Here is a 144,179-nt window from a genome sequence, read left to right as displayed (position 1 = left end):
GGGAAATGTGTGTGTGTGTGTGTGTTTGTGTGTGTGTGTTTGGGTTAATTTACATTCAGAGATTTTTGGTCTTTAGCCGGATGTATTTAGTTATTCAGATTCACCCACTTACCCCAGTCCTTACAGTCCCCCTTTTTGTCTGATGAAGTCCCTGTGTGGACTTAATCGGACAACAAACATCACAATGGACGGATGACAGGTGAATCATGATGATCGGGTAGCAGGTGCTCTCAGGCTGAGGCTGAGGGCTCAGCTTGATTAAGTTCGACGCAGCCTCCAGCGTGGTACCCTCTTCCTGAGGGTCCCGTGGGCTTGGCTGTAGATGTTCGCACCTCGTTGAGCCTCTTGCGCAGGATGACTGTCGAGCGTCTGGGTGTGGTTGATAGAGGTACCCAGCATAGGGTCGGCCGCAATCCAGGATTGGACAGCAGGTGTGGTGGTTAAGTAGGGCAGTTGAGACAAAGCTTGGAGGGCTGTGTCGATAGGATAAACGTCAATTCGCTGGGACCCCCCCCCCTTTCGCAAACCACAACTCCCGTTCTGGAGTTAGGGTGAAAGTGTGGTTACTGGAGAAGGATGGGATTTCCAGTTCTAATTTGTGCTCTTTGCTTGGAAGATGGTACCATGCCAGGTTGTCACGGTGAAGGATGGCACCTTTCGGTACTTGGATTCACCTGCTCTGGTGGAGCGAGGTGACACAGGTGTCAGTGTCATTCTGGTCGTAAGTGAGTGCAGCTGTGCGCACAGGAGTGTTAATGAGCCACCTGCCACTTACAATCTCTGCTTGGGGCTTGATGACTTGAGTGCGAGGCTTAGCTTCGGCAGGGCAGCGGGTGTCGCTGATCTGCAGCCCGCAGATTCCGTCAGTGTTGTCTCTGAGGAAAGGTTTGTTAGGGCAGAGATAGTGAATGTCTTTGGTCAGTATGCACATGTGTGGATTCGGAGCTGGGGACAGCTTAGTGTCGCTGTCGTGCAAGTCAATCACGTACGGCGTGCGGATCTTGATGTGAGTGTTACCTTTCAGAATCTGACATTGCCAATGTTCTTGAGCCGGTGGATTCGGCTTGACTGTGATGGGTAAGTTCAGGAGAAAGCCCCCTTTTCTCTGCTTGTGGTCGACGCAGAGTGGGATGGCCCTACCCAGCGAGTGGGCAAGGTGTATTTGTAGAGAGTCAGTTGGCGTGGTGATGGCGGAAGCCAGCACGGTTTGCACAAGGCTTAAGGGTATCGGGTGCGGTGGAATTCTACCCATGGCTAGGCTGTCAATGGAGGAGTTCACCTCCAACAGCAGGTCTGTCATCAGGGCTGTTACCAGCTGAGTTTGACCAAAATCATTCTGGAAGACCGTAAACAGCCGTTTCATGGAGTTCACTGTCTGGGTCAGCCGAACGCTGTGGTTGTTGAAAATTACCACAGTTCCCTTTAATGTCTTGTCGATGGTCTGCAGGGATGCACTCTGTGTTGGGAGTTGCTCTGTTATCTGTGGAATCTCAGTCTGAATTTCGGCTGCATGCCGTATCACGTTGGCTAGGTTTACTGCATTCATGCTGGACATACAAGTGTTAAACAGAGTTCTGACGGCAGTGCGGCGGCGGTTGTGGCCACCTGGCTCCACTGGCGTGACAGTCATTTTCTCAAGTTCGTTGAGGATGTGCTCGACATCGGCCTCAGCGTGAGTGAGGGCGTCTTCTGTCCATCGGCCTCTACCCAGCTGTATTGTGTTCTGTAGGCGTTGCGAGGATCAGGTGGCACATACACTTTCTGAGTGCGGGGCCGGCAGAAAAGGAGTCCTGGTTGTTCCCTTAGGACGATGTCTGATGCTGGACCTGGTGAGATGTCCGATTGCAGCTGCCCTCTGGTTGGCTGGAGGCACAGGATGGCGAACCACAGCAGCATCCTGGTAAAAGTGAAAGGGAGAGGGAGAGAGAAAGAGAAAGGGAGGAAAAATTTCAGCGAGTGTCGTCCTTGGTTGGCTAGGACAGTCTTTTCGCTTTGAGGACGCCGGAATGCCACTTGCTTCGGTGTCTAGCAAGTGTCTCTGGTGCTGCGGTGTGCAGCACATGGTGCGTCTTGGACATACATTGGCATGACCCCCCTTTTGCACTGTGGCACCACAAGCTGTGGCGCAGTGATGGCACCAGGTGCAGAACGCAGAATGTTGTCTTGTGCATGCAGCATTTGCCTGTTGACGTCGGTTGTCTGGGGCACCGGTTGTCGGTGGGTGCAGACGGCGTTCGTGGGTGGTTGGAGGGGTATGAGAGGTGGTTTCTCATAGTGTCCATTGTTTTGTCATAGTCTTTGGTAAGCTGGAAGGTTAAGGTCAGCTTAAGCAGAGGCTCTGTGCGATTTTGTCGCACTTGTGGTGAGAGACTAATACATGACCCTAAAAGTTCAGAACCACGGTTTAACGGGTTCGCTAGGTATGTAGCATAAAGCTAGGTGTTTCATGTGCATCTAGCTAGTGAAGTATGTCTTGTATCCTTATCATCTTAGCTGTGGATGTTAGGAGGCTAAGACTTATGTGGTTCCGAGAGTATTTCCCGGAAAGGGCATAGCCGAGATGAAATAACTGACTTAAGATGGTTCTTATGACTAAATTATTTCTCAGGACTTAACTAGTGGCTGCTAGGAGGAAAAAGGACAGCTTTCCTGTTCAAATTATGCTTATTATCAATCCTCAGGACCTATAGTTATGCCCTAGTAATTGTTGAAATTACTTGTGTTGCAGGGTCACAAAAATGAGTCCACTTGTTGAAAATAAACAAAATCACAAATAAAGGTGCCTCTGTTTCCTTTCTGGGCCCTATGGGAAATGGAACCACATTCAAACAAGAGAGGAAATGGAATTAAATCATATAGATGGCCGAATAGACAAGGTAATAGCTGACTGCTATTATTATTAGACTAAAAAAACAAAAATTAAAACTTAAGTGAGTGGTCAGAACAGCGGGACTGATCTGAATGTGAGAATAGTCAGTAGTACTAGTGACTAAACTTTGGATTTGCCTGGACCAACACTCCATAGTGGGTTACAGCGGTTGCGTGTTTAAGACCACACTGTGTGTGTCCCTCCAAAGGTTTAGTCAACATGCTGATGAAAATTCTCATTACTATACAGATTCTTCTCTAGCTACACATTTTACATGTACTTAAGCTTAAGTTTAATTGGCGATTTAGCCTACAGTGCTCAGCAAGGACTATGCCTAAACTACTGAAGGTGAACTTTAGCTGAGCAGAATTGGAAGTACGGAAAGTGAAGAATTACAAACCATAACTGGGGTTAAAGAAAGTATTCTAGAATACTTTGGGCTGTATAAACAGCAGCTGTAATTAAGGCTTAAAGTAAATGATGCTAACTGCTAACTGTAGAAGCTATTATTTAGCTTAGCCTAAGCGGGATGGATGTTAGGTTAGGTTAGCTTAGCCTAAGCTAGATGGATGCTAGGTTAGGTTAGCTTAGCCTAAGCTGGATGGATGGATGCTAGGTTAGGTTAGCTTAGCCTAAGCTGGATGGACGCTAGGTTAGGTTAGCTTAGCCACCTAGGCTGGTTTGTTTACAAAGTGATATCACGAGTTAGCACTTCCTGTGACAAGTCGTTGTCATGGGAACCAGAGCATGTCAGAACAATTCGACAGTACCTTAAGAATGTCTGCACCTTTTAACGGGTTAAAAGGGTTATAAGGGGGCGCCTATACTTTAAAGTCTTTTGAGAACTTGACGTTACATTAAGTAAAATGCGACTGTTTTGGCATTTGCTAGTTTTACTCATGTAACTCTTCTCTTTACTTTACACAACTTATTCTATTTGTTTACCGAGTAAGGAAATAGATTTGCTGTAAGTCAAAGGTTGTCTAAGCATCTATAGTTACGTCCCTCTCATGCACAAATGCTGGCTCTTCAGCGAGTGAACAGTTTTGATCGCTAGGTAGCTCTCCGCTTGTAGATGCAGCTAAAATTTTTAGGTGAATTACATCAATCTAACAATAATTTGTAAGGCCTTTACATTGTAGAAAGGGGAGCATCACCCAGGTCTACGTATATATAACACTGTCCTGAGCTTTCTTTGTCAGAAACAGGTTTAGCAATACTGCAATTTGGATTTCTTTAACCAAAGCAGGATAGATATCGGTACAGTTTACAAGCTGCTGAGATGAGATTTTTTTTGGTTTTTTTTGTCAAACAGACTTACGCTTTACTGCTGAACTTACTTATATTAGTTGGAAATCTAAGACTCTTTCACTTACAGTAGAGATGTCAATTCCAGCTATTGTTTTATCTGCATTTAGACAAGCCAGCAACCAGTGATCAAAATGCTTATCGCATGTTGTGTTCCGTTTGGATCGCAATGATCAAATGCACACCTGTAGGTTTACAGTAGTTTCAACTCAGGTGGTTTTCCTACACTATGGCGTCAAGGTGACGTATGCCTTATTTGGAGCTAGTGTTTCCTGTAACCCTTTATTGTCATGGAAACTAATGTTTAGCAGTGTCATTTCAACCAGCATGTAGCAAATGTTTGTTTCGAAAAAGTTGTGCATAGTGTGTTGGCAGGTGAGGCATACACGTCCATTCAAGATTTTCTTTAAATCAGTTAAATTCTAAATTGTCTAATGCAGAGTCTTGCTTCTCTTCGAGCACACATTTTCATCTACTTTAAAAGTTTTATGTTTTATGCTGACCAGGGACCCTTTTACAGAGTCTTGCATTATGTTCATTCTGTGTGCCTTCTGGTTTTGCAGTTCGGAAACAATGGGATCTTAGGGGACCCTTTTTGAGGAGGCCTTATGTGTTAGAGGCCTTCTGTATCAGTTCACGCATCGTTGAGCAGCATTTCTTGGTCTCTGGCGAGCTGGAAGGTGCAGGGTAGCGAACTTGAATCTTGACTTGGTGCTGAGGCTGTGTACCCATGGATGGCTGCTGGAGTTCCTGGGAACTACCTGTTCGAGCCGGATGTTGTTCTGGCTGTACGACTGCACGTTCAGCTGTCACGTTTGGGATATAAGAGTTCGATCTTTGCTCTTAGCTTTAGTGCCGAGTCTTTCAAAGGGCTGAGCTGACATTAAAGTGAGGTCTGAGCCGGTGTCTACCAGGGCTTCCAGGCTCACCTCATTTTCCAAAGTGATGGCTAGGTAGAGTTTCCGGGCCACCCCCTTTTCGATCAGGTTCCCCAGGAGTCTTAGCGTAGGGGCTGGTGTGGTGATCGATGGGCGGTTAGGTCCGGTCTTGTGTAGTTCTCTGCGGAGACAGACAGACAAGCAGCATTTCTAGGTATTTTGGGCTTTTGGACCCAGCTGTGGGAAACTGTGCTGTGTCGCTCAGGCTGTACAGCTGTCAGCTGTGGTGGCTGGGTGATGCTGTCATTTTGTGATGTGACAGTTAGCTCTGTGCTCTGAGGCTGACGAGCAGTGTTCTGGTTGCCTGGTTCAGGTCTTACGCTTAGACATAGGATGTCTGTCTTGTCCCTCTTGTCTCCTTTGGAAAGTCTTTTGTGAAGAAGCTCTTTCAGCGACTTCAGGGTATCAGGGTCTCACGCTACTCAGATGTGGCGGCACTGTTTTTTTTCTGATGTGGGTTCAGACTTGTGCTTACCAGTGGCATGTCAAGAGGGGTTCCGCTCTGGGCTGTCTGGGCTTGATGGTCTGGTCGATGGGGCTCGGCTCTTTCTGGGCCATTGGTCGGTTTCCCATGTGGCTCCACCTTTTGGGTGGTCGGGTGGTTGTTGCAGGTCCCAGAATCTATCAAAGCCCTCGCTCTGGTGTCTTGGACGAGCACCATCGCAGTAGTGCTGCCCTCTGTTGGCCTGGAACGGTCTTGACTCTCTGTAAACAGGGCTATGGTGTTGTGGGGCGCCCTCTAGAGGCAGCTCTGAGTAGGGCTCAGAGACAGAGTAGATTGTGGGATTTTTCAAAGTCTTTTCGGACACAGTCTTTTGCTTTGTGTAAGCTTCTTTTAGCTGTTGAGTAGTCATGCTATGTGGTCAGGCCAGGATGTCTAGATGATGACTCACTGTGGGGTGCAGATTTCGGAGAGACAAAGTTCTGAAGTTGAAATCATCCTCCATGCCGGACTGATTGAGGTCCATGGCTGTGATTAGTCTTTGGTCTGATTCTGGATCAGAGAATTCTTTAGTGAAGGCCTGCCGCAGCGGCTGGTAGTCCGACTTGACTGTCTCTGGTTGACGGTCGAGGAAGCTGCGCGCATCACGACTGGACGTGATTCTGAGCAGGTACAATCTGTCCCACGCGGTGACGTTGGTAACAGTTTGTAAGTGAAAGTCAATGTCCTACGGGTGCCGTGCACGTTGTTGCCTCCTGCATGGTTCGGAGTGAACATAGGGATGTTTCTGGCCAGCTTGTTAAGTCTTTTGGGAGCCATGCCGTGGTTAGTGGCCGGGGCTCTCCTGGGAAGGCTCTTCCCCCCTCGCTACTGACGGGGGTTCTTGTGGGCTGGCTGGTGATGTTTTGAACAGTGGGCTTTCACCCCCCTGTACAGCTCTGGGTTCTTGGCTGAAAGGTGCGGACTGGCTGGTCAGGGAAACTTTGTGGTGTGCGTTTCCCCTTCCCGGTCCTTCTGCAGTCTATAAGAGGGTTTCAACTCTGTGTGAACAGTGTCAAGTTCGTGTTCGAGATCTTGTCTCTGCTGAACGAGCTTGTGGATGGTAGCACGGGCCTCTTGCGAGTTTCTTTCGCAGGCCGTGGCTTTCGAGTCTCTCTAAGTTCAGTCTCTGCTCTTTGCAAGGGGCTTCACTTTTGTCGGAGTTTCTCGTTGAGTTCCTCTCTGGTTCTCTTCTCTGACTGCACTCTTTGGTCTATGTGCAGATGAAGATCAGATAGGGCAGTTTGAAGTCTTTCCACTTCCTTCTGTAGCTCGGTGTCGTTGTCATCCTCGGCTTGCATCCTTAGCGTTGCAACTTCGTGCTCCAGGGCGATGCGGCTCCTTTCATGGAGACGTGCTTGTGCGATCAGCTGGCAAGTGAGGTTGACGTATCTGACCGGTCTTTGTCGTGGGAGCTTTGGCTTGGTTTGTGCGCCATCAGCCTGTCCACGTCTGCGATGCTCTTGGCTCGGGGCTCTGAGTCACTGGCGACCTTGGTCAGGAATGGAGGTGTCATGAATCTCAGCCATGTCTCCAGGTTGTCCCAGTGGGTTGTGGGACCGGAACATACTGGCTTCACTGTGGGCGAGAGGAACACAACACACACAGAGAGAGACCAATGGAACTGAATTGCCCCTTGGGGATTAATAAAGCTATCTGTATCTGTATGCAGGTTCGTTCTACGTTTAACAAGCTATAATACGGGCTATGCCGCGTATGAAAATTTTGGTTAACTGATGCCGACAGTTAAATCATTTGGTGGGACAATTTGGGTAGGTCAGCATGGGCCTGAATAAAGATTTTTAACGGGGCGGTAGCTTAGGGGTCACCTGTTGATGCTAACGGCTTGGTTGTCAAACTATTATTCAGCGTTCCTTGTTGTCTCAGATAGGTTCTGTCTCTAGGTGAACTGAAAGGAACAGAGCACAACAGAAAAGAGCAATGGCAAGATAGCAAAGTTTGAAGTAACATGCAACCATCCAAGATGGAAAGGTCTGTAATGAAATAGCGTTAATAGTACACAGGAAGTGTTACAGGGGAAGAGGAGGCCTAAGCCTGCGATTTGTGGCTCGGAGAGTAGGAGGGAGCCAAACACTTCAATGACCGGGGGAATCTCTAGATTCTGTGGCCAATACTAAGTGGATGGATTTAATACCTTTTCTAGTTTCCCTGGGGTGAAATGAGGTCATTCAGGTTGGAGTCAGCATCGTGGTTGGTCTTTCTGTAGTCCCCAAACACTTGACAGTGTTTGGGGACTGTTTGGGGACCCGAGAGACTGCTTGACAGCAGTCTCTCGGGCCCTTCCGTATATCTGTACCGATGTGTGCCCTCACGCAACTTGACTTTGAACACAACCAGCAGTGCCAAATTGGTGATGTCGTGTTGCGGGCCGCACCAACGGAGCAATACAGGAAAGTCCGAGACTCGTGCTCAGTCAGCGCTGGTGACGCAGGTCAGACGAACCTGCTTGCTGGACCCCAAGCAGAGATGACTGTCAAATCACCACAGCACGAGAGAAATTTCTACCTACAAACACAAAACAGGATGAAGGACAAGTGAACCTCAACGTGAATTAAAGCTCTCTCTATCTAAATCAAGGGGCGCATTCCTCCTAAGTGGTCATCAGAAACTGCTACTACTTTTAAATTTTAAATTCAACTGTGGTTTGAACCAAATTCAAAATAAGTGTACACAGTCAGGAGTGAAATCATGTTAGTAAAACTGGAACTTGCACATGCATTGAAAGTTAGAAACACAATTTCAGAAATTCACTGGAAAAATCTGAAATTGTGATGAGAGAGATTGTTTAGGAAAGGACGACCTCGTTATTAGTGTCCACGAGATGGCGCTATTTCGCTAATGGAGGGTAAAGTCAGGGGGCGGTGCGTAATTCGAGAACTGTCAAGCACTTAGGCGTAAGTGCTGCCCTCTAGTGTTTGTCAGCGGAATAACAACCAGCCTGTTTCCATGTGTGATTCAAATTTGAGCGTGCAGACACTTTGTTTTCTGTAAGATCACACTTATCCAAAATAAAATCTCAGCGGGGTTTTTTTTCCGGCTATATTTCACAAAACGACGTGGCAGGAATTTTTTTCTACACACACACATAGGGACAACAGGAATTAGGCATCGGTTTTTCGATTCCCACATACAACAATTACCGCTATGATTCACACGTGTTCGCTTATGAATTTTAAACCTCGGCGGGTTTTTTCTATTCGACACACGTGTGCACGGAAGGATTTCTTCGCTTCCACACACTAATATGGACAACAGGAATTATACGTCTGTCGTCCGGATCCAAATAACATTTATCAAATAGCACTTATGATTAAAAATGTTTTTAGGTTTTGGATTTTTTTTGGTGCTATATTTTAACAAACACGTCTGGCGGGATTGCTTCGCTACGTCGTGCAAAATAAAACAGGAAATATTCGTCTGTTTTTTCGACTCCCATGACATATTATCAAATAGCACTTATGATTAAATATGCTTTAGGTTTTTTACAATTGAGTAGCTACGTCAATGTTTAACCAGGAGTTCATCGTTAATCTAACGATTATAATATCAGGCCTTTCTTAAGAATAGTGAAAGAGCATCGTTTCACTAAATCTAGTCTTCACCCTGACAGAAGAGTCTCGTTCGGACAGGGGAGTTTAACATTAAAATGTCACAATTCAAAAGAGGTTCTTTCGTCTTTTGTTGGACAAATTTAATACTATGAAACTGTAGTTTTACTTTTAGTTATTAACAATGGCAAAAGGAATGTCAGACATTATTTTGCAGCTGTTAATGTGCTGAAATGGACTCGGCTTTGTGCCTTTAATCAGTCAGCCAGTGAGTTCGCGTTGCGTTCGCTCACTCGAGGCGCGCGTACAATATTAAATCACAATATAGACATCGATTGAAACTGAATTGCTCAAAAACAAGTTTAAAATGTGCCTGCATTATTCTCCACCAATTATGTAAAGACTCTGGGGCGGATCTAATCCGTGGGGAATTTGCATATCATAATTAATAATTGGTAATTAATAATTATTCATACATGTTTGGATTAGATCAGTCTTACATGTTAATAAAACTCCCGATAAGGGATGATATGTCATTTTACCTGCATGCATGTCGGTGTATCCTTGCACTTAACCACAAGTTGATTGCAATTAACTACACGGACCACGTCTTACAAAACAGGCTAAATTAATTAGCTCAATTGTCAGACTAATATTTGTGGGAATCCACAATATCATCTTACTTTATAGGATTTCAGGAAAAGCAATTCTGTGGCCACAAGAATTGGGTTTCCTGCCCTATAAACACATACTCTTTAAAGTATCTTTAATTTGTAAGCTTGTTGCTATAAGATCTTTTGGCACTTAAGGGACGACGAATGGGGTTTCGCTTAGAACACCTATCGACTTCGAGTATTACAAAACGAGCCAATGGCAAAGAATTGCCATGGGTCTGCGGAATTTGTATAGCGTATCTCCGCCTTACCTCGTGGGTATAAAAGGAGGACGCCGGCAACAGGCAGATATGTTTTCGCTTCGGAGCCAAGAGTATTTCTTCACTCCACAGTCATCTCTGACTTCGCTCTACGAGACGAGCTTCTCTCTCCGGTGTTGGTGTGACGGCGATCTGCAGCGAGCTCACAGTGCCTGCTGATCTGTGCAGTAATCTGCCAGTGTGTGTGTGTCTCCCTGTGCGCTTCAACACGCGGAGTTTTTTCTCTCCTCTCATAAAAGAGCTCGCACGCGGCACGTCTTTTTAAAGACGGCTCGCCCGTGCATTTCTGGTTGCAGCGGACTGGTATCGGACTCTGATGGGCACGAGCGCTGTCTAGTGTGTCTGATCATGCTTGAACAGCGCTCGTGGGTGACTCATGTTCTCGCAAGGGAACGTGATCATCGCGTCATATATAGGTCGAGACTCGGTGAACTCGCAAGAGTGAGAGTCCCCTCATCCACCCCCCGATCTTCGGCTGGTGGCCAGGGTGACCTGAGGGTTACGGTCTGGAACAAGGCGCCGACTATGTGTCCGTGACCCCAGCCCCCCTCTTCAATGACGGTGCCCGCTAGTGAACTGCTGATTCCCGCGAGTCTACCCTCTGGTGGCCCGCGTGTTTCAGTTGAAGCTACAGAGGAAGATGCCATGTCTGTTGCAGCATCACTAGGTGGGCTTGAGTCTTCTGGAAGTGAGGGCTCGTCACAGCTGCCACCTTCCGGTGTGCATACGGCTGTGCCTGAGTCTGATCCGGAGATGACGGCCATGCTTTCCTGGGACGATTGGTTTTGGGTAAGGCCGCCGACCTCGTCCGTGGCAAACCCCAATACCTCTCTTCCCGGACGTGCATGATGAGATCTCGAAGTCCTAGAAGACTCCCTTGTCTTCTCAGGACCACTCGCTGATCTCATCCGCCTTTCCTCCCCTCGATGGGGCCGCTGCCCTTGGGTACACTGGGGTTCCCCCGGCTGAACGCTCTGTTGCGATGCTATGTGTCCTCAGAGTGCTTCTTCTCGGCGCAATCCTAAGCACCCGCCCGTGGCCTGTAGTTTTTCGTCTACGCTTGTGGCGAGATCCTATAGTGCCACGGGACTGGCAGCCGCCTCACTGCATGCCATGGTCATTCTGCTGGTCCACCTGACCCAGATGCTCATGGACCTGCACGAGGGCGGGACTGACCCAGGGCTCTTCACTGAGCTGCGCGCCGTCACTGACCTTGCTCTCCGAACGACGAAAGTGGCCGTATGCTCCCTGGGTCAGGTGATGCTCACCATTCTGTGGCTGAACCTGTCTGATGTGCTGGATGTCGCGCGGACCCGTCTGTCCGACATTCCCATATCCCAGGTCGGCCTCTCCGGCGGTGCGGTTGAGGGCTGACCAACAGCTCTCGGCCGCTCATGAGCAGACTGACGTTGATTCTGTCCCGACGGCCCCGCCGTCCGCCCAGGTCCCTCGGTCTGCCCACCGCCGAAGGCGCCCCCCCCCCGCGGCTCCCACCCCGCCCGTTCACCCGGGCCGGCTCTGGGGGCCGCGGGCGGACGCCACAGCCCCTCTCCAGCCCCGCCCCCCGCTACACGTCGGGTTAAGCGGCGCTCCTGAGACGGGCTCCTCGGGGATGGAGCAGACTGAAGTTGACTCTGTCCCGACGGCCCCGCCGTCCGCTCAGGTCCCTCGGTCTGCACACCGCCGTGGGCGCCCCCCCGCGGCTCCCACACCGCCCGCTCAGCCGGGCCGGCTCTGGAGGCCGCGGTTGGACGCCAAAACAGTCCTCTCCAGCCCCGCCCCCCGCTACACGCCGGCTTAAGCGGCGCTCTTGGGATGGGCTCCTCAGAGATGGGACTCAGTTCTTTCCAGGAGCTGGTAGCAGGACCACTCCTTTCCCCGGGTGAGGCCCGGGGAAGAATCCTTATTCTCCAGAACTGACTCTCCCGTCACAGAGCACAGAGAGTTCGGACGTCACAGAGCGCCGCCCACATGCCGTGCTCTCCTCGTCCCCCTCTATCCCGGAGGTGGTTGACACGGCGTGCCGTCCACGATCGCTTCGCCCCTGTCCCCCTCTGTCGCCAGACCCTTGACAGAGCAGGCCCCCGTGGAACGCTGGTCCTTCCCTGGCCTCCTCTGTCAGGGTGCAGTTTTGACCTTGCCCCCACACCGGGCCGCTATGCCGTCCACGTCTGGGCCGGTCATTCCGCTTCGCTGCACCACCAGGGGGACGTCTGTGGTTCTCGACGCCGCTGGCACAGTTGGGAGCCTGCCTAGAGCTTCCCTTCTGTTCCGCTGGGTCGCGCGAACCGTCGGCTCAGCTATGCAATTCAGTTCGCACGGTCTCCTCCCCACTTCGGGGGTGTCCGCTCCACGTTGGTCGATGGCTATGCCCTATCATGAGAGCGGTGGTTGCTACCCTACTGGCGAAGGGTGCGATTGAGACTGTCCCTCCAGCCGAAAGGAGGTCCAGGTGTACAGCCCCTACCTCATTGTCCCGGAGAAGTCTGGTGGGTTACGGCCAATCCTGGTCCGAACCGCTCCCTTCACAGGCTGCCGTTCAAGATGCTCCTGGTCAAACGCACTTCTGGATGTGTGCGGCCACAGGATTGGTTTGCAGCGATCGAACTGAAGGGCGCCTACTTTTATGTCTCCGTTCTCCCTCGAATCAGACCATACCTACGGTTTGCTGTCAGGGCGCGCACATATCAGTACGCTGCTTTCCCATTCGGGCTAGCCCTGTCTCTTCGCGCCTTCACAAGGTTGTTGAGGCTGCCTTTGTTCCTCCATGGGAACACGGGGTTCGCGTCCTTAACTATCTCGGTGACTGGCTGTCTTAAGCTCACTCCTGAGACCAGGTTTGCGAATACAGGGACCCAGTGCTCCGGCACCTAGCTCGTCTGGGCCTTCGGGTCAACCGGGGAAGGAGTAGACTTTGCCCCGTGCAGAGGAGCTCTTTTCTCGGTATGGACTTGGTCGCCTTCTCCACTCAGCCATTGCTGACTTGCCTGAGACTATCAAGCGCAAGAGTGCGGTTCCACTGAAGTTTCTTCAGAGGCTCCTGGGGCATATGGCATCTGCAGCCGCGGTTCGCCGCTCAGATTGCTTCATATGAGACCGCTTCAGCTTTGGCTCCACGACCGAGTCCCGAGGTGGGCATGGCAACACGGCACCCTCCGAGTACCAGTTACTCCGACCTGCCGTCAGACCTTCACCCCGTGGTCGAACCTCAGTTTTCTACGGGCCGGAGTGCCCCTGGAACGAGCTTCGCGGCATGTTGTTGTAACGACAGATGCCTCCTCCACGGGCTGGGGTGCCATGTGCAATGGACGTACTGCCGCGGGCTCCTGGACAGGACCCCGACGCCTCTGGCACGTCAATTGCCTCGAGTTGCTGGCCGTACGTCTTGCTTTGCGCCGCTTCCGGGCCGTGCTCAAGAACCAACACGTACTAGTCCGTTCAGACAATACCGCCACTGTAGCGTACATCTACCATTAAGGTGGTCTACGCTCCCGCCGTATGTCGCAACTCGCCCGCCACCTCCTCATATGGAGTCAGAAGCATCTGAGGTCGCTTCATGCCATTTATATCCCCGGAGCCCTGAACTTTGCAGCCGACGAGCTCTCACGGCTTCAGCCCATCCCGGGAGATTGGCGACTCCATCCCCAGTCGGTTCAGCTATTTGGGACCAGTTCGGGGACGCACAGTTAGATCTGTTTGCCTCTCACGACTCGACCCATTGCGACCTGTATTATTCCCTGACCGAGGGCGTGCTCGGCACGGATGCACTGGCGCACAGCTGGCCGCGGGGCCGCAAGTATGCGTTTCCCCCAGTGAGCCTTCTTGCGCAGACCTTGCGCAAGGTCAGGGAGGACGCGGAGCAGGTCATTCTGGTCGCGCCGTACTAGCCCGCCCAGACCTGGTTCTCCGAACTAGTACTCCTCGTGACAGCACCTCCCTGGCCGATCCCTCCGAGGAAGAACCTTCTTCCTCAGGGACGGGGCCACCTATGGCACCCTCGTCCCGATCTCTGGAACCTCCACGTGTGGCTCCTCGATGGGACGAGGCAGGTTTGAGTACCCTACCACCAGCGGTGGTGGCTACCATCACTTCCGCTAGGGCGTCGTCCACGTTGAAGTGGAACCTCTTCGTCAGCTGGTGCTCTTCTCACCGAGAAGACCCCCGGAGATGCTCGATCAGCGTTGTGCCTTCCTTCCTTCAACAGGGGCTGGAGCGTAGGCTGTCTCCCTCCACCCTGAAGGTCTACGTTGCCGCTATTGTCGCACACCATGAACTCCTCGAAGGTAAGTCGGTGGGGAAGCACGATCTGGTTATCAGGTTCCTAGAGGAGCGAGGAGACTAAATCCGTCCCCCTCCTCTCGTTCCCTCTTCGGACCTCTCAGTGGTTCTAACTGCCCTGAAGAGTGCTCCATTTGAGCCCCTGCAATCAGTCGAGCTTAAATTCCTGTCTATGAAGACAGCGCTCCTGGTTGCACTGGCCTCCATCAAGAGGGTAGGGGACCTGAACGCATTCTCCATTGACGAAGCGTGCCTGGAGTCCGGGCCGGCTTACTCTCACGTGATCCTGAGACCCCGGCCTGGATACGTGCCCAAGGTTCCTACCACTCCCTTCCGGGACCAGGTGGTGAACCTGCAAGCGCTGCCCCTGGAGGAGGCAGACCCAGCCTTGCACTGCTCTGTCCAGTACGCGCGCTCCGCGCCTATGTAGACAGGACGCAGTGTTTCAGGACCTCAGACCAGCTCTTTGTCTGTTATGGTGGGAAGCTGAAGGGAAAGGCTCTCTCAAAGCAAAGGTTGTCTCACTGGATAGTGGACGCCATTGCTTTGGCAAACCAGCAGCAAGGTCGACCGTGCCCCCTTGGTGTGACTGCCCACTCCACCCGGAGTGTGGCATCCTCTTGGGCTCTAGCGCATGGCGCCTCGCTAACAGACATCTGCAGAGCTGCAGGCTGGGCGACACCTAACACATTCGGCAGATTCTATAATCTCCGAGTGGAGCCAGTGTCCTCTCGTGTACTCGCTTCAACCAGCTAGTACCGGACCCGCTCAGGTGTCTTCACTTGCTCGCCATTCCACTCCACGGACTGGATACGTGCGATATTCTCCTCAGGTGAGCTTCCCCGAAAGCCCTGAGCTCCTCCAGCGCTCCTGACGTCGGCGCCAGTGTCTATTGCCTGCGTGTCGGCTAGGTGCCTCCCGTGTGCATGGTCCCTCCTCTGAGCGACCCCCACATGTGTATTTCCACTGTAAGCCTCTTTGAGCATGTGTCTTTCCCTTGGCAAGCCACCTTGCCACCCCTGGGGTTGAAATATTCCACCTGCAGCTGGACACCCCAGTGTTCTCCATATGTCTCCTTCGGGTCATATGTGTATTCTCTAAGTCCCCCCCTCTGGGTTGGCAGTAATTGCATATTTCCCCTAAACTTTGGGATATGCTCCCCAGTGTACCTTGGTATTCCTGTGCTAAATAGGAGTCCTTAGTCCATGCCAGTCTCACGACAGGGATCTCAGATTTACGCAGGGCACTGGAAGACAGCTGAGAAGGTGGCGTGATTAGACTGGTAACCCCATTCGTCGTCATCCGACGTAACTCGGAGTGACAACGAAAGGGAACGTCTCGGTTACGTATGTAACCCTCGTTCCCTGAGTAGGGAACGGAGACGTTACGTCTTCCTGCCACTTTCCGCTGTACCGCGGGGATCGCCTGAGCTCAGTCTTGGCTCCTCAGCGAAGAAACATATCTGCCTGTTGCCGGCGTCCTCCTTTTATACCCACGAGGTAAGGCGGAGATACGCTATGCAAATTCCGCAGACCCATGGCATTTCTTTGCCATTGGCTCGATTTGTAATACTCGAAGTCGATAGGTGTTCTAAGCGAAACCCCATTCGTCGTCATCCGACGTAACGTCTCCGTTCCCTGCTCAGGGAACGAGGGTTACATACGTAACCGAGACGTTTCTGGGTCTCTCTGTGTCGCGGCATTCCTGCGCGTGCGTGAGCGGAGTCCTTTAGGAAGTGTCACTGGGTGCTGCTTGGCGCGCGTGTTGAACGGAGTTTCCAAGTCTTTGGGGTAACATTACCAAAGGAAAATAGTTCGGCTAAGTTCGTTTCACTTTGTGGAAGTGAACAGAGTCGACTACGGAAAACAAAACTTTGACTAACAAAGAAAAGAAATAAAGATCTCTACGGGGAAATCACGCGGAGTTAACGTCACATCTTCGCATGGCTGGTGAAGAAGCGTGTGTGCGTCTCTCGCCACGTGGTCACGTGCGCGTGTTTCTCCTTCAAAACGAGCGCGCGCTCGTTTAAAGGACCCTGGTAGATGGATTTGCTGAAGAGATATGTCACACGGTGTTCTTTTCACTCGTCGATTGGAATTAAACACGGAGACTTATCTAAGACTGAAAAACACAAACTAAACTAGAAACAAATAAAAGAAAGGCGAAGAGCTCGCCCGGAGGGGAAACCTTACATTATGACACAAAGACAGGCGAAGTAACAGAGCGAGCGGAGGGGGGAAGCGTCATTTATCACCTTGGAGAAATCCGGCCTCTTCCTGTTGACTTGGCCAATTAGAGGGTTGGAATTTCACAGGCGGGACTTTGGTTTTTATTGCTCTTTGTCTAAGAGAGAGACATTTGAAACCCTAATTTCGTCGGTGTTTAAGAGCAGAATCTTCACAATTCTTATAATACTAATGTGTCACAAGTTTAGCAAAATGCAATGTCAATTAACAAATGGGGAATGAAGATTGGAGTTTATCGAGACCAAACTTGCCACAAATGGATTTGGTTAAACATTAGTTGGCAAAGTTTAAAACATTATCGCATTAGAGTTGTCGAGAAACATAGAACAAACCACAAAAAGGCAACTCATGAAATAGGGAACTTAGATACATTGTTCATACAATTCTCAAGTGGATATATAATAGCATATATATATATATGAATACAGGATTCATTTCTCCTCCTTGGTTAGAATTCAGAGAGGGCCACAGTTCTGTGAACATTCCTTTGGGTCGTAAACGCCGTTATCTAAGAACACCAGTGATGTTAGTTTTGGTCTCTTTTCACTCCAAAGATGGAAAACATAGTAAACTATATTTTACTGGATATTACTGTACGTATTCTGATTGATCACACCGAAAGCATTCTGGAGGTGTCCAGAACTATGTGTACAAGTTATGGGAATAGACAGTTATATTTAAAATGCATAATGAAGGTATTTATAATTCACTTTAAGCTACGATAAAATCATAGTCATTCCAATGTGACATGGGCAAATGGACACACATAAAAACACATTGAATATATCTGGTTAAATGTCTTTTAAAGAAAAGAAGTTTCTTTTCGCTTTGGAATCCACTTCCTTTGGGACATTCCGATCAGTCATAAAATGTCTTGTAATCGGACACCACGCTCTGTCCTGAGTGTGGTCTTCACTGGTGGGGAGTGTGTGTGTGTGTGTGTGTATGTTTGTGTGTGTGTGTTTGGGTTAATTTACATTCAGAGATTTTTGGTCTTTAGCCAGATGTATTTAGTTATTCAGATTCACCCACTTAGCCCAGTCCTTACAGTCTTATATCTCACAATTATGAAAGGTAAATGATATGCCTACTGTGTGATTTATGTATTTTGTGATTATTTAAAAGATCAAAAAATGTGAAATGTTATATATTATATAAATGTTATTTTCTTTATGGAATTAAATAAAAGCAAATTATTGAAACAAACTTCTCTTTTTATTGGCAACCTGTTTTATTTTTAAATGCACTTGCACATCTTTTTCCAATACGTAAATCTTTTCCAATTGTAAAAACTGAACCTAGATCACTGGATAGATTAAATGTTATGGTTTATCAGATACAAAAGTAGTTCAGTATACACTACTTACTTAAGATTTTTGTGTAATAGATACACGTATAAAACTGGGGGCGTATTATTTGTGTGTATAGTGACTGAGATTAAATCGGCATACTGATGCCGTTGTTGGCTTTCTTCTGCTTCCTGAGTCCTCCAGTCAACTGTTGGCATTTTTTAGATGTCGCACTCCCCTTCTTCTGGCAAAAAGCTTTCAGCTTCTCTTTGCTGAGGAATCCTGAAAATAAAAGAAAGGAAAATGGATAGGGCTGTCAAGCGATAATTTTTTAAAAACTTATTAATTCAACAATGTGGCAATTACGTACGTGGTGGCAAATGTCTAAATGACAAAGTCATTAATTGATTCGGTCAAACAGCTAATTCATTCAGGAATGAAGTAAATGGCTCTCTTTTTATAAATGGGCTAACAGTTCTGCTCTGGCTTTACAGGTTATATCCTCATTGACAAAATTTAGCAAAAGCAGACAATATTTTCTAAAATAAAACACAAAATTAACTTTTTATTTATTGAACTAAAATATATAACAATATTAACTTCTTAATTATTGAACTGTTTTATAAAATTAGTATCACATTTGCACTCATGCTATTTGGGACAAAAACAGAATCTTCTGTGATAATACGCTCATTACTCATGTGATATGCTTAATTATATCATGATTTAAATATGAGACAAACTCATCCAGGAGCATTTAAATTAGTACAAGTTGTCCCAGTGTTGTCATGATCTGGTCGGTTTAACGTAAAAGACAAAATGGTCTGGGTGAATACAGGTTGCATGACTCACTGTGACGTTGCAGCTCACAGGGACAGTTCCCTTTCAGTCGATAACGTCAGACGTAGTCGAGGGTCGACTGAATTGGGATCTCGCTAGAGAGCCTATCCTCTACGAGTAGCCTACTATTGAACGTATAAATACGGAAGTGGATGCAGGCACTAGTTGCCTTTCGCTTCGGAGCCGATCGTTTGATGTCTCTGAGAGTGCTGTTGTCTACAACGAGCGAGTGTGTCTGTGTTCTTCAGGAAGACTCTCCCAGTGCTGGTGTTCTACAGCGCGAGTGCAGCGGTGATCGCGAGCTTTGAGCTCTCAACTGCTGTTTTAACAGCAACAAATTTCTAAATGTTTGTGTATGTTGATGGCTGGTTAAAGGGCGGAAAAGTGAGTGCTTCACTGTTTCAGTTCTCTGTTCAGTGTTGCCGCGGTCATTCCCCTGTGTGCTCCGGCACTGGTGACGGTCCTATTTTCTGTAAGAGCAACACGGGTGCGTTTGCGTCTTTTTCAAGATGTCATTCCGCCCATGCGTTTCTGGGTGCGGTCGTTCCCTGTCTCTCTCTGATGGTCACAACTGTTGTGTCACGTGTTTGGTCTTACAGCAGAGACGCCCAGCCCGCTCCTGGCGCTGCCAGGCCAGGTGGCAAGCCACAGCGAAAGCATTCCGGACCGGGCCGCCCAGGAATGGATGAGATGCTCTTGGAGTGGCACGGTCACTCCCTCCCCCCGGGGTAGGGCCGGGTGGAGCCTTTGTTTGTGTGTGTGTCTGTTCCGCCGCTGGCTCCCTAAAAAAAAAAAAAAAAAAGCGGAGCAAGCGGTACCCACACTTGAAAGAGAGAGCAATTTCATCTGTTCCTGGGTCCCAAGAGGGCCAGTCTGGCGGGTGTGACCCTGTATAGCCTTACACCCCTCAGCTCCCCCTTGGTCGCCAGCAGGCAGCTTGGTGCGTTCGAGGACCCGGTCATCCGCCTTCTCACGCGCCCCCTGCCGCTTGTGGAGACAGGTAAGTGTTGCACAGCACACTAACACCACTCTCTCTACTTTGCTGACCCACCTCAGGCTCGGCTACCCCGCTCAAGTCAGTGATAGTCATCACATTAGGTGTTGAGCGGACGTGCTCCTGAAAATTCAGTGATATTCATCACACCGAGTGTTGAGCAGTGCTCCTGACTTGTGCATGCTTATCTTATCCTGCTGGCGAAGGATTTGATATAGCCGCTCCTCCAGCCGGTACGAAGGCCAGTTGTAAACTCTGAAGCTCCGACCTGTAAGACATGTGCTTAAAAACAGAACTCTACCTTCCGCACCGCAGGCCATCCTGTGGGTTGCGTGTAAGGGTGGAGTATCAGTACAGTGTCCTTCCCTTCGGGTGCTCCAGAGCCCCTTGGGTCTTCAGGTCAACTGTGAAGTGGGTGGATTGGAATCCACTGCTGCTTCAATGTATATGTAATGATTGATTATAATTAAGGTATTAATCAATATTTTTCCTTCTAAATATCAAATGAGTTGAATGACTTCTCTGGAGATTTTACTTTATTTATATAAGCTACCAGTGTGATTACTGAAATGTTCTTTTCATGTATTCTTTAATGTCTGTATTTGATATCTGAATGCAGTGCTTGCTTATTTAACCCAGCTTCCAGAAATGAAATAGGGACTTGTTTTGTGTTTGAGAAAGGTCTTCAATGTGTTTAAACATATAGGGGTCATTGAAGCCAATAGTTTAAGGGGCCATTTCTTTGTTAAAGCCTTTCTTTCCAGTTAGACTAAAGTTTAGCTATCCTTGAGAGAAAGAACGCATTATCTTGATGTTTTGAGAGGACTCTCCTGTTTATAGTGAGAGCCTGGCCAAATCCAACCTTGGAAAAGCTGTGTGTCGGTGTGTGTGTTAGTCTTCTTGGTTACAGGTTAAGGAACCACTGGCATTATTGGAGATTGACTGAGTTGTTGTTCTGGACATGCTGGCGCCCAGCAACCCAAATCTGCGACCTGGAAGGTCATGACGTGCCTAACTTCAGCTGCATAATCGATGGAGATATGCTTCAGTCTATCTGTATATGTGTGGAAAATTACTGTGTTTATCTATTTCATAGCCAATGAGAATCATTCATCCTGTAAGCAATGACGTAGCTTAGACCTTGGAAATCGTATAACTGCTGTGATCTTTGTAACTGTAAGCGGGGCGGCCTACGAACTCCTGTGCGAGTATTGAAGCTGACTTCTGCTGATGAAACTGCAAACTATCTTCAGTAAATATTTTCTTAGATTTTTTATAATTCTGACTCTGGGTCTTCATTCTTCATATCTGGTTCTGGGTCTTTAACTGTATACCCCTTAGAGTTTGGTGGAGAATGCGGGCAATCATTGTGTGGTGACATCTCTGGCAAATCAACACACAAGGTAGTAAGCTTTTATTAATCGTTAGGGCTGTCTGACTGGAAGAGATTTTGAAGGAGAGCGGGAGAGCCTTCACTCCGATGAGGCGAGTGAAGGAGTAAGTTGTACTGCTGAGAGGATAAGAAGTCGCTGAGAGCGTCGTTAAGGGTAACGGCAGCAGACAGCGCAAGCGAAGCGTGCTCTGTGGGGGCCCCGCTGGGCATTAATGGTGTAGCACCACCCCAGCAGAGTACGTCCCTGGACGGGAGGTCCAGTGGCACCGTAAACCTGCTCAATCTCTTCCATCTCAGAAAGGGGATCCCCGAATTTAGTGAATCAGGCAGTTAGGGATACTAACAAAAATAGGGTTGTTTGCCAGGGATGCATCAGGAACGATCCCGAGAAAAAAAAAAAAATTGTGACCCAAATTGGCATGGACCAGTATATGTAACTGTGATTTTGGAGTATACTCTGCAGTTTCATCACGGAGAAGCCAAGCTGTGTTGTTCAAAGATCGCCGCCTCCATTTCTGCAATGACTTCAGGTGAGTTTGAACTGTTATTAAGATATGGCAGACAAACTGAGTAACTTGATCAGTAACCTGAACAGTCCTGAAACTAATAGTGAGACAGAGAAGAGCGAACGCTGTAAGCAGCTGTGCTCTGAAGCCCTCACTTCAGAGAAATTTGCAGAAATTATTAAGTAAATAGTTGTCTTGATAAGTTTTGCTTCTGTTTGGAAATTTAAACAACAACTTGACTGGCTACATACAAACAAAGAAACTGAAAAATTAAAATGTTTAGCCTTGTATTGCTTACGATGATTACAAAAAGCAAGTATATTAAATTATGTGTCGAAGATCATTTCCTTGGACAAGTGTGACTAAAGTTAAACAGAAACTTTGAAAAAAAAAAACCTTAGAGAATGTTGAGTGATTTTCAGTGCAGCTTATCAAAATTAATGTGCTGCCAATGATAATGATGAAGATTATGATTCGGCTATTGTGATTGAACCCGCCACTGGTGGACTGTAAAAAAATACAGAGAACTGCTTATCAGCTCGGTTTGCATTCCTGTTTGGGACACACTGCTTCAGAGTTTGCAGTAAGTTGGAGCCGACAGAGAGTGTTTTAATTGTGGTCAGCAGGACCATCTAACATGTAACTGTAAATACCCACTGAGAAGATGTTTGAAAATGTGATAGTGACACATTTCTGGTAATAATGTGGGTTTGAAAGTAGATCAGTGTTTATATAACGATATTAAAGTTTTCGTCTGAGAAAGAGTAAGAGATAAAAACAAGGTCAAAAGATTGAAGTCTTAAAGTGAATCCTTTTGAAGAAAAGATCTATAATAGTAATTTTTATAAGTGAACTGATGAATACTGGTTAATGTAAAATTACAGATAATGACTAAAAAAATGAGTTGCAAATTGTAAAAGTAACTAAAAGGATGATTTAAAATGATAACTGCAAAAGATGTATGTGTATCAAAATGTATCATAAGCAGAGCGTGATAGCCTCGTAAAAGTTAGTGTGAATCCTAACTGGAGATTGATAAACTCCTTAAAAAAAAAAAATATTTTTTTTTTAAGTCAGATATTAAACAATGGTAATTGAGAAATTAACAACTAAAATCGAGTACAGTAGTACGGTTGCTAAAATGTAAAATGTGTAGAAAGGCATTTGATTAAACAAACATCTTGAAAAGTGTTGACCAGGAAAGAACTAGAATCTGAAGTTTTACTTTCAAAAGATATGCTTGTGATTTGGCTGAAACAGTTTGCTTATCTGAATCTGGTGTGTGCTGTGGCTGAAAGTGCCAGTGCGACAGACTCAATCTGAGTGGAAATTTGTTACGTCTAAATTCCCTGATGTATGGGCAAAAGACAACTATAAAATTATGTTTATTTGAAAACGTATGTAATTTCTGGCAAAGAGGCCTTACGCTGGGCTAGAGTTAAAATATGGTAGATAAAGTTTGATGTTAGAAGTTTATGAGAGGGCAGTGTACCAGTCTTGAATGCCTCAGAGTCTCTCTCATTCAATGTCAGCTAAAAGCTGTTATCTGAGCCGGTGTCATAAGTGATAATAAGCTATTTATAGTAAAGCACAGTGTTTCAGTTGAAAACCATAGACACAGAGATGTTAAAAGAAATCATTACCATTCAGAGGGCAATTTGTATTTAAATGTTAAAAATGTTAAAAGTAAAACTGAATGACTTTAAAGAAGTCTTTAGAATAATGCAGACCTTACACGATAGAATTGACGTTTTTGATTAATTTATTTTAGGACCAGTAACTTCTTTGTCTCATTTTAGTGTCCACCATTCAGGGCCGATGGCTCCAGCTACAGATGTAGATGTACACCAAATAGACGGTTATGGTGACTAAATTCACTGAGTATAATCTAAGCAGTGCTTGGTTGCTGCTTTAAGATGTTAAATGTATTTTAGTGATGAAATGCTGCTGTTATTAACCTGTCTCCCTGTGATAACACTATTATGCAGTCCAAATGGCTCTGGTGACTCTTGAATGTGCCTTTCCTAAGATCCAGAGAACAACTGATTATGTTGAAGAAAACTGATTTGGTAATGGGAAGAGCGGTTACCAGTGTGCACGAAGGTGATTTCTCAATGACGGGTAAGATCTTCTTTGGCCAGACAGAAGGCAACCTAAGGCAGGGGTTCACCGCAGACACTGGGCATCTCCTGATGGGGGGTGTTTATGTGAGATGGGTATGAGAGTCGAGCAGATTCTGTGAGGCCAGCAGATTCATTACACCATGAAGGGGAGATGCGCTGTGAGAAGTTACGGCAGTCTGACCCAGAAATGTAAGTTCCTCTATACCACTCACCAGAAACCGCATACATTGTATGGCTTGTTTTTCATTGTGAAAGTGTCTGCAACTATGCCAGGGGACAACACCCTGAAGAGAAGAAAATTAAAAATAAATAGCTAACGGGAGTGGGCTTTCAGGAGCCAGCTGATTCCATGAGGTGACTGCCATTATTTGCTGCGGAGACAGTAAAAAAACTTAATTATATGAGGGACATGATGTTGGTTGCCAAATGGGCAAGAAAAATGTATAGAAGAGTTAATTTTGAGCTAATATGTCTATAACATAGTTTTAACTCGTGAAGGTCGTTGGACATGGTGGTGGCTAAAGATGAAGAGAGCTTTGTAGATTTGAGAAAAGTCTGGATAATAAAGCTGAATGGTAAAAGGTTAATGTAATGACTTTAATATTACATTTTGTCTAAATTACAGTCTTAGGAGACTGTTGAAAAGATTATTTGTTTATAGTGAGAAAGACTGCTTGAGTGGAGGAAGGGTGTCTGTCTTTCTGTTATCTGCCTGCTAAAGCAAGCTTAAACAAAATAATGAGTAATGAACAATACATGCTTTGAAATGGTTAAAAGACTATGTAAAAGTAGGTAAAAAAAAAACTAGAGGAAAATGTGAAGTTTGAAATCTAATTTAAAACTTAAATATTTTTAAAGTAAAAAAACAAAACAACGAACATTGATAATGAGCAGTTACGTGTGTCTATTATGAGTGCGTGTGATGGTGACTGCACTTTATGTCTTGTATGTGTTAGTTTGGGGTACTATTATTTCCTGATTTTGTGGATATAGTGTCATTAACCTCTGGAATGAGTGTTTTATCATTACAGATGGGTTAAGTGAAACGACAAACTTTAAAGAAGATGAAAAGACAATACAGAACATGGGACAAGCTTTAATTGAATTGGTTTTCCAGCTCTGTCTTCTACTGGTAATTATGAATACTTTTGTCATGTATGATGTTAATTTGAATTACTCTCTGGATTAGTATTTTATATAAATTGGAATTGTGAAGTTGAAGATTGCCGTCCATTATGGGGTAAAAGCTCTTGTCCAAATTCAACTGAGGGTCTAAATTTAAATAGACAACCAGGTGGGATCATAATGGTAAACGTAAAAAATAATAGATTTGACGGCAAAGAGACAAAGTGACACATTGGCTAAGTCACTATCCACATTATCCAGAGTGAGCTCCCTCATTTTTATGAAAGGCCGGTGGGCAAACAAAGGAGGAGTGAATATAACTTCTAAAGTTTTATTTCTCAATCCATTAAATGGATGTATGACATTAGATGTCTAAGAAAACTACAATTTAGTTAAATAAAGGTTAAAAGTGAAATCAGCTACAGTGTATGGCTGTCTTAGGGGTTGAGATCTGAGTAACTTGATATTCTGGTTTCTGTAAAACTGTAAAGATAAGTGGGACTGAGACAATACCGATTATATTTTTTGGATCGTCAGACTAACCATTTGATAGAGCAATACTGTGAGAAGTAGTTAACGAGGGAACTTTAAGTGTCACTAGGCTGACAGTGGTGAGAGACTCAATGGAAGAGGAAAGTGATGCAGAAGGAACTGGCATGTAGGGAAATATGGAAATAGGAGAAGAAATATAGTAGATAAATGTATGTTATGAAAATAAAATTTCTGATAGAATTTATGGAACTATTTATTAACACCGGTTAAGTCGAATCAAGTTGAAATGGTATGAAAAATGAGTTTCAGATAAAAAAAATAAAATAATAATAAATGCATTGAGTATGATTAACAGGGATTAACGTGATGTAAAGATAAGGAATGAACAAAAGTTTTATTTAGCAGAATGGGGAACAATTCTATATTTTAGGGGTAAAATAATGATTGAAATGATGATTTGAATTTGTTTTATTTTATTTCTATTTTTTGAAAAGAGTAAAAAAAAAGTATAAGATGTTATATAATTAAGATGGTGACTGTAAACTGAGGGATGAATTCATGGAGAGACTTAAAGTGGATTATTATGGGTCTTATTTTTTTTTTTATGTTGTTTATTTTCAGTCTGACAACCTTTGTGTTTTCAACCAGTGTTTTGAACCTTTTGGGTCTATAAAGGGGAGTAGGGAAAATAATGGATTAACTATTCTTCTTAGTTTATTATAAAATGAATTGGAAATTATAAAAACTAGTGCATATATCCTGGTATTTATGATTATAGACAATGTCTGTATTTGGGATCTGAGTAGTGACTGCGGGTCTAGCCCATGCTAGGAATACAGCAACAGTGCTTGCTTATTTAGCCCGGCTTCCAGAGAATAAATATGTACTTGTATTGTATCAGTTAATTTGATGATGAAACCAAATTAGCCAAGATGAATAATAGCTGTGTAAGACATGTAAAGACAGCTATGTCCAAAGGTTCTGGAGATCAATATTGTAGTATGTGGGATATTTTGTTGATATTAAGTCATTGAAGGAAAAAGATATTGTTTGTTTTATAAAAATTAACCTGACAGAGGAGCATGGGTCAGAAACCTAACATTTTGAAGCAGCCTCTTTATGGATAAACCAGATGTGGTGTTTAGGACTCCACATTGGTCTAAAACGGGGGACTGAAGGGGGTGGATTGGAATCCACTGCTGCTTCAATGTATATGTAATGATTGATTATAATTAAGGTATTAATCAATATTTTTCCTTCTAAATATCAAATGAGTTGAATGACTTCTCTGGAGATTTTACTTTATTTATATAAATTACCAGTGTGATTACTGAAATGTTCTTTTCATGTATTCTTTAAAGGAGAACTCCGGGCAATTTTTAAGTTAATCTTGATCGTTAGACCTTTGTGAGTACTGACTATAGAAAAAAAAAAGAACCGGATTGGTGGTTGCTACGCGGAGCTGCGACCGCGAATGCCCAGAGCTCCCACCCAGCTAAAACGGCAGCTATGGGGGCATCGACATAAAGAGCGTTTTTGAGCCTCTTAACAGACACAAAATGCAATTAAAATGTCTGTCCAACATGAACAGGGACCCTACATGTGAATAAGATGCGTTTAGCAACTTAGCCATTGTTTCAACTCACCTAAATAGTCTTTTAGACGGCAAGCTGTAGTCTCGCGCTGCAGTCCCGTGCTGTAGCCGGAAAAGGTAAACAATGTCCAGGTGGGAGGAGCGTTGATCATGTGCGACGAGTCTTCGTACATGAATGGCATTTTTCTTCAAACGGCCCCGCTGTGTTGAGTGTGTGTAGTCATCCTTGTCAAAGTGTTCACTGCAAATGCGGTAATCTTTAGCGCGTAGTACTTCTACGGGAGTTTGCACATCAAGTTGAAATACAACTAGCCACAACTGCAGAATCTCGAGGTCATGGAAAGGAAGACGATGAAAATATAAGCTCTTATATTTTCGCATTCTGTTGTCACAATTCGGAAAGGCACAAACACGAACCATTTCTTCTTCACTTGTAAGCAACTCTGATCTTAACTCGTCGCACATGATCAACGCTCCTCCCACCTGGATATTGTTTACCTTTTCCGGCTACAGCACGGGACTGCAGCGCGAGACTACAGCTTGCCGTCTAAAAGACTATTTAGGTGAGTTGAAACAATGGCTAAGTTGCTAAACGCATATTGTTCACATGTACGGTCCCTGTTCATGTTGGACAGACATTTTAATTGCATTTTGTGTCTGTGAAGAGGTTCAAAAACGCTCTTTATGTCGATGCCCCCATAGCTGCCGTTTTAGCTGGGTGGGAGCTCTGGGCATTCGCGGTCGCAGCTCCGCGTAGCAAGCACCAATCCGGTTCGTTTTTTTTTCTATAGTCAGTACTCACAAAGGTCTAACGATCAAGATTAACTTAAAAATTGCCCGGAGTTCTCCTTTAATGTCCTTATTTGATATCTGAATGCAGTGCTTGCTTATTTAACCCAGCTTCCAGAAATGAAATAGGGACTTGTTTTGTGTTTGAGAAAGGTCTTCAATGTGTTAAAACATATAGGGGTCATTGAAGGCAATAGTTTAAGGGGCCATTTCTTTGTTAAAGCCTTTCTTTCCAGTTAGACTAAAGTTTAGCTATCCTTGAGAGAAAGAACGCATTATCTTGATGTTTTGAGAGGACTCTCCTGTTTATAGTGAGAGCCTGGCCAAATCCAACCTTGGAAAAGCTGTGTGTCGGTGTGTGTGTTAGTCTTCTTGGTTACAGGTTAAGGAACCACTGGCATTATTGGAGATTGACTGAGTTGTTGTTCTGGACATGCTGGCGCCCAGCAACCCAAATCTGCAACCTGGAAGGTCATGACGTGCCTAACTTCAGCTGCATAATCGATGGAGATATGCTTCAGTCTATCTGTATATGTGTGGAAAATTACTGTGTTTATCTATTTCATAGCCAATGAGAATCATTCATCCTGTAAGCAATGACGTAGCTTAGACCTTGGAAATCGTATAACTGCTGTGATCTTTGTAACTGTAAGCGGGGCGGCCTACGAACTCCTGTGCGAGTATTGAAGCTGACTTCTGCTGATGAAACTGCAAACTATCTTCAGTAAATATTTTCTTTAATTTTTTATAATTCTGACTCTGGGTCTTCATTCTTCATATCTGGTTCTGGGTCTTTAACTGTATACCCCTTACAACTGGAAGAGAGTAATCTCGCATACCCGGGCTGAGTATCTCTTTTTCAGTTTTGGAGATGGACTCGGTCTAACACGTCTCTCCAATGAGAATGTGTTCAGCTGGTGGTTGAAGTGAGAAAGGGTCCCACTGAAAGAACTTTCAGAGGCTCCTGGGGTATATGGTAATTGCAGCCATTTGCTTCCTCCATATGTGACCGCTTCAGCGCTAGCTTCATGATCGAGTCCCGAGGTGACCGTGGCAGAGCAGCTCACCTTGTGTGACTATAGTTCATCCCGGTCTGCTGCCAAACCCTCTTCAACAGAGGGGCCATGTACAAAGGGCGTGTTTTAACGGGGGCCTGGGCGACCCTCGACTACACGGGCATTCGTGCCTCGAGTTGTTAGACATTGCGACTGTTGCGCAAGCTTCCCTTGCATGTCACAACTCACCCGTCACCTCCTCCTTGGAGTCAGAAGCTTCTGAGGACGCTTTGTTCCACTCTTCCCGCTCTACTCAATCGTGCCGCCATCGAGCCTCACGACAGTTATAGCCAGGGCAAGTGGAGACTCCATCCCCTGGGTCCAGCTGGGTCATGACTATTCCGGGGCCGCTCAGTTGCCCCTCCGGTTTCGTCTTCCTGCCAGTGTTTGTACAAACCGAGCGGACCACCCTTGGACAAACTGCCCCAGGGGCCCGCAGAAATGCGTTTAACCCCAGTGAGCCTTCTAAAAGCGACTGCGACTCATGGTCGCCTTGCGCCTGCTCAAGTCAGTGAATTCATCACACTTCATGTTGAAAAGAAAAACGCTCCTGAAACTCTGTGAAGTTCGTCGCACTCAGGTGTTGAGCAGCAATGCTCCTGTAGCTCAGTGAGTTCATCACACTCAGGTGTTGAGCAGAAATGCTCCTGTAGCTCAGTGAATTCATCACACGCAGTGCTGAGCAGAAATGCTCCTGGTGCTCAGTGAAGTTCTTCGCACTCAAGGGTTGAGCAGAAATGCTCCTGAAGCTCAGTGAGTTTATCACACTCAGGTGTTGAGCAGGAATGCTCCTGAAGCTCAGTGAACTTATCACACTCAAGTGCTGAGCAGAAAATGCTCCGGAAGCCCAGTGATCTTCACATGTTGTGTTGAGCAATGCTCCTGTCTTTTTGCGCCCGTCGCTTGCACCTACGTGCCAAGTCAGGAGAGGAACAGGTCTTCATAGTTGCCCCTTATTGGCCCAACTAGACCTGGTTCCCATCGACAGCCTTCCTGACTTCCCCTGAAAACTCTTTCAGGGACAGGGCACGATGGCACCCGCGTTCTTCCCCCGGAGATTCCGGGCGGTCTTACATCTGAACACGGAGGTTCAGGTGGCTATCACAGGGACATGTGATAGTTACCATCACTTCTGCGAGCCCCCCCTTGAAATGTGTAGCGTGCTTAAGCCTTTAGAAGTGGAACCTAGTCGTTGAGTGCGTCTTTTCTCCAGAGGAGATCCTGAGAGCTTTCGATCACTTCAGTGCTCTCTTTCCTGCAAAATGGATTGGAGTAGGCTGTTTTCCTTCACCCTCAAAATGATGTTGCCTCAGTGTTTAAACGACGCTCATCGTGTTGCAGAAGTGTGCAGACGCACGTTCTGATCGTCAGGTTCCTGAGGAGCAAGGTCTTGTAAATCCTTGCGTCCCTCTTTATCCTCTTGGGCCTTGTCCCTGGTGCGACTGCACTGCAGAGACCGCCCCTGAGCCACTGCAGGCAGTGAGTTAAAAATTCTGTTATATCAGTTCTCCTGCTCACGTGGTCTCTACTAGAGGGTAGGGACTTGCTCGCTTTCAGTCAACGTATTGTGCCTGGAGTCTGGGCCGGCTAACTTTCACAAGCTGAGACCCCGGCTCGGATTGTGCTCAAGGTTCCTACCTCTCCCGTAATAGGAGCAGGTGGTGAGCCTGCAAGCGCTGCCCTGGAGGAGTCAGATCCAGCCCAGGCTTCTCTGTCCGTTCGCCTGGACGTGTACAGAATGCAAGCCATAGACCTCAGACCAGCTCTACAAATATCTGTTGGAACTCAGCAGAGAGGGAAGGCTGTTTCCATGCAAAGTTGCACTTAGTGCTTGCCTTCATTTCGGTAAAAGTCCGAGATGCAACATGTCCACTTACGTGTTGAGCTCCTCAATGATGAGTGTAAAGTGCTCCGCCTGGGCGTTGACGATATGCTTTGCTAAACAGATTCTAGAGTTGGGGATTGGACGACACCTAGTTGAACCGCTGCTTCCCGTGGGCTCCCTTCTCATGAAGCCAGTTTCACCGTGAGCCCAGTTCAAGTGTCGGCTTGCTGCGCCATTCCCCTCCTATGGACTGGATACGTGCGCCTTTCTACTCCAGTTGAGTTCCCTTGAAATTGAACCCTGTTGAGTTCCTCCACACTCCTCCGACGTCGGAAGTGCGGAACGTCTGGTGTTAGGCCTACCACTCGTAACCAGTGTGGAACCTGTGTTAGGCTGGGTCCATATGTTGCGTTCCCTACGGCGACCCCATATGTGTATTCTTCCATGATACGGCTCCCTGCGGCGAGCCCGTGTCTTCCCTCGGCAGAGTCTCTCTGCTGTCACTGTCCGGTGTGTCTCTCCCCGTCTTAGGCTGGAGCCACCCCAGTGACATTCCATATGTTAGACTGCCCGGTTTCCGCCCAGTTCATATGTGTATTCTCCACGTTACCTCCCTCTGGGTTGGATGTGGCTTCCGCAGCGTCCCTTCCTTCCAATGTACGGGGAGCGCTTTCCCAGTGGTCCTGTAGGAACAGCAGTGACTTCCCTGGCCTAAGCCCTGTCCTTCCCCGCCTTAAATCTGCGGGGGCATCAGGAGGCTTTGGTTTAGGCACTGGAAGGTGGCAGCGTTAGTGGCGTTTTCAAAGGTTATCCCAATTCAGTTGACCGTCGACTACGTCTGACATATCGACTGAAAGGGAACGTCCTGGTTGCGTATGCAACCCACCGTTCCCTGAAGGAGGGAACGGAGGACGTAGTCCCCTTGCCACTACCGCTGGAACATCGCTGACCCCGGGTTACTCTCGGCTCCTCAGCGAAAAGCAACTAGTGCGTGTATCCACTTCTGTATTTATACCCGCGCCGCGGGGGCGGAGTGTGTGATGCGAATCACGCACGCCAATTACATTGGCTCATTCAATAGTACTCGAAGAGGATAGGCCCTCTAGCGAGATCCCAATTCAGTCAACCGTCGACTACGTCCTCCGTTCCCTCCTTCAGGGAACGGTGGGTTGCATACGCAACCAGGACGTTCTGATCCAGAGCAGTTATTCTTCCTGTGTAAAACACCACATCAATCAAAATGACAGGACTCTTTCAATTTACACTATACATACTTTTGCACATGTCATGGCAAAACAGTACATACTGATATAGAAAATGTCATATTCTGAATCAAAACTTCCATCATCACACTTTAAGAAGGACACTGAGAGACACTACTACTGGTTAATTGGTAACACATAATTAAGTCCACAAAACAATTCTGTTTTCTACAGAATCGCAAGGATATGCATTAAACGACTGTCATGGTAAAATAAGAAAAGAACGATTAAAAGCTCTACGAAACCGACAGTTTCAAGTGAGTTGCGTAATAAATGTTATTTTCTTAAAGACACTGTTTTCTTTAAGACACTTGGTAAATAAAGCGCGCTAACTGCCAACTTACTTTAGTTAGCAGCATGTTAGCAAAACAATAAAGCATTTCAGATTGTTTTATGAGAAATTTAGCATCAGTTGTCATCAAGAAGATTGAGGAATATTTATGTGTTTCCCCCGTCTTAGTTTTAATTAATTTATTATTATCCAAAGAAGTTAGCTCAAATTAATATTAGCATTTCCGCCTCCGTTGATATTGTATTTTATGCTTGAATGATCATTAAACAAATACTGTTTTTTTCCCCAAGCAATGTTTCAAACTTGACTGCATTATATGAAGGTGTAACAAATAGAATGCTGTACCCTGTTTAGTTAAGTGATTCCTCTACATTCATTTACAGTGAATGTAGAAAACCTTGATAAGCAAACTGGTTTAAGCTATTTTTCACCAGTAGGATAGGTCATGCAAACCGATCAGCTGTGCTGGTAACTGATAACAGAAATAATCAATTAAATGGAATGAAGATTTGTCTTTGGCTTTGAACCTGTTTCCTTAAATGCGCACATTCATGATTTTCCTCTGATTCATTGTGCATCAGAATTTGTGCGTCAGTGTGTTAGAAAAGATAAGAGATTTGGGGCTCCTAGTATTTTGTGACGCATTCAAAAGTCATTTTTAAACCATTTGTGTCGATTGTGACCTCTCTCATGGATTTTTCCAGATGTACATTTCTGATATGTAAGATATGTAAAAACCTTATATGCTCAAAATGTGATTATCATCTTACCACTGCAGTTGCATGATCTGACCTGCCTTCTGGACATAACGTGACCTTTGACCTCTGGAGATTCATCTGAATCTCTCAGCTGAAGCTGGGCTGCATCAAAGACAAATATTGAAACATCAAATATTCAATAAATCATACATTTTAATTTAAAAAAAAACTTTTGAAATATATCATATTGCAGGATTTAAAGGAATAGTTTACCCAAAAATTAAAGATGTTTTGAAAAATGTTGGTAACCAAACAGTTGATGGAACCCCATTGACTTTCATAGTATTTCATACTTTTTTCATATGGAAATCAATGGGGTCGATCAACTGTTTGGTTGACCATATTCTTCAAAATATCTTCTCGTGATTTCAGAAGAAGAAATTAATTCAGGTTTGGAACAACTTGAGGGTGAGTAAATGATGACAGAAATTTCATTTTTGGGTGAACTATCCCTTTAACAAATGTAATTTAACAGCTAAATGCAAAATGCAAAACAAGCAATATATTTTTGGTTTGGTTTGTAACATTACAACGCAATATAACATAACAGCTAAAAAAATATACATATACATATAGCATACCTTTAATGTAATTATATTAATTAATTATTATTATTTTTACCTTGACAGTGGATGTTAGTGGCAATCACCAGAGCAAAGGCCAGCAGAAGCACCTGGAACTTCATCGTTCTCACAAGCACTTAGAAACAAAATGAGAAATACTGTCTAAAAGAATGCCTTTAAGTCTTCAAGACTCCTGCTTTTCAAGAGAACTCTGTATTCAAATCTAAGGTTACACAGTATTTATAAGAGAAAGCTCTGATTTCTGGGTCTCAAAAGCCACATCTGGTTATGCCCCAACTTGCTGGATAGAATTTTAGAAGTGAAGTGTGAATGAATTGCTGACAGCATTTTTTTTTAAAAGCAAAATACAGTAACTTGCTGGCAACTTTTGCTGCCAGTACTGTACTGTAAAAATACAAGAAAATTGTTAACAGTGCAGACACAGACTCAGACACAGACACAGACACAGACACACACACACACACACACACACACACACACACACACATACACACACGCACGCACGCACGCACGCACACACACACACACACCCTAAGAGAGTCATTTTTTATGGGAGTCTGGCTGCACTGTATGTTTTTGATTCACTAAAAAGAACCGGCTGATGAGTGTCATTCTGGAAATCAGACTAGTTATACTGTATATTTTTGATTCCCTAAAAATTACTGATTCATACAAGTCATTTAATCAAGTTAAACCAGTCGTGCTGTATGTTTTTCATTCACCTAAAAGAACTGGCTCATGAGAGTCATTTGTTTGGGGAAGCACACTACACTGATTGCACCATATGTTTTTGATTCACTAGAAAGAACTGGTTCATCAGAGTCAGTTGTTCTTGAATTGGACTACACTGTTGCAGTGTTTTTTGTTTGTTTTTCGTACACAAACACAGAGACAGTTCAATAGAAAGTAATTTCTTGCTAAAATGTTGCAGTACATTTATTTTCATATGACATCACATTCGATACAGACCACAAACTAAAAATCATTAAAATGAAGATAATTCAAATGAAGATTACTGTTAAACGCGACCCTAGAAGGTACATAATAACACTATTTACAACACAATGAGATGGACTAATACAATATTCTGTACACTCTACAGAGCCCATCACTTCAGTGGTAGTGACCCCTGATCGTCTCATTCCTCTGGCTTCTCAAAGTCTGCAGCTCAAATGTGATGTGATCGGTCACTACAACAAAATCCACTGGCTTCGAGACAGCCAGAATTTCCAGCAATCAGACGGAGTTACATTTTCGGGAGATAATACAACTGTGACCTTCAAATATTTGAAGACCGCTGACGACGGGCAATATCAGTGCGTCGCCACAAACCTATTGAAAGAGCAAGTCAGTGAACCATATGGTCTTGTCGTCATCTGTAAGTAATATAAAAAACATACATGTTTAAAATATAGCTATAAGCAGCAATTAAGGGGCCAAGCATAAAAGTAAAAAAATAAATCAATTTGAACTACTATGTCATAATTGGTATCATTGTGCTCAGTATTACTCAGTATTCAAAAGCTATTAGCATTTTTGAAATTTCTTTATACTTTTGAAGGTGGCTGTCTCAAAACTTTTTGAAACGATGACATAACAGCACGTTTCATAACACGCTACTGTGTTCATAAATCATAGCATTTTACTACACAATTCAAAATGGCCGACATGGAAAAAAATGGGTGCTGTTTGTGATTTTTGGTCACCCTGTTCAGAAGTTACAAGTTAAAAATATAATTTTGTCATATCTCATATTTCATCTTAATACAGCAAATCGCTGTGGAGCTACAGCCTCACGTCCATTTTGGCGTGCTCTTTGTCGAATTTGTTAATTTCTCAACTGTATGAGAACGGTTGGGTCAGGATGGTCTGAAAGGTGCCCTTCAGTGCTTGGCTCCTAATTACTATGATATAAATCTGACTTTAAAAGACTTGTTTTTTGTACAAACTTAACCTCTTTGTGTTTACTGAACAGTTGGACCACAGAGTGTGCAGATCATTGTTCGTTCAGGGATTCCCACCAAGTTGGATAACTGGATCGAAAACAACACAGTAGTGGGAAATCAATCTACCATAGAAGTTCCCATAAAGTATATCCTGGGCAGCAATTACACATGTGTGGCCAAAAACCCTTTGACCAATGTGACGGTCTACACCAGCCAAGTCGTCAATGGTGAGCATCAGCCCAAATTCACACAAAACAGTATAGAGGTTAATTGTCCAAATATGCAGAAATAGGAAGTTGTACGCTGTGTTCTTGAAGTAACCATCCTCTCTCTGTCTTTACCACAGAGCCCAATGCTGCTGTCAGCGTCCATGCGAGTGTGTTGCTGACTGCTCTCATCGCTCTGCTGCTCCCTGTGCTGGAGCAATGCCTCTAATACTGATATTACTGTCAGGGTGAACATGGCATTTCTGAATGAGGCTTGTAGATTAGTTGAACTGCTCAAATAAATTTAAACATATTTAAACATTATTGAAAGCCAGGCATAAGCATTTATTAATGGAACACTCTTTTGGCAACTAAAAAAGGGGGGTTACATTTTAATGGAACCATACTGCATTATTTGCCTATATATTTATTTTCTAAAACTGATATATATATATGGTACATTTATTACTATCATTAATTGGACTGTAATTTAATGAATCACCTATTTAATATGCTTTACTCTTAATTAAAGCTGAACCTCACAGATGCAGGATTATTCTGATTTGTAGCTCTTTTTATTAAGCATGATATAAATGATCTCTTTCTGGAAAAAGCACCAAATTCAGGCAAATTACTTATTCAAATTAAATATTACCCTAATCTGTTTACTTCTCAAAGTTCATGTTTCTTATATCTCACAATTATGAAAGGTAATGCCTACTGTGTGATTTATGCATTTTGTGATTATTTAAAAGATCAAAAAATGTGAAATGTTATATATTATATAAATGTTATCTTCTTTATGGAATTAAATAAAAGCAAATTATTGAAACAAACTTCTCTTTTTATTGGCAACCTGTTTTATTTTTAAATGCACTTGCACATCTTTTTCCAATACGTAAATCTTTTCCAATTGTAAAAACTGAACCTAGATCACTGGATAGATTAAATGTTTTGGAATATTACAGATACAAAAGTAGTTCAGTATACACTACTTACTTAAGATATTGTGTAATAGATACACCTATAAAACTGGGGGCGTATTATTTGTGTGTATAGTGACTGAGATTAAATCGGCATACTGATGCCGTTGTTGGCTTTCTTCTGCTTCCTGAGTCCTCCAGTCAACTGTTGGCATTTTTTAGATGTCACCAGTGCTTGAAGTGGGGGAAAAAAGGTGCTGGTACTCTCTTACACTGGCAAATCATAAAGTTTTTCTACTGTGAAAAACAAAACGTGGAGATATTGCTGGTACAACAACAATTTATTGTTATTTATTAACAACATAAATGTATTTAAACAAGTCGTGTGTGTGTGTGTGTGTGTGTGTGTGTGTGTGTGTGTGTGTGTGTGTGTGTGTGTGTGTGTGTGTGTGTGTGTGTGTGTGTGTGTGTGTGTGTGTGTGTGTGTGTGTGTGTGTGTGTGTGTGTGTGTGTGTCTGTGTGTGTGTGTGTGTGTGAGAGAGAGAGAAAACGGAACTCCAAGTCTGCAAGTCCAAAAATACATTTATGGTGAGATACTATGCATTTTATTTAATTAAATGCATTTATGGTAAGATTATTATATTTTCATGTCAATCTGTGTTCATTTTGACCACGAACCATATGCGCTGTAACTTTAATTCAGCACGTGCAGCACAGCAGAAATAGACTCGGTGTGGAAACGATCTCTGCACTGCTGTATAGGCTACAAACCGCTCCTGGAAAAGATCGCCGGAGCGCATCCGCGTGCAGTGTGAACGCTCTAACCTGTTAATACGGGTGCGGAAAAAATATGCACCACATACGCAATGCAAACGGATTATATGTGAAACGGGCTTGACACTGACGCTTTTTCTGTCAGTGGTAGAGTACCGGCTACATGCGAGAAGTATCGGTAGGCAAGAAAAAGTGCAGGTACGCTTAAGAGTAAAATGTAGAAGTGCCGGTACTGCGTACCGGTGAGTACCGCCCCACTTCGAGCACTGGATGTCGCACTCCCCTTCTTCTGGCAAAAAGCTTTCAGCTTCTCTTTGCTGAGGAATCCTGAAAATAAAAGAAAGGAAAATGGATAGGGCTGTCAAGCGATAATTTTTTAAAAACTTATTAATTACACAATGTGGCGATTAATTAATCGAATTAATCGCAAATTAATCGGACATCAGTTTGGCTGAGAAATTACCCCCAAAAGATAATATAGTCAATAAAGTCATTATTGTGTTAAATGAGAAAAGCATCAAATATACATAACTGCCTGTACGTGGTGGCAAATGTCTAAATGACAAAGTCATTAATTGATTCGGTCAAACAGCTAATTCATTCAGGAATGAAGTAAATGGCTCTCTTTTTAATGGGCTAACAGTTCTGCTCTGGCTTTACAGGTTATATCCTCATTGACAAAATTTAGCAAAAGCAGACAATATTGTCTAAAATAAAACACAAAATTAACTTTTTATTTATTGAACTAACATATATCACAATATTAACTTCTTAATTATTGAAGTGTTTTATAAAATTAGTATCACATTTGCACTCGTGCTATTTGGGACAAAAACACCACTTCTGTGATAATGCGCTCATTACTCATGTGATATGCTTAATTATATCATGATTTAAATATGAGACAAACTCATCCAGGAGCATTTACATTACTACAAGTTGTCCCTGTGTTGTCATGATCTGGTCTGTTTAACGTAAAAGACAAAATGGTCTGGGTGAATATAGGTTGCATGACTCACTGTGACGTTGCAGCTCACAGGGACAGTTCTGATCCAGAGCAGTTCTTCTTCCTGTGTAAAACACCACATCAATCAAAATGACAGGACTCTTTCAATTTACACTATACATACTTTTGCACATGTCATGGCAAAACAGTACATACTGATATAGAAAATGTCATATTCTGAATCAAAACTTCCATCATCACACTTTAAGAAGCACACTGAGAGACACTACTACTGGTTAATTGGTAACACATAATTAAGTCCACAAAACAATTCTGTTTTCTACAGAATCGCAAGGATATGCATTAAACGACTGTCATGGTAAAATAAGGAAAGAACGATTAAAAGCTCCACGAAACCGACAGTTTCAAGTGAGTTGTGTAATAAATGTTATTTTCTTTAAGACACTGTTTTCTTTAAGACACTGGGTAAATAAAGCGCGCTAACTGCCAACTTACTTTAGTTAGCAGCATGTTAGCAAAACAATAAAGCATTTCAGATTGTTTTATGAGCAATTTAGCATCAGTTGTCATCAAGATTGAGGAATATTTATGTGTTTACCCCATCTTAGTTTTAATTCATTAATTATTATCCAAAGAAGTTAGCTCAAATTAATATTAGCATTTCCGCCTCAGTTGATATTGTATTTTATGCTTGAATGATCATTAAACAAATACTGTTTTTTCCCCAAGCAATGTTTCAAACTTGACTGTATTACATGAAGGTGTAACAAATAGAATGCTGTACCCTGTTTAGTTAAGTGATTCCTTTACATTCATTTACAGTGAATGTAGAAAACCTTGATAAGCAAACTGGTTTAAGCTATTTTTCACCAGTAGGATAGGTCATGCAAACCGATCAGCTGTGCTGGTAACTGATAACAGAAATAATCAATTAAATGGAATGAAGATTTGTCTTTGGCTTTGAACCTGTTTCCTTAAATGCGCACATTCATGATTTTCCTCTGATTCATTGTGCATCAGAATTTGTGCGTCAGTGTGTTAGAAAAGATAAGAGATTTGGGGCTCCTAGTATTTTGTGACGCATTCAAAAGTCATTTTTAAACCATTCGTGTCGATTGTGACCTCTCTCATGGAGTTTTCCAGATGTACATTTCTGATATGTAAGATATGTAAAAACCTTATATGCTCAAAATGTGATTATCATCTTACCACTGCAGTTGCATGATCTGACCTGCCTTCTGGACATAACGTGACCTTTGACCTCTGGAGATTCATCTGAATCTCTCAGCTGAAGCTGGGCTGCATCAATGGCAAATATTGAAACATCAAATATTCAAATAAATACATTTTAATTTAAAAAAAAACTTTTGAAATATATCATATTGCAGGATTTAAAGGAATAGTTTACCCAAAAATTAAAGATGTTTTGAAAAATGTTGGTAACCAAACAGTTGATGGAACCCCATTGACTTTCATAGTATTTCATACTTTTTTAATATGGAAATCAATGGGGTCGATCAACTGTTTGGATAACCATATTCTTCAAAATATCTTCTCGTGATTTCAGAAAAAGAAATTAATTCAGGTTTGGAACAACTTGAGGGTGAGTAAATGATGACAGAAATTTCATTTTTGGGTGAACTATCCCTTTAACAAATGTAATTTAACAGCTACATGCAAATGCAAAACAAGCAATATATTTTTGGTTTGGTTTGTAACATTACAACGCAATATAACGTAACAGCTAAAAAAAAAATACATATACATATGGCGTACCTTAAATGTAATTATATTAATTAATTATTATTATTTTTACCTTGACAGTGGATGTTAGTGGCAATCACCAGAGCAAAGGCCAGCAGAAGCACCTGGAACTTCATCGTTCTCACAAGCACTTAGAAACAAAATGAGAAATACTGTCTAAAAGAATGCCTTTAAGTCTTCAAGACTCCTGCTTTTCAAGAGAACTCTGTATTCAAATCTGAGGTTACACAGTATTTATAAGACAAAGCTCTGATTTCTGGGTCTCAAAAGCCACGTCTGGTTATGCCCCAACTTCCTGGATAGGATTTTAGAAGTGAAGTGTGAATGACTTGCTGACAGCATTTTTTTTTAAAAGTAAAATACAGTAACTTGCTGGCAACTTTGCTGCCAGTACTGTACTGTAAAAATACAAGAAAATTGTTAACAGTCCAGACACAGACACAGAGACACACACACACACACACACACACACACACACACACACACACACACACACACACACACACACACACAGACACACGCACGCGCACACACACACACACACACACACACACACACACACACACACACACACACACACACACACACACACACACACACACACACACACACACACACACACACACACACACACACGCACACCCTAAGAGAGTCATTTTTTATGGGAGTCTGGCTGCACTGTATGTTTTTGATTCACTAAAAAGAACCGGCTGATGAGTGTCATTCTGGAAATCAGACTACACTAGTTGTACTGTATATTTTTGATTCCCTAAAAATTACTGATTCATACAAGTCATTTAATCAAGTTAAACCAGTCGTGCTGTATGTTTTTCATTCACCTAAAAGAACTGGCACATGAGAGTCATTTGTTTGGGGAAGCACACTACACTGATTGCACCATATGTTTTTGATTCACTAGAAAGAACTGGTTCATCAGAGTCAGTTGTTCTTGAATTGGACTACACTGTTGCAGTGTTTTTTGTTTGTTTTTCGTACACAAACACAGAGACAGTTCAATAGAAAGTAATTTCTTGCTAAAATGTTGCAGTACATTTATTTTCATATGACATCACATTCGATACAGACCACAAACTAAAAATCATTAAAATGAAGATAATTCCAATGAAGATTACTGTTAAACGCGACCCTAGAAGGTACATAATAACACTATTTACAACACAATGAGATGGACTAATACAATATTCTGTACACTCTACAGAGCCCCTCACTTCAGTGGTAGTGACCCCTGATCGCCTCATTCCTCTGGCTTCTCAAAGTCTGCAGCTCAAATGTGATGTGATCGGTCACTACAACAAAATCCACTGGCTTCGAGACAGCAAGAATTTCCAGCAATCAGACGGAGTTACATTTTCGGGAGATAATACAACTGTGACCTTCAAATATTTGAAGACCGCTGACGACGGGCAATATAAGTGCGTCGCCACAAACCTATTGAAAGAGCATGTCAGTGAACCATATGGTCTTGTCGTCATCTGTAAGTAATATAAAAAACATACATGTTTAAAATATAGCTATAAGCAGCAATTAAGGGGCCAAGCACAAAAGTAAAAAATAAATGAATTTGAACTACTATGGCATAAATGGTATCATTGTGCTCAGTATTACTCAGTATTCAAAAGCTAATAGCATTTTTGAAATTTCTTTATACTTTTGAAGGTGGCTGTCTCAAAACTTTTTGAAACGATGACATAACAGCACGTTTCATAACACGCTACTGTGTTCATAAATCATAGCATTTTACTACACAATTCAAAATGGCCGACATGGAAAAAAATGGGTGCTGTTTGTGATTTTTGGTCACCCTGTTCAGAAGTTACAAGTTAAAAATATAATTTTGTCATATCTCATATTTCATCTTAATACAGCAAATCGCTGTGGAGCTACAGCCTCACGTCCATTTTGGCGTGCTCTTTGTCGAATTTGTTAATTTCTCAACTGTATGAGAACGGTTGGGTCAGGATGGTCTGAAAGGTGCCCTTCAGTGCTTGGCTCCTAATTATGATATAAATCTGACTTTAAAGGACTTGTTTTTTGTATAAACTTAACCTCTTTGTGTTTACTGAACAGTTGGACCACAGAGTGTGCAGATCATTGTTCGTTCAGGGATTCTCACCAAGTTGACATGTCAAGCACTGTCTCAGCCACCTGCTGAGTATCACTGGATCGAAAAAAAACCCAGTAGTGGGAAATCAATCTACCATAGAAGTTCCCATAAAGTATATCCTGGGCAGCAATTACACATGTGTGGCCAAAAACCCTTTGACCAATGTGACGGTCTACACCAGCCAAGTCGTCAATGGTGAGCATCAGCCCAAATTCACACAAAACAGTATAGAGGTTAATTGTCCAAATATGCAGAAATAGGAAGTTGTACGCTGTGTTCTTGAAGTAACCATCCTCTCTCTGTCTTTACCACAGAGCCCAATGCTGCTGTCAGCGTCCATGCGAGTGTGTTGCTGACTGCTCTCATCGCTCTGCTGCTCCCTGTGCTGGAGCAATGCCTCTAATACTGATATTACTGTCAGGGTGAACATGGCATTTCTGAATGAGGCTTGTAGATTAGTTGAACTGCTCAAATAAATTTAAACATATTTAAACATTATTGAAAGCCAGGCATAAGCATTTATTAATGGAACACTCTTTTGGCAACTAAAAAAGGGGGGTTGCATTTTAATGGAACCATACTGCATTATTTGCCTATATATTTATTTTCTAAAACTGATATATATATATATATATGGTACATTTATTACTATCATTAATTGGACTGTAATTTAATGAATCACCTATTTAATATGCTTTACTCTTAATTAAAGCTGAACCTCACATATGCAGGATTATTCTGATTTTTGTAGCTCTTTTTTATTAAGCATGATATAAATGATCTCTTTCTGGAAAAAGCACCAAATTCAGGCAAATTACTTATTCAAATTAAATATTACCCTAATCTGTTTACTTCTCAAAGTTCATGTTTCTTATATCTCACAATTATGAAAGGTAATGCCTACTGTGTGATTTATGCATTTTGTGATTATTTAAAAGATCAAAAAATGTGAAATGTTATATATTATATAAATGTTATCTTCTTTATGGAATTAAATAAAAGCAAATTATTGAAACAAACTTCTCTTTTTATTGGCAACCTGTTTTATTTTTAAATGCACTTGCACATCTTTTTCCAATACGTAAATCTTTTCCAATTGTAAAAACTGAACCTAGATCACTGGATAGATTAAATGTTTTGGAATATTACAGATACAAAAGTAGTTCAGTATACACTACTTACTTAAGATATTGTGTAATAGATACACCTATAAAACTGGGGGCGTATTATTTGTGTGTATAGTGACTGAGATTAAATCGGCATACTGATGCCGTTGTTGGCTTTCTTCTGCTTCCTGAGTCCTCCAGTCAACTGTTGGCATTTTTTAGATGTCGCACTCCCCTTCTTCTGGCAAAAAGCTTTCAGCTTCTCTTTGCTGAGGAATCCTGAAAATAAAAGAAAGGAAAATGGATAGGGCTGTCAAGCGATAATTCTTTTTTAACTTATTAATTACACAATGTGGCGATTAATTAATCGAATTAATTGCAAATTAATCGGACATCAGTTTGGCTGAGAAATTACCCCCAAAAGATAATATAGTCATTAAAGTCATTATTGTGTTAAATGAGAAAAGCATCAAATATACATAACTGCCCGTACGTGGTGGCAAATGTCTAAATGACAAAGTCATTAATTGATTCGGTCAAACAGCTAATTCATTCAGGAATGAAGTAAATGGCTCTCTTTTTAATGGGCTAACAGTTCTGCTCTGGCTTTACAGGTTATATCCTCATTGACAAAATTTAGCAAAAGCAGACAATATTGTCTAAAATAAAACACAAAATTAACTTTTTATTTATTGAACTAACATATATCACAATATTAACTTCTTAATTATTGAAGTGTTTTATAAAATTAGTATCACATTTGCACTCGTGCTATTTGGGACAAAAACACCACTTCTGTGATAATGCGCTCATTACTCATGTGATATGCTTAATTATATCATGATATAAATATGAGACAAACTCATCCAGGAGCATTTACATTACTACAAGTTGTCCCAGTGTTGTCATGATCTGGTCTGTTTAACGTAAAAGACAAAATGGTCTGGGTGAATATAGGTTGCATGACTCACTGTGACGTTGCAGCTCACAGGGACAGTTCTGATCCAGAGCAGTTCTTCTTCCTGTGTAAAACACCACATCAATCAAAATGACAGGACTCTTTCAATTTACACTATACATACTTTTGCACATGTCATGGCAAAACAGTACATACTGATATAGAAAATGTCATATTCTGAATCAAAACTTCCATCATCACACTTTAAGAAGCACACTGAGAGACACTACTACTGGTTAATTGGTAACACATAATTAAGTCCACAAAACAATTCTGTTTTCTACAGAATCGCAAGGATATGCATTAAACGACTGTCATGGTAAAATAAGTAAAGAACGATTAAAAGCTCCACGAAACCGACAGTTTCAAGTGAGTTGTGTAATAAATGTTATTTTCTTTAAGAAACTGTTTTCTTTAAGACACTGGATAAATAAAGCGCGCTAAATGCCAACTTACTTTAGTTAGCAGCATGTTAGCAAAACAATAAAGCATTTCAGATTGTTTTATGAGCAATTTAGCATCAGTTGTCATCAAGATTGAGGAATATTTATGTGTTTACCCCATCTTAGTTTTAATTCATTAATTATTATCCAAAGAAGTTAGCTCAAATTAATATTAGCATTTCCGCCTCAGTTGATATTGTATTTTATGCTTGAATGATCATTAAACAAATACTGTTTTTTTCCCCAAGCAATGTTTCAAACTTGACTGTATTACATGAAGGTGTAACAAATAGAATGCTGTACCCTGTTTAGTTAAGTGATTCCTTTACATTCATTTACAGTGAATGTAGAAAACCTTGATAAGCAAACTGGTTTAAGCTATTTTTCACCAGTAGGATAGGTCATGCAAACCGATCAGCTGTGCTGGTAACTGATAACAGAAATAATCAATTAAATGGAATGAAGATTTGTCTTTGGCTTTGAACCTGTTTCCTTAAATGCGCACATTCATGATTTTCCTCTGATTCATTGTGCATCAGAATTTGTGCGTCAGTGTGTTAGAAAAGATAAGAGATTTGGGGCTCCTAGTATTTTGTGACGCATTCAAAAGTCATTTTTAAACCATTCGTGTCGATTGTGACCTCTCTCATGGAGTTTTCCAGATGTACATTTCTGATATGTAAGATATGTAAAAACCTTATATGCTCAAAATGTGATTATCATCTTACCACTGCAGTTGCATGTTCTGACCTGCCTTCTGGACATAACGTGACCTTTGACCTCTGGAGATTCATCTGAATCTCTCAGCTGAAGCTTGGCTGCATCAAGGACAAATATCGAACATCAAATATTCAAATAAATCATACATTTTAATTTTAAAAAAACTTTTGAAATATATCATATTGCAGGATTTAAAGGAATAGTTTACCCAAAAATTAAAGATGTTTTGAAAAATGTTGGTAACCAAACAGTTGATGGAACCCCATTGACTTTCATAATATTTCATACTTTTTTCATATGGAAATCAATGGGGTCGATCAACTGTTTGGATAACCATATTCTTCAAAATATCTTCTCGTGATTTCAGAAAAAGAAATTAATTCAGGTTTGGAACAACTTGAGGGTGAGTAAATGATGACAGAAATTTAATTTTTGGGTGAACTATCCCTTTAACAAATGTAATTTAACAGCTAAATGCAAATGCAAAACAAGCAATATATTTTTGGTTTGGTTTGTAACATTACAACGCAATATAACATAACAGCTAAAAAAATATACATATACATATAGCATACCTTAAATGTAATTATATTAATTAATTATTATTATTTTTACCTTGACAGTGGATGTTAGTGGCAATCACCAGAGCAAAGGCCAGCAGAAGCACCTGGAACTTCATCGTTCTCACAAGCACTTAGAAACAAAATGAGAAATACTGTCTAAAAGAATGCCTTTAAGTCTTCAAGACTCCTGCTTTTCAAGAGAACTCTGTATTCAAATCTAAGGTTACACAGTATTTATAAGACAAAGCTCTGATTTCTGGGTCTCAAAAGCCACGTCTGGTTATGCCCCAACTTGCTGGATAGAATTTTAGAAATGAAGTGTGAATGACTTGCTGACAGCATTTTTTTTTTTTATGCAAACCTCCAAGATCTGGGATGAGGGTTGCCATAATTTTGCCATATTTTCAATGTCCCCTTTGTAATTCAAGCTCTGATGAACCCTCACAGAATTTTTTCTTATTCTTATACCATATCACATTTACAGTATACCTTAGTTCAGTTCAAATGAGACCTATTAAGTCCAGTGCCAAATGTTCTGCATTAGATTGTTTTGCAGGAACCCAAAAGTTCATATTTCACAAAACCTTTCAAAGTCTGATAACATTATGTGGTTACAGTGATTTGTCATGGAAGAAGCATGATGGATGTTCTTGTGAAAAAGCACCTGGAGGTCTGGGTCACATTTGATGAACAACTCAGGACCAAAAAAATAAATTCCTTAACAGCTAAATGATATCAAGCATGCACCCCATAATCAATCTTGTATTCACTCAGATTCATTAAACTGTCAAGACATGCTGGCTTGACTAAAACCATAGTATAACTGCAAACCAAAATAGGGAAAAATATCGTCTTTCTGAAGACACTCTCAGAAAAATAGAATAAATTATATCTTGTGGAGTTCTTTATTTAGAGTTGTTACTTCAACTCAACTGAGATGCTTTGGCATTACCTCAGCACTGCACACAACATAACATCTGTTATTAAACCCATAAACATCACACAATTTCAAATCACATACTTAAATCCTCACTCTGCCCTGATATTTACAGTGTCTAATAAATATATGAAACTATAAGCAGACTGTATCTATTATTGTTGAATACCAGAGTTATGCATGAAAACCAGTTTTCATACTTTTTCTTCTAACTTTAAATCAACGTCTTGAAGTCGTCTTTCAGAAAAGATAGCCTAATGAAGAGAAATTAGATTCTACCTGTAAATCTACGTGTCACATGCTGACATATAAGAAATGTTGTGCAAGACATTTAATTTGATATAAGAACTAAAGTAAACATGGGTTGTCTCGAAACTCACTGATTTACAGATATCCTGGAACTGTAATTCTATCTTTAACAGTCTGAATCACTCAGCTTGATATCACATGTCATCTGACACTCTTGTGTGTACACCATAACATATCCCAGCCGAGTGCTTGTTCTATGATGCTTATCAGATTGTAGGTGCCAAAAGGTATTCAACGGTATTTGTGGAGTGACACAATATCAAAGAGCAACTGACTTCAATTCATTCAGCTGAAGGAGACCTATCGATCTGAGACTGACTGACTCTGAAGCATGTTTTCTGAAAGCAACGGGAAGTTACTTTAATCACATGGATTAACTTCTGAATTTTGATACTTTTGTCTGGTTATTTCAGACTAAAATATCATCCACCACAAAACAATTATATTTATTAAATATCAATTCATGACATTTGTGTAAAACACACACACACACACACACACACACACACACACACACACACACACACACACACACACACACACACACACACACACACACACACACACACGGCCAAAAGTGCTGTCCAGCATTGGAAAATTGACATCTTTACCCTTTATTCTTTGTAATAATATGATTGTAGTTGTTTTATTTCTAATAACACAATGACACATGATAAATTGTGCAGACATTTTTGGACAGGCTTTTATACACAGAAATTATGAAGACATGCAAAAACAAGACCGAACCAATGAAACATTAATAACTGATTATGTTGTAGTTATATGCGTTTTCCTTTGAGCTTTTTGTTTCTCTATGTATTTTTTTGTGTGTGTGTGATCATTTAATCAAACTAATAAAAAAGAAATATCCCCTTCAGACAACACTTTTGGCCACTACTATGTAAATATATATAAACACTACCCTTCAAAAGTTTGGGGTAAGATTTTTAATATAGCGATGGCACATTAAATTGTTCAAAAGACATTAATAATGTTACAAAAGATTTCCATTTCAAATAAATACTTTTGAACTTTCTATTAAACAAAGAATTCAACTTAAATATTTACTGTTTTAATATTAACTGTCAACACTGATAATAATAGGAAATGTTTCTTGAGCAGCAAATCAGCATATTAAAATGATTTCTGATCATGTGATGAGTCATTTCAAGTGATGATGGTAAAAATTCAGCTTTGCCATTACAAGAATAATGTATTCATAAATATATTAAAATAGAAAACCTTTATTTAACATTGTAATAATATTTCACAATTATTTTGTTTTATAATTCACTACTGTGTTTTGATTAACTAAATACAGTCTAGGTGAGCTTACATGACTTCTTTCAAAAACAAAAAAAATTGTACCAACCCTAAAGGTTTGAACTGTGTACTGTATATTTAAAAACTATATATAATACACTTCGGAGAACTTGACAAATGTTTTCAAACTAAATTTGTCCCACATAACAAAAGACGGCTAAAATAGAAATTGAAAACAACAACACATTTGAAAGGTTTTCCAGGTTTTATTCCTTAATTTTTTACATGATAATTGTTTATCGCAGCACCAGACATGACATCTAACCCTCAGACTGGGAATCTCAACATAAGTCATTAGGGAGACACAATTACTGGAATCACTAGAAGATGATAATGTTCACAAAAGCCCATCAGATAAGACAGTACGAACACAAACACCAAGACAAAGCAGCAGAACAATCAAACACCTTAACATTTAACCATATTCGTCAGCATTTGAAAGTGGGTTGGTTGGGTTGATTGGTTGTAACACATACAGAAATTAAAATAAAGAAAGTGAACGGACTCTTGTAATTTCAATTCTCTGTTTATAAGAAACTGAACCATGCAAGGACTACCCGCACCCACTCCTTGTCTCTGGTTACAAGGTTGGATTTTATCCACCTTGTAAATCTTTCAGTCAGATACCCCTGGTGCCTAAAGTACATATGATTTACCTACAGGTGAAGGAGAGAATTCAATCTAAAAATAAGAAAAACACTGTACAAAAATAACTGAAACACTAATTCAATGTTTATCACAAAGAATTCCTGCAAAGAAAGTATCCAAAACAATAAATCTTATGGAATCATTTGAAAGTTACGTAACATTGTGTGAAGCACCTACCCTTTTTTTCTCAGAACAGAGACTATGGGCATGTACTATGGAGGATCATTGACGGAGAACGAAACCAAATTAACCCACAATGTTCCTTTCAACAAATAAACAAGCAGTTTCCAACATCTGAAGAGCTATATAGCCTGCTTATGAGAAATCTGCTGTTTCCTACACAAGGATCAAAAGGAAGTCTTGGTCAATCAAACCATGATAGCATCAAACAGCCCTTATGTACACTTTAACAATCTCTACTCATCAACATTACAATGCAAAATAACATGGCTTGTTCACATATGTACAGACTTTGTAATGTACTAAACATTTTGCGTAAAGAGAATAAATCTGACAACATGTAAAGGGATAGTTGACCCAAAAATTAAAGCTCTGTCATTATACCCTCATGTCATAACAAAACTATGACTATTTATTCTGTGGAACACAAATGAAGATGCATTTGGGGTACAGTGTTGTTTTGGTTCAATATTGTTGGGGGGGGGGTAGTTTATAGAAATAAAAAGTCATTGCATTGCATTTTAGGATGAACTATCCCTTTACGTGTCTCTAAAACAAAATCTATTTTTGTAGTAACAAGAAAGCAGTAATGCATACTGACGGGAAGCATGTGTTGATGTGTGTTATGTATACATTTGTGTCTATTAAACAGTCATGAGCATTCCTCGGGGTGTTTATATCTCAATAAGGCTCTAATTGTAGAGCATAAATGATGAGACATCCGTTATTTCACAGGAAAGGGTATTTATGCTAGATTTTGTGTCTGCGTTCATGGAGCTTGTTTATCTAAAAGGGATTTGATGCATTCATGCAAGGGCTGGCAAACCCTCTGGTAGGCCTGTGGCGTGAGGTGCAGATAATCATACATGTCCTGATGTGCGATGGAACCGTCGGACTGAATGAACCCAGGGTCCATGTCCAGAAAAGAGACATGAGACAGAGACACTACCTCAGCCTGAACTTGAGCATTCACACTCGCGTTACGCTCACGAAGAGGGTTTGGACTTTTACCTCTCGGCAGCAACCCCTAGTGGTGAGGAAAGAAAGAGAATTACCTTCCAATAAATGCAATAAGTTTGAGCTTTTTAATGAGACACCAATATCTATTGAGGGTAATGTTTATGAACTGAGATACTACAATTTTTATATGTCTAAAAGACAAAAAAGGAGCTTTTTGTCAATGGTCAAAATGACTGAATATGCATAACCGTTCAAAAGGTTTATAAGATATTTTACTAAATCACAGTAAAAACAGTAATATTTGTGAAATATTATTACAATTTAAAATAATTGTATAGTAATTTACTATAGAATTTTTAAATGGTAATATATTGTGTACATTCTATCTCTTAATAATTAATATTTGTTCTGGTCATTATTTTCACCTATCTGTTGTTGTATAATGTTTGTTCTGGAAATATATTTTACCCTTTGGACAGGTCTAGTTTTTTTTTTTTTTTTAGCTTTTCTGTTGCTAATTTCTTTGTTGAAGAAGTCATAATGGCCAAGAACATCACATTCAGCACTGACGGAAATTGACAAGACTGGTATGATGAATTAAATTGAGGATTCAATTATTCAAGATATGAAATAATGTTGTGACTGAGAGGAAGGAGCTGAGACAACTAACCAACACGAGAGTGTGAGCATGAGGCAGCTTCTGATGGATCACATTGACGATGGCCATGATGCCTCCAAGAATCTGTTCTGGAGTGTGACCATGATTATTAGTGCCCACCCACAACACCACCACCTGCAGACCAACAGACCAAATAAGACATTAGTAACCATTTTTGCTAGAAGAGGGTCTGTACATGTAAACTTTTTCAGATGTCTACACAGTGTCATCTGTGACCATTTTCCTTTATGGTTCCTTAAAAATAAGGGATCCATACGCAAATGATTCACTTCTTAGAAAGAATGCAAAGATTTAATGTTTACATGTACAGACAGTCTCTGAGCTACCTTGCATAATTTGAAGCTCCACCGTAATTCTTTGAACAGCTTGGTTTAAAAAGTCTCGACAAACACTGGTTTAACTTTGAATAAATCGATCAGTTTGCGAAATGAGAAATTTTGTGTTCTCTTTTTGCCAACAGACTCTTTTTTTTTTTAAACAGGTGATTCCCAGAAGGTTTGAGATTAAGCTCCTCCATGTTAACCTATCTCACACTTCCACACGTATCAAAGTAGCCGGAGCACCTTTTCTCTATTTACGGATATGACGACACACGAGCGAAGTCTAAAAGAAAATATGATACCATCCCACTAAGTCTAAAATATAAACACTTAAAACAGGGTAAGACAAAAACATGTTTACGAAGGACTAATGATGTATAATTATTTAAATGAAAGTTTCCTTTAATATAAGACTATTGCCTAGTTAGGTTGGCTCTATGTAGATATTGTAATAATAGTTAAAGTTTCGTTCATGAATAAATCAGCCGGTTTGAATGGATCAGCGAATGAATGATTCTTTGACTCACTTATTAAGACTTGCCGCCACATACTGGTGGTTTCAGTTTCATAGAAAAGTATCATACATAGAAAAATATAATTTCATTTCATTTTTCTAGATTTAAAATGTTACATTTTAAAATTAATTTCATAACATTCATGTGACTGTAAATGAAGTGTAAATACATCAAAATAATAATAATAGTAATAAATGGTCATTTCTGTCAGTAACGCACAAGAATGATTTATTTAATTTACCAATTGCAGCATAATGCCAACAAAGGACAAATTTAATTATTAAATTGTTTGTTTGTTTATTGTTTAACACCACGCCAGCTATCTCTAATTCATGGCGAGGAAGAGATTAAAAAAAGAACGATTAAAATATATTTTTACATTTTATCTTAGATAAAAATTCTAAAACTAGATCTGGTGTTACTTCATTAACCTGTTAAGCACTGAAGCCATTTTTGAGTTGTTTTGTCTGAGAGACACGCATAAAAGTACAGACTCATAACTCCAAAACTGTAACAAGGAGAGTCAAAAGGGAGGTATTGTTTGATAGAACACTTTTCAAATTTTTTGAAAATATAAATTACATTACATTTGGACATTCTCCTGCTGAGAAACTGCTGATAAAAGACAAAAAAATATATATATAATTTTTATTATGATTTTGCATATTTCTTGTTTGACATGGAATAACTCTGGAAGGAAATATGGTAGCTCAAAAATTCTTTTTTGGTGAAGTCCCTCTACAGGTGACCTGCATCTGGATACAATTTTGTGGTGATTGCATAAAGTACTCAAAAGTTACAGCATTCTGAACAAACGTAGCCTTTTTGTTTAGTCCTCACACATTTGAAAGGCAATAAAAAATTGTTGTTTTCTGAGTGACACACAAAACTAAAGACTCATAACTCCAAAACTATAGCAAGGAGAGTCAAAAGGTAGGTATCGTTTGATAGAACACTTTTAAATTTTTGGAAAATATGAATTACATTACATTTGGACATTTTCCTGCCGAGAAACTGCTGATAAAAGACAAAAAATAAATATAATTTTTATTATGATTTTGCATATCTTTCTTATTTGACATATAATAACTCAGGAAGGAAATAAGGTAGGTGGAAAATTATTTTTGGGTGAATTCCCTCTACATGTGAGCTGCATCTGGATAAAATTGTGTGGTGATTGGATAAAGGAATCAAAAGTTACAGCATTTGGAACCAAGACAGGCTTTTTGTTCAGTCATTGACGCCCCCTAATGTGCATTTTTAAAATTGTTCCTCCATGGAGAATATCTTGTCATAAACGCAATAGATTATGTTCATTTTGGGCTCATTTTAATTGTAATAGTATGCTGTAAAAAATGATGTGCCATTTTCAACGATCTGTGAATGTTTCATGAGCTGTATTATGTTTTTGGCACATTGCAGTACATAGTAAAAAAAAGTATTTTATAGATTATGAAAAAAATTCTATTTATTAGCAAATAACTAAGCAATACTTAGGAGATGTTCAAATTGGCTACATTCACTATTAAGTTCAGACTCTAAGCTTTCAAATGACACCTATTTTGTGTTAATCAAGGCAATATTTTTTGAAAAATATGATAATTAATATTTTCGCAGCCAGGTGGCCTCCGCGGGCGGTGCCCTCAGAGTTAGAGGGACTACTCAGCACTCGTTCAGAGTTGATCGAAGTTGTTAGATGCTTTAAAAAGCTGAGATTCTAAGCTTTAAGATGATACATATTTTGTGTTATCCCACGTTTGAAAAAAGCACGGATGGCTCCGGAAACATTGGAAAACACATTGCATCCCGGAAAGATGAGAGACATGTTTTTTAGCCAAGCATGCATCACTTCGTGAGGTATATCTCGTGATCAACGAAATGGATCATGTTGTGTTTGGGCTCTTTGTAATCGTGAGAATCTGCTGTCAATAAAGATGTTCGATTTTTCACAATCCATGCATGTTTCATGGAGTTATTAGCTGAAACGTCACATCAAAACAACATAGCATCACTGCTACTGCTACTTCATTGGTGCGCATAGTGCAACGTCATGTGTTAGAAGTCCATAAGGAATATCTTTAGATCTGAGTGATGGATTATGGTGAGTTTGGGCTCTTTTTAATCTTAACAATCTGCTGTAAATAATGATGTGCCATTTTACACGATTTAGGCATGCTTCATTGAGTTATGAGTGAAATCGCGGCATTAGTGCTCCATCTATATACAAGGCTCTATGTGCACCTGTGGGGGTGCGTGGGTTACAACTCCATTAGGAATATCTTAAGATCTGAGTGATGGATTATGCTGTGTTTGGGCTCTTTTTAATCGTGAGAGTCTGCTGAAAATAATGTTGTGCAATATCCTACGATCTGTGCATGTTTCGTGAAGTTATAAGCGAAAAACCAACGCGAGTGCTTCACCAGTATATACTTGGCTAGGTACGTCTGTGGTATTTTTTGTGTTGGAACGCCATGAGGAATACCTTTAGATCTGATTTATGGAATATATTGAGTTTGGGCTCTTTTTAATCGTGAGCCCCTGCTGTAAATAACGATATGTCATTTTTCATGATCGATGTATCTTTCATGAAGATACGAGTGAAAAGGCCAAGTCTAAGCTACCTTGCTTGGCTACGTGCGTCTGTGGATTTTCTTTGTGGTAGAAATCCATGAGGAATATCTTTAGTTCTGAGTGATGGATTATGTTAAGTTTGGACTCATTTTAATCGTAAGAATCTGCTGTAAATAATGATGTGTCATTTCCCACAATCAGAGTATGTTTAATGAAGTTACGAACGGAAATGTGCCTTAAATTATGCATCCTTATATGATTTACATATGGTCTCTTGAGGGGCTTCTTGTACAAAACCTCACTCAAGTTTAGTAAAAAGCCCGAAACAATTATGCTTGTTCTATTCTACTCATTGAGACCTTTCAAATGACATATGGCACATGACTATCTGAGCTGTATGATGTATTTGACATATTGTAGTATGTACTACTTCATAAATTATGAAAACATTTTTTTTCTATTTATCAGCAAATAGCTCATCACTACTTAGGAAGTTATAAAATTGGCTACATTCATTGTAAATTTCAGACTCTAAGCTTTCAAATGACACCTATTTTAAGTTGATCAAGGTAATATTTTTGAAAAATATTATTATTATTTTTTATCGAAGCTAGGTGGCGCCAGCTGGCGGTACACTCCGTTTTAGAGGGATTACTCAGCACTCGTTAGGAGTTGATCAAAGTGATTATTTCCATTTCAGTGGTTGCTTAGAAATTTGAATATCTCTCTCTCTCTCTCTCTCTCTCTCTCACACACACACACACACACACACACACACACACACACACACACACACACACACACACACACACACACACACACACAGCGTCTGTCTCCATGAAAACGAGTTCATCCCTGTGGCCTATTTGGTGCAGAGAAGACGACTGGCGAAATTCACAAGTTCACAAAAGGTTGGTATCACGTGAACACCTTTACAGAATTAGACATTAAAAAGTGCTATAAAAAATATTTTATATTCTGAATTCAATGTTGTCAGTGTGTTAATGTTGGAGTCCAGACCCAACCCTAAGCAAACAACCGATTGCGCCTTCTTTGGAAAGTTAACTAGTCGTAAGTTTGCGGTAAAATGCAGTTGGGTTGTCGAGGTCAAAACACTATATATGTAGCAGCTGTGAATCAAATAAACTTATATAAATAATGTTATGTAATTTTTTTTACCCTTACACTGATTGTTTGCTGCTTCAATCCAGATGAGTATTGAAAAGTATTTTCCGCAACTGAAAAAGCACATATTGTATTGGACCAGCCTGAACCAGAGATAGCCTATCAGTCTGAAACAGAGCTGAACAGTCCAAACAGTGTAATTAGTTATGTTATTAATTAATATAATATATAATAAATATAATTTTTTGTATAGGGTGTTAAATGTGTAGATTTTGGGTTGGGCATTTGGAATTTGTGAAGGTGTGAATCATTTTTTCTTAATATTTATTACAGCCGAAAGTTCTGTGTAATGAATTAAGGAAGGAATTATTCCCTGTTGCAGGTCATTTACCTTTGGGCTGATGTGGTCCAGTTCTCCATTGATAAGTCTCCACAGTACATGCTGAGTAGCATCTCCACCAATCCCAAAGTTCAGTGCATGGAGGGGAGAAAACAGCTTTCGCCAAACCTGCCAACATCAAGTAATACAAAAGTAACTAACACTTGTAAAATGCCCTTTAAACAGGTAGTTGCTGTTCTCATAGCTTTAAATGATTTAATAATCCATATTGTAATATCAATATAAAAGAAAAAAGAAAAAAAAGTCTACATTAGTGATAATAAAAAATGGACTAAAAAATGGACTAAACCGTTAGGTGGAACAAACTGTGATTTTCACTACTGTCAATTCAAAATAAAATAAAAGAAACCTATCATTGTGGATATGCTGCTTTTTCTGGTAACACTTTAGTTTAGGTTCCAATTCTTGCTAGTTACTTATTAGCATCCATATTACTATGATATTTGCTGTTTATTAGTATTTATAAAGCACATATGAATGCCTTATTCTGCACGACCATATTCAACATCCCTTAATCTCACCCAATACCTAAACTTAACTGTACTAACTAATAAGAAGTATCAGTATAGTTTTATTTAATGCCATCTCAGCATCTGTGGCTAATTTCATGGCAAAAACTAAATTACAAAAGTACAAGAGTTACATGTATACAATACAAATAAAAAACAAGCAAACAGAAAAAAATACAGCATTTATTATTATTCAAGATTTTTAACATGATAAAATTCTAACACCTTTTTGTAGTAAATTCTTACTAAACAAATCCTTACGTGAGCTTACTTCATACAAATGTTTTCTACTTGCATTAAAAGCAGGACAGTCCAATAAAATGTTTATCTAATAAGCAGTAATTAGTGGTTTATTGAGGCAAAAAAACATAGTTAATAGTTAATGGTGAGAATTGGGCCATAAACTAAAGTGTGACCATTTATCCTATTGTACTGCCATTCTGTGTACAGTTTCACCCCTAATATATATAATTATTATTTTTCTCTTGTATACAAAACCTAGCAAGTATTTATGCAGTCGTTGATAAGAATGCTGTACCTCAAACTCATGCAGAAGCTGGATAAGTGAATCTCCAATAAACAGAACATCCGGCTCTTTTCCTTTACTGTCCGATACAAATCGATTGTGCTGCACAGAAGAGAACAAAAAAAAAATGCCATTATGACTCTGTTTGCATATTATAGAAGGTGCTGGCTAATTGTGTTTTTGACAGATAAAACAACAGGACATATAAGCAGTCTAATAGGGACACTAAGGTTGTAATATTGTGTTGTATATTGTACAAAAGAACCACCAATGACATCCATCGGCCATCTCCCTGTGTGTCCTGACAGGGGGTAGGTGTGGCTGCAGGGTTAGAATCTCCACTCATTACTTCCTGTGGAACGACATGGAGGGAGAGGAGTTACATTGTCTCTAGTAGCGTTAAAAATGGATCCTCATAAGCACAAACAACATTTGAGATTATACAATTTTGAGCAACATGTTGTGCTTTAACATGCAAAATATTAAAACAATGGTTAGCTTATGTACTTTGTACGCATCGTATCCGTGTGACAAGCACAAACACGGCTACATTGTTCACACCATTACTAGTTTGGTGCTATTTTTGGTTAATGTTGCATTGCAGTAGTCAACCTCGCAAACTAGCTGATGAAAAAAAATATCAGCTTATAAATAATAATTGGTTGGACGTTTGAGTATATCAAAAAGTTAACGTCTTAAAGATTATTAATGCTAGTTAAAAGTGCATTTTTTAACTGAGCAGCTCACATAGCTAATGTAAGTTAGCACTTAGCATGCAGATGTCTCCATTTAGAAGAACAAGGCACAAAAACGCGTTTTAACAATGCGTAATATGATACTAAGTATTTACAATACATGTTAGCACTATGTGCATTCATATTCATTTGAAGGATGGGAAATATCGTTACCAACAAATGTAACCACAGCAGAGTTCAGTGTTCAATCAGTCAGCCTCAACCAGCCAGCGGTAAGCTGCCAAGCCCCGGAAGCAGGAATATCGAACCAGGCATTACTGGCAGATCGCCGAGAACAGTCGACTTATAAAAAAGCATACTAGTTTACAAAAGTAAAAAAGGTCATTAAATCTCCTTCGTTTATTTTTTTTTTTCAGTTTGTTTTCATAAACATTACTTAATAGCAATTCTCTTGGCCGAAATAGTCTTTGCAGAGATCTACATTTGACGGTCATCTTTCGAAGCACGTTGCCAAGCAACGAAAAGTTAAAACTTAACGGCCTTGGGACTCAACTACAGGTATACCGATTTCATGTGGTGGTTTGATATATGTATATATTATATGTTTATTTGTTAACGAAGAAAGCATTTCATTCAACCATTTGAACACAAAGTATGCTCTTTATTTGATGTATGTTGCTAAACCGGTGTGGTGAACATACCCACAATAAGTATGTGACTACTGACTCAATTACTTTAAATACATAACGGACCCATTTTTTATTTTAATAACGTGTGTTTTATAGTCTTAACATGAAGATGAACCACCAATCCTGCAAAAGCTCTCCACATAAACACAGCTTGCCGAAGACATCCAATGAACACCACAGTCTCAAAACAAAGTCTTCATGTCATGCAGCCAATGCTGTCCACAACTGCAAACCAGCATGCAGCAGCAGCATGAATACAGATGTGCATTGCAATGCATCACATAAAGTAAGGCGTCTTAAAACCAGGAAGGAGAGGAATCAGGTTCGAGGTCAGGAGAGAAGCCGGTCTCACACATACAATCAGCACAGTAGAAAGGAAGGCGGTGAGAAAGCACAGTGCCGCCACATCCATCCACTGTCTTGTTCTAGAAAAGAGAGCTCATTTGCTAAGCCATTATTTCCCCAGAAGCCAAGCATCATAACTGATGGACGCCTTACCGCCACCCGAGGCCTTTTCTGCCATGAGGTTAGGTCCATAGATATTGAGAGGCTGGTGAGCGACCAAATAAAGAAAGATAAGCAGAAAAAAGGGCAAAGAAAACAGTCTATGACGCACATTAACATTACATCACCGCTATCTCCCCCAGTAATGTTACCTGATTCAGACCAGGACTGCACTCTCGATGAAGTACAGGAACCACTTCAGGAACAAGAAAACAATGTGCCGCCACATGTGAAGAGGAAGAAAAGTTCAAGAAAGGAGCTTATTGGAAAAAACACTGGTATTCAGACTAATAGAGGAGACGCAGGGCCTATGGGATTATCTAGAGAAGACGGGAAGTATGACAGAAATGCCAACACCAGGAAAGAAGATACTAGTAATAAAACAAGGCAAAATAGTCCTAGTAGCCCAAGAGAAACGGAACACATAGTTTTGTCGTCCTTAGAAAATGACCCGGTTCATCAGTTATGCTCTAGTCCAGTTGAAATCAATAAGAATAACTCCGACACTCTCAAATCCCATGATGAAGGAAACCAAGAAAATGGTTTTATGAATATTCAGATGTTTGAGAAAACTTCTACAATGATGGAATTCCCAAACATGGAAGTTCCACAAATGTTGGAAAATATGCAAACTTTAACCTCTCTGTCTGAACTGGACTCTGGGGCTGGTCAATTGGCAGATAATGTCAAGCGGAGGGAGCAAATGTCAAAATCTTGTAGGGAAGCAGTGAAAAGGCTGGCAACACGTTTGTGCCAGGCTTCAGAGCTCCATGTACCAAGCCATCAGCGTCCTCTGCTGGCCGAGTGTAGAGAGGTGCTAATGCAGACTTTACAAAAAAGACATGGCTTTCAGTTAGAGCACAACCTGCATAGGCTACACTCATTCTTGAATGAGAAACAAGCTGCCTCTCAGCTCAGCCCAGGAGCGAGTCATAAAGATTGTTTATTTTTTAGTCATGCAGTGGAAAACGAGGATAGGTGTTACAACAGGAACATGGAGATTTGGACAGGTATGTCACTTTTTTTTACATTTGTGGTTCAGTGACAGGTAAGAGTGTCCAAGATAAAGAAAAGGAAAAATCTTTTAGAAATACAGTTGAAGCAAATTCCTAGAAATTTAATCTTTTTATTTAGGTTACTTTTCAAAAAACTTCTATTCTATTTTCAACAACTTTTAAAATTTAAAGCTATGACCATATTCAGTATGAAATAACCTAGTCTTTTTAATAAAAGGTCAAATTATTTCTTAATGTAAGAAAATGATTAACCTCGAAACAGACATGATATCATTCATGTTTTATTTATATATTTTCCTGCATGCTTCTGCACATTGGTTGCACAACATGAGATTGAGTTTTATCAAATGTTTATAATATTTCAAAGGAACTGCTTTGATGCTTTTTTTCTGAAAAAATAATAATAAAACAATATACCAAACTACTCAAAAAAATTTGTTTTATGGTATTAGGACAGATGTGTAACTCTGACATTTTTGACTTAATGCACCCCCAAAAAATAACAAAATTAATTTTTATTTAGAAAAATAAAAACATGCTTTTCATTGAAGAGGTTTATTCAAATCATTATGGCCCGGTTTCACAGACAGAGCTTAGATTAAGCCAGGATTAAGCGTTAGTTCAATTATGGCATTCAAGCAGCTTTTTAAAATGTGCCTTAGACAAAAACATTACTGGTGTGCATCTTGAGACAAAACAATGGCACTGGCATATGTATGTATTTACATATTTATGTGCAAGTATCTTTCGGTTAAAACATGCATTTTTAGTCTGGGTCTAGCTTAAGCCTTGTCTGTGTTATACCGGGGGTATATGTATTAATTGCATTTTTATATCCTGACAAAAAAAAACATGTGTCATGTCATTAATCCTTGTCTCATGGTATTTGTGCACATGATAGAAGTTTGAAATGACCTCTCTGCTTCCTAGACAGTGTCATGCAGCACGATTACTTTGCAGAGGAAGTTATGCTGGACTTGGACAGAGGAGCTTCCACAAAGGAACGAAGGATACAAGAGTGGAACACCTCTTCCCCTCCATTCTCTCTTGAAGAACCACAACAATCACACACAGACATGGTGAGTCAGTGAAATCAGACACAAAGTTTAATGTGTCTGTGTCAACAAAAAAGTAAATAATAATACCAAAGTTGTCGTAAACTAGACTATTACAGTGGAAAGAAATTTTTACAACTTGCAGTTCAGGGCTCTATGGCTATTTTTTGCATCTGAATTCGGTCTTTACAGTTTGACCAGTGGAGGGCAGCTGAATTGTCTCAGGATTGCTTCAGAGCTCAGCATCATCCCAGCAGACACATCTTTAACCCGAGCCAGACCTTTACCCAGCATGCCGTCCCTATACTCAGAGCCCCCACCTGGCTTGATCATCCTGTGAACTCCTATTCCCAGCAGCAGTCACTGAGCACAGGGGAGAGTTCAAAAAGTGTACATTTAGGTCTCTCCAGATTCTCTCAACAGTGTACAGAAGAAACAGATCTTAATTTTAATTCATATCACTTAAATGAGAGCAGAAAACAAAAACCACAAGAACCATCTTTTGGAGGATCCAGATTCTGGTCCCATCAGCAGCAAGTTCAGGATGAAAGAGAAAGATGGGCACCCTTTTCATTCTCAGCATCCTATCTCTCAGAGGGCTTTCAGTACGAGCCCTTTTTTCGCTGTCCACATCCATCTAACACACAGCGCAGGTCAGACTGGCTTGGTATGACTCAATGTCCAAGGTCAAACACACCATTTTACCCTCCCCTTTACCTATAGCAAAGGCTGTTTGCCATGGTTAGTCTCATCTAATCATCATAGGTGATGATATGGTCCAACTATGCATCTTCTTACTTTCTTTGTATGAGTAAAAAAACTATTCTTTGCATTATAGATTTACCTTTTTATATTTACAACAATTGAAAGACCATCACCTCTACATGTGATTTGAATTTGAGAGTCCAGAGTACTTACATTATGATTTCTCTATTATATTCGTATATACTGGTAACACTTGTAGTAAAAGTGAAACACACTTTTTAAGATCAAATCACTTTTTGTGGTGTACAAATATCAAAAGGACTGCTCATTAAGTTTCTTTTATTTGCCTGCATAAAAGGATGCTGCTTATATATTTATTTCTAGTTTATTATTTTATTTATTAATTTAGTCAAATTTTTTCTATAGATTTACTTCTATTCTATATAACTTGGCTGGACTTTTTTTCTTAAGTTCAGTATACTGTAAAAATAAGATGCATGTGATTTTGTTATATCCTTTTAATAAAGCAGTACAACATTTTAATTTTTACATCAAACTGATTTCACAATTTCAGTTTTATATGTGCTAAAATATCTTGTAGTAAACTAAAATATAATAATTAAATTTAATAATCTTGTAAAGTAGATCACAGTTATTTTAACTGTTGAATTTCTATTTATTTAATTATATTATTTTATTAATTTTCAGTACATTTTCACAACAAAAGCCTAATAAAAATTCAAAATACCTTCCGGTAAGTTTATATCTTTTCCATTATTTTTATTTTTTTACATATTGTAATATATGCAGCCTGCAGAATGTATAGCCCTTTATTGAAGTAAATAAAATTAAACTTATATTGTACATTTGGTTTTATACAAGTCAGGGCATGAGGTAATACACTTCCTCGTCTATTGGTGTCTGATTCACAAAATAGTCGGTTTCCTCCATGTCCTTCTCTTGTCTCTTCTGATCATTCTCCTCCTTCATCTTCTGCTCCTCTTGGCCTTCAGTGTTGCTGCTCCTTAGTGCTCTCTTTAACTGATTCCAGAACAGTTCTTTTGCACTGCTTGGATCAGAACAATTTAACCCAGGCCATTGCAAATAGGTCTTTTTGAGCATGACCTTTCTCATACGGTGATAAGTGGACAGTTGCCGCTTTGGTATAGGCTCCAGAAAGACCAGCAAAAGCACATCCTGCATTTCTTGAAAGAGACGATAGCTGGCCAGCTGGATTTCCAGTGAGCACCATTCACTGCGAAGGAAGCTCTGACTGACCACGCAGATCGTTTTGCGACTTCCATATACAGCAGCCACAATGTTGTCGACAATATCGCGGCCCAGTTCGAAATCTCTGTGGTGGAGGCAGAGCCGAAATGAAGAACCCTCGAGATTCGGCAGCAACTGTTCCATTACCCAGTCTTCATCTGCTGAGTTGTAGGAAACAAAGGCATCATACTTGTATTTCTCTTCCTTGTCCCTTAAGCGACGCCACTGTTCTCCAAACCATGATCGAAACACATAGTAGCCGTACTTAAACTTCCAATAAAGTCTGACATAGAGAAATGGTATTAAAGTTAATAATATTGTGAATGTAAAAGTTAAGGAAAAGAGGTAGAGCTCTATGTCCAAATAACACACATTAGTATCAAAGTTGTGAAAATATGAGCCTGGATGGTCTTGGCATGTAATATTGTAAAGATATGGAAATTGGAGTCTTTTATTGCTTACGGTCCAGTTCTGTAGATCACTATTCTGGCAGCCACAACTGAGAGGACAACTGCGCATGTCAATGTATGTTAGATTGGTCAGATTGTCCAGTAAACTGATGTCTAAAGACATCATGGCATTGCGATTCAAATGTAGTGTCTTTAGTCCTGTCAAATTTCCAAAGACTTCTTTTGAAAAAGATTTAATCCCCATGTTCTCAACAAATAACATCTTCAATTTTCTAAGGTTTTTGAAAATACCAGGTTTGAGTTGGGCGATCCCGACACATGAGTCGACTAGAGTTAAGAACTCCAAGCTTTTCAGGTCATCAAATGTTTCATCACCAAATCCAATGATATGGTTGTTGGTGAGGTAAAGACTTTTTAGAGAAGTTAGACCCCGGAAAAATGCACGCGGCAACAAGTATATGCCATTTGGTTTCTGCGCATCAAGTTTCAGGTCGAGAAGCCTCGACATATTAATAAACGGCGAGTATGCATGCTCTTTCAAATACCGAATTTTGTTATCCTGTAAATCCAGCACCTGCAGGGTGGCATGAAGTTTCCCAAAGAGACTGCTGTCGATCATATTCAGACGATTTCTATCTAAATACAAATTAGCCAAGCTATGCAGCCCATCAAATGCATGTGGCTTCAGCTGAGTGATCTTGTTCCCGCCTAAATCTAAAATACTTAGATTTGACAGAGAATGAAAGGTAAAGTTGAAAATTACAGCTATTTGGTTGTTGCGCAGGTTGAGAGTCTTTAGGCTGGTAAGATCTTCAAAGCTGTCGTTGTAGACATCGGTCAAAAGGTTGTTGTCGAGACGAAGTGTAACAAGATCTTTGAGTCCACTTAAGGCTTTATGGTCCATATAAGCAATTATGTTTATATTTAGCATGAGGTTTGTTAATTTTGGTGTATTACTGAAGGCAAAACCACTGACCTGTAGAATACGATTGTATCGATAGCTCAGGTTTCTCAGGCTGTAGAGCTTTTCTGTTTTGTTGCAGGACATTAGCTTGGTCAGATGGTTATGTTCCAGTTTGAGACTTTCCAGCTGGTTCTGACCGTGCAGAAACTGCAAGCAGCCCGTGGTTTTCATTTCATTCCGTGAGAGGTCCATTACACCTGTGATATTGGGGCAATGATAAAATGTGTTGTTTTTTAAAGCTCTTATGGAATTGCCCTCGAGGAACATTTTAGGTATGTGTTGCTTTATATGGTGGTGATATTGCAGAAGAAAACACAGCGAAGACAGCGCACGAGAGTCTTTCAGTTTTAAACCAGAGAAGTCGATGCTCCATGGTCGTACATTTGAATGAGTAAGAAGCTTGCTAGCAGAGATGTTGGTAAAGCGCAAGCGCAGGTACGTTATATTCTCCAGATTCAGGCTCTGAAAAGCCTCGAATGATAACTTTTTGTTGTCTGAGAAATCTAGCACTTTCACATACATAAGGAAAGACTGGTCACATCCCAGTGTGTATAGTTTATTATCACTGAGGTATAGTCTGGCAAGCGACTCTGGCAGACGGTGGGAGTGATGCAGCGTGGTAAGCTTGTTAAAAGAAAGGTCCAGTTTTATCAAGCTGGACAGGTTTGTTATGCATTCAACCAAAGCGGAAAAGTTTTTCAGGTTATTCCGGCGTAAGTCAAGAATCTGTAGGTTTGTCAATTTGGAAAACAGGAACACATCAGTATTATTGAGTTTGTTGCTTCCCAGGAGCAGCTGTGTGAGGTTATGGAGATCACTGAAGACATCACGGTGGAGAGATAATATGCTATTGCAGGACAGATTTAAAATCTGAAGTTGATGCAGATTATTAAAAGCATCTTTGTGGATTTTAACAATTTGGTTAACGTCCAGTACCAGAGAAGTCAGATCGGACAGATGATCGAAGCTTCGGCCTTGAAGATATGTAGTGTTACTGCGAGACACTGTAAGGTTTGTTGCTGTGGGAAATACATCTCGCACAATTGTGGTTATGTCTGGTTCGTGACATTTAATACATCTGAAGGTTTTATGATTAGAATCTGGGATCTCTATGCAACTCCTGAAACTGTAGCTGAAGGCAAGTTTGAGGAGGCAGATAAATACTGCCTTTAGGATCAGTTCGCGGCATGCAGAATCTGCCATGTTTTTCAATTCAACTTTAAAATAACTTCCTTCATCAAAGACCAACACTACGAGGTTCTTCACTCAAGTACGAGCAGCAACTAATCCAATATTGAGAGTTTAACACAGCCAGCTGCTAGAAAAAAAAGAGGGGAAGGTTATAATTAGTTTAAAAATAAATCTGAAATAAAATCGTTACATATTGATCCGTAATGTCAAATTGACTTTTTTTTATGTATAACATACAACAGAAACAGACTATGGATGTTTTATGTGTTTATTTTATTTATTTTCAGATTATTAAAATGATTTCAAATGTGATTGAAGTATATCTAATGTATATGAATACAGGCAGTTAAAAGGTAGATACAAAAACATTACTCCTAATATTAAATTACACCTAAACAAACTTCTCTATGTACTCTTAAAATTCATCTCGGGTGGCAATTTCCCACTTCTCAGACTCTATTTCCCCCTTTTGTTTTTAAGTTAACTTGCTTAAAATACGTAAATAATAAAACAATAATGGATTGAAACAACCAAACATGTTAAATAAAATATCTTTGTAAGTTTTTGTAAATGCATGACACATACATACTTTTCTCTTTTTTCACATGCAACCATTTGCTAATGATACTGATGTTAACATACATACGAATGCATAAATCTTGTCATGGTGAACAAAGTAGACGGAGAGCTATGTAACATTATGTAAACAAATTGTTCTCTATAGTGTTAACAGGACAAATACAGAAAAAAAATCTCTGACTCACTATTTCAAAAACCATCAGTGAGCAATCCTAAATAACCCAAGATCTCATATCTTTCATAAATTAATTTCATCATATGGCTATTTGTCATTTGAACATTCTCTAAATATAAACAGAAATGTATTTCAGTACCTTACCTTCATTATATTGTTCCCGATAATTTTGCAAAACTGCCCTATAGCCGTTCTCTCTCTCTTTTAAACAGGAATAGAAAGAGGAACCATAAGGGTTTCAAGCCCAAGCAAAGAAGAGCAGACAATGGTACACAATGCCTGATCCAATTACTTAGATTTTGCAGTCAAAATTTGAATACTTTCTTTAAACAAATAAACTATTTAATTAAGGATCGATTCGTAATGTAAATTCTCATGTAACGGTAATTTATAGTTTGGAATATTCTAAACAAACAATAAGAAGAAAAAAATCCATTTTTTTTAGGCATTTTTAAACAGGCAATTCTCTTCCCTTAATTTTCTTTAAATTAACCTCTCTCCTTCTGTTCTCGAGCCATCTGACAGAGTCCACAGAAAGGACAGCAGGTCATAATCACCCAGTCATCACAGACAGAGCCCTAAAAGACAAAAGGCACTTACTGCATTGCTATTCTTTGACACCAATGTTATTAATGTTATGAAATAATAGATTTCAGCAGGAATTTCAACACAACATCAACATCAGAAAAAACAAAAATCAATACTGAAAATCATTTTTATTGCATGGCCTACATTAATACGATATTTGTCACGGATGCTGGTTCTCAATGCAATCATAGCTCCAGGTAGGAAGGGCAAACAGCAGCTGTCACCATTATCCTGTGCCACTTTACAACCCAAGATGCAAGGAATAAATGTCCCACACAGACCTGAGGAGCAAACCAGTGTCAGAATTCACACTTTTTTTGTTTTTTGTTTTGGCAATATGAGGCTTGTGAGGTTCAAGCCACTTACTCATCAAATTATTTGAATAGATAGTTCATTCGGATTTACTCATTTTCTATTTGGGTAAATCCTCTATTTCTTACTTTTGCAGGACACGAAAAAAAATATTTTGTTGTTTTAAAATGTTTTAACTGTTTTTGTTCAGGTCCAAAACAACTGACTTACATTGTAGCTACTGTATGGACAAAACATTCTTCAAAGAAAGTCATACAGGTTTGAAATGACACAAGTTAATACTTTATTTTTAGGGAATAATTTTCATTTTTAGGGAAGCTATTCCTTTAACAACATCCCCAATTTATTATCTCTATTGCCTTTACATAAGCAAAATAGATTTAAATGAATAATAAAAAAAAATAATGATGCCAATCTATCTCCCTATCTCTCACTCACACATACAGTATACACTCACAAATGCCGTAGTCCTCACAACAGTCACAGACATCAGAGCTCCAGTGAGAAACAGTGTAGCTTACAGTCATTTGTGGCTGGGAAGTCATTGCTTCTGTTTGATATGACATCACTGACACACAGCAAATTATATCATTTACAATTAGCAGAATACAGTAAATACCGTAAAGTTGTATTTTTGCTACAAAACATGTATTTTTATTTGATGGCTATTATAGAAAAAGATTGGTTAAATAAGTATGAATTAGGACATAACATGTGATGTCATTTCTAAGCCAGGTGGATTGTTTAAAATGTTATCCTCTCTCTCACCTGTTTCCTTGGAGAGGCTTCCTGGTACTGTATGTGTCTCACTTCCTCAGGGAATGATGTTCAATTTTTGATAGTTTCACAGTGAAGTTGGAAATCACCTCTACATGATGTAGGGGAGGAGTAAATGTGTTTACCTCGTGAGTGGCTTATGTGACCTGTAAACTAAAGGGTGAAGTGTTTGATTTGGGGGCGAGGAATTTTACACTATTTACGGTCTCCACACCCTTCCATTAACACAGTATATGTTATCTACAACCAATAAAACATTTAGATGAGAACATTGTGTTTTTGTACCTCTTGAATCAAGAATCTGTGATTTGAACCTTTATTTAACTGACAAATGTACAAAGAAAATATTTCCAATGTTTTCACTGCCAACTTAATTTTATTTTGTAAATATAAACAAGTTTTGATTTTGATGGCTGCTACACACTCCAAAAAAGTTAGGACAGAGGCATGTTTACTACTGTGTCACATCACCTTTCCTTTTAATTACACTTTTTAATCATTTGGGAATTGAGGATACTAAATGTTGAAGTTTTGTAAGTGGAATATTTGCCGAATTTCGCATGATATAAGACATCTACTCAACAGTCTGTGGTCCTCGTTGTCTGATTCTCCTTTTCATGATGAGCCACACACACATTTTCAATAAGTGACAGATTTGGACCTCATGCAGTCAGTCAGACACATCCCTTATATGGTGCAGAGTGTCTAGAAACCACTCAGTTTTAGCATGTGCAGAATGAGGCCTGGCACTGTCTTGCTTGCAGAAAAGATGTCATCTTGATGGCAGTTTATGTCTCTGTACAATCCAAATATATGCCTCCATGCCAATGATACCTTCACACAGATGCAAGTCACCTATGCCGTTTGCGCTGATGCACCTCCATACCATGATAGATTTTTGCTTTTGCACCTGTCGCTGAAGAATGTTGGTCCCTTTTGTGTTTGGGACTGAGAACTCGATGTCCATTTTTTCCATAAACAAGCTGAAACTGGACTCATCTGACCACAGCACACATTTCACCTGTCTTCTGAGATGAGCTCGGGCCCAGAGAACTCGCCGGTATCCCCCCATAGAACTGATGTATAGCTTTCTCCTTGCGTAATAGAGATTCAAGTGGCATTTCTTGATGCAGAGTCACACTAGGTTCAGTGAAAATGTTTTTTCCAAAGTACTCCTGAGTACACATGGCTGTATTTAACAGAGTAGCATAATGGTTTCTCATGCAATGCCATCTGAGGGCTTAAAGGTCAAGCACGTTTAACTGAGGTCTCCTGCCTTGCCTTACACAGACTGAGATTTCTCTGGATTTTTTTCTTTTCTTTTTCTTTTTGTAATACATAGCGAAGAGGTTAGGTATTTTTCGAGTACATTTTCCTACTATTTAAATCTTTTCACAATATTATGTATGGTAGATGTAGGCCGCTGTACGTGAGCTGTATCGTTCAGTTTCGTTCCGACAAATGGGGCACTACATTTTCTTTTGCTCAATATGTTCAACGTTAGTAAAAGGTATCCAAGCAAAAAGTTCTCCACGCCTTATCCTGCAGTTAATGAGAAAAGTGTAATTTATTGGCGCACTATATTGACTTCGTATTGAGACATAAAACTGTAGAGCTAGATTTTCAACCAATCAGCATCGAAAATGTAAGTAGCCTAGGTCAGAGCCAAAATGAAGCCAATATCACTACGCACATGTAAACATGGAGGAGGACGTAAGCAGCGCATCTTCATCTGATAGCGGCGATCAAGCTCGATTAACACACGTAAAGTGTATTCTTTATGTCGGAAAAGATGGTGGGAAAGGTCCGCAGCCATTTACTGAAGTCCGATGGGAAAAAATCAAGCAATGTGCGAAGGAATGGCTCAAAACGTAGGACACTACGGAGCTAGCTATTGATCCCATGCTGCAGGTAGGTTACTTTCATAACATATGAATATTTTTTCATTATTTTTGAGTGATGCTAATTTACAAACTTTTGTCACATCAGAATCCCGATAAAAACATCGACATGAGAGACATTGTCCTCCGTTGCTTGATCTGTTATCTGGGCGAAAAAGAGGATGACCTCATCCAAGAGTACAATGAATTATTCTATATATTTATGGTGTTTTGAGAAATGTATTTGTACATTGTTTTTATTTATAAAAATAGAAATGCAACTTAAACAATAATATTCTTTCCAATTAAATTATTAAGCTAATGTGAAAATATTTAACACAAAATAGATTTTTGTCAGCCACTATATGAAAAAAGGTAACACTTTATTTTGATGGTCCAATTTAGACATTCTACTGACTATAAGTAACTGCAAATAAATGTTAACTTAATCTATTAACCCTAACCTAGCAGTCTACTAATACTCTGAGTTAGTTGACATGTACAGTAGAATGTCTATTGTGGACCTTCGAAATTTAATCTTACATTTTATATAGATTTGTTTTATTTGTGCAAAAAATACAGAAGTGAAAAGTGCATTATGTATTCATTTTTATCTTAACCTGAAAAAGGCAGTAAATGTTATAATTAAGTAAATTTCATTAATAAAAATGAGTAAATTCTGCTTGATTTATTTGTGAGACAACTTAAATTAAAAAAGCACATTCCACTAATAATATTAAATTCATCATAGACTAAATAATTTAGGAAATTTTACTTTATTTATTCGGGTAGATTTCACAAAAAAAAAAAACTTAAAATCTACTCAAATTTAATACGTGTAATATTGTTACCATCATTTTTTTAAGTAGATACTATAGCATGTAATATTTTTTACAGTGTACATGTAGTGCAGTTCCAGCTCGTGTATGCAAATTGACAATTCACCATTAAATGTGTTATTTTGAAAAGTGTTTTTTTATATATTATATTTTGGCTTAATTCTATCTGTTATTCAGATTTTACCTCGAATAATACCTTTGAATTGGAACAACATAATGAGAAGTAATTGGGATGTTAATGCTACAGTAGAAGTTTTCTTGATAATCTTATCATGTTTACTATGCCTAGATAGCAACTTTAGGTATATCACACATTTCAAACTGTTTTATTTTGTACTTCAAGTGGTAATTCGGCATGTAAATAACTAATTACTCCAGGCCTGTTAAAAAAAAACTATGTTGTATGAATGTGTGTAGTTTGAATAGAAGTATTACATTTGTCAGGCTCTCATTGTCATCTGACCAGACAGTGACAGTTTTGTGATTTCACTGCCATTCACAAATCCTCTCCTGTGGTCTCATGTGTTTGTAAAGTGTTCATTAGATGAGAGGCAGTATTAACATTAAGTGGCGGGGCACATATTAAGTTGACACATGCCACTATGCTTAGTGGCACATCCGGTTGTCATTGGCAGGTGTCACTAAAACTTGTGACATGTGACACGTACATGCCACTCAAATGTATATTTATAGGTAGATCTGTTAGGGATTCTGCAAGATATAGTACCCAGACGCAAATGAGCAGACAAGGTTTTTATTAACAGGACTGAAGACTTGAGACAGCAGGGAGTGAAGCGTAAATCACAGTAAAAAACAAAAAAAAACAGTAGGGAAAGGCAGATGACAACGACAGGCAGGATGGATGACCACTGAGACTGACAGCAAGATGGCGTTGATGTGAGTGCAATAGAGACCGCTCTGAAGGAAAGACCAGGCAGGAACACTAGGAACATGCAGCTTGATGTAGATCTCAGATGTAGCTCCAGTCTTGCCACCAGGTAGAGGCTCACAGAACCAGAAGCTCGACACAGAGATAGCTGCACCATTCAGGCAGCTGAGAGTCAGTGGCCAGGGAACTCAGGATACAGGACAGAAACACACAAGACGAGACTCAAGACAAGACAGACAAGATTAGGCAACAATTAAGATAAGCAAAACTAAACTGACAAGATCAATGAAAAAAACAAAAAGTAGAGAAATAAATATATAAAAAGCTTAGCAAATTAATGAAAACTACTAAGACAAAAAACTGGAGTAACCAAAGAGAAGCAAGACTTCCACTTGACAGGGAAAATAAGAACTAACGAGAATAACTAAAAAATTTTATTCTAAACAAAAGAAAACTAGATTACCAAGCACAAGTGCTAAGGCTTAGGCAAAACCGTAACAATGATAACAAACCAGCGTAAGCACTAGGATTAATTTCAATATCACAAACCAGAAAACCAGTGGCGGTTCTAGACCATTTCAACTGGGGGGGCCAAGCTGGGGCCAGTTGTACTGTTAGAGGGGCCAGTTACATATAGACCTTATTGTTGTCGTATCATTTACTGCACTGCAGGCATTAACAGGCAAAATACCATGTTTATAATCATTCAACAATGTATTTGCATTTCCATTATATTTTTACATTTGCATTACATATTCAGTATTAGTCACAGTAACTGTAATTGACACAATGTCCTTCTTTCTCTTCATTTTGGTGAGAACTATAGAGCAAAAGCAATGGGGACCAAGAAGCGTATTAATTCATTTACTGAAAATAACTGACTTGCTAGGTAACTATGTCTAACCGTTTACAGGGTTCCTGCACACTTTTGTCTTTAAAGTCAAATTTAAGGCTTTTTAAGACCTGAAGAAATCAAAATTCATACCGTACATTAGCGGTGTGCAATATTGACAAAAATATATCTCAATATTTTCAATGTTTTGTTGATAATTAGATGATATTTTACTGATTGTGTTTTTGTGCTGGTGACATGGCTGGTTTAGGCCTGTTGTTAACAGCAGACTCACAAATATATTCATATTTGTAATATTCTATGCAGTGGTCAGTTAACAGCAGGGACCGAAATCAATTTTTTAATTTATTTTTAATTTATTTAATTTGCCACCTTAAATTGATTTCCAGGGGCATTTTCACCTATATATGGACATTCTTTCTAAACTTATTTAGAGTTATGAATCACCTTTTATGTCAAATACTAACATTCAAATTATTCAGTAACTATACTTATTTATACAATAATACTTAATTATACAATAATTATACAGTACCACTGTTACCAGTCAAATTAATTAATTCAATCAAAATCCATCTTTGCAGTGCAGAGGTGACAGAAGCGGCATTAATATATTTACACTCCATTTACAATTGCATAAATAAAGCTATGAGATTTTTTTTAAATCAATATTTAAATATGAAATGATTTCTAATTAACGTTTTAATTAAAGGGTACCTAAAATATGAAACTAAAACTGCCAGTAGCGGCCGCAAGTCACTGTCTTAATAAGTGAGTTGAGGGAGTCATTCATTCAACCGATTTGTTCAAACGGCGTATTCATTCGGGAAAGGAGCAAGTGATTCCTTCAAAACGCGGATTTCAGTCAAGAAATCATCGCTGTCTATTGCATTGAGACTCTGCTACGGTTTCATTTTGAAATTCTAGTCGCGAAATAAAGGGAAAACAAACAATATTGACAATATTGTGTCTAAAAAGTAACTCCCAATGTTAACTTATTGTTAATTTAACTATTGTATAACATCAATATCACAGTTGCAATTGTGCACGGGAAAACGGCACTCTTGCTGATTTGATATTCTAATATAAGATCATAATATGATATAAATATAAGACATAAACTAATTTGGGGACATAGCCTACCTATGAACCGCACACAGCAGTGAAAGGACGAGAGACAAATGCGATGTCAGCTCACAGTGCCTCGTATACAGTTAAAACATTGATTACAATATCATAATAGATAATACACATCGCACACCCGATACGCACATAAAGAATGAACTTGCAACTGAACTGACATTTACCAGCTTTCTCCTTCTCTCCTCTCTCGCGTGCAGGAGACAGACGTTATTCTGCCGCGATTCCCGCGAATGTGATGCGAATTGTCACGTGAACAAGCAAATCCACAAAGGTAGAATAATAAAAATAAAAAAAATTCGCATACAACGATAGCAAAAAAAAGTTTTGTAAAAATTATTTCACACTCCACATTTTGGGGGGCCACAAGGGCGGCCAAGCTTGTTGTCACAGGGGCAGGGCTGGACTGGTAATCTGGCATACCGGGCAAATGCCCGGTGGGCCGACGTGCTTTTTGGGCCGATACATCTCATATTTTTATTTTTATTTTTATTTATTTTTTACGGCCCATAAAACTCGTACATCGGCAACCCATTCGTTTTGTTTTGTTCAATTGACGGCGCTGGGTTAGTGCCAATGTAATGCATTGGTCAAAAAAAAAATCATATTTTTTTCCAATGACAGACCGGCCCATGAAACACTTAGATCAGCGGCCCATTGGTTGTTTTCTTGATTGACACTGGGCTGGCCCAATCAAATCTTGAAACACCTCCCCCTTTGTGCTTTGAGTGAGCGTGCAGTGTCAAGTGTACTGTGTATCTGTCTATAGTCTGAGAGATGGAGAAGAAACGCAAGGAATGTGCAGAGAAATAGCGTGAAAAATAGATATAGGCCCTTCAAGCAGACGCTGTAAAATGTGTCAAAGTATATGTGTTTTCTGCAGCAGCAGAACCTTCATCAGCTCCAGTGGCTGATGAGGGGGATAGTGAGGAGGATCAGGAGAGAGATGAGAAAGTGTAGAGTCTGTGGTAAGCAGAACTACTTTTTAAAACACTTTGGCTATGAGTGTAGGAACCCATTACCTAGTTACGCATTATTTCCACATCTGCATTGTTGACGATTACAGCAATTTACTAGAAGTTTAATGAGACGCGTTTGTATCCATGTTTTCCGCCAAAATACAAGCTTGATGCATTTTCCGTCAAAATAAAAGATCATGTGCTTATCTCTTTCAAGTTTATAAATTAGTACAAAACTAATTATGAAAGTTTTCTTTATTTTTCAGTGCATTTGTTTTACAATATATGGCTATTAGGCTACTGTCTTGAGATTAATTATAACTATTATTATATAGTAGTGTAATATAGTAAATATAGTTTTATACTAAAAGAGTTTTTTTTTCTGTGTTTAATTTGCACACTAAAAATGGGTTGGAGCTTTTAATTTTTAACTCTCAAAGTGCACCAGATTGATGAATTTAACATTAAAATGCACACAATTTTCTTAGGGGGGGGGGCATGCCCCCAAACCCCCCTAGAGGGACAGAGGTCCAACCACCACAGTTTTACCAAAGATCCTGTGGGAAACACTGGTATTGCTATGCCAGTGCAGCTTATAGCTTGTTTTTTGATGCATCGCTGCGGAGTATAGTTCAATTGTATTAATAAATTACAATTTTGTACTTATTTCATCTGTTAACTCTCACTCGTTCCTACTCACTCATTACATGCCATTAGTGGTTTTCATGAATAGGAGTTGAACATATTCAAGGGCGTGCAAAGATGGGTGGTGTTTATGATCATATGTAGTGGGCCAGTCTGTGCCAAAATGCCAGGGCCGATTTTCTGTCCCAGTCCAGCCCTGCACAGGGGCACGGGCCTAAATACTAAAACAACTTTTTTTAGTTAATTATCTGTAAGAATGGAGCTTCATAAATGCTGTTCATTGATTCGAGTACATTTTTTTACATTTGGGTATAAAGTGTTTTAATTTTCAAATATATGGTGTAAAAACGTCTGAGTGCTGCCCTCTTCAGGTTAAACGGAAAGCTCCTGCAGTAGGGGTACTCTCTGACGTAGAATACTCTCTGACGTCACTCTGTCACGCCCTTGGTGCGAGCTCACCACGCCCTTGGCAGCCACTGGTCTAAGCATCTGGTTCCGTTTCCGTCAAAACTAGGCTACTGTAGCGAGTCAGGAGTTGGAATTAGGAGTATTGAAAACGATCAGGATAGATATATATTAGCATCTAGATAGCATAGCATTTATATAGTTATTTAGATTATTTCGTGTAGCCTAGGTAGTTAATCTCGCCTATTGCTCCAGTGTGCAACCTGCATTTTACGTGGGATTGCTTCTCCAACGCAATGGAGGTGGAAATGGGCTTCTCCACACAGCTCGCGCTGCGGAACGCTACTGTTCCTGCATGAATATCCCTCCTCGTCTCCTCGCTCCTCTCTGTCCTCCATCCTATGACCAGGAAATCAATCAAGCACAGCCATCTTGAAGGACATCTCAATTCTCTAATTGCACCGTGAGGAGTCGAGGATCGAGGAGTGATGAGGCTTTCAGAGGAGTCATGAGCGAGGATACACAGCTGTATCCTATGCGGAAGTGTTTTATTGACTAAACGTGACGCACGTATACATTCTCCTCCCCCGTCACATCGGTCACAATAATTTGAATTTGTACTTTACCCTTGCTGTTTATATAAACCACACATCTCACATATTTCAACAGGGTATCTTGCTTTATTATTATTCATTATGAATTTCTTAAATAAACAAACTTCAACAACATAAGGGCAGATCCTTTTAGCGCTGCTGATGACGCTATGAAGTGACGCTCGAGTGATCAAGTATTCCAATGTATAAAAAAGCTTTCATTCGATTCCTCTGTCCTCATTTTCTTTCCTTGTAACCTTCCCTCACAACCTACAGGGGGAGGAGCCGAGGCGCTAGGAAAGGAAGCGAGGAAAGGAAACGAGGATGCACAAATAAGAAATGAGAAGCACCCAAGGGCTTCTCCACACAGCTCGCGCTGCCAAACGCTGCTCTTCCAGCATGAACTCCACCACTGCAGCGGCGTCATGATGTAAGTGAGCATATATTTTTAATCACAATTTATGTTCCTTCTTATTAGGCTAAAGTTAATCCTCTGGTGTCGACAAACACGCCGGCGCGATTTGCTGATTATTTTTTTCACATAGCAGCAAAATATAATGAACGTAATAGTAATAATAATCCTGGAAAAAATTACCTCAAAATAACTGAATATAAGAATAATCGGATGCCGATCGCGATGCGGGAGTTAAGACCGCAGTTTGAGCTGGTGTCCACAGACAATTCACCCTCCTCCACTTCAGGTGAAGGTGGGGGAGAAAAGTTCTCGACTTCAAATGACCGCTCTGTTGCAAAGCTACTTGCGTCACTCCATTTAAGCTAGTTTGACAGTAGCTGTCACTGCGGGTCTCAGGTGCACACTCAGCCCCACCCCAAGGCAATCCCCCCACCCCAAACCCCCCGCCCCGCTCAGCCCTGCCCGCGCTGGGGTCTGCCCACTTTTCCAGCATTTTTCAAATATTGCCAGTGGGCGGAGTCAGGCTTTGACCAGGGGTTTAGTTACCCTTTAAACATTAATGCACAATATAGTGTAATAGGGTCACTTTTTTAAACTGATGCACTCTGATGCTGAATTTTGAGCTGAGCTTGCACAGTCTTTGATAATATATAGTTATGAAATACACAGTTATGTTTTTCTCCAACAAAACAATTTGTGAAAAATCCCCCACATCTTTGACATACATAATCAGGCCACATGTAAACAAAAGTTGCGAACATACCAAGAACAATCAGATAATTATTTTCGTTTACAGGTAGAAAAATATGGAGGACCAAACCTGCAGAAATTAAAAATGAATAAATAAATATGCGAATAAATGTAAAAATAAATAAATAAATGACTATTTATACTTTTATTTCCCTATTTATGTATAATTATATTTTTTCCACATTTATTTATTTTTTCATTTATTTATTTATGCATTTATTTATTATCAATTTTATTTATTTTCACATTTATTTATGTATATATTTATGTCTACATTTATTTATCTATACATTTATTTATTTATACATTTATTTATTTATACATTTATTTATTTATACATTTATTGCTCTAGTATGCTAATGAGGGGGGCGTGTTTTACCTAACGCATAGCAATGATCTCAGAGTGGCAGTACTGAAGCGTTGAGGCCACAGTGACACCTTGTGGTATGACCAAACAATACGCAAGAGGTTTGTTGACGTGACTTTACAGGTCACGCAGGAAATAAATGACTTAGAGATGGGCAATATGGCCAAAATCTTATAACACAGTTTATGTCCTTTAATATGCCCTAACTGTATATAGCCATATAGGTTTACCATACATAGGCCTACTCTTTATTCCGGACATGGCCGTAAACATCAGCAGGTCGGGATTTCTAAAATGTCTGGTCACACATGAACAGAATCCGTAGATAACAGACACGGAAGCGCATCAAATTATCCACGATTAACCAAATTTTATTACATGCATTGTAGATCCGTACACAGAAGCTAACTGCATTTTTAATGTAGCCTATCTTCCAAAAACAACGTTGACAGCAACAAACTTTTCCATAAAGAGGTGATATTTCCGCTATAAATTGATTTCCTGGGGCATTTTTTAAAAACCTTATTATAGGCTATATGCATCATCATCCCAGCCAACATTTCTTTGTGGGGCCCATATGGGTTTGAAATGGGCTGAAAAATGGGCCCCATGTAGGATTGTCCGCGGGTTACATAATGGCACCATGTGTCACGGAGCCATCCACATCACTCCCACCCACTTGTTACACCAGATCCCAATCACCTGAATTCTAATCACCGGCACCTGTACATCATGATTACAATCACTATTTCAGTCTCAGTCTCCTGCACCTCTGTTTCTGGTCTCGTCTTGCGAAGCTACAGACTCTACTCAACTGTTACATCCTACCTGAAGATACTTACCTGTTGTCCTGTGTATTCCCGTGGTCACCACTCAGAGTCTCCTGGTCTCCATCGTCCTGTGTCTCCTTAGTCTTCGTGTTCAACAGTACCCTGGTAAAAGACATTGAGTTTCTCATCAGTGAAGTGTTCTTCGTGTCAAGTTTATTCTCTTCGCACTCTAGTATTGCTCTGCACTGTTCACTCAGCATCTCGCTCTCTCTGCACATCAATAAACCTGAATATTACTTACATCTGCCTTATCTGTCTTTCTGTGAGTGTGACAGAAGACCAGACCCAACTATGCAGAGTACGAGCGCAGTTTCTACGGATCCGTTTGCGGAATTGGTGAACGCAGTTCGTCAATCGCTTCCGCAACCCAGCACTCCTTCACCTGCTGCCTCTGCCAGTCCCATGGCCCGACCAGCGACCTATAGCGGCGAGGCGGAGGATTGCAGCGGGTTTATTCTCCAGTGCACTCTTCACTTTGAGATGCAACCCCAATTGTATGCCACTGATAGAGCGCGGATTGAATTAATAATTTCCCTTCTCTCTGGTCGAGCTCTTTCGTGGGCACAAGCATTGTGGCAAGCCGATGTTCCAGTAACTAAATCTTTAACAGCATTCATTCAGCATTTCAAGGAAGTTTTTGGGCAGTCCACGTCTTCTCTAACCGTCCATGATCAGCTCTTTCAACTCAAACAAGGTAATCGATCGGTGGGATCCTATGCATTACATTTTCGAACACTCGCTGTGGCAAGTGGATGGGAGGAAGTGGCTCTTCTCACTGCCTATCGCCATGGTCTCAATCCTGAAATTCGTTCATTGATGGTTATACATGATGATAATATGGGATTAGAGGCTTTCATCCAGAAATCGATCCGTGTCTCCCAACGACTTACTGCATGCCCTTCAATCCAACCCGCTATGCATCCTCCGCCTCTGGAACCATCTACCGCCCTTCCAACACCAGAACCTATGCAGGTAGATTTTCAGCGACTTTCTACAGCGGAGCGTCAAAGAAGATGGATTAATCGTCTGTGCCTGTATTGTGGGGGCGAGGGACATGTCATCACAGCTTGTCCTATACGACCACCACGCCCAGCGGTTAGTACTATCCAACTCTCTCCTAAAATTGCACCTTTGACTCGTACTACTGTCTACCTAGTAACAGCCTGTTCCAATGTTCCAGCACAAGCTCTCATCGACTCCGGATCAGCGAGTAACTTCATTTCCCACAACCTCCTTCAAAGGCTCAACATCAAGAGGAAACTCTGTCCCCAAAACCTAGAGGTTCATACTATTCTGGGTAAGCCGCTGGGTCGTGGTCGTATATGTCACTTCTCCCCCACCATGACACTCCACATAGGTTGCCTACATTCCGAGGAGATTTCGTTCTTGGTGTTGGAAAGATCCACCGTGGACATCATCCTGGGACGCCCGTGGATGCTCCAACATGAACCTCGGATAAACTGGGTTACTGGTGAGATTCTTCAGTGGGGCTCATCCTGTCATCAGTCCTGTTTAACTCCTGTGGTCAAGGTGTCTAGTTCTCCTTTCCATTCCAGTGCTACTAGTCCATCTATCGCCATTAATTCCACTACCATTGAGAGCCCAGAGTCTGACAAGAAGATGGAGATTCCTTCAGAGTATCGGGCGTTCCAGGATGTGTTCAGCAAGCGGTTGGCAACACAACTACCACCTCATCGGCCATGGGACTGTGCCATCGACCTGCTACCTGGGGCGACTCTACCCAAGGGTCGAGTCTATCCCCTGTCCATCCCGGAGCAGAAGGCCATGGAGGAGTACATCACGGAGGCACTTAGTCAGGATTTCATTCATCCTTCTACATCCCCTGCCGCTTCAAGTTTCTTTTTTGTGGCGAAGAAGGACGGAGGCTTGCGGCCCTGCATAGACTACCGGACTCTTAATTCCCAAACCATAAAGTACAGTTATCCCCTTCCTCTGGTCCCCTCAGCCCTGGAACAACTACGTGGTGCCTGCATCTTTAACAAATTAGATTTACGAAGTGCCTACAATCTAATTCGCATCCGTAAGGGCGACGAATGGAAGACTGCCTTCGTGACGCCCTCAGGGCACTATGAATACCGGGTTATGCCTTATGGACTGTCCAATGCTCCTTCAGTTTTCCAAGGTTATATGAACGAAATCCTCCGAGAATTTCTCCAGCAGTTCGTCATAGTGTATATCGATGATATCCTGATATACTCCAAGAACCTCACAGAAAATCGACACCATGTGAAGCAGATCCTCCAGCGTCTTCGAGAGCAACACCTCTATCTAAAACTAGAGAAATGTGAGTTCCATACTTCTACAGTTCACTTCCTTGGATACATCATCGATCAAAGAGGTATCCAGATGGACCAGAGGAAGGTGGACACAATCCGAACCTGGTCACAACCAACCACCATCAAAGAACTCCAGAGATTCCTAGGATTCGCCAACTTCTACCGCAGGTTTATCCATAATTACAGTCTTCTCAGTTCCCCGCTCACTTCTCTCCTCAAATCCCGGCCCAAGTCTCTGTCCTGGAATCCAGAAGCCACCACCGCCTTCTCCACTCTCAAGGAAGCCTTCATTTCCGCTCCCATCCTAACCCATCCAGATCCAGAATTACCGTTTACCGTGGAGGTAGATGCTTCTTCCACTGGGGTGGGAGCGGTACTTTCACAGCGACAGGGGAACCCACCTTTACTCCATCCATGTGCCTTCTACTCAAAAAAGCTGTCCCCGGCGGAGCAGAACTATGACATCGGCAACAGGGAGCTCCTCGCCATCAAGCTGGCATTAGAAGAGTGGAGACACTGGCTGGAGGGAGCTAAGCACAAGTTTGAGGTTATCACAGACCATCGAAATTTAGAATACCTCAGAGAAGCTCGTCGCCTCAATCCACGCCAAGCCAGATGGTCCCTCTTCTTCACGAGGTTCGACTTTATAGTTACTTACCGACCTGGATTTAAGAATTCCAAAGCTGATGCTCTTTCGTGTCTCCATCAACCTGATCCTGAACCTTCCAAACCTGAAACCATCCTCCCTCCAGCCATAATAGTCAGTCCTATCCTCTGGGCCTTAGACGAAGATATCCGACTCGCCACCCAAGCCGAACCTGCTCCGCCGGGAGGTCCAGAAGGGTGTATCTACGTCCCCACATCTTGTCGTCTAGCCCTTCTGGACTCAGCTCACACCTCTCAGGGCTCTGGACATCCAGGTAGCCAGTGAACCCTCTCGCTCCTTCGCCAGCGCTACTGGTGGCCGTCTATGGCCCAAGACATCTCCCAATATCTCAAGGGTTGCTCAGTCTGTGCCATCGCCAACACTCCCCGTCGACTACCCGCTGGCAAACTGGTTCCATTACCTATCCCTCGTCGTCCATGGTCCCATCTGGGAATTGACTTCATGACTGACCTTCCACCCTCAGAGTCCTATACTTGCATCTTCGTCATAATCGACAGATTCTCCAAAGCCTGCAAGTTGATTCCTCTCCGAGGGTTACCCACCGCCTTCGAAGCAGCTGAAGCCCTCTTTCAGAATGTGTTCCGTCATTTCGGTCTTCCTGAGGATATAGTATCCGATCGAGGTCCTCAATTCATCTCTCGAGTCTGGAAAGCCTTCTTCAAGCTCCTTGGAGTCTCCATCAGTTTATCCTCCTGGCTATCATCCTCAAACTAACGGCCAGACTGAGCGTAAGATCCAAGAGATCGGGAGGTACTTGAGGTCATACTGCCACCAGAACCAGAACAGCTGGAGCCGGTTCCTTCCCTGGGCGGAATATGCCCAAAATTCACTCCGTCAATCAACCACAGGACTCACGTCATTCCAATGCATCCTAGGATACCAGCCTCCCCTGTTCCCTTGGTCTGGGGAACCGTCTGAGGTTCCAGCTGTTAATCACTGGTTCGAGCAGAGCGAGAGGGTGTGGGACTCAGCTCACGTCCATTTACAACAGGCAGTGCGAAGACATACCACCCAAGCCAACGCCAGAAGATCTGAGACACCCCGATTCCAACCAGGACAAAAGGTATGGCTGTCTACCAGAGATATCCGTCTTCGCCTGCCCTGTCGTAAGCTGAGTCCCCGCTACATAGGTCCTTTTACAATCCAGAGGCAGCTCAACGATGTCACATACCGGCTCAAACTACCAGCACAGTACCGTATCTCTCCATCTTTTCACGTTTCATTGTTAAAACCCTACTCTGAACCCTTGTCTCCTCCCCTTGCAGAACCCGATGTACCTCCTCCTCCAGAAGTCGCAACTGATGAGCTCATCTACAGAGTCCAAGCCATCATCAACTCACGACGACGGGGCAATCGTCTGGAGTACCTAGTAGACTGGGAGGGGTATGGCCCAGAAGAGCGTTCATGGGTAGCTCGTGACGACATCCTTGACCCCTCCTTGCTAACCCAGTTTCACCAGGAACATCCCACTCGTCCTGCACCCAGAGGTCGTGGTCGTCCCCGTCGTCGTGGGTTCCGGTCTTCAGGAGCCGACCGTGGAGGAGGGGGTACTGTCACGGAGCCATCCACATCACTCCCACCCACTTGTTACACCAGATCCCAATCACCTGAATTCTAATCACCGGCACCTGTACATCATGATTACAATCACTATTTCAGTCTCAGTCTCCTGCACCTCTGTGTCTGGTCTCGTCTTGCGAAGCTACAGACTCTACTCAACTGTTACATCCTACCTGAAGATACTTACCTGTTGTCCTGTGTATTCATCACTCAGAGTCTCCTGGTCTCCATCGTCCTGTGTCTCCTTAGTCTTCGTGTTCAACAGTACCCTGGTAAAAGACATTGAGTTTCTCATCAGTGAAGTGTTCTTCGTGTCAAGTTTATTCTCTTCGCACTCTAGTATTGCTCTGCACTGTTCACTCAGCATCTCGCTCTCTCTGCACATCAATAAACCTGAATATTACTTACATCTGCCTTATCTGTCTTTCTGTGAGTGTGACACCATGTTAATTGCCCAGATGAATTTCATGTATGATTGGACTTGGTACTAGGTGGGACCCAAGTGGGCAACATGCACAAGACCCATCTCGGTCCCAACTTTAACCCAGTTGACATTTGTATGTGGGGCCCATGTGGGTTTAAATTGGGCTGAAAAATGGGCTATTTATGGGATTGTCCGCGGGTTACATAATGGCCCCATGTTAATTGCCCAGATGAATTTCATATAGGATTGCACTTGGTACTAGGCGGGACCCAAGTGGGCAACATGCACAAGACCCATCTCGGTCCCAGCTTTAACCCAGTTGACATTTGTATGTGGGGCCCATGTAGGTTTGAAATGGGCTGAAAAATGGGCTCTGTATGGGATTGTCCGCGGGTTATATAATGGCCCCGTGTTGATTGCCCAGGTGGATTTCATGTAGGATTGCACTTGGTACTAGGCGGGACCCAAGTGGGCAACATGCACAAGACCCATCTCGGTCCCAGCTTTAACCCAGCTGCTAATATTTGTATGTGGGTTTGAAATGGGCTGAAAAATGGGCTCTGTATGGGATTGTCCACGGGTACCATAATGGCCCCATGCCAACTGCCCACATGGATTTCATATAGGATGACACTTATAAACAGGTGGGCCCCAACTGGGCTACATGCACAAAACCCATCTTGGTCCCAGCTTTAGTTTTTTTGTGGGTACTACAAGGTTACTACATGGGCTGAAATATGGGCTGTAAGTGGGTTTGTCCACGGGTTCCATGTTGGCCCCAGCAACTTACTCATTTAGGTTTTATGCAGGATTTCACAGGGCTTTAGGTGGGGCCCAACTAGGAATCATATGCATTTGGCCCAACTAGGGATCATCTGGGTTCCATCTAAATGAGTAGCAACACCACGCAAACAAGTTTTAAAGCATTAGAGCACACAATGAGATTTAAATCTTTTCAAATTTCAATTTTAATGAAATTACCCATCATATTATGCTATATTCTGAAATTCCAGAGACAATATTTAAAGAAGCAGATTTATGTCAGATTAAAGAGTATCTCTTTAAAGGTATATACCTAATTGTTAAAATACATATTTTGAACCTGTATTTGACCCAGTCTTTACTGAAATCTTTGAACAGGAAATAAAAGGGGACAGTTAGAAGAAGCAGAAACTATACATTTATCAGTACAGCTTACACTGCAGACAGTCATTTGTGTTTCTTGCCAGTTGATCTGTGCAGTCTTCTTAAGAGCCTCTGCAAAACAAGAGGGTTTTTAGAGATAATGATTTTAGAGAAATCATGTTACTTACACGTCACAATACCTTATGAAAGAATAACAACTTTTACTCAGGATAAAAAACAAAAACAGCAAAAAAACTTCAATTGGAATGGTTATGGTATTGGAATGTCACTGGAAGGGCATTTGGGAAATCAATAGAGATTTACTGTTTATTTATTCAGATTATTCTGATTTCATTTTGTATTAACAAAACCAGTTTATAAAGTATGAATATGCGTGTTTGAAAGCATCAATTCATTCAATGATCCAAGTTAACCATTAAAAAATGTATAAACAAAAATAATAATAATACATTATTTGTCTCAAGACTTTTATCATTTTAATATTAGGTACTAGTTTCTCACAATCAGATTCTCAGTCCATGATAGAATGAATGGGGAGACAAAATGATGCATAATAAAGTATTTGAATTATTTTGATTGCTAAAGATTTATGATTGCTTTTAAACTAAAAAATATAAAAAAGTATTCTTTGTTTCTTTTGAAAATAACTAAGGTGATCACATGTGTGGATGATTCTTAAATTTCCAGGACCTGAAATAGGTAAATTTAAGTCTGCTTTTTAAACAACGGAGGATGGTTAGTTTGTGACAACAGCAGGAAACTGCATATTCGTGCAGTGCGTGCACGGCAAAAGATTAAAATAGATTTTAAGCTTGTGACTTTTAAATGCACATTAATCCGATGATTTAGCATTCATATAAAAACTATGTTCAGATTCATCAATCAGAATGAGTTCATTCTGATCAAAACAAAAAATGTCCATGTAAAGTGGCTACTGATAGCACCAACGCAGATATAAATGTTCACTGTGATCTTACTTGACAAAGGTTTAAGACAAATTGTTGTCATTTAGAAAAATATTGCGTGGGTATTTGAATCAAGATCAAAATCTTTCAACAATTGCAGCTCTAATTTCTGATAATATATGTGGCTCTGTATATTTCTGATATGTAGAGATAGAGAAACTTTAAAATTAAAATTAGCCCATGATTAATTCACCCTCAAGCCATCCTAAGTGTATATGACTTTCTTCTTTCAGATGAATACAATCAGAGTTATATTAATAAACACCCTGACGCTTACAAGCTTTATAATGGCAGTGGATTGCAACCATCAGACTGAAGCTCAAAAAAGTGCATCCATCCATTATATAAGAACTCCACAGGCTCCGGGGGGTTAATAAAGGCCTTCTGAAGCAAAGCCATGAGTTTGTGTAAGAAAAATATTCATATTTAAAACTTTATAAAGTAAAATAACTAGCTTTCGGCCAAACGAACATACGGATTCCACTTCAGGGTAAAGCGCAACTTATGCGAGTAATGCGACGTACTGTTGATATTTATGCTACACCATGATGCACTACGCTACTTCTGACGTCACAAGTTGCGCTTTATAGGCAAGTAGACTGCGTATGGCCGTTTGGCCGGAAGCTAGTTATTTTACTTTATAAAGTTGTAAATCTGAATATTTTTCTTACACAAACTGATAAGTCCTTTAAAAGAAAGATTTAATTTGTACCATTCCTTTAAACAATTTTAAACAAAGCGTATTTAAATTCTACAAACATTTGCCATTATAAAACATTCAGACAACATGAACAAATGGTCCCCAATAGCTCCCTAGGTGCCGCAGAAAAAACAGCTGCCCACTGCTCCTGGTGTGTGTTCACAGTGTGTGTGTTCAATACTCACTGTTGTGTGTGTGTGTGTGTGTGTGTGCACTTGAATGGGTGAAATGAAGAGCACAAATTCCGAGTATGGGGACCCCATAGTTGGCTACGTCACGTCATATCACACAATTGTAGCTTTAAAAAATCGAATTGGTACACCAAAATCAAACAAACAATTACAATTAATAATTTTACCTGTAGCCACATTTATCCTGTTATGACACGTCTGAGGGTCTTTCCCTTGATGTTCTTCAGTGAACTAAGTAAAGGACTGTTGATGGTGACATGTTCTCCTTTCTTTGTCACTTCATAGGAAGAAAGACAAAAGGATAAAAAGTTACTCAGATTCGTCACTGGTAGAGGAAATTACTTTTGATGATGAGAATAATACTTTTAACTAAATAATATATTAATCCCAATGTGAGGTTTAGAAGCAATGGTTAAAATTGACTAACATCTTACTGAAGTTGATAATAGTGGTGGATTTGTCTCTCTGTTGGGTGCCTGTTCTCGCAAAAAAATCTTCTTCCAGTGATTGATTATATATATATATACACTCAGAAACTGGTATCTACAAAAACATAAGAGATTTAGACCAATACTATTTCTTAATTCTTCTGTAGATTCCAGTGTTTCAGAGTGTAAATGACTGTTTTATCAGTCACTTTACTCATTCGGATGCTCCTTCCCTAGTAAAAAATAAAATAAATAACAAACCTAGGCAAAAATATATTTAAAACACATTTATTTTATACTTATTATACTTAAAATACATTAACATGTTTATTGACACATCACCTAAGACTTATAATGAATTTATAATTAAACTTTATTTGGAGCATTTCTTTAGTACACAATGCACTTTTTTTATATTAAGACAAATATTTTTTTTTAACTAGGCCTATCTGAAGTGTATATGACTTTCTTCTTTCAGATGAATACAATCAGTTATATTAATAAACACCCTGACGCTTACAAGCTTTATAATGGCAGTGGATTGCAACCATCAGACTGAAGCTCAAAAAAGTGCATCCATCCATTATATAAGAACTCCACAGGCTCCGGGGGGTTAATAAAGGCCTTCTGAAGCAAAGCCATGAGTTTGTGTAAGAAAAATATTCATATTTAAAACTTTATAAAGTAAAATAACTAGCTTCCGGCCAAACAAACATACGGATTACACTTAAGGGTAAAGCGCAACTTATGCGAGTAATGTGACGTACTGTTGATATTAACACTATTAATAAAGTGTACCTAAAGTATACTTGCAATAGTTTCACTTTAGTAATCAAATACACTTAATCTCAGCACTACTTCCAGATAACTAGAGTACATTAAGTACAACATTTGTTGTTCTTATTGACTTTCAGTTTATAATTTAGAATACCAAAGTACAATTGCAACGTATTTATATTAAGTACATAAATATGTAAATGTCTTTGTAGTAAACTTGGCATAAAATAAATGTTTCAAATATATTTTAGTATTTTTTCACTAGGGTTTTCTTGTGTTTGAATTTTAAACTGGCTGACAACATTGACATCAGAGGCTACAACATTAAATATGTACTAATACGCTAATCGCGATTAGCATCTTACTATAATCAAAGGTGTGCTTTGATGAAGCACACCTTTACTGCCAATGGTACACACACACACACATATACGCAGGTTGTAGTATGTCCATTATAAAACTCTCGTGTGTACACAGAACATTTCTAGGAAATGAACTCCATTAACACAAAATGTGTTTATCTGTATTATATATTCTACCTTGAACTATATTAACACTCTCATTCACTTATTGTAATACCTAATGTTTAAAATGTTTTAATGTTTAAAAAGATAAAAACATTTTATCTTACCTGATATGCCAATATGTTTGCAGGACCTCACACATCCAGTCCGATCTTCCTCTGTGTTCACATCAGCTTCTGTTCTCCTCCGTTTACATTTCACAACGCAAATTAGTTCAACATAAGAATTTAACAGGCATAAGGATTAAGGAAAGACTGGGTAATCTTGCCGAGCAGTAACCTAGCACTATAGGGTGACCAGACGTCCCGTTTTTCCCGGGACAGCCCCGTATTTCCACTCTAATTTAAGTGTCCCGACTTATTCTGAAAAAATCATGTTTTGTCCCTTATTTCATCGTTAATATATATATATATATATATATAATAGGTTTCGTTTCCGAAAGGCTAAGTGAATATAAATGTTACGTTCAAACCGTGTAGCGCGCGCATGACAGAGAGGGAGAGACCTTGTGTGTGTGTGCTAGTGTGCCTAATGAAGCGCATGTAAGACGCATTATTAGAGGGAATGCATCAACGTCACTTTCCCGCCGGAACACGCCCCCTCAGCCGGACTGAGTGGCAGAAGAGCAGCTGCGTGACTGGATTTAATAGGGGAAACTGCGAAAACGCAAGTAAAACAAACGATTATCAGTTAAAACTAAAGATTGGACTCAATATAGTGTTCCTTACAACTTACTAAAGATCCAGTGATCCATGGATATTAACATGCAGCCAGGAATCGTGTTTCCTGACATTTATATGTGCCTGATTTCGATACAAGGGAAATACATACAGCAAATTTGCCTGTGAATGCTTTATATAAATACAAAATAGGCAGGTCTAAATCCAGGTGATCACTTATCAATGTTATATATATCATCATATCGTCTAGAGACTTAAAACTTGTATAGTTTTTTGTCAGTGTTTATTTAAAAATGTCAAATTATACAGAATATACAGTGGTAAATATTTGATTGATGAGTTGTCACTGCAATATATAACAATACAATATATAGAGAATGATTTTACCACTAAATTCAGCATATTGACACAAAAAGGATAACTGCAAATCCACCTTTCGCTGCCTGGAGTCCAGTTGTTTCTATGAATTGTAGTGATCTATTTGCTTCTCTGTACTGTAGCTTTAGGTAGTCTGTAAAAATATTCCTCATATTTCTTGTCAAATCTAGTTGTACAGTCAGTCTCAAAGCTCTTTCCCGTTTTAGACGCGTTTTGTGTGTTTTTCCGCAGCATTCACACTGAAAACCAATGCTGCCGCTCAGTCATTTTGCCACTTGTGGGCGTAACCGCAGTCACTCCGGCCAACGGTGACGTCACTTGCATTCCCTCTATACGCATGCGTTCTGTATCTGTCCCGTATTCCACTCCGATAAATCTGGTCACCCTACCTAGCACACACACGTCGTCATCAACTCAAACTGACGGCGTATTTTCAAAAATGACCAGTAAAAAGGCGCGCACAGTTGTCATTGGCCAGTTACGTAGATGACAGTCAGATTAACCAATCATGACCAAAGAAGGTGAAACAACCAATATCAATTGTTTCAGCGTGGTAATGGAAAAGTGTACTTTTCTTCTTTTCTTTCTATTTTTTTTTTTTTTAAAGAAATGTGTGTTTAGTTTTATATGTAAACTATATTATTTGATTAGTTGGTCAAATAGTGTTTTGATGACAGTGTGTGAATAAAAATGCAATCCTGCGCTTTAGGCACACACAAAATTGTAAATTCAAACAAAATCACACAGAGAAAAAAAGTTTCTGCTGCACTTCTCTCTTGAAATTATACATTATTATTATTATTGTTAATAATATGATTATATTTTCACATAAATTTAGATTTTTGAAGTGGTGTTTTGATCAAAATATTGTACAATGCTAAAATAATAACAAAATAATAATTAGAAATAATAATAATTCAGAGGTTATCTATTTCTTGAAGACATGACAAAAAACTTTTTCAACTGTTTAGCATTAAACGTTATATTAAACGTTACACAACGTTAAAAAAAAAACTGACATTATTTCAACCATATTTTAACCTTGAGGGTCAGTCGTGCCAACTACGACTGAAAAGAAAAGTCTGTCCTGTTGACCTCAAAAGAAAACTGAACACAAAACACAATATGCTAAATTAATGAAACTGCACTTTATTCTCTATTCCTGTATATGCTGCAATTATGATTTCTGACTGATTGGATTTTTCCTTCAAATCATGAATTTTCATTATTTCTTTCTTTACTTGTGCTATTTCATCATCTGAACTGATGTGCCCCTTTTAATAATCAAACCCTAACCCTAACCCTAACTCCAATATTCAAAATCTCCAGAATTACATTGTCACTAACCGACTGACCAGAAAACTCTGGAGTATCTCCATTGAATAAGGGCATATGGCTGTTGCGGGGTTTGATTTCTTCTACCCATCTCTAAGCCATTATAATTCCATTATTTTGATAATTAGCTTCTGTAACCTGTTCTTCATATTGTACAGTGACCATTTTCTGGATATTTTGAACCATTTGTATAGATTTTAAAATAACTATATGGAGATAAGCATTTTGCAGTAACTGACAAAATCACACAACTAAAAGTTGACACTTTGAATATTTAATGTCAATGTTGGAACTAATGTCTAATGAACACCAACACTCCAGGACTGGATTTGAAGAGTCATGGCCTATACTGTACCCACATACACTATATTGCCAAAAGTATTGGGACACCCGTCCAAAACATTGAATTCTGGTGTTTCAATCACTTCCATGGCCACAGTTGTATAAAATCAAGCACCTAGGCATGCAGACGCTTCTACAAACATTTGTGAAAGAATAGGTTGCTTAAGGAGCTCAGTGAATTCAAGCATGGTACCAGTTCCCTTTCAAGGGAACTTCGAGCTGCGTCAAACGCTGCGGGAACGCCCCTGCGTTGTGCGTCATGAAGCACGTATGGAATCAGCCCAATGGAGAGATGAAACGTCATAGGCGGGTGACGTCATCGACCAGGAAACTATAAAGCACCCCAAAAACACAAGCGCATTAGCTTCTGTGCTTTCAGTCGCGCTACATGTGAATCTGTCCCTGTGTGATATTGTCTGTCTTACATACCCTGCACCACACAAACAATTTATCCCTATATATATATATATTGAGAGATTATGGCGGACGAACAGCAGTTTAGAAAGTGTGTTCCTCCCTGCTCGCGTTATTTAACGAGCGGGGATACACATGATCTTTGTGTTGTTTGTTTGGGAGTTCAGCATGCCCAGTTTGCTCTCGAGGGAGCAGACTGTGAGCATTGCGAGCGTTTGCCGTTAAGGACGCTCCGCTCCCGCCGGTCGCTCTTTGAGGAGAGCGGTTCGGTGCGCGCTCCCCGCGGTTCGGGTCCCGCTTCTGCCGAGGCAGAGCGGCGGCGCTTATCGTGGGGATCGCAGATGGATCTCACAGCGGGGTTTGAGACGGGCTCTGCCTTATCTCTCCCTTCACCTGTGAGATCCAGTGCCTCAGTCCCGGGTTCGGAAGCACGCGCTGCGGTTTCTTCCGCTCGGGCTGAGGCACCAATGCTATCCAGTTCTGAGGAACTTGATGTTGTTAGTGTTGAGGGAGATGTGGAGGATTCGCCACCCCACACTCCTGAGAGTGATGAGCTTATGGAGGTGTTAACAAGAGCTGTTGAAAAACTTAATATTGAATGGCCAGTGACTAGACAGGAGTCTGTTTCTAAATCAAAGTTGGATGAGAGATTTTTGCCGTCACGTGTGCAGCCTCCACGCCGGTGCCTGCCGTTTTTCCATGATCTCCACACCGAGGTGTCGAAATCATGGAGAAAACCGGTGTCATATAGAGTGTTTAGTCCCCAGACTTCAACATACGCTAATATTATGGGAGCCAAGGCTCATGGTTATGGTGCGTTGCCTCGTGTGGAAGAGACGCTTGCGAGCCATCTCTCCCCCGAAGCAGCATCATCTTTTAAGGCACCGGCATTACCCACCAAGCCTTTAAGAAACACTTCGGCTTTGGTGGGTAAAGCATATTCGGCAGCAGGTCAGGCTGCGTCATGTCTGCATACTATGTCAATCTTGCAGGCATACCAGGCTGATCTGCTAAGGGACATGAGTGAGAGTGAGGAGGTCAGTACTGACGTAGTTCGCGAACTGCGTCAGGCTGCTGATTTATCCCTGCGTGCCACCAGAGAATCGGCCAAATTAATGGGTCGTTCTATGGCAGCTCTGGTGGCCGCAGAAAGACATTTGTGGTTAAATCAGACTAATATTAAAGAGAGAGAAAAAGCTTTTCTTTTAGATGCTCCTCTTTCTCCCATGGGGTTGTTTGGTGATGCTGTGAATTCAGTTATCGATAAATTCCAAGAAGAAAAGAAACAAACTGCAGCTTTTAAAAAGTTTCTTCCCCTTAAAGTTCATGTCCCTGGGGCTGCTGGGCGGGAGCAGCCCCGGCCGTCTTCGAGCTCATCACATAGAGCGCAGCAGAGGCAGAGTGTCGCGTCTCGTGCTCCCCCTGCTGGACAGTGGGCTCAGCCGCGACACTCTCAGCCGAAGCCTTCTCCCAGTAGAACTGATCTGAGGACAGTTATATTGGCTAAGAAGGCTTCGGCTAAGAAGAAGTCCTGACGCCAAGCCGTTCAGGATGCTGAGGGTGGTCCCCACCGAGGCGGAAAGGTGTTCACCTCTTTTTACGGTGCCCATTCCTCCTCGGTGCCCTCAGGGGCTCGTTCTGCCAACCCCGCCTTTATGCCGGGGCACAGACGATCCCAGCGAGCGCTTTCCCGAGGGACGCTCGCTCCCTCTGAGGAGGGTCTCAGAGCGGTCAGACCAGTTGTTCCCTGCCGGTGCGCCGTTACAGGGCGCTGCGTCTGCTGCTCAAGTTACACCAGAGGCCAGTCTCGAGAGGCTGGTACCCTTAGTAGAATTTCTGGCAGAGTGGAAAAGCCTTCCAAAAATATCTCATTGGGTCCTGCAGACAGTAGAAAAGGGTTATGCTATCCAGTTCAGGTGTCGTCCACCAAAATTCAGAGGGGTTCTGCACACAGTGGTGGGCCCCGAGCAGGCTCTGGTATTGGAACAAGAGGTGAAAACGCTCCTTCAAAAAGAGGCTATAGAACGGGTTCCTCCTCCCAGTTTGGAGTCAGGTTATTACAGCCGATATTTCATCGTTCCAAAGAAGGATGGGGGGTTGCGTCCAATTTTAGACCTGCGCATATTGAATCGCTCGGTAGGGAAGCTAAAATTCAAGATGCTCACTATCAAGCAGATCGTGTCTCAAATCAGGTCCGAGGACTGGTTTGTCACGATAGATCTGAAGGACGCATACTTCCATGTGTCCATCCTTCCACAACACAGGAAGTTCCTGAGGTTCGCCTTCGGGGGCGAGGCGTACCAGTACAGGGTTCTTCCGTTTGGCCTAGCTTTATCTCCCCGCACTTTCACGAAATGCATGGATGCAGCACTAGTGCCTCTGAGGCTTCAGGGCATTCGTATTCTCAATTACATCGACGATTGGTTGATTTTAGCTCAGACCGAGCAGATGGCGGTTCGGCATCGAGATGTCGTCCTCGCTCATATCAGAAAGTTGGGGTTGAGGCTGAACGCAAAGAAAAGTGTATTATCTCCTTCCCAGAAGACCACTTTTCTGGGTGTCGTTTGGGATTCGGTATCGATGCGGGCGCGACTCTCTCCGACCCGCATCGCTTCGATTCTCTCAGCTGTGAAACAAGTGAAGCTAGGCCAGCTACTCACTGTCAAGCAGTTTCAGAGACTGTTGGGTCTGATGGCAGCAGCGTCCAACGTTATACCTTGCGGCCTGTTGTACATGAGACCGTTACAGTGGTGGCTCAGGACCAAGGGATTCTCCCCGAGGGGAAATCCGCTCCGCACGTTCAAAGTCACGCGGCGCTGCCTTCGTGCTCTGGTCATGTGGAGAGAAACTTGGTTCCTATCCAAAGGTCCTGTGCTGGGGGCTCTTTGTCGTCGCATAACGCTAACGACGGATGCTTCCCTCACAGGGTGGGGGGCGGTCATGAGTGGTCGCCCAGCCCAAGGTCTGTGGCAGGATCATCATCTTTCGTGGCACATAAATTGTCTAGAGATGTTGGCTGTGTTTCAGGCTCTGAAACACTTCCTAACAGACCTGAGAGGCCATCATGTGTTAGTTCAATCAGACAACACGTCGGTGGTCTCTTATATAAATCATCAGGGGGGCCTGCGGTCTCGCCGGCTTTACAAGTTGGCCCGTCAGATCCTCCTGTGGTCCCAAGGGAAGCTACTATCTCTGAGAGCAATGTATCTCCCTGGGTATTTGAATGTGGTAGCAGACTCCCTGTCGAGGCAGGGGCCGAGGCCAGGGGAATGGAGACTCCACCCCGAGGTGGTGGAGCTCCTTTGGTTGAGTTTCGGTCGCGCCGAGGTGGACCTATTCGCTTCCAAGGAGACCACTCATTGTCATCGGTGGTTCTCCATCACTCTTCCAGCCCCCCTGGGGTTGGATGCTATGGTGCAGCCGTGGCCGAGGTCACGTCTGTACGCCTTTCCCCCGATTGCTCTGTTACCAGGAGTTCTGGAGAGGGTCCGCCGGGACGGGGTCAGTCTACTACTAGTAGCCCCGTTCTGGCCGGCCCGAGTATGGTTTGCGGACCTGATTTCTCTCCTGGACGGTTCTCCTTTGGAGCTCCCGGTCAGGAGGGATCTACTCTCCCAGGCGGGGGGCACGATACTTCACCCCCGCCCAGAATTGTGGAAACTGTGGGCTTGGCCTCTGAGGGGGCCCAGCTCATAGACTCCGGTCTCTCAACCGAGGTTGTTGAGACCATTCTTAACTCCAGAGCTCCATCCACGAGGAAGCTTTATGCCTTGAAGTGGAAACTTTTCACTTCTTGGTGTGGAGAACACCTGCAGGACCCAGTTAACTGCCCAGTGGGTGCAGTGCTGGAATTCCTGCAGGAGCGCTTCTCCACAGGGTTATCCCCCTCCACACTAAAGGTGTATGTGGCGGCACTAGCTGCTTACCACGTCCCTTTCAGTGGAGTTTCTCTTGGGAGACACCCGCTTATAACTCGTTTCCTCCGTGGCACTTTGAGGCTGAGGCCAGCAGTTCGTACGAGGGTGCCGACTTGGGATCTGGCCATTGTATTAGAAGGTCTTTCCCTAGCTCCTTTTGAACCTATCGAAGAAGTTCCCGAGAAGTTTCTCACTTTTAAGACTATCTTTTTGCTTGCTATCTCTTCACTAAAAAGAATCGGAGATTTGCAGGCTCTGTCGGTTTCACCCTCGTGCCTGGAATTTGCACCTGGCATGGTTAAAGCTTTTCTGCATCCTAGACCAGGTTACGTTCCTAAGGTTCCTACTAATATTGTTAGACCTACGGTTCTGCAGGCTTTCTGTCCTCCTCCATTTATGTCATCGGACCAGGAGAAACTTAATTCACTCTGCCCTGTTAGGGCATTAGACGCTTATGTCCACAGAGCTGCCCTGTGGAGGAAATCAGAACAACTTTTTGTATGTTTCGGGCCACCCAGGAAAGGGTGTCCGGCGTCTAAACAGAGAATAAGCAAGTGGGTGGTTGAGGCTATCTCACTTGCTTATGAGTCGGCTGGCCAGCCTTCACCTTTGGTTGTCCGAGCTCACTCTACCAGGAGTATGGCTGCTTCTAAAGCTCTTTTGTCGGGGGTTTCCCTGAGTGATGTTTGTGATGCGGCTGGATGGTCTTCACCGCATACTTTTATTAAGTTCTATGACCTAGACTTAAGCTCTACCCCTGGGGCACAGGTGCTCTCGTCCTCTGTGCGCTAGTCTCACATGACGGTCATTTGGTCCTATGGCGACGTGGGTATTCGCGTTCCCGCAGCGTTTGACGCAGCTCGAAGTTCCCTTGAAAGGGAACGTCTCGGTTACGTATGTAACCCTAGTTCCCTGATAGGGAACGAGACGCTGCGTCGCTCCGCCATACTCCCGGCACTCCCGTTAGCGCTTCCTTCAAGCCTATCAGAAGCTAATGCGCTTGTGTTTTTGGGGTGCTTTATAGTTTCCTGGTCGATGACGTCACCCGCCTATGACGTTTCATCTCTCCATTGGGCTGATTCCATACGTGCTTCATGACGCACAACGCAGGGGCGTTCCCGCAGCGTTTGACGCAGCGTCTCGTTCCCTATCAGGGAACTAGGGTTACATACGTAACCGAGACGGTTTCCACCTGTGTAATTAAGTCCATTTGTGAAATTTCCTCACTACTTGTTTTAATGATTGTACAGATATGTTATTTACAAGTGTATAGTTTATGATGTAATTTACAGATGCACAATTTATATTTATTACATAATTCATTATTATATTCACAATTATACTTGTATGTATTTCCCCATTCCGGACCCATATAGAGATTACCTATGTGGTTACTACCTTAGGCCCATGTAGGCAGCCTATATGGGACTGATTGTGTTTATCCTTGTCTGACCCATATGGTTTATCAAAGTGGGCCCCATATGTTTTTCCCATTCATAACCCATATAGAGATTACCTATGTGGGTACTACCTTGGGCCCATGTAGACAGCCTATATGGGACTGATTGTGTTTGCCCATGTCTGACCCATATGGTTTGTTCAAGCGGGCCCCATATGTTTTTCCCATTCATAACCCATATAGAGATTACCTATGTGGGTCTTAGCTTGGGCCCATGTAGGCAGCCTATATAGGACTGATTGTGTTTGCCTATGTATGACCCATATGGTTTGTTCAAGCGGGCCCCATATGTTTTTCCCATTCATAGCCCATATAGAGATTACCTATGTGGGTCCTAGCTTGGGCCCTTGTAGGCAGCCTATATAGGACTGATTGTGTTTGCCCATGTATGACCCACATGATTTGGCCAAGCGGGCCCCATATTTATTTCCCCATTCATAACCCTTACATTTACATTTAGTCATTTAGCAGACGCTTTTATCCAAAGCGACTTACATTTGAGGATTAAACCAAGCGAGTCATAGTGGAGAGCCAAAAACAACGCAAGAAGTGCTCAGAATACAAAGTTCAAACATTGCTCAGAGTAGCATAAACCAGACAAGCGAAGAGATTGTCCTTATAGAGATTACCTATGTGGGAACAACCTTGGGCCCATGTAGGCAGCCTATATGGAACTGAATGTGTTTGCCCATGTATGACCCATATGGTTTGGCCAACCGGGCCCCATATGTATTTCCCCATTCAGAACCCATAAATAGATTACCTATGTGGCTACCACCTTGGCCTCATGTAGACAGCCTATATAGGACTGATTGTGCTTGCCCATGTCTGATCCATACGGTTTATCAAAGTGGGCCCCATATGTATTTCCCCATTCAGAACCCATAAATAGATTACCTATGTGGCTACCACCTTGGCCTCATGTAGATAGCCTATATAGGACTGAATGTGTTTGCCCATGTCTGATCCATACGGTTTATCAAAGTGGGCCCCATATGTTATTCCCATTCATAACCCATATAGAGATTACATGTGTGGTTACTACCTTGGGCCCATGTAGGCAGCCTATTTGGGACTAATTGTGTTTGCCCATGTCTGACCCATATGGTTTATCAAAGTGGGCCCCATATTTTTTTCCAAATCATAACCTATATAGAGATTACCTATGTGGGTACCACCTTGGGCCCATGTAGGCAGCCTATTTGGGACTAATTGTGTTTGACCATGTCTGACCCATATGGTTTATCAAAGTGGGCTCCATATGTTTTTCCAAGTCATAACCCATATAGAGATTATCTGTGGGTACTACCTTGGGCCCATGTATTTAGCCTATATGGGACTGATTGTGTTTGCCCATGTCTGACCCATATGGTTTATCAAAGTGGGCACCATATGTTTCCCCCATTCATAACCCATATATAGATTACCTATGTGGAACTACCTTGGGCCCACGTAGGCAGTCTATATGGAACTGAATGTGTTTGCCCATGTATGACCCATATGGTTTGGCCAAGCGGGCCCCATATGTATTTCCCCATTCAGAACCTATATATAGATTACCTATGTGGCTACCACCTTGGGCTCATGTAGGCAGCCTATAGGACTGAATGTGTTTGCCCATGTCTGACCCATACAGTTTATCAAAGTGGGCCCCATATATTATTCCCATTCATAACCCATATAGAGATTACATGTGTGGGTTCTACCTTGGGCCCATGTAGGCAGCCTATATGGGACTGATAGTGTTTGCCCATGTCTGACCCATATGGTTTGGTCAAGCGGGCCACATATGTTTTCCCCATTCATAACCCATATAGAGATTACCTATCTGGGTACTAGCTTGGGCCCATGTAGGTAGCCTATATGGGACTGATTGTGTTTGCCAATGTCTAACCCATTTGATGAACCCAGATGGGCCCCACTTGTGTTGCCCATTTTGAGCCCATGCACTCATTTCCCATTAGTGACCCAACTAGGACCCATATAGGGAGCCCACCTGTTTTTGCCCATGTGGGACCTTCTTAGCTGACCCAAGTGGGCCCCTGATAAGATGCCCATTTTGGGACCATGCCCACTTGATACCCATGTAGCCCAAGAATAAACCATGTGGGGCCCACATATACATGTTGGCTGGGATGTAGCCTATAAGTCCTTAAGTTTAACTGATCAATTCAGTTAATAAGGCACTACTATAGGGCTGTCACCTATGGAAGCTTGTTTCCGCCACAGAATGAAAAATAAAAAAAGGTAATTGCGACTTTTTATCTCACAATTCTGACTTTATTTCTCAGAATTGCGAGATATAAAGTCAGAATTGCGTGATATAAAGTCGCAATTGCGTGTTATAAAGTCAGAATTCCGTGATATAAAGTCGCAATTGCGTGTTATAAAGTCAGAATTGCGAGATATAAAGTCAGAATTGCGTGATATAAAGTCGCAATTGCGTGTTATAAAGTCAGAGTTGTGAGTTATAAAGTCGCAATTGTGTTATAAAGTCAGAATTGCGTGATATAAAGTCGCAATTGCGTGTTATAAAGTCAGAATTGTGAGATATAAACTATTCTGAGAGGAAAAAAGTCAGTCTTTTTTTTCCCCATAGAATTGGACTTTATAACTCGCAATTGCGAGTTTATATCTTACAATTCTGAGAAAATATGTCAGAATTGCGAGATATAAACTCGCAATTATGTGTTATAAAGTCAGAATTGCGTGATATAAAGTCAGAATTGCGAGAAAAAAAGTCAGAATACTTAGTTTTCTCTCTCGCAATTCTGACTTTATAACACGCAATTGTGACTTTATATCTCACAATTCTGACTTTATATCGCAATTGTGAGAAAAAAAGTCAGAATTGTGAGATAAAAAGTCGCAATTATTATTATTATTTATTTATTTAGTGGCGGAAACAAGCTTCCATAGTCACCAGTAAAATCAGTTTCAACAAAATCCATCTTCACACTGCAGATGTGGGACTGACGCTGACTCTGAATGGCTTTAGATATTATTTACACAGACTGTTAATGCAGAGTAGCCATGGATGCATTTACACTGCAATTACAGTTGCGTAAATAATGTTATGAGATTCATTTTTTAATATAATATTTTGAATATTAAAATATTTAATGATAGAATCGATGATATTATACTTTTAAGTATGAAACTAAAACAGCCAGTAGGCCACCGTCTTAACGAGTGAGTTCAATCATTAATTCAGACGATTCGTTCAAATAGGCTACTGATTCGTTCAGTAAGAAAACACCACGTGTTGCTTAGAGTCGCAGCGGTTCTGTGGAGTTTGGAACTTTTTTTCTTTTTCTGAAGAAACGGCAAAAAATAAAGAAAAAGTATTTTTCAACACTCTTCCCGTGCGCTAGTATATCATATTATGTTATATAATAAAATTATCACATACATAGGCTTTTTTACACCAGTTTTTATTGGGGCATTTATTTATTAATTTTGTTGTTTGCGAGGTGGCGGAAGTTTTTTTTTGAGAAATAAACCAATTTACATACAAAATAGGCATTGAACAAACAATACGCTATTAACAAAATTGTAATTTTTTACAATTCTCAAAAGGCCGACGTAGTTGCAAATTACAATAAATAACAGCAATGAAGTCTCAAATCATATTTACAACCATGAAAGGCAAGGAAGAGAAAATAAATAAATGAATTAAAATATTATAATTGTAATGTTGTAATACTATAATGTTGTTCTTTCAATTATTTCAATTATAATATTTTTAATTCATTTATTTATTTTCTCTTTATTTACCTTTATTTTAACTCTTTATGGAAAAGTGTGTTGCTGTCAACATTGTTTTTGGAAGATATTAAAAATGCAGTTAGCTTCTGTGTACGGATCTACAATGCATGTCATAAAATTTGGTTAATGGTGGAAAATTGGATGCGCTTCCGTGTCTGTTATCTATGGATTCTGTTCATGTGTGCCCAGACATTTTAGAAATCCCGACCTGCTGATGTTTTACGGCCATGATTTCCTGCGTGACCTGTAAAGTCACGTCCACAAACCTCTTGCGTATTGTTTGGTCTCACCACAAGGTGTCACTGTGGCCTCAATGCTTCAGTACTGCCACTCTGAGATCGTTGCTATGTCTTAGGTAAAACACGCCCCCCTCATTAGCATACTAGAGCAATAAATGTATAAATAAATAAATGTAGACATAAATAAATGTAGACATAAATACATACATAAAATATAAATATACATAAATAAATGTGAAAATAAATAAAATTGAAAATAAATAAATGCATGAATAAATAAATGAAATAATAATAAATAAATGTGGGGAAAATATAATTATACATAAATAAGGAAATAAAAGTATAAATAGTCATTTATTTATTTATTTTTACATGTATTCGCATATTTATTTGTTTATTTATTCATTTATTTATTCATTTATTAAGTTTTAATTTCTGCAGGTTTGGTCCTCCATAGAAAAAGGGCATACTTTTAAATCTACACCTGCCATGGTTTTTCTTAGTTTTTGTCTCTGATTTTAGTCTGTGTCTTTGAGTTTGTCCTAAGCCAATGCGCTGTGCCTCTATACCATTTACTGGCTGTGTTGGTTACGGTATGGCAGGGGAGGGTGTGATATTTAGATTTAACAGCATACCCTGTTGAAAAAGTCAACGCTCGCTCCTGAACTTCACCAGACCTATAAAGAAACCAGTCTGTTAACCCTTTTAGAGCAAAAGATTAAATCGATAACCAAATTAAAAAAAAACGTTTATGTCTATGCTCTCTTTTGAAAGGCAACACTTTGAACATTCATGTTCTCAAGAATCAGAATCAAACAAAATACTAAGGTAACTGAAAAGGGAAGCTCTTGGACTAATGTATTCTTTGCAGGAAGATTTTTAGGGAAGAATGCAGAGTCAAAGTCACAAGCTGAGCATGTTCATGTTTAAGGATGATACGACTAAGTAAAGACTGAGGTGTTTGCAAGTGTTTTCTTAGAATAGGTCTGCGTGCATTTTCATTAAAATGTCATTAGGGGGTGTATACATACAGTAGCACAGTATACACAAACAATAACCACAGTTAAGTGATTTGGTGGATCAGATAAAATCTGCTTAGGTAGAATGCTAATTAAAAGACCAAGATCTTTTAATTTTTTGCCACATCTTTAGACATCTAAGTGCATGTTAGAACAAAGGAGACACGGAGACGTACGGTTTTATAATAGTGCAGTGAATCTGTTGAGCTGTTTGACTTGATTGTTTACACGTCAGGGCATGTCTTATTTAAAGTCCTGCACTGCACTGCTGTAACACTAACTAATTCTTTACCTTTTTACCTGCGTCTGTGAAGTCAGCTTGAATAAATACAGTAATCAGCCTCCTGCCCCTTAAGTAAATGATCTTTTTAAAAGAAACACCCAAAGTCATCTGAGAATAGGAAATTCCATGCGTTTTGCTGTTCTAGTTATTAAGAACTGTATTTTTGTATTTAACTTTATTTAGGCCTGTGTGAAAAGAAGAAATATTATATTTATACTATACGCAGCAGAGTATTTTCTATAGTTTTAATTAATATTTTAAGATTGTTGTGCAAATTCTACAGTTCCTCTCTCACACTGATCACTGTAACCGCATACAGACGTGCAGAGGCCACATGATTGCACAATTCCTGAAAATATGTTGCACAACAATTCAGTCAAAATCATGCTCCACAGTTTCAAATGTTTTAGACAGGGATCAATTAATGGATATGAAACACCACTCTTGTTTCATTACAATTTCAAACAAGAAGCTCTGAGGTCAGATGCATAAGCAACCGTTAAAATATGAAGTAATGCAAACATTTCTGAATCTTTATTACTTTATTACATCTGATGTGCAAAAATAATGACTATGACAAAATAAAAAATAAGTAAATAATAATTGATGAAGGAAATAAGATTGTTGTTAAGTTGCTTTGGATTTAAAAGAGTGTCACTTGAATTAATATATTATTTGGATGGGAAAGTGAAAATACAGAGCAAACATCCATCAGCTCCTTATATTTTGTTGTTATAAATTATGTCAGTCTCCCTCAAGTTACATTTGTTGTGTCTGAGACATTCAGTTCCTGCATATGTGCAATATGAAAAAGAGATATTGCTGCTCTGTGCAAAACATTCTCCGCCTGATCCACACTTCTCTTGCCTGATTGAAGCCACGATAGCAGTTTCGTTAAACTTTTCATCATTTAGCCACCTCCACCTCTTATCACAGCCTGTAGCAGCTACAGTAGCTAACAGTCGATGTCAGTTATGGTCACTGCTACCAGAAGCACCTGCAAACTTTTTAAAACTGTTTTAACATTAATTTATATTTAATTCAGTGATTCCTCTGTGTACCACTAGAGGGAGCCTGAGTACCACTAGTGGTACGTATACCACACTTTGAGAATCAGTGAAGATAAATCTGTGGGAAAGTACGACCTGGTCATCAGGTTCCTGAAAGGCGCAAGGAGGTTGAATCCTCCTTGACCTCACCTCATCCCCTCATGGGACCTCTCTCTGGTCTTAACAGCCCTATAGAGAGCTCCCTTTGAGCCTTTGCAGTCAGTTGAGATTAAGATCCTGCCTCTTAAGACAGTGCTCCTGACTGTGCTCACTCCTGACTGCGCTCACTCTGCGCTCGGCTTCCCTATTGGCGAGCCCGTGTAATTCCCTCGGCAGAGCCCACTCTGATGCCTCTGCTTGGTATTGACTCCACCATAACAAGGCAGGATCTACCACTGAGACATTCCATATGTAACATTGCCCTCATAACCCTACATATGGGGCTTTTTAGCTATTTTTGTGCTACTGTTGGTCTTTGTTAACGTTACATGTTCCTGATGAGTAATGGTAAGCGAGCTGGTGGTAAAATCAACCCGCAAACCAAGGCGGCTAATTCTGGGCTGAAAGCGGCAAGATGTCGGACGGCGCCTCAAACTCGCTAACGACTGACACACTGGTGAGCGAACTTGATAAACTAAGGAGAAACATAACTGGTGTACTCACCGCGCAGCTGAATTCGTCGTTGGAGTCCATTCACTCATCCATTGCTTCTATTGGGTCTACCTTGGCGACTCAAGCGACTACCATCAGTGACATGGAAACTAGTTTATCCGACCACAGCGACAGGATCACACATCTCGAACAGGAGGTCTCCACTCTTCAGTCGAAGTTGGTGTTGGCGACGGAGGAAAATGTCGCTTTGAGAGAAAACGTGGAAGATCTCGTTTCGTGGTTCAAATGGCAGAATATTCGTGTGGTTGGTCTTCCGGAGGATATTGAGGGAAAGGACGCCAGGCAGTTTGTGGCAGATTTATTCACCGTGGTCGCCGGCGGCGCTCTTCCCTCCCCACCGGAGCTTGATCGCGCCCATCGGAGCTTAAGGCCCAAACCCTGTCAAGGTCAAAATCCACATCCGATTATAGTGAGATTTCATCGCTACATAGAGAAGGAGGCTGTGCTCAAATTCGCGAAATCTTCAAAAGAAATTACTTTCAAGGGACACAGAATCAAATTCTATGAGGACTTCTGCGTTTCGGTGGCTAATAGGAGAGCTTCGTTCAACAACAGCAAGGGCCTGCTGTATAAACGTGGTGTTCGTTTTGGCATGATCTACCCGGCCAGACTTTGTGTGTCATACAACAATATGGAGCATTATTTCGACTCTCCTGAGGCTGCAGAAAAATTCTACCCCCAAAACTTTGCCGAGTAACTTTACGAGCGCCGTTGACAATAAGGAGATATCTCTCTCTCTCTCTCTCTCTCTTGGGGGGGAATTGAGTGCTTGACAGTCATATATAGTCTTTAAATATTCTTCCTTTTTAGTTTTACAGCCACTAGCTTCGCTATGTGCACTCGTTTTGCACATTTGCTGATCTGCACCCTGTCCACTCTTTTTCAGAAGTGAATTATCTTTTCAGAATTAAATTCTTTGTTTGTTGCAGTCAACTCCACTATATAATAGGTCGGTTGTGATAACTTTTTTCTTGCAACTCGTCATGTCTAAGTGGACGAGTATCAGAAGGGATTTTCTTCTGCTATTTTTGATCATATTTGTGTTTTTGTTCTCTATGCTGCCCTACAAAGGCAAAGTGCAGTAACTACGCCAACACTGAAACTGAGAAAAATGGCTTCAAAGTTTTCATACAGGCCAGCCAAACATGTTGTAGGTACAATAGTGTTGATACTTTTATGTAATACCTTTACAGGAAGGAAAATGTTATACATAAAAAAAGACCATTGATATGACCTTTGACCCCAAAAATGTAGATACTGCAAAAGAAGTTAATTGATTTTATGTTTTGTTTTTGGATGTTTATAGGTTGAGTGTTGAAAATGGTTGGTAGTAACCTTCATCCAGTGTATTCAAGAATAGTATTTTGTCATAATGTCCCTGTCACATCAGTCTTAAATGATTAAATTGAAATGAAACTAGTGTAACTGACCGTTTCTTATTGTTTCAATATTTGGGCTCTAAAATAAAGTTAAAATAATTGTAAAATATTTTTAAAAAATAAAGACACAAAGACGGCACTGCACGTCTCACTTAATTTAACCACAGACAACACTGACAACGGGCAGAAAATACAACGCTTTTTCCACTTCCCTTTTCCCGTCAAAATAAAAGCTCTATGTTTACAACTTCCTCTTAAGCTTCAACTGAGAGATTACCCAATAAAATACATTACAATAGCGTAAGAAATGAAGACAACAAGAAACAAAACCGTTATGACAGCGTTTCCAGAATGTGGATAGATGCTAACGTTACTGCCTTCAAGGGGAGCAGGTAAGCTAAAATGGTTTATATGCTAGCGGCTTGCTAGCTAGTAACGGCAATTTATTGATTCAGGTGTTATTTGCCAGGTTAGGTGTTCACATTTTACCATGTTCCTTACCACTGTCTGGATACTTGCGTTTTAAGGCTAGAGACACCATACTTTTTTTCTTTGGGATTGTGCCATGTTTTTCTGGGTTCACTTAATGCGGTTTGCCTTGGTACTAGCTACCGCGTCAAAGCCGGTTAAACAAAGGCAGAGAGCAGTAGCTTCACTTACTGCGGTTTGCCTTGGTATAGCTAGGATTTTGTAGTTACTGCAAATTTGACATAGTGATTTCTCTGAAACGGGATACAGTTGAAGGAGATTTTGTCACAAGACGTAGGAGATGTTACAAAGCCCATTTCCAAAAAGCTAAACTCATTTTTGACCAAATATGTAGGCCTAGTTGCTGCGCTTTGGCTTTGTACGGCAGTAGCTATGTTCTGGGTATGTTCGGGGGTTATGTTTGATGTAGGATTATTTTGTCTTACTTGGCATTTAAATTTGTCTCTTACACATGCTAACATGATTGAGCTTAAAAAAGCATTGTTTTTTTTCTTTTATACCCAATTTAGATCTACTTCTAGTTCTACTTTGCAGTTCCATGAATAAGGTACCTGTTAATTCTAAGGGGGGAGGGGTTGGACACAACATTAGTATCATTACATGGAACGTACGTGGGATGGGTGGCCAAATTAAACGCTCTAGAGTTTTTTCTCATCTAAAATCATTGTCCTCTCATATTATGTTTCTTCAGGAGACACATTTGCGTACATGTGATCACGCCAGAGACTGCGTAAACAATGGGTTGGTAAAGTATTTCATTCTAGTTTTAATAGCAAATCCAGAGGTACTGCAATTCTGATACATAAAAGAATCATGTTTCTAGCAGAGCAAGTACTTTCAGATCCTGAAGGCCGCTTTGTAATCGTCAGTGGTATTCTTTTTCAAATTCCAGTACTGTTAGTAAACGTATATGCCCCAAATTGGGATAACCCTACTTTTATGTCTATGCTTTTATCAAAAATCCCAAATCTCGACACTCATCACTTTATTTTTTGAGGGGACATTTAACTGTTATCGATAATAATCTTGATAAATCTGCGACTAAATCTTCTTCTCTTTCCGCTATATCCAGGTCTTTAATTTCGCTAACAAATCAAATAGGCTGCATAGATCCCTGGCGCTTTTCTCATCCCACTGACAAGGTATTTTCTTTCTTCTCTAGTGTGCACCATGTTTACTCTCGGATTGATTATTTCTTACTTGATAAAGCCCTGCTTTCTTCTGTTCTTCTTCTGTATCTTCAGATTACTCCGCCATTGTTATTTCTGATCATGCCCCGCATGTGTTAGATATCTCCTTTTTGCCCGCTTTTCAGAGCCGACCTCAGTGGAAATTCGATGTAGGGCTTCTTGCCAGAACTGACTTCTGTGAATTTCTTTCCAAAAATATAGACTTTTTCATTGAGACCAACAAAACGGAATCCGTGTCTGCTTTTTCCTTTAGTGCTCACTTAGCCAAGACAAGAAAATCTCAGCAACAAGAGCTTATCCGTTCAATTTTAGAGGTTGATGAACAGCATTCAAGCGATCCCAAATCTGATCTTAAGTTAAAACGTCCAAGGTTACAAACTGAATTTGAATTGCTTTCAACAAATAAAGCCGAATATTTGATTAAAAGAACTAGAGCAAACATGGGGATAGAGCAGGCCGTCTTCTTGCTTCCCAGCTTAAACATCAGTCAGCATCACGCTATATCACGCAGATTTATGATAACCATTCTAATGAGCTCGTTACTGACCCACAAAAAATGAACTCTGTCTTTTCCTCCTTTTACTCCAGTCTTTATACTTCTCAACCTCCTTCTGATGCTTCCTTAATGGAGTCTTTTCTACATAATTTAAGTATACCTACTATTAATACATTAACAGAGGAGATATTAGATGTACCTCTCAGGCTAGATGAAATTACCACCTGCATTGTTCTCAGTGTAACAAGGCTCCAGGGCCTGATGGCTTCCCCGTAGATTTTTATAAGAAATTCTCAGCGCAGTTAGCCCCCTTATTGTTTGATATGTATAAGGAGTCATTCGAGCAGGGTGTTCTCCCGGCCTCATTAAATCAAGAATCTATCACTCTTTTATTAAAAAAAAATAAAGACCCAACCTTATGTAGTAGCTATAGACCTATTAGTTTATTGAATGCTGACATTAAAATTCTAGCAAAGGTGCTGACAAAGCGCGTAGATGCATGTCTTCCTGATATTATTTCTGAGGATCAGACCGGGTTTATTAGGGGACGTCAGATGTCATCTAATATCCGGCGATTGCTAAATATACTTTTTAGTCCTTCTCTGTCTAAGAGAGCGGAAGAGCAATGGTCTGAGACCCTTGCTAGAGTTAATTCTACTTCTGTATGTGCTCGGCTAAGTCTCATTCAGCTAAAAGTCTTTCATTGAATTCATCTTACCAAAGCTAAACTTCATAAATTGTTTCCAGAAACCGAGGACCCCTGTACCAGATGCTTCCTTTTCTGCTTCTCTTATTGCTAGAAGTTGCGTTGTGTTGCATTGGAAGTGTCCAACCCCCCCCACCCCCCTCCAACTACCTCTTGGTTAAAGGATCTGATGTCATTCCTTTCACTGGTGTTGTGGCAAAAATTCTGTTAAACATCATCACTGCGTAAGAGACACTCAGAGTCAAATTAATAAAAAGATAAGTATTTATTCTTGCAAGAATAGGTTCAGTCTAGTACACAGAAGTTACGCTGTGCAAGAGAGTGACACAACAGGAAGATGTGAGACAGCCTTTATACTCTTTTCAAGGTTCTTCCTCACCCGCTGTACCTTTCACCCACCCAGCTAAGGTCCTTACTGCTGTTCAGTTTCTACTTAAAGACACAAACTGGTACTGAAATAAGCTGGCCAAAACTGACCGTCAGAGGTCCTGTCCCATATGTTCCTGAAACGTCACACACAAGCACGTACACACACATACTTTTATACATTGACTAGGTTCTTTCTCTTATGATACCTGTTTGGGATCAATAACTATTAAAACTTATACTACAATTCCCCCCTTTTTATCATTCAGATTACCCAATCATAATAATAAAAATAATAGAACAAATTTTAAGTCATATCATCACACTTATACTCTTCATCATTGGTTACCATTACACATCTTGAAACCCACATGGCATTTCAACAGGCTAAGAAATACAAAGAAATAAAAGTAGAAAAAATTCCTCATTTCGACCCCTCTCCTTGTACGTCATCACATAGCGGATAACCACAGCTTTTAACCTTCTGTTCATATCAAAAACATTCATAGAAAGAAAGAAAAAGAAAAGAAAACGATACAATTTAACACATGCCACAGTAGCTCCCACTACTTGTATCATCATGTTTTTGTTCATCCAATTGAACAGACTCCCAGCTTTAACCAGTCTCTGTACTGAGCTGGAAACACACATTATAATGCATGGTAAACATAACAATATTGATAATCCTATCGCTGAAATTTGTAGTACAGTTTTGCAACCAGTACCCACCAAAGATTAACCAATCTTATCCATTTACCATCAATCCACGCCCATTTCCATATATCCCCTCCATTTTCCTAACCATAATTTCCTAACTTTTAATTCGATTCAGGCATTGGTTTTACTTAGTAAGCTCTATTTAACACCATATTTAATAAAATCTATCCAGAAAAGGTTTTATATTTTTTATCCATTCTTTTAAACAATGTAGTTGTTCAAATTAACTCAAATATTTCCATTACGGACCATATTTTGCAGTTTTTAAATCATCCTTTTAGTACTTTTACAATTTTACAACTCATATTAGCAGTCATTATCTGTAATTTTACCTCAACCTTTATTCATCAATTCACATCAAATTACTATTATAGATCTTTTCTTCAAAAGGATTCACTTTAAGACTTCAATCTTTTGACCTTGTTTTTATCTCTTGTTCTTTCTCAGACGAAAATGTTAATATCATCATATTAAACACTGATCTACTTTCAAGCCCGCATTAACACCAGAAATGTATATCACTTTATTACACTTTGATTTTTACACCTTCTCGGTGGGCATTTAAAGTTAAGGGCTAAATGGTCCTGCTGACCACACTTAAAAACACTCTCTGTCATCTTCAACTTACTGCACATCACTGAAGCAGTGTGTCCCATTCAGGAATGCAAACAGAGCCACTGATAAGCAGTTCTCTGTATTCTTTTACAGTCCACCAGTGGCAGATTCAATCCCAATAGCCGAATCATAATCTTTATCATTATTATTGGCAGAACAGTAATTCTCGTAAGCTGCATCGAAATGCTCAAAATATTCTAAGTTGTTTTCACAAAGTTTTCGTTTAACTTTAGTCATACTTGTCCAGGGAAATTATCCTGACCCATAATTTCATTTATAAAATAGACAATATCTTTTGTTTCAATGACTTAATATCAACAAAATATCCGACATTATACATTATTGATTTCTAGAATCTTTTGGTCAAAGTTGTCTTTACATTTTACAGAACAAGTACATATTTAACATCCGGAAACCGGGCTGAATAAGCAAACCCTGTTGCTGTACTCCCAGCATAGCTGGACCTTTTAGGTTCAAAGCACAATGGTTATCAAACTAAAACTAAACCTAATTTCAATCATTATTTTACCATTAAAATATAGAATTGTTCCCCATTTTGCTTAATGAAACATTCCTTTTCTTTATATCATATTAATCCCCTTTGATCATACTCAATGCCTTATTTTTATTCTGAAACTCATTTTTCATACCATTTAAACAGTTAATTTGACTTCCATAAACTCTGTCAGACATATTATTTTCATCACATATAGTTTTCTACTATATTTCTTCCATCTTTCCCTACATGCCAGTTCCTTCTGCATCCTCTGTTCTTCATGCTAATTCTTTCTTTTCTCTACATGCCAGTTCCTTCATTATCTAACCAGTACATGATTGTTTGCTTACAATCCCACTACACATATCTCACACACCAACCTTTTTGTTTTTCAACTTCCCTCTTCCATCAAGTCTCTCACTTACAGTTCCCTCTATTTCACACAGACAGCTTTATCGCTGCTTGCTACTTCAATCCTTATCATATAAATTTAATTTCTCAGACATCTAATGTCATGCATCCATTTACTGGATGAAGAAGTTAAACCTTTATTTCTCCTGGCAGTTCGACTTTTTTATCTGCCTATTCACACATGTTGAATGCAGCCATAACAACCTTTTTGTTTCTCACTTCCCTGTTCAACTGATTCCTGCACTACTTTTAATCTCGTAGCCCTCAATGTTCCCTCACCTTGGAAAATCATGATATTAGGTTAAACTTTTCAATACCCTGCATGCGTTTTCTCCCCGTAATTCTTTCAGCATTTGAGAGAAAACAGGTATATCAAATTTTGGCAAGCTTATTTGAGATTTCCCCATACTGGCTGTTTTCTGTTCTCCGTGGATTTTGTTCGACGCTCGTCTAGTAATCTGTCAGACGTCTCCGACAGATCCGATTCTTAACCTAAAATCGGACAGGGTTCGTTAATTATGGTTCACCCAAAATCAGTTTTTCAGTTAGCCTTAATTAACTTTTGGTGTGGCGAAACCTATTGACCTGTTTAAAGGTCCAAATTTCCCACTTTTGCGAGAGCTCAACCCTCAGTCATAAACTTTTTGACTCAGCCTCAGTTTAAAAAATCTCTTGACCCGTTTAAGGGTCTCAATTTCTTGGTCGAGGACCTCTTGCCTCAGGTTATGCCTTAAATCTCTTGATCTCGCACCATAGAAAACAGTCTCAGCCAGTATAGTTTACTCACTCTTATGCCAAAAGGAAAATATTTTAGCCCAAAAGAAAATATTTTAGCCGTCTCTTACCAGAGATGTTTTGGGTTGCCACGGGTTCGCTTTCATTCAATTCCAGTGGAGTTTCTCCTGGCCCTGATAGCGGTCGGCCCCTCTCTCTAAAGCTTACGAGGTAGAGCTGGAACTGCTCAGTCCAGGATGATCAATCACCGTCCGCTCTCAGGTCCAGAAGGCACTTCCAAGGAATCCCACTGTTCTGACACCAAATTGGTGTGGCAAAAATTCCGTTAAACATCATCACTGCGTAAGAGACACTCAGAGTCAAATTAATAAAAAGATAAGTATTTATTCTTGCAAGAATAGGTTCAGTCTAGTACACAGAAGTTACGCTTTGCAAGAGAGTGACACAACAGGAAGATATGAGACAGCCTTTATACTCTTTTCAAAGTTCTTCCTCACCCGCTGTACCTTTCACCCACCCAGCTAAGGTCCTTACTGCTGTTCAGTTTCTACTTAAAGACACAAACTGTTACTGAAATAAGCTGGCCAAAACTGACCGTCCCTAAGGTCAGAGGTCCTGTCCCATATGTTCCTGAAACGTCACACACAAGCACGTACACACACATACTTTTATACATTGACTAGGTTCTTTCTCTTATGGTACCTGTTTGGGATCAATGACTATTAAAATTTCTACTACACTGGAAAAGTTGAAATACTCGACTCAAGGCTCAACTGATACATTTTATAAAATATGGAATCCTATTTTAAATCTTTACGACTCTGTATCCTCCCTAGATTCTGACTAAATAATATCATGGGTGTGCAAGGTTTTCTTTGTTTTTATTTTCTCCTTCATCCACGTTAACAAGCGTATGTGTACGTATATGTTTTTGTATATATGTGTATGCATATTTTCATACTATCCTCAATTAAGGGTTTTTTTTCTTTTCTTTTTTTCTTTTCTTCTTCACCTAGGTATGTTTTAATGCAATTTATAACATATAATTACTGGGTTTTTTTTGTTTTTTTTCAAGTACAATTGTAGAGACTGCTGATATTTTCTAATCCTCTTGGGTGGAGGGAGGGGTTTGGGATGGTGGTTACTCTGTTGTTGCTGTGGTTCTTTTTCTTTTCTCATTTAGTTATATGTTGGAAGGGAATGTGTAAAAGATAAAAGTGCAGACAATGTTTTCTCTTTAATGCTTGTCTCTGTAATGATTTAATGCACACGTTTTTGTCTGTACAATAAAAATTGTTATTAAAAAAAAGCATTACCCAGTGGTCAGTCCATATGTGTAACTCCATATGTTACCTCCCTGCGGGAGGTTGTGGCCCCTGTAGTGTCCCTTTCCATTTGGCATAGCTATGCTTTCCAAGTGTTATCCAATAGTTTCACTCTATGGGTAAGTAGGAACAGCGATCGAGTGATCGATATTCTTTCCGCCCCAACAGGTGCGGGGGGATTAGACAGCTTGCACGGGGTGCTGGAAGGCACAGCGGTTGTGGCGTTTTTCTTAGGGATCCCAATACGTCAGTCATTGACATAACGATATACGTGACTGATAGATAACGCCCCGTAACCACTATCCCTGTGTCCACCGCTGAGCAACCGGGCACTGGCTCAGCTCTTCAGCGAGAACTTAATGAGTAAATCCCGCACGCTTCCTTATACCCACAGCGTGGAGAGTGGTTTGCGATGCAAATCTCACCTGCCAGTCACCAGTGTCCTGCTGTCAACGTCAACAGTGCGCACGTTCCGATCAGCTGTTGAAAGCGTGACTCGCTGACAACATGTCTGACTGCGAAACTTCTGATGATGAAACCAATTTTAGCACAATGTCAGACGGAACAGATGAGGATGAAAGTATTTTTAGCACAACGCCAAAGGGATACCTTTATAAACCGGAGTATACCGAGTATACTGATCGGAATGTGCGCACTGTTGACGTTGACAGCAGCGCGGATTGATAGAAATGGAAAGAAAATAGTGGCGATTAAAACTGAGGTATGAATTTTGACCGGCGTGTTTTTTGTGTGTTAAATTAATCAAGCTTTGAAACGCAAATAATTTTTTCACGTAAAAACGCACAGTTTTGAGGCCCCGGAAACTAACCGGGAGTAGGCCTACTTTCTTGAAAAACTTCCAGCGGCCAGAACTCTGACTACAGAGTGGATCAGTGTGTATGCACTATAGTGCTGGTAAGGATTCCATACAACTTCATGTCTTAAATGGGTGAACTAACCCTTTAATAAAACTGCAGGCAACAGGTTTATTTGCACTAAACACATATTTGCTTTCTTTCGTCATATTCTGGGCTCATTGGCTTTTCTGTAGCCTACAAGGCTATGCTTATGGTGTTGTTAACTGAGTTTGATAATATCATTTATTACTTTTAATATCAGTCCATCACACACAGGTTTCGTGACATCATCACAAATATCAGAAGTCCTATTTCATTGGCTAGGCGCCAACCAATAAAATGGCTCCTTTGAACACCCCCGCTCCCGCCCCCCTTCCTCTCTCGCCGCCACTGAGTTGCAAGTGCACAAGTTAGTTTTGCATCTAATATATTGCGAAAAGAGTAGCAAAAGTCAAGGCGTGAAATTTGAACTTACAGTGTCAGATTTGAGAAGTTGCAAGTGCCAATTTGAGGCTGTACTGTGAATTTGAATGTTAGAAGAAGTGCAAATTTGTATTACAAGTTTGTGTCTGACCTTGTATCTTTGTGAATGGCATTTTACACATTTGTGACTACTTGTCTGCAGCTTCAAATTCAGAATACAGGTTTGTGACTATTCTCTGCAAGTGCAAATCTCAGCGTTCAAGTTCAGATTTTTATTTTACAGGTTTTCACATCGGAGCTGTGAGTGTAAATGTTCTTGTACAAGTATGAATATTTATTGTACAAGTTCTCAAATTCACATCTACGTGCTCTCGAGTTTTGCTACTAATTTACCTTCATTTTATGTGGGGAAATAGGATGTGGTTAATATTCTGAGAAGACGTTAACACACATCAGAGTAGTTCTGTGAAAATGTGGTTGTGCACTGCAAGGCTGGTGCCAGGAAGTCAGGGCTAATAGAATATAAGCAAAAGGCTTTCCTGAGAATTAACATTTTTCCGAGATGCACCACACAGTGCAGCTCACCCCTCACTTTTATTGTCTCATCATTTCCCCCTGCTCCCCCTCTTCTCCTCCTCACCTAAAACTCTCTAAAAACCTATGCAATGTTAAATGTGTACAATATCAATAAGTAACTAATTATACATGTTTGGTATCATTTCAAATATTTCAGTGCGACTGGTACAAAGGTCTCATTCCCAAAGAAGTAAAACAAAAGGTAAAAACGTTCTTGAGAGTTTAGAGATAAATGAAAGCTTTAGAATAAGTTCTGCCAGCAAGACTCAATCGTTACGTCACTTATTACCTTCATATCTAACCATGATGCTCTAATACTTGCAGTATAAAAGATCGGTACTTACACATGTCTGAGTTCGCAGATGCTGACGCAAACAATTACCCCCATCCTCCCCACCACCACCAGGATGGTCCCTTACCCTCCATCCTCCAAAAATAACGTTTACATTTATCAACCGATTTCAGTGGTTTGTAGTACGTGGTGTACAAGAAATAGAATATGAAATATCAATTACAGAATATAGACAATAAAAAATAATACATTATATGTGACTAGTGAATAATACAATAATTTAACAGCTTAACTATAATAGATTGATAATCACAAGTGGTATAATATTATAATAATAATAATAACAAATACAATGTAATATCAATTGCAGAATAATATAGACAATAATAAAAATAGTAAATGAAATAGTGACTAGTACCTACCCGAAACGAGTAGCCTACTTATCATAAAAGTCGGTTTTAAGAAAATATAGATGAATATTTAGTTTTCAGGAAATTTACTTTATGATATAAGCTAAAAGTGGCCAACTAACGTTACTATTACTAATTATATAATGACCAAATTTACAACCAGAAACAAATGTTCTGTCTTGCTTGTGAAAGGTTCCCCAAATGGCATCACCACATAACTACGCTTTGATGTAAATGAAAACATTTTCCTTTCAAAACCTTTAATTATTGTTGTTGCTTTAAATGCTGGCAAGATAACTGACCTGTATTTCAGAAATATTACAGTACAAATATAAATAAACCACTTCACCAAATTACACCCAAAACCTATTTTCATAGAACAGAAGATTGGAAACACAGGTAAAATCTGAATATTTATTGAATGACACACATGAATTTAGCAGGTGAGTCTCTGGACTGCAGATCGTGATGATGATACTGGCATATTTGATGCCTGATGTATCAAGTCTTAGCTTTTGCAGGTAGTCAAGAGAATCGGCTTTGCTGGAGGACTGAAGACAGAAAAAGACAAAGGATGGGACAGTACAGTGTGATGCACAGGTAAGTTATCCGGGTAATCAGGTTGAAGTTCAGTGTTGAACGACGGGACCAGACCCTGATGAGTGTGTGAAGCTGATGAAGGTGATAGATGGCTGGTGTTGCCAGGATTGATTATAGGAAATGTAGTGGGCTGAGGTGACTGGTCTGGTGACTGAGAATTGTGACACCTATAGCTGGTTGTTGAAAAAATCCACACAAATATAATGCTCTTACATGCAAGTTTGTTTGGTCAAAAATCATCTGTAAATAGTCTAAACAACTAATCATCATGTATCACTAATTTATTTCGAACAGACAGAGAGAATCAGCTTACAGTTTATCAGCAGGAAAGATAATAAGAATATCATTAAAGGGAAACAAAATTATAAAACTGAGCAGTTAAAGAGAAAACATTTTAACCAAAAATGCTTTTACAGGCACTTTTAATATACAGGTCCTTCTCAAAAAATTAGCATATTGTGATAAAGTTCATTATTTTCCATAATGTAATGATAAAAATTAAACTTTCATATATTTTAGATTCATTGCACACCAACTGAAATATTTCAGGTATTTTGTTGTTTTAATATTGATGATTTTGGCATACAGCTCATGAAAACCCAAAATTCCTATCTCAAAAAATTTGCATATTTCATCCGACCAATAAAATAAGTGTTTTTTATACAAAAAAAGTCAACCTTCAAATAATTATGTTCAGTTATGCACTCAATACTTGGTCGGGAATCCTTTTGCAGAAATCACTGCTTCACTGCAGCGTGGCATGGAGGCAATCAGCCTGTGGCACTTCTGAGGTGTTATGGAGGCCCAGGATGCTTCGATAGCGGCCTTAAGCTCATCCAGAGTGTTGGGTCTTGCGTCTCTCAACTTTCTCTTCACAATATCCCACAGATTCTCTGGGGTTCAGATCAGGAGAGTTGGCAGGCCAATTGAGCACAGTAATACCATGGTCAGTAAACCATTTACCAGTGGTTTTGGCACTGTGAGCAGGTGCCAGGTCGTGCTGAAAAATTAAATCTTCATCTCCATAAAGCTTTTCAGCAGATGGAAGCATGAAGTGCTCCAAAATCTCCTGATAGCTAGCTGCATTGACCCTGCCCTTGATAAAACACAGTGGACCAACACCAGCAGCTGACATGGCACCCGAGACCATCACTGACTGTGGGTACTTGACACTGGACTTCAGGCATTTTGGCATTTCCTTCTCCCCAGTCTTCCTCCAGACTCTGGCACCTTGATTTCCGAATGACATGCAAAATTTGCTTTCATCCGCTTCTGCCGCTGTTTCTGGTTCAAAAGTGGCTTGACCTGGGGTATGCGGCACCTGTAGCCCATTTCCTGCACACGCCTGTGCACGGTGGCTCTGGATGTTTCTACTCCAGACTCAGTCCACTGCTTCCGCAGGTCCCCCAAGGTCTGGAATCGGTCCTTCTCCACAATCTTCCTCAGGGTCCGGTCACCTCTTCTTATTGTGCAGCGTTTTTTGCCACACTTTTTCCTTCCCACAGACTTCCCACTGAAGTGCCTTGATACAGCACTCTGGGAACAGCATATTTGTTTAGAAATTTCTTTCTGTGTCTTACCCTCTTGCTTGAGGGTGTCAATGATGGCCTTCTGGACAGCAGTCAGGTCGGAAGTCTTACCCATGATTGCGGTTTTGAGTAATGAAACAGGCTGGGAGTTTTTAAAAGCCTCAGGAATCTTTTACAGAGTTAATTAGTTGATTCAGATGATTAGGTTAATAGCTCGTCTAGAGACCCTTTTCATGATATGCACATTTTTTGAGATAGGAATTTGGGGTTTTCATGAGCTCTATGCCAAAAACATCAGTATTAAAACAATAAAAGACCTGAAATATTTCAGTTGGTGTGCAATGAATCTAAAATATATGAAAGTTTTTTTTTTATCATTACACTATGGAAAATAATGAACTTTATCACAATATGCAAATTTTTTGAGAAGGACCTGTATATGACATATATGATGTTTAAAAAGTATGTTATGTTTAGGTGGAGAGAGCAAAAAGGGAAGAGAGAAAAAAAGTCAGGAAGCAGTGAGCATGAACGTGTTTCCTGAACATTTTCAGAAGTAATCATACCACCATCTCAGACAACCCCTGAATAGACAGCACAGAGAGGACAGGTACGAGACTTTTACTTCTATTGTTACTCTGATACAACTCAGTCTTTAAGAAATAGATTAGTGTTTTTTTTAATGTTTAATACGTATTTTATATGTTGTTAAATATTTTTAAATTAAATATATATATATACACACACAAAAGTTTCACTGCAGTATGATAATCTTTTGGTTTTTATATGAATTGCAACAAATTTGAATATTTTCTCTATTTTCCATCCAGCCTTGATTCTAGTAATCAATTCCTTGTCTTTTTAATGACTCTAGCAAAACTCTACTCTTTTAAATTACTTTTTTTTTCTTCAAACTACACCTCTACCAAAAATACAATATATAAAATACATATCTTAATGGAACATAACGCTAAAAATAAAATTTTTAATACTTTTATATTGTTTCATTGCGTATGGCAAACTTATGCAATGACAATTTTCAGCACTTTCAGTTCCCTCTAGTTGTACTCTACTATTCCCCCTTTTTTACCATAAAATTACCCAACATTTTCTTTTTTTCTTTTTAAACAAAAATGTAGGTTTACAACCTGTCACAGCTTTCCTTTTTTTTTTTTAAGTTGACGAAATTGCAAAGTGTTTTCGAGAAACTTTTTGATTATTTCTGCCCTCAGCAAATAGGGGATTTCAATGTTTACTTTTACTCGAATGAGTTTTATTTCTCTGTTGATGTAGCCTTCCCTACATTTGCAGTTCCCCTAGTTCCCCTTTGCAGTGGTTATACGAAAATGTAGGATTCAGTTTCTGTAGTCTGACTTCTCGCTCTCTATCCCTCTTTTTTTTCTCTACTGACATTTTCCCAAAAGAAAGGAGAGACATATAGACAAGATAGCGTGAGAGACGAGTGAATCTCGTGCCCACTGTTTTACTTGCATGTCTTCCTTCTCTGAAGAACATCATGAAGAACATCACAGCATCCACAGACGACTATGGGGTGAGTGATAGTTGGTATCAAAAACTAGCAAGTAATTAAGAAAATAACAAAATATTAAAGTCTTTTGCTCTGTTATACAGTACACAGATTATGACTACGGAAACAGTTCCAATTATGGAGACGATGTCCATGGTGATGCAGCCCCCTGCAGTCTGAAGGAAACATGGGAGTTTCTTGGTCGCTTTGCCCCTATAGCTTACATCCTAGTCTTTATCCTGGCGCTAGTTGGTAACGTTCTAGTGCTGTGTGTGATCCGCCGCTATCGGCAGTCTCGACACAGTCCCTGCTCCTTCTCACTGACAGACACCTTCCTGCTCCATTTGGCCATCTCTGACCTCCTTCTGGCTGTCACGTTGCCATTTTTCGCGGCCGAGTGGATCAATGGGTGGGTGTTTGGCTTGTTCATGTGTAAATTAACTGGAACGGTGTTCTCACTGAATGTCTATTGTGGCGTGCTATTCCTGGCCTGCATCAGCTTTGACCGATACTTGGCTATCGTACATGCCATCAATATCAGCTGGAGACGCAAGACCTGCCACGCTCAGCTGGCCTGCGCCATCATCTGGGTCGTCTGCTTTGGATTGGCCATGGTGGACATGCTCTACCGTGAAGTGGCGGAAATACACGGAATGGATAGGTGGATGTGCCTGATAGTGTATTCACAAGAGAGCTTCAGGCAATGGCAGATTGGCATGCAGCTGGTTAGCTTGATTCTTGGATTCATAATTCCCCTACTGGTCATGCTGTATTGCTACCTTCGCATTTTCAAAGCACTGTGTCACGCCTCGCGCAGGCAAAAACGGCGCTCTCTGAGGCTCATCGTCTCATTGGTTATTGTGTTTGTGGTCAGTTGGGCACCTTATAATGCCCTGCGGCTTACCGATAGCCTGCAGACGCTCGGGGTCATTACCAAAAGCTGTGGGCTGAACAAAGTGCTCGATGTGGGCGTTCTGGTGACTGAAAGCCTGGGGTTGGCACATTGTGCTTTAAATCCACTACTCTACGGCCTTGTGGGGGTAAAGTTCCGCCGTGAGCTCGCCCATATGTGCAAGGCTGCTTTAGGACCCCAGGGCTGCCTCGGATTAGCAGGATGGGCAAACGGTCGGGGGTCAACCATCCGCAGGCCTACTGGATCATTCAGCTCAGTTGAGAGTGAGAATACCTCATACTTCTCTGTCATGGCCTAAAAAGAGAACAAATGACATTAACAAGAGAAGAAGTGATGGTTGTTTTTATTTTGAATTGGAAAGCAACCACGATTTCAGTTTGTATAGTCTGAGTGATATATAAACCAAACCTTTCCATGTTCTAATTTTTAAAAGCATGGCATTATCTACATCAGCACAATTATTTTAACATCCATTTGATTGAAGAGACTTTGTCATCATAAGAGAATTCAACCAGGCGCTCAGGTGAAGTATATCCGTGATAGGTGCTCTTGGGATAGGGAAGGGTCCAATGAAATAAGATGCAGGTCCCAGGCACTCAAAAAATGGATAAGGAGGAGAAGGAGAAGGTAAAAAAGCCTTTATTTAAATATGGCTTATTTCATAATAAAAAAGTCACAAGCCAACATGTTTCGACCCACAAATGGACTTCTTCAGGGCAAAGTAACGTATGTATGTATGTATCAATTTAACAAAAAAAATTGTAAAATGCTGTTGATTTTGTTGAATCAGCAATTCTGCTTTTTTGTGTTGTAAAAAGGACAGTGAATCATACCGAGTCGTCTGGGATTAGCGTTACAAAAAAGGAACCGAAAACATGTTTTCAGACTCCACATCCTCTTTCTTTATTTTTCTTTTTTTATACATACTCTTAACAAGTAATACTGTAACATCAAATTTAGCTTTGTTAATCTTTTAATTCATCTGTTTTTTGAGATTTAAGTAGATGGACATGACAGGATATCTTCTCATGTATTTTTCGTAAAACATTTTTATTGGTATTTTTGCACTGTGCTGCCTCCTCTGATAAAGTGTAGGTTCCATTAAAATTGTAATAAAGATTTGTGTGACTCACTTCCTTTATTATTCTTGTTCAGCTGTAGATTGGGAGGATTTTAAACTCTGAAGATGTATTTTATTCTGAGAATGACTGCAGCCACAAAGGAAACAGAGCAATAGGTGTGATTTTTCAATACAAATTACCACATTTAGAGAGCATTGTGTAAGTGTTTATATTTACTACCAGTACAATTTTCCAAATTAAATAAAAGTAAATTTTTGACATGAAAACATTTATTTATATATATATATATATATATATATATATAGAGAGAGAGAGAGAGAGAGAGAGAGAGAGGGAGAGAGAGAGAGAGAGAGAAAATATGAGTATGAGTTAGCTAAGAGGAAGTCTAGAGATTCATTAGCACCGCGGCTGAGGGCAGTTGTATCTGCTGAGTAACAGCTGTGAAGATTTAAAAGTTTCCTTCGATGGCTGTTTGTTAATGTCAGTTGGTTATGCTAACCAGCCAAACTCTGACCCAATATAGCAAGTAGCATAACTCATTGTCATCGCAGTGACATAAATATTTTTTTATTGTTTTGCTGAGTGAGTATTGCTGAGTTTCACCATTAAATTAATAAAGACAATAGTTTAGTAACTTCTACTGTATGAATATGAGATGAAATGACCCAAAAACCTTCTGTATTTTTTGAGATGTTACCTTGTCAGCTGTCTGTAAATATTCATTTATGTAGGCCTATATATGTAACCATTTTTGCATATTGTATTGTGTCATTCTTATGTGCACTAACCTCTGTTGCTATATTATACAATGGAGGGGAAATATGAATTGAAGTTTATGAATATTGTTTTTTATTGAACTCATTTGATATTTTTTTATCTTTTTATTGTCAATAATCTCCAATGCTCCAAAAATAATAATAGAGCTATACACACTCTTTTTCAAAGAAAAATAGTTACTATGCTATATACTGGAACGACTCGGTTACTAACGTAACCTCGGTTCCCTGAGAGGAGGGAACGAGTATTGCGTAAGTAGCTTACGCTATGGGAAAACTCCTTTTCTCGAGAATATTGAAGTCTTTATGTAAAACGCATTGCAGCTGCACAGCTGACAGCAATGAACGAAGGAAGCTCGGTCATTGGCTGTGCTGCGGCAACTTGCTCGAACCAATGACGGGGCGACTCTGAATGCGCGACCAATGAGAGCGCTTCCCGCCAAGATGGGCGTGGCCAAGAGCTATTTATTGGGCGCCCCATCTTGAGAGTTCTTTAGGTTAAAACGACTGAAGCGAACTAACCAAGCACAAGCACGGCAGCTTACGCAATACTCGTTCCCTCCTCTCAGGGAACCGAGGTTACGTTAGTAACCTAGAGTCGTTCCCTTTCGAGAGGTCTCTCCTATTGCGTAAGTAGCTTACGCTATGGGAACACCATGCAAAACGCTGTGCGTGCTGAACTTCGCCTTATGATAGCCAGAGGCAGGTGCCTGAGCTGAAAAGCAAAGTTATCATCCAACTAGCCGGCAGAGGCGAGCTTTATATGTGGGAAAAATACAGAGCGGCTAGAAGGCGCTCAGTGTGACACAAGCACATACATAATCTAGATACAAACTCGTAGTTCAACTAGTATCATGCTGATAGTACATTGGAATGCAATGTCGGGACCTGTAGGTTGTAGAACCTGATAAATGTGGACGGTGAGGCCCAGCCTGCCGCCGCACAAATATCCTCGATCGGTATCCCGCTCGACCATGCCCAGGAAGAAGCCACACTCGTGGTGGAGTGTGCTTTGACTCCCCAGGGGCATTGAAGTCCCTTAGCTTCATAAGCCAGCGCTATAGCCTCAACTATCCAGTGAGAGATTCTCTGCTTTGAAACGGCGGAACCTTTCGTACGGCCGCCAAAGCATACAAACAGTTGTTCTGTCTGTCTGAATAGGGCAGAACGCTCCAAATACACTCTGAGAGCCCTAACGGGGCAGAGTAGATTAGCGTCGTGTTCGTCTGCTGGAGACGATAGCGCAGTTAGGGAGATAACCTGTGCTCTGAAGGGAGTGGTGAGCACTTTAGGAATATACCCATGTTTCGGTCTAAGGACGACCCTGCAGTCGTTAGGTCCGAATTCTAGGCAGGCAGCGCTTGTCGAAAGCGCGTGCAGGTCGCCCACTCTCTTGACCGAGGCGAGTGCCAGCAAGAGCGCAGTCTTGAGCGAGAGCTGTTTAAGGTGCACGGTTCGGAGTGTTTCGAACGGGGGCCCTTTAAGAGCGTCTAGGACAGTAGCTAGGTCCCAGATCGGCACTGAGGGGGGGCGTGAAGGGTTCATCCTCCTAGCGCCCCTTAGGAAACGAATAATTAGGTCGTTTCTTCCCAATGGACGTTCCATTACAGGGTTGTGTGACGCTGTGATGGCCGCCACATATACTTTGAGCGTGGAGGGGGTGCGGCCCGCCTCCAGAAGCCCTTGTAGAAAAGCGAGTACGTTCGTAATCTCGCATGTCTCAGGGTTCAGGCCCTTGGCATTACACCAGTCACTGAACACTTTCCATTTCTGGGCATATAAGCGTCTCGTGCAGGGCGCCCGTGCCTCAGCGATGGTTTTTAGCGCTCCGCTCTTGAGGTTCCTGGGAACCCGTTGAGGGGCCATGCATGAAGGGCCCACAGATCGGGGCGGGGATGAAATATCATCCCGCTGGCCTGACTGAGGAGGTCTGGCCTCAGTGGAATCGGCCGTGGTGCAGATTGCATTTGCATCAGATCTGGAAGCCATGTTTGGTTCTTCCAGAGTGGGGCTATCAGAAGCACTGCGTTTTTCTCCTCTCTGACCCGACTGATGACCTGTGGCAGCATCGGGATCGGGGGAAAGGCATATAAGGGGCGGCTCGGCCAGCTCTGGGCGAGCGCGTCCGTGCTCTTCGTGAAGAAAAGAGAGCAGTGCGCGTTCTCCTTGGAGGCGAAGAGGTCGATCTCCGCTTTGCCAAAGGTTTTCCATAACCATTGAATCGTCAGCGGGTTGAGAGCCCATTCTCCTGGGAGAATCTTGTCTCTGGATAGCATGTCTGCCCCCTGGTTCAGGGCGCCTGGCACATGCGCTGCTCTCAGCGAGCGCAAGTTGTGCTGGGACCATAAAATGAGTCTCCTGGCCATTGAATGCATGGGGCTCGACCTGAGTCCACCCTGGCGATTTATGTACGACACTACCGTCATGTTGTCCGTTCGGACCAGGACGTGTTCGTTTTTTAGATGTGGAAGCAGGGCTCTGAGAGCCAAAGCGACCGCTTTCATCTCCAGACAGTTTATGTGTAGGCGCTTCTCCGGGTTTGACCAAAAGCCGGAGACAGGCCTACCCTCGTAAAGGGCCCCCCAACCTATTTTGGAGGCATCTGTCGTTATCATCTTTCTCCTTGTGTTCACACCCAGACTCGCGCCTGACTGGTACCAGTTGGCGGCTTTCCAGTGCGCCAGGGCTTTTATACAGCCGTGGTTCGCTCTGATTAGAAAATGGCCCGAACGCCACGCGTGAGTAGGGACGCGGCTCTTGAGCCAGCGTTGGAGAGGGCGCATATGCAACAATCCTAGCTGGAGTACGGCCGATGCTGAGGCCATGAGACCGAGCATCCTCTGAAACCGCTTGACGGGGGCGCGCGCGCCCGCCCTGAATGATGTTGCAAGGCGCCGGATGGTGAGCGCGCGCTCTGATGAGAGACGCACTGTCATTTGCATCGAGTCTAGAACTATTCCCAGGAAAGAAATCCTCTAGCTGGGAGATAGTATGCTTTTTGCAAAATTGATTCTTAGACCCAGGCATTCTAAATGGCTGATAATCCAAGATCTGTGTGTTATTAACTGACTCTCTGATTGTGCTAGGACCAGCCAATCGTCGAGATAATTCAGTATTCGCACTCCCCTTCGTCTCAAGGGGGAAAGTGCTGCGTCTATACATTTCGTGAATGTAGGGGGAGCCAGGGACAGGCCGAACGGAAGTACTGTGTACTGGTAAGACTGTCCCTCGAAAGCGAATCTCAGAAACGGCCTGTGATGAGGCGCTATTGGAATGTGAAAGTAAGCATCTTTCAGATCCACTGAGAGAAACCAATCTCCTGGGCGTACTTGCGCGAGGATATGCTTGGTTGTTAACATTCTGAACGCGGGAATCATTAGTGCTTTGTTCAGGTGTCTGAGATCTAGGATGGGGCGGAGACCACCATCCTTTTTCGGGACGAGAAAATAGCGGCTGTAAAAACCTGCCTCGCTCATAGAGGGGGGAACAGTTTCCACAGCGCCCTTTTCTATTAGTTTGCGCACCTCGGTGCGTAGAACCTGTGAACACTCCTTTCTCACTTTCGTCACGACCACAGTCGTAAAACGTGGTGGTCTGTGAGCGAACTGGAGCGAGTATCCGTTCTTTACTATATTCAATACCCATTTCGGCATATCTGGAATGTTTTCCCATGCCGCTGCGTGTACAGATATGGGCTGAATACAGGCTAGGGGCGGGCCGCTGTGACGTAGGGACCCGGCCAGCGAATCGCCTGAGCTCGTAGCTCTCAGAGGCGCGGGCGCGCGCTGAGCAGCTGAGTGAATGGGCGCGTGTGTGCTTACAACAGCGCGCGCTATGTCTGTAAAACTCGCAGCCTGAGCTGGGGTTGTGTTTGACACTGTAAGGACAGTGTTTATAAGTGGGGGTCCATAAACAGTGGTAGGCACACGCGTCACTTTTATAATGTTTCCCGCTTTTACTGGGGATGAATTCATAACTGTGTGAACAGTGCTTGTGTGTAGTGGTGCGTACATGACCGTAGGCACGTGATCTACATTCATGGGACGCGCAGCCTGAGCTGGGAATGAATTTGGCACTGTTTTGACAGTATCTGGGAATGCACACTTTGTGGACATGTGAACCCTTAGTGACACAGTCAGAAAAAAACTATTTTTGTGTTTTCTGTGGGTCGCCGTAAAAACGGCGTTTGTTTGCAGGTGAGCGAGCTCTGTGACTGGCCCATTGACTGCTGTATGGACATTTCCAGCCGCCTGTAAGGGGACTGGGTAATGTTTGAGCTTTTGCAGAGAGAGTGGTCCGGCTTTTGCGAGACACGCACTCTCTCTTCTCATTCCTGTGGCTAGGACGGCTTTCGAGGCTCAGGGCTCAGCACAATCTTGGGCCGAGGACCCCGTCGCTCAGGAGGCGGCTTGCGGTTGTGGGAGCGCGAGCGGCGTCGAGCGTCAGCATGAGGCGCGGGCTGAGGTGGTGGGAGCTGTTCTAGCCCGCTGCGGCTGTGGCGGTCTCTGTCTGCTCTGCGATGAGCTGGAGCGCTTGGGCAGGAAATGGCGCATAGCTTGTGAAGCGCTCTGGGCCTCAGTGAAGCGTTCGGCGAAACCTTTAACCGCCGGTCCAAACAGCCCGCTGGTGGAGATAGGCGCGTCGAGAAACGGCGCCTTATCTGCATCCTTCATCTCCGTCAGAGTCAGCCACAGATGGCGCTCGAGAACAGTCAAATTAGCCATGGCGCGGCCAATAGACTGGGCGGTGGCCTTCGTGGCTCGCAGAGCTATATCAGTTGCGCTGCGTAGGTCCTTAAAGGCTTCGGGTTCGGGGCCAGACTCATCCATAGAGCGGAGAAGCTTAGCTTGGAACACTTGAAGTACCGCCATTGAGTGAAGCGCTGATGCAGCTTGACCGGCGGCGGCGTAGGCGCGACCGGCGAGAGTAGAAGTAGTGCGGCAGGGCTTCGAGGGGTGGGAAGCTTTGGCTTTCCATCCGGTGGTGGAGGGCGGGCAGAGATGATTGGCCACGGCCTCCTCGAGGGGCGGCGTTCCCTCGTAGCCTCTTTCCTTCGCGCCATCCACAGAGGAGAGCGACGAAGAAAAAGAAGGCTTCAGACGCGCAGAGTGGGGGGCTTTCCATGACTTGGTGAGTTCGTCATGAACTTCCGGGAAGAAGGGAGAAGGCCTTTGCCGAGGGGCCTGCTGGCGCCCCTGCAGAAACCACTCATCCAGTAGGCTTCGGGTTGGTTCTTCGGGAGAAGACCAATCGAGCCCGAGGTCCTCTACGGCCTTCGAGAGGACGCGGATAATCTCCGTATCCATGGTAGAGCCCCCGCTCGTGCTAGCTAGCGTCGACGGGGCGGGGTCGAGAGTGGAGCCCGGCCAGTCGTCCGATGCAGCATCGATGGACAAGCTGTCATCCATTCCCCCATCGTCCTCGGACGCGCCGAAAGTCACAAGGCCCACCGCTCTGCTAGAGGGGTGTGGGTCCGGCTGGGTGAACTGAACCGGCGGTGGGGAAGGCAAGAGCGGCGGTGAAGCACGCGGAGACTGGCTGGGCGTGACGTCACTGAGCTCCGGTTCAGGAAGCCTCTGTGAGCGGCGCTTTTTCTTAGTGCGCGGCTCAAACAGAGGGGTGGCGGCGATGGGCTCGCTCACGGCGAAAGCGGCGAGGCGAGCCCGCAGTGCGGAGAGACCCAGGTCATCACATTCTGGGCATCCGCCCTTGGTCAAAGCAGCTTCTGCGTGGTCCCGGCCCAGGCAGCGAGCGCAGATGATGTGACGATCCCCGTCCGGGAGAAGGTCTCTGCACGACGCGCAGGAAGGCATTTGAAACAACGCCTCAGAAAATTGCTCTTCTACAAGTGTCGCGGGGCGAACAGATGTAAAGATACTTGCGTGTGTGGCACGCCGGATGGCTCAGTAGGATGGCGTTCGAAGGCGGCTGAAGGTGCCGACGTCCTCGTAGCAATCCCGCTGGTATGCTTTTCGACGGCGGCGAAGGCTTCAATAATCCGGAGGATCCAGCGAAGAAGGTGTTCGCTGAAGGAGATTAAATCTAAAGAACTCTCATGATGGGGCGCCCAATAAATAGCTCTTGGCCACGCCCATCTTGGCGGGCTCTGACGCGCGCGGGCGCGAAGCGCGCTCATTGGTCGCGCATTCAGAGTCACCCCGTCATTGGTTCGAGCAAGTTGCCGCAGCACAGCCAATGACCGAGCTTCCTTCGTTCATTGCTGTCAGCTGTGCAGCTGCAATGCGTTTTACATAAAGACTTCAATATTCTCGAGAAAAGGAGTTTTCCCACAGCGTAAGCTACTTACGCAATAGGAGAGACCTCTCGAAAGGGAACTCTTTGTTAAAAGCTAAATTCTGCTAAAAGCCGTGTCATGTGTCTGGGGATTTTAACTCAGAAATGTAATATTTCAATCCTGCCCGTGGTTTTTCCTTTCTATTATGTTTCTCACCTAATTTCTTTAAACTTCTTTAGCACTCTAAGAATGACGCTCAAGGCTCCGGCGTCACCCAGGTCCTTTCACACTGGACGCGATTTTGACGCACGAATAATTCGCGCGATGGTTTTATTTTTTGATCAGCTGTTTGTGTAATGAGTGCTTCCACACCGAACGCGAATGTGCTGAGGCGAAAAAACGACTTTTATTTTTTTTGCTTCGATGTCGATTTTTTTTTTTACTTTTGCGGCGACAGAAAAGGCTTCAGCCAATCACATACAAGGAAGCAAAGGTAAAGCTTGTTGACGCTTTGGCCACTCTGACGTAGCAGAATTATGTGCGAGAGAAGAGAAGTCACAACATGAAATGTAAACTAAAAACAAGCAATACAATGAAAGTAGAAACCTTTTATAATGACAGCATTTTTATATTGCCTATTCCGCATCTCGTTACGCGTCCGGTGTGAAAGGGCCTTAACACTCCAAAAATCAATAACAATTTTAGTCCCTTCACATCTATGTTTAAAATTGTAAAAACCGCCTAGAACTTCAAATCATGCACCGCTATTCATATTACCTGAAGGAGGACCTCGTTCTAAGGCCAGGCTCAGGAATCATTTAACTAATGTTATTAAAGCTGCAGTCTATCCCCCTCTCAGTATACCGACCATTCCTTCAGAATCGGGGCAGCCATAGACATCATATAGATAGACGCCCTATCGACCGCTACTGCCTATTGTCGCGGACGAGCCGTGGGGCCGCCATCTTAAACCGGTCACCCGCTCCGCTCAGTGTAATCTGTTTGGCTGGTGCAATGAGCTGCCAGCGCATTTAATTAATCATATCTCACTGAAAACCGAACGGATTTTCACGCGGGTTTTTTTGATGCAAAGGTCATACACGTAGCTACGATACAGGACACATTGAATATTTTGTTCACAAAATACAACTAATAGTACGGTAATGTTAAATGTTAAATCTTACTTGTGTAAAGTAATCCCCGAGTGATGGTCCGCCGATTTGAGCAGGAATATGCTGCACAGTGCTCTGAAATCTACTGCTGCTATGCAACGCAAATAGGAGTATGACCTGCTTAATATGGCGGCCGCATTTCTTGCGCCACAGCGGCCAATAGGGCATCTAGTCTCTATATGATATCTATGGGGGCAGCTACTACAGCAGCCTTATTTTTTACAGGAGTGCCGTGAGGTATGATTTAGGCCTCTGTGCTCGCGCTGGCCAGTGGAAAAGTAGCTAATGGTGAAGATGGCATGAAGAAGACTATACATTCGCGAGATTGACGTATGGGCATTAGGCTATTCGTTCTGTGTTTTTTTTCTAAACAGGTAGGCTATGTTTATGTGGTATTTTTCATGTTTTCATCACGCAATCATGTTTTTGATGCGGTGGTGACGCGTTCATAAGGGCGGCGGCGCTGCCGATAAAGCACCTAAAAGCTGTCACAAAGAACCGGCAAAAGCAATGATTATGAATATGTCAAATATAGCAAGGAGACATTTTAATTGTTTATTAATAAAGTCAAGATGAAGTTGACGATGCTGCCTCGCGATCTTCGCAGTAGCCTAGTGAATGCACCAGAGAGAAATGCACATTTCATTTCATAAGCAGAGAGCAGTCTGTTTTCTTTCGTTTTGAATTGTTCTGTTTACAAGTAGACATTTCAATATAGATATATTTTTCAAGTCCGTGAATAGGCTACCTTATACGCTGAGTTTCGGTTCATTTATGAGACGCGCTCCAGTTCACGCGCTTAAATCCAGGCAATTGGTTGACGAAACATTGATTAAAATTAAGATACAATTAATACAAAACGAAATTCACTTTAAAGAAAGGCTTTGTGTGTGTAAGGTCTCTGTGAAAGTTTTAAAGCAGTCTTTTAGTGCCGCTTCATAGCGGTCGCGTCCATAACGGAGAACTGTCACGTCTGTAACATTGTTTTTTTCCTCATAAATGCGAACACGAAAAATAAAATAAAATGAATATTTTATGTTCTGTGGAGAGCCAACCCTTCTTCATCCGATTTGCGCAGTTTAATTCACAGAATTACAACAACAAAAAAATCGTTGCCTCCTAAAAGTTAAAGATTTTTTTTTGTCACGCATGACTGTCTATTTCCCTAATATTAAATATAAAACGCATGTGTAGACTAATATTTTTCTAATGTCTGGACTCCTTTCAGGGAGGAGCCTATGGATAAACAGACGTTTCAATATTTTGGTATTAATGCATTTTCTGAGAATTTATATTTCAAGTTTTGACTGCAAATGTAATGTCCATAACGCTGGAATTCCCAAATTTTAAATAATTTATCCTCAACTAGTTTTGTGGTGTAGGTCTACGTATTTTATAATGTTAAGTTAACTTCAGATAATACTAATAGTAATTTAAAGATGTGGTATTTTGGATCTGGACGGTATTGATAACGCTGGGAGTTGGAAGGGGTGTGTCGCGATTCTGCAGGTTCGTGGATCTGAGTGTTGCGATTTCGGTTTCATATGATATGGCATATCCTTACAGCCCTGGTCATTTTAGAATGTTAAGTTCTACTCTTGTATAGTTATTTTGGTGAAAGTAACTCAAAAGTAATACAGGAGTAATGTAACGCATTACAATTCTGAGACAGTAATATTGTAAGGTAATGAATTACTTTTAAATAACAGTAACAAGTAATATATAATGTATTACAGTTTGGGAGTAACTTGCACAACACTGACCAGCTATTAAGATCATGGGCAGATGGTCTTCCTCTGCATCTTAATCATATATCAGACACGATTCAAAACCATTGTTGAGGCTCAGCAAGCTTTCCAGTAACAAATCAGGTAAATACCTATGCAACTACTGGTGGTGGTGTTATGCTCTCCAGTGCTTTAAGTGGCCCAAAAGAGGTGCTACTCTATTATTAATTTTTTTTTTTTTTGCTAACTCCCCTCCCCTGTGGTAACAAGAACTATATTGAAGGGGTTTTATATACAGCAGTCAACAGACGACCTTATAAAAAATAATAAATCCTTTTATTAGTTTGTGGATTTGCTTGAGCTAGAAAGAGCTACTGAACATAAATAAAATGTGCAAAAGGGTATTGAAAAAATTGAACAAAATTTACATAAAATAAATTATAAAACATAATAGAACAGTAGAACATAAACATGAGTCTTGAAGATGGTTAATTTCTTTACCCCTGAAAAATATAAAAAAGCAGATTCAGCAAAATACAATCACAGTACACCAAATGAAAAATGAGAAATACTGTACAAATCATTTTACCTAAAAGGCTCCAGCACATTTTGGGCTCCACTTTCCTTGCACTTTGGGCTTCGCAGTTTGTGGATGCTGCACTTCTCCTCCCTAGTCCCAGCCATGTCTGCACATATGTTTGTGCATTAAACTGATCCAAGGGTGGTCCGTTGCATTTCAGGAAGATCAGATTTGAAAGCCTTTTGATGTCGAGAGAGTTTCTTTTATCTGTCAAAGTATCATTCATTGAGCTGAAAGCTCTCTCGCATTCACTTGTTGATACTGAAATGGTGTGGACAGCTTTAAGAAGAGGGTTCAGGGCTTCTGGTGTCTTGGAAGCTTTAAGGTCTTTATACTCCCTAAATTCTAGGACACTTCACCTCTCCCCAACTCTGACTCTCTGACATAAACGTCTGACCGCTGCATCCCCATATTGAATATCTAGAGATGCAGGCTAGGAGTCAGACTGGAGGACCTTGATGTCTGAGAGGAGGTGACTATCTGTCTTTTCAGATGAGGTTCTACTGACATGTGAGGAAGTTGTTGGAGTCATCCTGCACTTAACATTTTCAGCCAGGCTACGGAAAAATTGCCCAGGGTTGATTTTTATAACCCTCTGATTTTCATGCAGGCATACATTTCTGAAGATTTTCTTCTTTTCAGCTTCAATGGCAGTTTGTGTGTAGGGACCAGGTGTGGATACCATTGACTCAAACACCCGGATTTGTCGGTCCAGCTGCCTGTCGGCTTGATTCAAAGTCATGCCCCGTCTCTAGAGCATTCTTGAGAGGTCACTGAATTCTGTGAGAGCGTCATACTGGCGCAGTGGATAAGACACATGCTTTTGGTGTGAGAGACCTGGGTTCGAATCCACTGTGAGACACCAATGTGTCCCTGAGCAAGACACTTACCCCCTAGTTGCTCCAGAGGCGTGCGACCTCTGAAATATAGCAATTGTAAGTCGCTTTGGATAAAAGCGTCAGCTAAATGAATAAATGTAAATGTAAATGTAAAAGGGGTGGTGATGGCGCAGTGGATTAGACACATGCCTTTGGTGTGAGAGACCCGGGTTCAAATCCACTGTGAGACACCAATGTGTCCCTGAGCAAGACACTTAACCCCTAGTTGCTCCAGAGGCGTGCGACCTCTGAAATATAGCAATTGTAAGTAGCTTTGGATAAAAGTGTCAGCTAAATGAATAAATGTAAATTGAGTCCTTTGCATTTTGCTCTCTCTCTTGAGTCCCTGCTGGTATCAGCAGCAGCACTTGTAAAGTCTACCTGCCGAACTTGGTAGTTCTCCCATACGGCTTTCACTGTTCTCTCACTTGAAGCAACCCAAAGCACTGATAAAACACAACCTATCACAAGGAGACGCTGTCCAACATTGTGAGCACTCTCGGTTAACTCCCTTTGTTTTTTTGGGGATGCATGGTAGTGGGAGTAAAGCTGATCTAAAAATATTTTAAAGTGGTTGATTCCTCCTACCTCCTTCAAAACATCACAAACTGCCAGTTCCAGTCTGTGATTGGAACAATGCCAGACAAACAGGCAAGGGAATTTGGAACAAAGCTGCGCAGCAACTCCTGCTTTCCTCCCAAGCATTACTGAGGCTCCATCACAAGCAAATGCCAACAAATGTTCCTGTAGGTAGTGAGGGTCAAAGCCATTATTATGAAGACATCCTAACAGTGCTTCAGTGATGTCCTTTGCTGTGGTCCCCTGCAGCTCAATCAGTTCAAAACATTTTGTGTCTGGCTTTTCACTGGAAATAGCTGACTGCAGGCACACAACAAGCACAGACTTTCTACTTATTGTAGTGGATTCATCAATGAGCACACACAATTTTCTTTCATTCATCACTATGTCATTAACTACCTTCTTTTTCATTTCAGCTGCAATGTGATCCAGTATATTTGCACATGAGTTATTAGAGTGCAAAACTCATCTTGACACCATTTAAGACTTGCAACTGGACATCTATTGGCATGTCTGTAAAGGGACGCCCATGCTTGCCAATCTTGCTTGCCAATCTTATAAGCTGTTCTAAACACATTGCAAGTTGAAGCGTAGTCAGCCTTTCTCATATCTTCAGTGTGTTTTTGCATTGTATTTTGTGTTGTCTTCTCTTTTATTTGAACTGCTTTCTTGTGATAAATTGAGTCTCTGTGCTCTTTTATTTTCTTTCGTAGTGAGTTTTGTTGTGCAGCCTTGTCCCTTCCAAAAGACTGAAGACTGACCCACTCCACTCCTGCAACACTCTCTGCCCTTGCTGCATGTCCACGCGAGCACAAACTTGACTACACGCACTACAACTCAACTTTTGATTTCTGCTCATCAGCCACTTGTAATTTGTGGAGAAATACCAGACTTGTGCTTGGGACCAAAATTCTGGCCACTCATGCTCGCTAACACGGCTGTTGTCATCGGTAGAAGTGGTGTCAATCTCGTCCTCGTCGCCACTTGTGAGAACCTCATCGACCGCGGCACAAGTGCTGCTTTCATTAGCTTGCGTCTGACCTGCAGCGATATCATTCTGGCTTGGTGGGGTGTCAGCCAGCGAGTCCTCTGATTCTGACCTTGTTCTTTTACTACTCCGAGTCTGAAGCCAGGAGAGCATATTAAGTGTTCATTGTATTTGTATTTTAACCGAGCAGCTATGGTTGCGTGTTTCACACACCCTCTCCGGACCACGTTGAGTTGACACTGACAGCGGCAAAAGCGACACATGCGCTTCTCACTTGTAAAACTCAAGGGTGTATGGGTAATGTAGTCTCTGTTCTCGGTGGGATGAATTAGGAAGCATGCATTGTGAAGGGCGCTATGAAAAACGGCAGCGTAGCCAAAGGATTAAAACAGATGTGCAAATGAGCGTACCGGAACGCTAAAAACACGTTCTGGGCGCACGGAGAGGTGGCGGTACGCTCAAGAGCTATATTTGGAAGTGGCGGTACTGAGTACCGGCGCGTACCGGCCCACTTAAAGCACTGATGCTCTCCCATTTCTCATTATTCTGTCAATAGTCTCTAGCTTGCATTCTACAAATGGCCAATGGGTCATCGTCTATGTGTGGCCTAGTGGCCTTGTCTCAGTGTGGCCTTGTCTCTATGTGGCAGTAGTAGTCGTTGTCGTCTTGTCCCTTGTGGCCTCTATGGTCTTAAAAAAAAAAAAGATAATACAAGAGTAAGATATATGTTCAGTGTGGTCTACTGTGGTCTTGTCCCACGTGGCCTTTATGGTCTCGAGAAGAAGAAAAAAAAATAATAGATAATGCAAGAGTATGATATATGTTCAGTGTGGTCTACTGTGACCTTGTAGCCTAATGTGGCCTTGTCCCGTGGTTTTGTGGCCAGTTATGGCATTGGTTCTGTGTGGCCTACTGGCTATGTCTATGTGTGGTTCTGTCTCTGTGTGGCTTTAGCAGAATTGTGGCCCAGCGGGCCTCGTCTTTGTGTGGGTCTTGTTGGCCTTCTATCCGTGTGGCCTACATGGTCTTGTTGCCCTTTCTGTGTGGCCTAGTGGCCGTTGTCTTTGTGTTTCCTTGTCTCAGTGTGGGCTCACGATATCGCGGCCTCATTCTATGTTCAGTGTGGTCTACTGTGGTCTACTGTGACCCCGTAGCCTAATGTGGCTTGTCCCGTGGTCTTGAGGCCAGTAATGGCATTGGTTCTATGTGGCCTAGGGCCTTGTCTATGTGTGGTTCTGTCTCTGTGTGACTTTAGCAGCCTTGTGGCCCAGCGGGCCTCGTCTTTGTGTGGGTCTTTTGGCCTAGTGTCATATCGTTGCCTTGTCCTTAAAAAGATGCCTATGGTTGGTCAGTCGCCCTTCGGGGCATAGGTTCTGTGTGGTCTACCAAGGCCTTGTAACAATCATTGCTTATAAAAAAAAAATTTGGGCGGGGGGGGCGGGGACTGGTCTTCAGGCAGGAAATGCAGATCCGCTACCCTCGGTTTATGAACTACGGACAGGGCCTACGCCAAAGAACTTTATAAATAATTGCTTGCTGGGCTGTCAATAAATAATACTTTGTACATCATTAAATCTCCTGAGTCTTTCTGGTAGAAATGAAAGCTTTAGCTTAAGTTCTGCCAGGAAGACTTAATTACTACATCTCTTCACATCTATCCAATCACACCCTTATACTCGTTGTATAAAAGATTGGTACTTACACACGTTTGAGTTTGCAGATGCTGACGCGACAACTACCTCCACTCTCCCCCACCACCACCAGGATGGTCCTGTCCATACCACCCAGGGGGGTTGGCTGCGTCTGCCTTCGTCTTCAGGCAGGAAATGCAGATCCACTACCCTCGGATTATAAACTACGGACGGGGCCTACGCCAAAGAACTTTATAAATAATTGCTTGCTGGGCTGTCAATAAATAATACTTTGTACATCATTAAATCTCCTGAGTCTTTCTGGTAGAACTAACGTTAAATGTACAAAGCAAACTTTGTACAAAGCTGAAAAAAACCTCAACAACAGTGAAATAAGAATCTGTAAATCAGATTTCTGTAAATTTCTGTAAATCAGATGCATTAGTGCAGTGCCCATGCAAAATCAGTTTTTGTCTGTGTTTTAGTAATTGTTGGTTTGGTGTGTTTGAGAGCTCATTGTTACAATTACACAGCAAAAGTTCAGTGACATTTTTATTTGTGCATTGTAGAAAGCAAATACTGATACTGACATAATGACACAATACATATGAAAAATGTAACTACACGATTCAGGGAGCAGGCTACACAGTGAACTCAGAGAAGACGCTACACTTGAGCAAACAGTTTGTGAATGGGCTACTACAAATGATTGCCGTGAAAGAGACTGTGAACGTTATCGATACTGTGTAATAGTAGCGAAACCATTCACAGTCTGCTTTCCGCTACCTTCTCCGACCCTCTCTGTCTCTGGTCCTGTGTGAGAGGGGGAGTGGCCACTCAGTGTGCAGTGCGAGAGGGGGAGTGGCGACTCAGTACGCAGTGTGAGAGGGGGAGTGGCCACTCATTGTGCAGTGTAAGAGGGGGAGTGGCCTCAGTGTACTGTGTGAGAGAGGGAGTGGCCACTCAGTGTGCAGTGTAAGAGGGGGGGTGGCCTTAGTGTGCAGTGTGAGAGGGGGAGTGGCCACTCAGTGTGCAGTGTGAGAGGGGGAGTGGCCTCAGTGTGCTGTGTGGGAGGGGGAGTGGCCACTCAGTGTGCAGTGTGAGAGGGGGAGTGACCACTCAGTGTGCAGTGTGAGAGGGGGAGTGACCACTCAGTGTGCAGTGTGAGAGGGGGACTGGCCACTCAGTGTGCAGTGTGAGAGGGGGTGTGGCCAGCATCTAGAGTGGCAAAAGCCAATATGTGCTTCTCTTACCAATATATTTAACGATATCTTTTGCATTTCTAATACAAACAACGTCAAACTTGACACTGCACTTACTCGTGCCCGTAGCAAGACACCTGTCAAGTTTGAAATCCATTGGACTAACGGTTCGAGAGATATGCGAATAACTGAAACACACACACACACAGAGAGAGACAGACAGAAAGACGTTCCTGTAATTTATAGATAGATATAATATTCAGAAGTAAACAGCGTAGCTGATTTATTCATATGTGGATGTTAACTGATTCTGTAAGCGCAACGATTCACGGAGCAGCTACACAGTGAACTCCGAGAAAACGCTACGCTTGATCAAACAATTTGTGAATAGGCTACTACAAATGATGGCCGTGAAAGAGACTGTGAGCGCTATCGCTACTATTACACAATAGCGATAACGTTAAGCACACCAGATTGAAATATATAATATAACATTCAGAAGTAAACAGCATAGCTGACTTACAGATTCAGTTAACATCCACAAATGAATAAGTGCGACGATTCAGGGAGCAGGCTACACAGTGAACTCCGAAAAAACGCTACTCTTGAGCAAACAGTTTGTTAATAGGCTATACTACAAATGATGGCCGTGACTAAAATATAATATTCAGAAGTAAACAGTGTAGCTTGCTTAATGTTTAGCTGACAGAGTGTTTATGTCAGAATGTTTATTTTTAAACCACAACCCTCTAACGTCAGAATATTTATTTTTAAATCACAACCTTCTATACTTCTTTTACGATAATGATGACGTTAAGCGCAACAGAATAAAATATAATATTCAGAATTAAACAGTGTAGCTGACTTACAGATTCAGTTAACACCCAGAAATGAATAAGCGCGACGATTCAGGGGAGGTTCAGACCTTGGCTGGAGCAGGCTACACAGTGAACTCAGAGAAAACGCTTCGCTTGAGCAAACAGTTTGTGAATAGGCTACTACAAATGATGGCCGTGAATAAAATATAATATTCAGATATTTTTAAACCACAACCCTCTAATGTCAAAATGTTTATTTTGGGGAGTGACCACTCAGTGTGCAGTGTGAGCCAGAGTGGCCAGCGGCTAGAGCGGCAAAAGCCAATGTGTGCTTCTTTTACCAATATATTTACCAATATCTTTTGCATTTCTAATCCAAACAATGTCAAACTTGGCACTGCACTTACTCGTGCCCGTAGCAAGACACCTGCCAAGTTTGAAATCCATCGGACTAACGGTTCGAGAGATATGCGATTAACAGATATGCCTGTTCAAAATCAGTGTTTTTAGTAATTGTTGGTTTGATGTGTTTGAGCGCTTATTATTACACAGCAAAAGTTCAGTGACATTTTTATGTGTGCATGGTAGAAAGCAAATACTGATACTGACATACAATAAATATGGAAGATTGAACTACATGGTTGCAAAACAATTTATAATGGTGATATTAGGTGACATGTATTTGGGTATCTGTGTACAGGTAGCAGGACTTTAGATTAGATTAGATTAGATTTACATTAGTGTCAACTTTGTTGTCATTGTGCAGATTAGAATTATAGAGTGAAAGGCAATTAGCCTCTTTTATGTTTAGTTGGTGAATACTATTAGCCTAGTACACAGTAGCGATAATGTTAAGCGCACCAGAATTAAATATAATATTCAGAAGTAAAAAGTGTAGCTGACTTACAGATTCAGTTAACATCCACAAATGAATAAACGTGGCGATTCAGGGAGCAGCTACACAGTGAACTCCGAGGAAAAGCTACGCTGGAGCAAACAGTTTGTGAATAGGCTACTACAAATGATGGCCGTGAATAACCCACAACCCTCTAATGTCAGAATGTTTATTTTTAAACCAACCTTCTAAACATCATCTATAAACATCTTCAATCTGTGCTTTTCTTACCGAGATATGCGAATAACAGACACACAGACAGACGTTTCTGTCATTTAAAGATAGATTTATGCATGTCTGTGTATAGGCTATATTATATTTATATATAGGGTGATATCAGGTAAAATGGGCCATTTAAGGTTTGGGGGTCCCAGCCCCTCTGGAATTTAGAGCCAATGACTGCAAAGGATTTCAAACTGTTGTCATAACTGTGCTTGACAAGTAACAGGGGCCTGTTTCAGAAAGGAGGTTAAGTGAAAACTCTAAGTATGTTAACCCTGAAATGAGGAAAACTCTGGGTTTTCCGTTTCAGAATGGGAGGTATGTCAAACCCGAGAAAGCAGAGTTAGTCAAACCCGTTTCTGAAAGAGGGGTAAGTCAGTTACCATGGTAACTTACTCTGTGAACCTAACCTGGTCGGGAGCAGGTTTTCTTATATAAACCCAGAGTTTTTCTTTTAGTAAATGCATTTTGATTTAATAATCTTTAGATATTTTGACTGTAAACAACAAGACAAAAATGCTAAGTAAGAAAAGCATTTTTTGCAGTGCAGTACGTTCATTCATTGCACATTTTTCTATATAAAATCAGAGAGAGAGAGTACATCAATAAAGTTGCTGTATCAGAGCAGGAAGGAAAATGTGCCTCACTCTCACGCCCTTTTTTGAGAGTTTTTGTGTTGTTTCCTGGACACAAACTCATGAGATCCATCAAAGAGAAGTTTCACAGGATTGCAGGACAGTGGTGGAGAAATCGGTTTAAATGAGGCAAATCTGATGAATGACATTCATTTGATAACATCTTGCTGTGACCTCTGAATGTAACCTAATAATTAGATTTTCCTTTAGGATTTCCAATGTGGTTGGATGCATTGATGACAGGCATATTCCCATCATCGCACCTTCCGAAAATGAAACAGATTACTGTATGGAATGGAAGGATAGTCCGAGATATATGCCGTAACCACCACCACAGCTGTTAAATACACACAAATTATTCACACATTTATTTGGTCATCTTTATTTCCTACAAATACAAAAGCAACAGTTATTCTTTTTCCTGTTGGATTTTATTATTCTTCCAATATTGTGTATATCCTCTTCGTCTATCAGTGATGTATATTACAATCACTCTTCTCTATTAGCTTTAAATGAAGATATTTTGGAGTGAGAATGATCCTACAATTTTGTTTCATGTTTTCTTTATTTTATTTTACATTATCAATATTTTTTCAGTTGCTTTTTTCCTTAAATAAAGATATGCAAGCAAAAAATAGGGGGGAAAGCTAATTTGCAAATGCAAAATGCACCAGTAAAATGTGCATCATTTGCAACTGCTTTTTATAAAAATTACAAGCACCACAGCTTTTAAATTCAATTGTGGTTTCTGTTAGTTATAGCGACTACTGAACAAGTTTATTTTAAAATGAAAAGTATTGAAAATAAAAAAGCTCTGTAAACACTTGCATTTTTATGCAACACTAAGTGAGTCTTATCCGGTAATCGTGCATATACACTTGCGGTCTTCACACCAACTTGAACACTTGGGCCAAATACAGTCATGTAAGTAGACAAGTGGTCAGGTGCAAAGACCGCAAGCGTGTGTTTATTTGGACAAGGTAAAAGGAGAAGTACATTTTGCGTACGTGTGGTTTCAGTTTTTCCTGTATTTTTTCGTAAATTCAGTAGAATTTAATAGATTTCATTACGAAATCTTTGATGAATCTTGATTTGTTCTTAAAATCGTTCGTATGCACACGAGACCCAATGTTCTTCTGCAAAATGCATGCAGTTTGGGGGTTTTTACCCACTAGTAGGCCAAAAGTTACATAGTGTACCTTTAAAGAAAGCTTCTGAATGGATTTCTGTTTTGATATTTGGTATTCATTCATTATTCTCACTTATTTTAATGACTTTGCTGATTCATCACTGACTTAAGATCTTAATACGTTGTAAGCAGGCTTCCTTGCGTGTTACTTTTTTAAAAAATATATCTATCTATCTATATATATATCTATACAGTATATATATATATACATATTGGACCAACACCAGCAGCTGACATGGCACCCCAGACCATCACTGACTGTGGGTACTTGACACTGGACTTCAGGCATTTTGGCATTTCCTTCTCCCCAGTCTTCCTCCAGACTCTGGCACCTTGATTTCCGAATGACATGCAAAATTTGCTTTCATCCGAAAAAAGTACTTTGGACCACTGAGCAACAGTCCAGTGCTACTTCTCTGTAGCCCAGGTCAGGCGCTTCTGCCGCTGTTTCCGGTTCAAAAGTGGCTTGACCTGGGGAATGCGGCACCTGTAGCCCATTTCCTGCACACGCCTGTGCACGGTGGCTCTGGATGTTTCTACTCCAGACTCAGTCCACTGCTTCCGCAGGTCCCCCAAGGTCTGGAATCGGTCCTTCTCCACAATCTTCCTCAGAGTCCGGTCACCTCTTCTCGTTGTGCAGCGTTTTTTGCCACACTTTTTCCTTCCCACAGGCACTGAGGTGCCTTGATACAGCACCCTGGGAACAGCCTATTTGTTCAGAAATTTCTTTCTGTGTCTTACCCTCTTGCTTAAGGGTGCCAATGATGGCCTTCTGGACAGCAGTCAGGTCGGCAGTCTTACCCATGATTGCGGTTTTGAGTAATGAAACAGGCTTGGGGTTTTTAAAAGCCTCAGGAATCTTTTGCAGGTGTTTAGAGTTAATTAGTTGATTCAGATGATTAGGTTAATAGCTCATTTAGAGACCCTTTTCATGATATGCTAATTTTTTGAGATAGGAGTTTTGGGTTTTCATGAGCTGTATGCCAAAATCATCAGTATTAAAACAATAAAAGACCTAAAATATTTTAGTTGGTATGCAATAAATCTAAAATATATGAAAGTTTAATTTGTATCATTACATTATGGAAAATAATGAACTTTATCACAATATGCAAATTTTTTGAGAAGGACCTGTATATATATATATATATATATATATATATATATATATATATATATATATATATATATACACCATTAAATACGAGTTATTTAATAAATAACTAATACATGATAACTAATAACAAATAAATAACACGTATTTTATGGTATATGTATATATTTATACTATAAATATACCATATTTATATATATATCGTGGTGTGGTGTGTTTTCACACAGGGCCTTCGAGCGTGTAGTGTCGCAGTGCAGTTGCGTAGAGTGCCTAGCTGCTTGGCTCTCAGGTGCTTTGTCTCTCTCGCGTCCAGCAGCTATCGCCATCTATACTCCTGAGAGTGAAGGGGAGGCAGCTAAGTCCAACTAACTGATGGTTAGAGCGTCTCGTTGGCCAAGACTCTCATGCCACCTCCACGCGGTGCACCATGGCAAACTGGGTACCTTGCGGCCCCAGGCTAAGTGCATGAGGGATCTCGGAGTAGTCTGGAACCCCAGAGGTGTTGAGTTCATGGCCCACCGGCGTGTGGATATGCCCTGGCTCTCACCAATCCAGACCCCACCTATGGGTTAAATAGCAATATGCCATCTTGGCAGCAGGATGCTTGATGTTTCAAGCAACTACGATGGAATTGTCTGAAAAAAACTCTCAGCGCCTGGCAACTCGGGAGCCCCCTGCAAATAGGTGTGCTGTCGTTGCTCGGCAGGGCTCGCGTTCTAGGCAGACGCGTCCCGGTCGTCATCCTGCTACTGCCTCCTAACTGCGTCTGGCATGTTGGAATGTCCGTTCTATTGGGGTGACTTCCAGTCTTGATGGAGTCCATCCCCGGAAGTCTGCTGTTATAGACAGGGAACTTCTACGACTCAGGGTGGACATTGCAGCATTAAGCGAGACGTGGCTCACTGGAAGTGGCTCTGTACGTGAAGCTAACTTCACGTTTTACTGGACTGGCTATCCCGACAATGAAAGACCAAAGCATGGAGTGGGTTTTGCCATCTGCAACAAGCTGCTCTGTTTCACTGAAACTCCCATATCCATCTCTCCCAGGCTGTCATCACTGCGACTGCACACCACCGCGGGTCCAGTGACATTATTTTTCTACCTACTGCGCCAGACGACCCTAACTGCGCCAGACGATTAGAAAGATTCTTTCTATCTCCTGTTGAGTGAACTTTTTTCCAACATTAGTCGTGGCCACCGCATAGTCATCCTTGGTGATTTCAATGCTCGTGTGGGCAGTAACACCAACGCCTGGCCAGACGTGCTGGGTCCACATGGTGTGGGCGCAATGAACGACAATGGACAGCGCCTCCTTGAGCTTTGCGCTTCACATAAGCTGTGCATTCCATCATCCTTTTTTGAAGGCTCAATATGGTCCAAGATGACATGGCAACACCATATATATATATTATAGGATTTTTTTCTGGCAAGTTAATTGGCAAAAAAAAGGCAAACTGCATGTGTTCTTTTATTATGCAAAAAATGCATAGAAAACCAAAGGCTCACATTAAAAAGCATACATTGACTGTAAACAGTTATAAATATTTCACTGGTTCTCTCTGGTTTTTGCATGTGTTTATAATTGCTTTGCATGACAGCCTGTCCAAAAATGTTGACTGCAAATAAAACAATTAAATCCAGCACAACTATGCAATATTTTTACACAATTTTAATAACATTTGAATAAAGGGTGAAGATGTCAATTTTACAAGGCTGGACAATTCTAGTCATGGGGTCCTCTTCTTCTCAATGATCTATTACAATCACTCTTCTCTATTAGCTTCGAATGAAGACATTTTGGAGTGTGAATGATCCTATAGAGGTAAATGTCGGCATATGTTGATTCGTCTACCCCAGGTGTATCTTGTTTCCTCATTATCTAGTTAAGCTTGTTTGCCCCTGTGTATTTATAGCCCTTGTGTTTCACTGTTACTTTGTCAGTTGTTGTACATGTATGGTTGCTTCTAGTTCGGTCCTTCTCATGGTTTTATTTTTTTGTCCCTGTGCCCACATAACCTTTAATCACAAAGCGGAAGAAAAGACTATCACAACATTGTTGTTTATTGGTTTATTTAATCACTTTACACATTAACATACTACATTGTAAAAATGTACAATGTGCCAGATTTTAATTTTTAGACCCTAGGCAGGTTAATGTTTAAATAATAATAATAATAGTTGCGAACTGGAGTTCTTTATTTTTTGTTCTATGTGTTATTTCATTAAAACCTTGCAGATAGATCCTTGCCTTTGCCTGCTTTCTCCAGCACATTACAATTGTGGTTTCTGTTAGTTATAGCGACTACTGAATAAGTTTATTTTAAAATGCAAAGTATTGAAAATAAAAAAGCCCTGTAAACACTTGCATTTTTATCCAACACTAAGTAAGTCCCGAAAAAGCAAACACTTGCATTTTTATGCAACACTAAGTGAGTCCCATCCGGTAATCGTACAAGTACAATTGCGGTCTTCACACCAACTTGAACACTTGGGCCAAATACAGGAAATATGTTATTAGACAAGTGGTCAGGTGCAAAGACCGCAAGTGTGTATTTGGACAAGGCAAAAGTAGATGTAGAAGTACATTTTGCGTGCATGTGGTTTCAGTTTTTCCTGTATTTTTTGGTAAATTCA

The 144,179-nt window shown here is 41.2% G+C and overlaps 7 protein-coding genes and 1 long non-coding RNA gene across 8 annotated transcripts; 2 read left to right on the top strand and 6 right to left on the bottom strand.

Moving 5' to 3' along the window:
• Positions 1 to 32,971: 32,971 nt before the first annotated feature.
• On the bottom strand, positions 32,972 to 33,733 carry LOC143713876 (uncharacterized). The gene is made up of 2 exons (XR_013195322.1): positions 33,582 to 33,733; positions 32,972 to 33,062 (listed from the first exon to the last, which is right to left on the bottom strand). It is a non-coding gene; the product is annotated as an uncharacterized LOC143713876 (long non-coding RNA).
• A 3,031-nt stretch (positions 33,734 to 36,764) lies between these two features.
• LOC143728367 (uncharacterized) lies at positions 36,765 to 40,337 on the bottom strand. Its single transcript, XM_077219353.1, has 5 exons — positions 40,177 to 40,337; positions 39,570 to 39,659; positions 38,413 to 38,463; positions 37,634 to 37,720; positions 36,765 to 36,853 (listed from the first exon to the last, which is right to left on the bottom strand). The coding sequence occupies exons 1-5, from the start codon at positions 40,238 to 40,240 to the stop codon at positions 36,765 to 36,767; spliced, it is 381 nt and encodes a 126-aa protein (XP_077075468.1). The 5' UTR covers positions 40,241 to 40,337.
• Positions 40,338 to 41,150: 813 nt separating this feature from the next.
• On the bottom strand, positions 41,151 to 46,320 carry LOC143720296 (uncharacterized). Its single transcript, XM_077209860.1, has 4 exons — positions 46,092 to 46,320; positions 45,485 to 45,574; positions 44,327 to 44,377; positions 41,151 to 43,634 (listed from the first exon to the last, which is right to left on the bottom strand). Exons 1-4 carry the CDS (start codon positions 46,153 to 46,155, stop codon positions 43,501 to 43,503), a joined length of 339 nt encoding a protein of 112 aa, XP_077065975.1. The 5' UTR covers positions 46,156 to 46,320; the 3' UTR covers positions 41,151 to 43,500.
• Positions 46,321 to 48,794: 2,474 nt separating this feature from the next.
• pafah1b3 (platelet-activating factor acetylhydrolase, isoform Ib, gamma subunit) lies at positions 48,795 to 58,242 on the bottom strand. The gene is made up of 6 exons (XM_077209835.1): positions 57,950 to 58,242; positions 57,310 to 57,393; positions 57,054 to 57,143; positions 55,998 to 56,114; positions 51,067 to 51,189; positions 48,795 to 50,463 (listed from the first exon to the last, which is right to left on the bottom strand). The coding sequence occupies exons 2-6, from the start codon at positions 57,385 to 57,387 to the stop codon at positions 50,206 to 50,208; spliced, it is 666 nt and encodes a 221-aa protein (XP_077065950.1). The 5' UTR covers positions 57,388 to 57,393; positions 57,950 to 58,242; the 3' UTR covers positions 48,795 to 50,205.
• Positions 58,163 to 62,086, top strand: prr19 (proline rich 19). Its single transcript, XM_077209834.1, has 4 exons — positions 58,163 to 58,294; positions 58,522 to 59,939; positions 60,876 to 61,024; positions 61,193 to 62,086. Exons 2-4 carry the CDS (start codon positions 58,529 to 58,531, stop codon positions 61,721 to 61,723), a joined length of 2,091 nt encoding a protein of 696 aa, XP_077065949.1. The 5' UTR covers positions 58,163 to 58,294; positions 58,522 to 58,528; the 3' UTR covers positions 61,724 to 62,086.
• Positions 62,087 to 62,482: 396 nt separating this feature from the next.
• Positions 62,483 to 65,649, bottom strand: tlr21 (toll-like receptor 21). Its single transcript, XM_077209841.1, has one exon. It carries the CDS (start codon positions 65,549 to 65,551, stop codon positions 62,588 to 62,590), a length of 2,964 nt encoding a protein of 987 aa, XP_077065956.1. The 5' UTR covers positions 65,552 to 65,649; the 3' UTR covers positions 62,483 to 62,587.
• A 1,100-nt stretch (positions 65,650 to 66,749) lies between these two features.
• Positions 66,750 to 67,759, bottom strand: cnfn (cornifelin). The gene is made up of 3 exons (XM_077209862.1): positions 67,651 to 67,759; positions 67,026 to 67,162; positions 66,750 to 66,871 (listed from the first exon to the last, which is right to left on the bottom strand). Exons 1-3 carry the CDS (start codon positions 67,757 to 67,759, stop codon positions 66,782 to 66,784), a joined length of 336 nt encoding a protein of 111 aa, XP_077065977.1. The 3' UTR covers positions 66,750 to 66,781.
• A 1,872-nt stretch (positions 67,760 to 69,631) lies between these two features.
• On the top strand, positions 69,632 to 120,941 carry cxcr3.2 (chemokine (C-X-C motif) receptor 3, tandem duplicate 2). Its single transcript, XM_077209859.1, has 6 exons — positions 69,632 to 69,881; positions 76,450 to 76,603; positions 115,765 to 115,852; positions 117,859 to 117,991; positions 118,806 to 118,933; positions 119,014 to 120,941. The coding sequence occupies exons 5-6, from the start codon at positions 118,898 to 118,900 to the stop codon at positions 120,118 to 120,120; spliced, it is 1,143 nt and encodes a 380-aa protein (XP_077065974.1). The 5' UTR covers positions 69,632 to 69,881; positions 76,450 to 76,603; positions 115,765 to 115,852; positions 117,859 to 117,991; positions 118,806 to 118,897; the 3' UTR covers positions 120,121 to 120,941.
• The last annotated feature ends 23,238 nt before the right edge of the window (positions 120,942 to 144,179 follow it).

This window comes from Siphateles boraxobius, unplaced genomic scaffold (genome assembly GCF_051911475.1).
Source record: "Siphateles boraxobius isolate OS27281-9 unplaced genomic scaffold, OSU_SipBor_1 12, whole genome shotgun sequence".
In the NCBI taxonomy this organism is placed as follows: Eukaryota; Metazoa; Chordata; class Actinopteri; order Cypriniformes; family Leuciscidae; genus Siphateles; species Siphateles boraxobius.
The sequence above is the reverse complement of the archived record's forward strand: the minus strand, read 5'-3'. Positions and strand labels throughout refer to the sequence as shown.

Excerpts from the sequence above, each read along its gene's own strand:
- tlr21 (XM_077209841.1), bottom strand. The coding sequence starts at position 65,551 with ATGGCAGATTCTGCATGCCGCGAACTGATCCTAAAGGCAGTATTTATC.
- prr19 (XM_077209834.1), top strand. The coding sequence starts at position 58,529 with ATGAAGATGAACCACCAATCCTGCAAAAGCTCTCCACATAAACACAGC. Across the intron at positions 59,940-60,875 it reads GAACATGGAGATTTGGACAG|ACAGTGTCATGCAGCACGAT; the intron begins GTATGTCACTTT and ends TCTGCTTCCTAG. Across the intron at positions 61,025-61,192 it reads AACAATCACACACAGACATG|TTTGACCAGTGGAGGGCAGC; the intron begins GTGAGTCAGTGA and ends CGGTCTTTACAG.
- LOC143720296 (XM_077209860.1), bottom strand. The coding sequence starts at position 46,155 with ATGAAGTTCCAGGTGCTTCTGCTGGCCTTTGCTCTGGTGATTGCCACT. Across the intron at positions 45,575-46,091 it reads CACTAACATCCACTGTCAAG|CCAAGCTTCAGCTGAGAGAT; the intron begins GTAAAAATAATA and ends TCCTTGATGCAG. Across the intron at positions 43,635-44,326 it reads CTGTGAGCTGCAACGTCACA|GATTCCTCAGCAAAGAGAAG; the intron begins GTGAGTCATGCA and ends TTTTATTTTCAG.
- LOC143728367 (XM_077219353.1), bottom strand. The coding sequence starts at position 40,240 with ATGAAGTTCCAGGTGCTTCTGCTGGCCTTTGCTCTGGTGATTGCCACT. Across the intron at positions 38,464-39,569 it reads CAGATCATGCAACTGCAGTG|GAAGAAGAACTGCTCTGGAT; the intron begins GTAAGATGATAA and ends TGTTTTACACAG. Across the intron at positions 37,721-38,412 it reads CTGTGAGCTGCAACGTCACA|GATTCCTCAGCAAAGAGAAG; the intron begins GTGAGTCATGCA and ends TTTTATTTTCAG.
- cxcr3.2 (XM_077209859.1), top strand. The coding sequence starts at position 118,898 with ATGAAGAACATCACAGCATCCACAGACGACTATGGG. Across the intron at positions 118,934-119,013 it reads CATCCACAGACGACTATGGG|TACACAGATTATGACTACGG; the intron begins GTGAGTGATAGT and ends TCTGTTATACAG.
- cnfn (XM_077209862.1), bottom strand. The coding sequence starts at position 67,759 with ATGTCATATCAAACAGAAGCAATGACTTCCCAGCCACAAATGACTGTA. Across the intron at positions 67,163-67,650 it reads TTGTGAGGACTACGGCATTT|GTCTGTGTGGGACATTTATT; the intron begins GTGAGTGTATAC and ends TTTGCTCCTCAG. Across the intron at positions 66,872-67,025 it reads GTGACAAATATCGTATTAAT|GGCTCTGTCTGTGATGACTG; the intron begins GTAGGCCATGCA and ends TTTGTCTTTTAG.
- pafah1b3 (XM_077209835.1), bottom strand. The coding sequence starts at position 57,387 with ATGAGTGGAGATTCTAACCCTGCAGCCACACCTACCCCCTGTCAGGAC. Across the intron at positions 57,144-57,309 it reads ATGGCCGATGGATGTCATTG|CACAATCGATTTGTATCGGA; the intron begins GTGGTTCTTTTG and ends TCTTCTGTGCAG. Across the intron at positions 50,464-51,066 it reads ATGCTCACACTCTCGTGTTG|GGGTTGCTGCCGAGAGGTAA; the intron begins GTTAGTTGTCTC and ends CCTCACCACTAG.